The following is a 144,179-nucleotide window of genomic DNA, read 5'->3' on the forward strand; positions in this document are numbered from 1 at the left end:
ATACGCGTGGGGGGGATACCAAGAAGGGCGTTTAGCAATATACTGGTAGGATGTACTTTAGTTTCTGTGCCTGTTTCTCCAAGTGTGGTCCCAGGGACTATGCAGATTAGAATCACTCTGGGAAGTGTCATTTACATGAGCTACTTACGGGGGTACCTGCTATAATCACATATACTTAGCAGGCTGAGGCAGGAGGATGGAAACTTCAAGCCACACCCACGAAACTCAGCAATTTAGACCTTATCTTAAAAAAAAAATTATAATAAAAAAAAGGCCTAGCAGCACTTCAGTGGGAAGTCTATAGGATCAATCCCTGTACTGGAAAAACAAAAAGCCCGCAAAAGTTTCCTATCCTTGGGGTGTATATGGTCTGGTAATGCAGAAACATACAAGTGTGATTTTAAAAGTAAACAGCTTGAGTTGAGCATGTAGCTCAGTGGTGGAATGCTTGCCTAGCAAGCATGAAGCCCTGAGTTTGACTCCCAGCACTGGGGGGAAAAAGAAAGGTAAATAACCTAATATGTTAGGAGATGAGAAAGGTTTTTGATTTTGGCTGAAGAAATAAAGCACAATCAAGGAATTGAAGCCTACAGGAGTGACCTGGGTAGGCCTCTTTTGAGAAGAAGGTACCGAGAGCAGAGGGTCACATGGGTGTCCAAGAAGAGTGACTCAGCCCAAGGAGGAGTGGAGAGTCCTCTACTGTAATCACCTCTAAGGAACCAAGGAGATAAAGGGACTCCAGGACGTGGCAGGAAGATAGAAGGACAAGAGATACAGGGAGGGACAAGGCAGATTACCCCTGTAGGGTCCTTGTATAGATCAATGTAAGAACTGTGGATTTTACTTACTCTGAGTCACATAACATCCCTGATCAGCAGTGTAAGAAAGACCCGATGCATCTGATCATGTTAGAAGGGCCTTGCCTGCCATGTTGAAAATCACTTAGAGAGGGGCTAGAGATTTAGCTCAGTGGCATAAGTGCCTGCCTTGCAAGCAGGCAGTTGTGAGTTTGATCCCTGGTACCGATAAGAAGGAAAAAAGACAAAAAAAAAAAAAAAAGAAAATCAGTAGATAGAAAGCAAGGAGAAAAGGAGGGAGTGCTGTTGGGCTGTGGTGTTGCAATAGCACAGATGAAACTCATAAACTCTTTTTTTTTTTTTTTGTCTTTTTAGACAGGGTCTCTCTATGCAGTTCAGGCTGGCCTTGAGCTCACTTTGTAGCCCAGGCTGGTCTCGAGCTTGCAATAATACTCCTGCCTCAGCCTCCCAAGTGCTGGGATTATAGGCATGAGCCACCACACCTGGGTGAAACTCATAAACTCTTAATGTACGCATGGAAAAAAACCACACCAAACTCAGACACTCCCTCAGGCTGGGGTGGGTACTAGATGGGAGAGAGAGTCATGAGGGGATCTTTGCCTAGTCCTCGCTTGAGTTGCTTTATGAAACATTATTCATCAGTTATTTGACTAATTAAATATTAATTATTATTATTAATATTATACATGCTCATAATTTTTACCCTTCCTTTCAGAATGATTCAGGCAGAAACTAGTCAGCTGTACCAAGAAAAAACTAGGAATCTATAAGGCAAGGAGGGAAATTTGCCTGAGCAGAGTGTTAGAGACCAAGAGAGGGCAGCTGCAGAGAGGACTCTGTTATGGCAGGTGATGAACGGTCTGCCATGGAGACTGAGCCAACAGGTAAACAAGGTAAAGACAATGAGAGCCAGTTGCTCTTTTGCTGGAAAGAAATTGTGCATGAATGAAAGGAGAAAACTGGAATGAATCCTCTGGTGTTAGACTGGAATGGAACCTGTAACCTCATAGTTTTCAATATATTTGTTTATAAATACAGATGTAGAAAATATGTGTATCTGTGGATATGTGTATACATATGAATGCATGTGTACATGTATTCTCTAGATGGGTCCTCAGGTAGAGCTCATTGGTAATAAACCTCCTGGCACCTTCATTTTGGTTCCTAAAAGTTTTCCTTTAGGGCTGGGGATTTAGCTCAGTGGCTTAAGCATTTGTGTGGCAAGCGCAAGGTTGTGAGTTCAATCCCTGGCACTGAAAAAAAAAAGTTTTCCTTTAAAAACAGAATTTCTTGGGTTCTAGACCTGGAGTATGAAAGATGAGTCTGGGATAGCTTTATTTAAATTCACATAAAATTTTTTATGTATTTCTGGTGTACAACATGATGTTTTGAAATACATACTCTGTGGAGTGGCTAAATCAAGTTGATTAACACACACCTTGCCTTACCTACTTATCATTTATGGTAAGAGAATTTAAAATCTACTCTGTTAAGTTGGTTTATTTATTTATGTATTGTGGTACTGAAGTTTGAAGCCTGGGGCTTCACACTGAGCTCCATCTTCATCTTTTTTTTTTTTTTTTTTTTTGGTCTTTTTGAGACAGGTTCTTGCTATGCAGTTCAGCTGGCCTTGAGCTCACTTTGTAGCCTCAGTGAGTCTCGAATTTCCAGTAATCCTCCTGCCTCAGCCTCCCAGAGTTCTGGGTTTACAGGTGTGTGCCTGGCTTCCCTTAGGTTTCCAAGTATACAGTAAGTACATTGTTATTAACTACAGTTACCAGGTTGTGAAGTGGTAATAGCTCTTTATACCAGAAAATAACGAAGTGCTCCAAGTTTAGAACAATTTAGGTATCAAAATAAATAATCATAGTAATGAATCATATTTCTTTGAATATAATAGGAATCCATGAGTTCACACTAATGTGAATTTTAAAATAAATAAATGAAAGAAGAATATTTATGTTCAATGTCCATTTGTAAAAGTAAAAAGAAAATTGGGCATGGTGGCTTGTGGCTTAATCTCAGTACTGTGGAAGACTGAGGCAGGAGGTTAGTAAATTCAAGACTAGTCTGGGTAATTTAGCAAGATCTTTTCTCAAAATAAAAAAGAGCGTGAGAAGTAACTCACTGTTAAGGCCCTGGTTCAATCCCCAGCACCATAAAAAAAAAAAAAAAAAAGGTATAAGGAAAGATGGAATTAGAAAGCTGTCATTTGGCAAATATAGTAATAAAGTTGGCCCAGAAATATTAGTGAACACTAAAACTACTGAGGAAAAGGTTGATGAGAAACAGGATATTTACAGTTTCCAGTTACACAGCTCCCTGCATGTGTGTGTTTGTGTGTGTGTGTGTGTGTCTGTGTGTGAACCACATTTAATTATAGTAGTGGCTGAAGAGTTGTCCCCAAAAGGGGGCTCATGTACTGATCCTTAGAGCCTATGAATGTTGACTATTTCAAAGAAAAATCAGGCTGGGTGTGGTGGCATGTGACTGTAATCCCAGCATTTGGGAGGCTGAGGCAGGTGGATCACTGTGAATTCAAAATCAACCTGGGTTACAAAGTGAGTTCAAGGCCAATTTGAACTGCATAGTGAAACCCTATGCCAAAAAGACAATGTATAAATAGATAGATAGATCTTTGCAGATATACTTTAAAGATTTTTAGATGAGGATATCACTCTGAGTTGTTTTGTAGCCTTAAATCCAGCAACAAATGTTAAGCATGAGGTTGAGGGATATTTGAAAGGCAGAAAAGGAAGAGGCAATGTGACCACACAGGCAGACTGGAGCCATGGGACCACAAGTCAGAGAATATCAACGGCCGCCCAGAAGCCTGAAAAGGCAAAGAATGGGTCCTTTTCTAGAGCTGTCAAAGGACAGCCCAAGGACCCCTTTATGTTAGACTCCTAGTCTACAGAGCTATGAAATACCAATTTGCAGTGTTTTAAGCCAGTGTGGTAATTTGTTACAGCAGCTTACAAGAAACAAATATAATTATGGGAGGGGGATTTTATAGAAGAGAAATCTAGAAGATACTATCTTAATCATGTGGCTCAAGTGAAAGTAACTAGGAAAAGCACAAATGGAAATGATGTACTATCTAGTAGAACAGAAGAGCATATCATCCTTTACACAGCATCCCTGCCAGAGATGCATGGCCTAAATGTAATCACTAGGAAATGTCACGCAAGCCCACCGGAAGTGAGGGACAATGTCCAGTGGCAGTCTTTCCCAGGATCAAGGCAATGAATGTGAAGGGAAGACCAAACGACTCTCAGAGTGAAGGAGCCTCACGAGACAGAACAGTTGTATGGAACCAGGAGCCTGGACTGAATCCTTTTCTTCTAAAGGGCCCAATTGAGTCAACTGGTGTGATTTAAATGAGGTCTGAGGATTAGCTGGTGACAATGGCTTAATGAAAGCTTATTGGTCTTCAGGATACTATGGTGATTACATAGCAACATGTCTCCGTTGCAGGAATTACATATGGACGTTTTTTAAAAAGCTTTAGGAAGTGGTATGTGTTCAGCAGTCACTCTCAAAGAGTTTGGGAAAAAATCTTCTTTGTACTATACTTGCAGTATGTTTGCATTTGAGATTATTTCCAAGGAAAAAGGAAACCAAGCCACAAGGATTATTTTTGTCAGTCTTACTTTAAGCAAGAACTACTGTATAATTAATACTGAGTCAGATCACTGGATTAATTCTCACAGCAAATCCGTGACTGAGATGCCACTATTAGCTTCAAATTAGAAATGAGGAAACTGAGGGATTTTGTTATTAATAACCATTTACTTAAGTTCAGGGAATGGTATTGTAGAAGATGGAACCAGATATGTCTGATTTTGAACCTTCTTCTCTTAACCAGTATAACATTCATTTTAATCATATTGAATGATTGAATATTGCCTGTGTATACATGTGCCTATATGTTTTTATTTGTATGTATGTGAGTTTGCCAAAGAAACACAACTGTTAAGATATGTGTGGGGTGGGAAGAGAAAGAAAAAGACACAGAGACACAGCTGAAAAGTGGAAATGTGATAACCTGCATCGACCACTGTCTACTTAGCTCTGTCCAGGGAAGAGAAGATGCGTCTCTAGCACAGCTTGGGAACCTGTGCTCTCCTGCAGCTGTAAACCTGTGTGGGGTAGTCTTGCTCTCATTGCTCATTTGATTGGGGTCCACACAGCACCATCTCACTACCTCTGAGTGTTTGGTTAGGCTTAATCAGGCCTCTTGTTACCACCATTTTTACGATCCTTGGCCCTCCTCCTTCTGCTTTGAGAACTCCCATTCCCTGGACTCACTGTCCTACTTCATGCCCCAGTCCCAGGCTTTCACGGGGAGACCTAGTGTTCCAGGGTAAGATTACATGGGCATTTGGCTCTTCAGCCCATCGGATATCCTGGCTGTGATAGAGCAATGGTGGTCAGGAGTGTCAGCAAGTCACTCAAATTGAGAACATCTGTCTGTGAGCAGTGACACCGACAGAGAGAAGGGGCATGGGGACAATGGCAGCTGGGTTTGGGGAGTCCTGGACTGCATGGAAAATCTTCCTAATACATTCTTTTTTCTAGCACACAGGCCACTTCTGTGACTGTAGTCAGCCTTTATGAGGACATCATTAGTCACCCTCTGTTTGCTGTCTTCTCTCCACACTGTGCTCTCAGGCTCAGCAGCAATCATGGCCACTGAAGCACCAGGGATAACAGTCTAGCATCTGTTTTGCAGAGATTCTTTAGTACCTATATTTTCACTAAAAAAAAAGTAAAACTTGTAGGGAAAAATTGAATCTTGATAGTTTTTGCAACTACTCTCATACTTGTTTACAAATTTGTATTCACTTTATTCTTTATTTTGTCCATCTTCCAAGTTCAGTTTCATCCTGGTACTTGTTATGATACACCAAAGTCTTTATACTGGAATAAGACAAGAATAATCAAAGACCCTTCAAGCCTTTATATACTGTCATTTAACAAATTTTTAAAAATTTGAATTTTTAACTGATACATAAAAACTGTCCATATTTGTGGAATGCTATGTGATGTTTCAATACATGTGTACACTGTGTAATGTTGAAGTCAGCTTAAATTCATTTTCTCAAACATTTATCTTTTTTTTTTTTTTTGGTACCAGGGATCAAACTCATGACCTCCCGCTTGCCAGGCAGGTGCTTATGCCACTGAGCTAAATCCCCAGCCCCAACATTTATCATTTTTATGGTGAAAACAAATTTCTTTTTTTAGTATTTTGAAATATACAGTACATTATTACTGTCTATAATCATTCTATTATTCTGTAGTACTCCAGAGCTTGTTGCTCCTCTCTAACTATAACTATTTACTGATCAACCTTTCTCCTCCTTTTCTTACTCTACCCACTACTGGTAACTACTCTCAACATCTATAAAATCAACTTTTTAAAATATTCTACATATGAGTGAGATCATGTTAAGGATTCACTTTCTGTGTCTGGCTTGCTTTTCCCAACATATTGATCTCCGGTTTCATCCATGTTGTTACAAAAGACAGGATTTTATTTTTTATGGCTGACTAGTGTTCCACTGTGTGAATGTATCATGTGTTCTTTATCTGTTTACCCATTGAAACACTTAGATTGTTTCTATTTTTGATTATTGTGAATAGTGTTACAATAAACATGAGCATGTAGCTTTCTCTTCTCCAACATATTGATTTCATTTCCTTTCGATATGAACCCAATAGTAGTCTTGGTTGTTCAGATTATAGTTCCATTTTTAATTCTTTAAAGTGCCTCTAAACTGTTTTCAATAGTGGCTGTACTAATTACATTCCAACTAACAGTGCAAAAGGGGTTTGTTTTCTACACATCCTCTCTAGCACTTGTTATCTTTGGTCTTTTTGGTAATAGCCATTCTTAATGAAGTACAGTGATACCTCACCATGGTTTTAATTTCTATTTCCCTAATGGCTAGTGATGTTGAACATTTTTTCTTATAATTCTTGGCCATTTGTGAGCCTTGGCTGATATCCATTATGTCTTTTGCATGCTTGTGAGTTTATGCTAGTGAAGACTGAAACCAGGGACGCTACCACTAGATACATTCTCAGTCTTTTCTTTTTTGGTACTGGGGATCAAACTCATGACCTTACGCTTGCCAAGCAGGCACTGTGCCACTGACCTATATTCCTAGTCGTCTCAGCCCTTTCTTAAATTTGATTTTGAGACAAGGTCTCACTAAGTTGGCCAGGCTGGTGTTGAACTTGTGATTCTTCTGCCCTAGCCAGGATTACAACCTTGTGCCACCTTGTTTGGCTATTGTCCATTTTAAGCTAATTGTTGTTGTTATTGAATTCTTGAATTTTTTATATAGTCTGGCTATTAATTCTTTGTCAGAAATATTTTCCAAATATTTTCTCTACTCCAGTATTTCCTTTGCTAGTAGAAAAACTGTGGTATTTTAACCCAGCCTGTCCTTTGTTCTCCAACTCAAGTAGACTGGATGTTGGTTTTTCCATATTTTTCCTCAACCTCCTCTTCTTGTTGCTTCCCACAGATCCATCTCAGTAATTATTCCTGGGGTTACAAAAAGATTCTCTCACATGTTCTCTGACATAGTCCTAGCTGTCTTTCCTCCATTTCTGTTTCCATCTTTCAGCATCTACTTGCTATTTCTCCAAAGTCAGGTCTTTTCTCTTTGTGCGCACCCATGGCAATGAGCCTGCATCTTCCCAGTCTTTCTGCATGTCCGTAATTGTTTAAGGTCCATTTTCCCTATTAGGGGAAGGTTCATTTTCCCCTGAATTCTATGCGAGAAAAAGAGACTGACTACCCATGTCTTCTCCCTACACCTAGGAGTCCCTCAACAAACTTGCCACCTTTTTGATACCACTTTCTCTGCCTGAAGTTTTCTTCTCTATTGGCGGATGTGGTAGATTAACTAATGGGCAATTTGTAAAAGCCAGCTGAACTGAACCAGCATGGTGCTGGGTGTGGAGGATTGTTGCCAACAGCATAAAAGGAGGAACTAGAAGGGAAGATGGCATGCTGCTGATTGTCCTGAAAAAGCTTGTCATGCTGGTTTTCCAGATATGAACTGAGCTGTTCTTGTCGGAGGAGCTTGGGTCCTGCTATCGCTGAGGGTGCAGTGGTTCTTTACAGGAGAGCCCTGGTCCTTACCTGGAGGGTTGCTTCCTGGCTCCAGTGCAGATCCCTCAGGCTGCTGGCACAGATAGATCTTCATCCTGCTGGTGCAGACTTTCTAGCTTCCACCACTGACCTTTGGGATTTTGTAGTGCAGATTCTTGGTATAGACTTGCATGAGACATTGTCGTGGGCTTTAGGCAGCCAGCTGGACTTGTGGAGGACATTGCCATGGGCTCTAGGTCTTCAGCAGGACTTCTGCAGGACATTGCTGTGGGATCCAGGCCCTCAGCTGGATTCTTTGGGTCTCCAGTGAGTGGACAGATCTCTTTTACTCTTCTGCATTTGATTTTTTGGGTGGATATTATAAAATAATCCTAAATTGGGTTCTGTATTAAATCTATTTCCTTGCAAACCCTGACTACAACAGCAGAAATCTTTCCCAGTATTTAAATAAAACCTTTCTAAAAGAGTGGCTTCTTCCTCTGTCTGCAAAAGATTTCACCGGCCTCTGAAACCTGATTTGCATACTTGCCTCTTACTTGACAACAAGCTTTCTCCAGGATCCCCAACGGCAACTGAATGGTCCAGAGTAGAATCCCCAGTATGTTTTATCACCTACTATCAGAAATAATATGCCAGCCAGTGGTGATGGTGTATGCCTGTAATGCCAACACTTTGGGAGGCTGAGGCAGGAGGATCACAAGTTCAAGTTCAGCATGGACAACTTAACAATTTAGTGAGATTTTGTCTCAAAATAAAAAAAAAAAATTGAAAAGCTGAGGATATAGCTCACTGTCAAGGCCCCGGGTTTAGTCCCCATTATTACCACTCCCTCCCCACCAAAGCAAAATGTCATTTCTACTATACTCATTGGAAATGCTCTGATTCAGTGTGGAAGATTTTACATTGATGTGACTCCCAAGAAGTCAAGATCATCAGGGAAGATTGTGGCGGCTGGCCTCCAAGGGAATTAGCAAGGATTAATAGGAAGTTCTAGCAATATAGGCACTGGGATACCTGTTGGCTGGAGAAGAATTCCAAGGAAAAAAGAAGTAATAAATAAAAGGAATAATTCCCCAACCTCATCTCTTGCCTCTTTTCCTTTTACAATCTTGACTTCCAAACGCTGAATAAGTTGGGTGACAGAGATAGTGCACAGAGCCATGATAGTCTGAGGGACTCAGGGAAGGTCTCCTAGCAGAAGTGGTGTTTAAACCGAGACCTAAACTATGAGAGGAAGGTAGTTCTGTGGAGAGGAAGAACTTTCAAACTGAAAGAGAGCTGGGGGTGTAGCTCAGAGGTAGAGTACTTGCCTAGCATGTGTGAGATCCTGGTTTCCATTCTTAGCACTGCAAGAGAAATACTAAACAAACAACAACATAAGCAAAGAAAAACAAAAAACTACAATCCAAAAAACCCAAAACAAAATAAAAAAAAAAACAAGAAATGTAAGAACCCAATGAGTTCTGAAGATCTGTAAGAAATTCAATCTCACTAAAGTTGGCAGAATGAAAGGGATAAAGTGGGAGAAATTTACTTTTTTTCTGTCATAGAAAGTTCTAGTAAGACTTTTTGCAATAATAGAATTTTCTTTAACTGTATGGAACAGTACAGAAACCACAAGCCACACATAGCTGAGGACTTGAAACGTTGTTTAGTGTGGTACAGGGGCTGGATTTGATTGAAGAACTCAGGAGTTGAATTTTATTTTATTTTTATTTATTTTTTTGTCTTTTTCCCTTTTTATCGGTACCAGGGATCGAACTCACAACTGCCTGCTTGCAAGGCAGGCGCTTATACCGCTGAGCTAAACCCCCAGCCCCTAGGAGTTGAATTTTAAGTTTCATTAATTTTAATTAAGTTTAAACACCTACATTTGATTGTTTGCAACTGTATTGTACTTTTGCAGTAAGACACTTGTTGAATAGCAGTCAGGGAAGACAGAGAAGGCAAAGCTATCCTTTGCTACCCAGGCAGTGGGCCTTTGAATCACAAGAGAGCACAATAAACCCACCTCAGTGCATGGTAAGAGCTAATCAAGGGCTTGATATTCAAGAGCAAGGCTATTTGTAATTGAGCTGTATACTGGGCACAAAGTCTAAAGACACAGAGACCTGATTCTTAAATGACAAAATTTGAGAAAAGTACATCTACCTTCTAGGATCAGGGACAGCATCACTGTCTTTTAGGAGAATCAACAGTGCAGCAGCTGTGTCCAAATTCGCAGTTTTTTTTAGTAGGCCAAGCAATAGGATTCTTAACTCCCTTGCTCTCTTTGTTCCATGAGTTTTGTGGTTGGCTTTTGGAAGAGAAGGTGAGACAAACGAGCATTTCCTAAAAACGCACCAAAAAAGTATAAATATGTGCATTCACTGACTGGGAAACAGGTTCTGGGTTAAGTTCTGCTACTGCCTTAGCATACTTTTGTCTCAGCTTCCCCACTTGCCTGCTTCCTGGACACTCATGTAATGTAACAATAATAATCATAATTTAAAAGAAACACGGCAGCTATGTTAACTGAATGCTTTCAAATTCCAGGCACTGTGCTAGATATTTCATATACACCACTTCAACTCAGTCCTTGTTGTTCTTTACAATCTCTACTTCATAAATAAGAAAAATGAGGCTCCAGGAATTTGGGTAAACCAGCCCAAGGTCACTCAGGGAGAAAGAAGTTGAGTTGGGATTTGAATCCGCCTGATACAAACCCTGGGTTCTTAGTCACTTCGCAGCACGCACTGCTTCTCTTCACGGGTGAACGCAGGCGGGGAGGACCGGTTCAGCAACACCGAGTGGTGTTTTCAAGGCGTACTCTGAACGTTTCACACGTCTCTGGGCTCGCAGTTACTACACGGACTGGAAAACGAGGTGCAGAGTGGAAAAGTAACTGGCTCAAGGTCACACAGCCAGCAGATGGCAGGGCTTCTAAGCGGACGGACACCTCAACCGGCCTCGGAGGCGCTACATTCGGCTCCGGCGGGCGGAGGCTGCTCTACGAGACTCCGCCCGCGCGCCCCGGCGCCACGCCCCCGCCGCGCACGCGCTCTGGGCCGGGCTGGGCGGAGGGGCGGGCGCTGCGTGGAAGGCGGCGGCGGCGGGCACGAGGACGGCGGCGGGGAGCGTGCGCGCTGTGACGTGCCGGGCGCCATGTTGGAGGGCTGGTGGTAGCGGCTCGGGGAGGTGCTCGCTCTCTCAGTCTCGCTCTGTCGCTCGCTTCCCCCGGCTCCCTTCGGTGCCCCCCCCCGGTCGCCTGCGTGCCAGAGTGTGTGCAAGGGAGGGGGAGGGCGTCGGGGGGGTGGGGGGAGGCGCTCCGGTCCCCAGGAGACCCGCGGAGGGGAGGCGGAGGCTGCGAGGGACTCCGGGAAGCCATGGACGTCGAGAGGCTGCAGGATGCGCTGAAAGGTGGGGGTAGTCGCCCCCGCTCCCTTCCTCCTCACTCTCGTTGCCCCCTCTTCTCTCCTGCGGGGCGGGCGGCTGGGCAGGCTGGGTCGGGGCGGGGGACGCGCTTGCCCGGCGCCCATCCCCCTCCGCCTCCCCGGGGTCGGGAGCCCCGTGGGCAGCTCCCTCCCGCCCCGCGCCGGGCTTTGTGTCGGCCGCCGGCGTCTGGGCTGGGGGAGGGGAGCGGGAAGCTCTCGCGGGGTGCCCAAGCTCTTCTACCCCCTCGGGGACTGGGCGCGGGCCCGCAACTCCCTCCTTCGCCGGCGGACCGGGTCCTTCGCAGGCCCGCCGCTGCCTATCTTTGGGGTGAGAAGCGAAGAGAGGGCGGCACAGCCGCTTTAAAGTTGTCTCAGGAAGCCTTTTTCAGGCCTTCCGAAGTCCTCATTCCTCGTGCCCTAATTCTAAGGTAGTCGCTTTGCAAGCAACAGGCTTGAGAACCGTGATTCTCAAACTTGTAATTGAGTAAATTCAGCGTCTTGCGAATTATTCTTTGATACTCAGAATCATTTGGGTTTGGCTACTTGGGGTAGTTGATGTTTCACAAAAGGCAGATCTGTGGACTTAATCGAGATACACAATTTGTGGGAGTCTTGGCCTGGAGATTTTTAATCGTGACCTCATTCCTATATGAAGTCTACTTCCGGTGTTCCTCCCTGACCACACTTTGAGAAACACTGCGTATAAGATGATTTGGACAAGTTTAGTGCTCCTTGTAGGACAGTTCTTATTTGGGAAGAGGGTGATCCTGGGGGATTGAAGTAGGTTATTTATTTGAGAGACTGGTTTTTTAAAATTGCACTTAATGTGGGAAATGGGAGTAAAGTTTGTTTTTTAAAGGACACTTGCGAAAACTGATGTTTCTTTTCTTCTATTATTTAGATTTTGAGAAAAGAGGGAAAAAGGAAGTTTGTCCTGTCCTGGATCAGTTTCTTTGTCATGTAGCCAAGACTGGAGAAACAATGTGAGTTGAAACATATATTTTCCTGAACATACAGACCTATGGTTCACTCTTGCTTAGGAAAAGGTAATAAGTGTATTTGAAAGAACTAAATAGTGCGTCTGTGTAAAAAGGCCATTTAAAGAAGGTATTGAGTGTTACTGGGATTGGGAGTGCACATCTGTAATCCCAGCTACTCTTCAGGCTGAGGCAGGAGGATCTCAAGCTGCTGTCCAGCCTGTGGAATTTAGTGAAACCCTGTCTCACAATACAAGCACTAGAGATAAGATTTAGTAGTAGAGCATTTGCCCCTTGGTTTAGTCCCTAGTGGGCGGGAGGGAAGAGGATGATTGTGTATACTTTCTTTATGTGTGCTCTACAATGTATTCCTGAAATTTATGTTAAAACTTTTTTGTGTATCTATTCTTTGGCATACTTGGGAATTTGTAAGTCTGAAAAAACCAGAGAAAAGGAAGAATCTGTATTCAATTATGATCCTTTTTTGGCCTTAACAGGCATTTCCTCAGAATTTTGTGGCTTTGATTCTGTGTTTTTTTGTTATTTTCTCATGTAGTCCTGTCTTCAGTCTTTTGTTTTCATATTTATATATGTGGATGCTTGAAGTGTAATTTCTGTTGTCTTGAAGGACTCAGTGGTTATCTGACAAATTCCAGATGCTAAACTTTTGGCTGTCCTGTGAACTTTCAAGGATAGCTGACTTGTTACATATGCTTAGTATTTTATTATGCTTGTTTACAAATACTCAGAGTCTGAAATTTATATTAAAGTTAGGATTTTCAGAAGAAAAATTGTAGTTCATTGTTTGTGATTTTTGTGGTATGAGTTTTTACACTCTGTCCAAGTTAGTTTGTAGAAAACAGTGCATCCTTGTCTTTATTACAGTTTGGTAGGGTGTTGGGGCGTAGACGGGAAAAGATTTCTTTTGAGTTCAGTGTTACGAAGTAAAGTGGGCTTTAGTTTAAAAATACAGCTTTGAGCACATAATATATAATTTTTCAGTCTTTATTACCAAGGTTTCATTTTCTCACAAGATTCGCTTATGATTGTAGTATGATTTTCAAATATCTAGCATAGTTCTAGGATAAAACCTCAGATGCTGTAATGCATGATTTAATGGTCATATGTACAATTTGAACCTCCTTAGTGTTGGATTAAAATACATAGTCATTCAGGCAAGCTTGTAATTCTAGTTATTTGGGAAGCTGAGACAGGAGAAGTACAAGTTGGATGTTAGCCTTCGCAGCTTAGTGAGATCCTGTTTCAAAACTTTAAAAAAGGCTGGAAATGCAGTTCAGTGTTTACAGTGCTTGCCTAAAATGTGTGAGATTCTGAATTCAGTGCCCTGTGTTGTGTGTGTGTGTGTGTGTCTCTGTCTCTCTCTCTCTTTCTCTCTTAGCCACTTTTCTTGTTATTAAGATGCAATACCTGACACCCATAAACAGGATGGCAGAGGAGTCTGGCAGAAGAGAAGCTGTTCCTATTGTAGCAGTTAAGAAACAGAACTCTAAGCTGGATGTGGTGGAGCACATCTATAATCCCAGTGCTTGGTATTAGCATTTGATATATGTGTGTACAGGGGAGTCGAACTCAGGGCCTTGCATATGGTAGGGCAAGTTTGAGGCCACCCTGGGCTACATTGTGAAAGGCCAGCCTGAACTACATGGGAGTCCCTGCCTTAGAGAAGCAGAAATCTGAGGAGGAGCTGGGGAAGGAGGTACACTCTTCTAGGTCATGCCCCCAGTGACTTTTCTGACCAAATCCCGCTTCCTAACAGCAAGTGAGCTATACTGTACTCTATAATTCAGCCACCTTCCAAAAATCACTTTGCATCAAGCTCTTGAGAGACATCTAGATACAAACCGTTTTTTTTTTTGAACCTGGGATTGAACTCACAACCTTGTGTTTACCAGGCAGGTACTTAGGCCACTGAGCTAAATCCTCGGACCTAGATATAAACCTTAATAACACATGATACATATATATGTAATACAGTATATATCAATGTAATGTGATTGTTTTTATTGTTACATTTACGTTACATTTTAAAAATGGAATTCTCTAGCGGAAAAATAAACATCTTTACCTCAATTATAAACTTTGTGGAGCATTCTGGTTTTTAAAAGTTGATGCAAAGCAATCATTTTTATTGTATAGGTAAGCCTAAAAATGAGTGGGTACTATCTTTAAAAAAATGTAATAATCACCAAAGTATAAATGCTTAGCTTGTCACTGTCCTTTGAATCTGAATCTGTGGTTGATCCAAATATTTCTTTCTTTTTTTTTTTTTTTCTCAAAGCACTTAGATTAAATCCAAATGTTTCTTTATAACAATAGGAGAAGCTTCTTCAGAAAATTTGTGAGGTACAAGATTATCTCAAGCTATCTGGAGATAGTACTTAAAACTTCTTACTCGCTTTATCAAATTTTTGCTCATTTTGGCATCACATATATTAAACAAGTTTATCAGGTTTGTACAATTGCCTTCTTTTTGATAAAATACATTGCCTATGAATGTGTAAATAGTTGAAAATTTATGGAAGATAGCTTTTTAATGTCTGTATGCTGGATCACCAGGTGGCTGGAGGAATGATTGACATTTTTTGGTAGTTTGTCCTGATAGAAGATTCGTTGTCCTACTCTTCAGCCTATAGTGTAGGTGTCTGTATATTTACAAGAATGTTTTATATTGAAATTTAATGTTTATACATTTGGCATTAGCATTTGATATATGTGTGTACAGGGGATCAAACTCAGGGCCTTGCATATGGCAGGCAGTCAAGCACTCTATCCTTGAGCACCTCCTCAGCCCAAATTTTCTTTTTTTTATTTTGTGGTGCTGGGGATTGAACCTCAGTTTTGTGCATGTTAGGCTGTGCTACATTTGTAGCCTAATTTTCTTTTGCCATTGTGTTTATACCTATCTAAACTTTTGATGTTAAAGGTTGCAGTTTCTGTCTTTAGTTTATGACTGAAAGATTATAAAAGTAGAAACATTGAGAATGAACAGAAGCAGTTCACATATTTTTGATAAGTGGTTTGCATAGAAATTTATAGTTCTGACCATTTTTATTGATACATGATAGCAAGAAAGTACTAACAAGTTTGTGAAACATCTGTTGCAGGGTAGTTGCTTTTTTTAAAAAATTGGTTTCATACTCGAGTTTTAGCTTTACAGAGACTGTACAATTTATAGAGACTAAAAAAGTATAGACCTTTCTGAGGAACAGGCTGTAAGGAAATTAAAGAGCATTTGGACATTTTATCTTCTAGTCTATTACAATTACCTGTAAACATTTAATTTAGAAAGCTAGAAAGGTGCCAGGACATGGGGACCGTAAATTATTATAAGAGAACTGTTCCATGACTGTATGACTAAAACAGCTCTCAAATTAATTGTTTCTGATCATTTAAAAATTACTTTATTGAAAAGGTTATTGTTATTATTGATTGTATTTGGGGATTTTTTTCACAAATCCATTTGATTTCAAGGAAAACAGACAAAAAAACCCTAAGAATTTCAAAGCATGTCAATGAGGGTGCAACAATGGAGCAAACATTGAACATTGTCATCCCCAAATGTATTAGGGATCTAACCAAGGGCCTCAAGCATGCTGGGCAAGCATTCTACCCTGAGCTAAATCCCCAGCCCTGTATCATAGTATTTAACATAAAAGAAAATGAAACAACTTCCGGGAACATTTTCTTGAGCAATGCGCATTCATGTGTGCGCGTGTGGGCGCGTGCGTGCTGTGTGTGTTGTGTGTGTGTGTGTGTGTGTGTGTGTTGGTCTTAAGGTAGGTTCTTGCTTTGTGGTGCAAGCTGGTCTATAGCCCACTTTGTAGCCTGGGCTGACTTGAATTTCCAGTAATTCTCCTGCCTCAGCCTCCCCAGTGCTGGGATTGCAGGCATGTGCCATCACACCTAGCTTAATGCTTGCTTTTTTTTCTTTTTTCCAGTACCAGGGATCGAACTCATGACCGCCTGCTTGCCAGGCAGGTAATGCTTGCTTTTCTGAAGGTCATGTAGTTTACAGCAATACTGAATATATAGTATGTGCTAAGTAAATAAATGTGTTTGGTTTCAGTCATGATTTAAAACATTTGATGTGGGGGCTGGGATTTAGCTCAGTGGCATAAGCGCCTGCCTTGCAAGTTCGACGTTGAGAGTTTGATCCCCGGTACCAATAAAACATTTGATGGAATTAAAGATATTTGATGGGTTTAAGTTGTCTTTATTTTTGATAACCAAATTGTCCTTTTATCATAACTCTAGTAGTCTAAGGTAGTATCTTTGTTCTCTGGTATAAGAATATGGTACAACCTCACTTCCTTCAGCCATATTGTAAGAATCCTTGCTTGCTTTTAGTGGGAAGTGATTTTTTTGACTAATCTGGATACTAAACCTGCATGTCATTGTTTCTAGCTTGTCATTGGATGGATTAGATAAAATGCTTTATTGAGATTTGTAATTTGACGAGTTGTTAAAATGTATTTCATGTGAAAAATGTTTCTCAAGGAAAACAAGAAATGATAGGCTCAGGATATCCTGCAATTATTGTATCTAATGTTGTACAACAGGAGGTTATGCTAATCACTGACAAGAGGCAGCTGATACATGTTTAAATACTTTTTTATATAAATTTACCCAGTTCTTGGAAAAGTAATTGCATATGCATCTGAGCATATTATTACCATTTTTTTTTAGTTATCATTTTAGTTTTGCAGTAGTTTTGTATCAGACATTGAACACCAGTTCTTACATCAGTGGTCAGTGTCTTTGGTTATCTTAGTTAGCTGAGGCTCATTCTCTAATGAATGTTTGTGTATTGTGTGGTGGATATATAATGTATGTATGTACCTGCATGCATGTGTGCATGCCCACATATGCATATGCCAGGGATGGCACCCAGGGTCTCTGGCATGGTAGGTGGTGCTTTACTACTTAGCTACATCCCTAACCTTCTCTGATAGTTTCATGAGACAGGCTGCATGGAACAGTATTTTAGTTTTTGTATATATACCTTGTATATTGTCTGTGCCTTTTTTTTTTTTTATAATCGGTACCAGGAGTCGAACTCACAACCCACAACCCACGCGCTTGCAAGGCAGGTGCTAATGTCATTGAGCTAAATCTCCAGCCCCTATTGTCTGTGTCCTTTATACTTGAAGGTCAATTGGACCAGAAGTCTTTGGCTCATGTTTTCATCCTGAGAAATGGGGCTGATTCTTTAATTGGCTTTCCCAATTAAAGTGTTACTGTGAAAAATATGCTGGTAATCTAGTATTTTTTACCTTAGAAATTGCCTTTTTGTGCTCTGCTTCCTGAAGGATTTCTACAGTATATTTTCTTGTTGTGTTTTTAAGAACTTTTAAAAAAGATGTGTTGGTCATTTTGGGTCAGTATACCTAAGTATGTGGTGTGTTCTTTCAGTATGTTTTTAAGTTTAAAACAAAAGTTACAAAAGAAATTCCAGGAAAAGATTACTTGAGTTTCATATTTCAAGGATTCTTTGTGTTTCTGTGCTGAATCTTCACTGCATATTTTTGCTTCAATTCATTATTTTTTTGTAGGTAGTCTCACTATGTAGTTCATACTGGCCTTGAACTCACTATATACCCCGGGCTAGCCTCTCCTGAGATCCTCCTGCCTCAGCATCCTGACTGCTGAGGTTACAGGCATGCACCAACATAGCCAGCCATTCCTTTTGTTTTGTTTCTTTTTTAAAAAATTTTTTTTCCACTGCTGAGAGTAGTATGTTTTTGTTTTGTTTCAAATCAGCATTATTGAGGTGTAATTGACATAGAATATGCTGCATTTATTGAAAATACGGTTTGCTAATTTTTGACATCCACACATGAAACCAGCACCATAATCAAGATTGTAAATATGAATTTTTTACACATGCAAGTGTTAACTTTTCATGCATATGCCTTTCCTGCATGCAGCTTTTTGTCATCTTAGTTTGCATATTCCAGAATTTTATGCAAATGGAATCATACAGGGTGTATTTGTTGTCTTGACAGTGGTAGTCAACATAATTTGAAGTTGATACATATTTATATGAATATCAGCAAATCCATTCCTTTTTCTGTAGTAGTCCTCAGATGGCTGTGCCTTAGTGTTTTATACTATTCACTAGTCATTGGGCATTTGGGTTATTTCCAGTTTTTCTATTTTGCATGCAAAGCTGCTCTGAACATTTGTGTGTAAGACTTTGTATGAACATAGCATTTTATTTATTATGTAAAAATATATAGGAGTGGAAGGCTGGATGATATATGCTAGGTGTAATTTGTATGAAACGTCAAACTGTGTTCCAGGGTGGTTATATCAGTTTGTATTCCTACCACATGTTTTTTCCAGCACTTAGCTAAGGTCAGTAATTTGGGGACTGGGCTGAGGTGGTGCTGGAGATTGAACTCAAACCCTTTTATTCATGCTAGTATGATCAGTGTTTTTAACTTTAGTTATTCTGCTAGATACTTACTACATAGTGGTTTTAATTTGCATTTGCCCAATAACTGATGATGATTGAGCATCTTTTCATGTGTTATTTGCCATTATGTACCTCTTTTTTTTTTTTTTTTTTGGGCGCTGGGGATGGAACTCACTGCCTTGTGCTTACCAGGCAGGTGCCTATACCACTGAGCTGAATCCCCAGCCCTGTGTACCTCTCTGGTAAAGGGATTGTTCAGTTTTGTCCATTTTGAAATCACATTGTTTGATTGTGAGTTTTGAGAGTTCTGTGTATACTCCAGAGTTAAGTATTATCTGACATTATTTAGAAATACTGTTTTGTGGCTTGCTGTTTCATTCTCAACAGTTCCAGGAGAAAAAGTTTAATTCCAAATTTTTAAAAATTTCCTTTTTTGAAAGCCTCACTATATTGTTTGTTGTGTTTGTTTCTATGTACTTTTAAACTTAGCTTTTATTTTGGATTTTTTTTTGTGTGTGCCAGGGATCGAACTCATAACCTTGCGATCACCAGGCAGGTACTTACGCTACTGAGCTAAATCTCCAGCCCCATGTATTTATTATTACGTTTTCTTAAACTTTATCACATTTTAAGGAGTGGAAAACAGAGCCTGGAATTTCAGAACAGGAGTTTTGACACATTACAAAAACAATGAAACTACTACATAGTTACCAAAGCTACTCTCAGAATCATGCCACCTCCTCAAAGTTCAGGAAAGGTGAAAATGAATAAAAGCAAAATGTCAGGGTTATATAGCCAGTGCAGTTACTGTAAGACAAAGAGAGTAAAGTGCAAATTAACACCCCCTACAAAGAACAAAAGCTATGCCACAAGGCTTGCTCACAAACAGATCAAAACTGCATACTACTGTGTTTCAAAATGAGCCAAAGGACACTGAGAAAAATGATATAACATTGAGTAAAACTTAGAGAAATTCGGAAATGCGATTAAAAAAAAATAAGATAAGGCTGGGGATGTATCTTGATGTTCCTGGGTTCAGTCTTCAGTACACACGTACACACACACCACGCATGCCACTCACACAGAAAATAGTGGACAGTGAATAAGCAGAAAACTTGGTACGAAGATTAAGTACTATGGCAATAAGTAATGTGATTAAGTTATTGATAGTGCTGCCTTTTTTTTTTTTTTTAAAATAAACAATACTAGGGATTTTTCCAGGGCTTAACATGTACTTGGCAAGCACTATCATTGAGCTACAGATCCCTAGCCCATTTGCACATTGTGAGTCTGCTTTTTCCTGCTTGCACTCAAGTTCTGTGTGTTCATATTATTTTGACATGTCAGTAGGAAAATAAAAGATAAGTGGTCATTGACGGCTAATAACTGCAGTATTACAAACAGAATACTTTTAAGCCCATGTTGGGCTTTACTTGCCAGGCAGACGCTTATGCACTGAGCAAAAACTCTGACTCTCCTTTTTGGTTCTTTAAGGACAGAATTTTGTTTTGTTTTACACAGTAATTTATTAGATACTTAAAAATTGTTTCAAAATGTCAGTCATGGGCTAAGGAAATATAGGTCAGTGCTTTGTGCCTGGCAAGCACAAAGTGCGGAGTTTAATTCCCAGTGCCGCTCTCCTAAAAAAAAAGTCAGCCACATCCTACCTTCATAATATTTGCTCTATCCTTGTAACATCTGTGTAATTACTTAGTGTTCTTCGGCAGGTCAGGTTTTTTTCTTGAGATTTTTCTAAATGGGGAAAATACTACAGATAAAGGAAAAACTCTTATTTTATCTCTTCCCAGATGTATACCCACTGTTTTTTTTCCCCCCTTAATATTGAGAAAAAGAGGCACCAGGGGATTTAGCTCAGTAGCATAAGCACCTGCTTGGCAAGCGCAAGGTCATGAGTTGAATCCTTGGTACAAAAAAAAAAAAAAATTGAGAAAAAGAAATAAGATCTCAATTATTGATTTGTTGAATTAGCTATATTTTTCTAAGTCATTTCTCCCTTTATAAATACTAAAATATTTAATTATTAGAAATTATCTGTGTTCGTGTAGTCCTCTCGTGTACTATGATCGCAGTTGTACACCAAGAGGAAGCACAGTAGACAGTCAGTAGATGTTAGTTGAATAGCTGCTCATTTGCTTTTAAGTATTCCAGTAAGAACAGTGATTAAGGTATGAAGAAAGTTTTCTTTTTTCATTACATTATGTTGTAAACCTGGTTGATTTTGTATTGTAGGTAAAGTCTATTGAATGATGCAATGTAAGATAGCTTTTTTTCCTAACATAATTTTTCTTTGTTCTCTACTGCAAGAATGAGCTCATGTTTTCCATATTCAATCCAGACTTTCTCTAGCAGTTGACTAGTTCCCCAGTTTCATGTAGGCTAGCATATAATGGAGAAGTAATGTCATATCTTAGATGGATTGAGTTCCAGATATAGTTTGGCCACTTTCATGTATGACTTTGAGAAATTATTTGAGCTTATTGCCTTCTTATTTGAAAAATGAAAGTTTATGAAGTGCTCAGCACAGTGACTGATACTTAAAGTGTCCCCAAATGGGAACTGCTATAACTAATTAATGGTAGCTTTAGTGATTTAGAGTACTTAAATTACCTTAGGCCACAGTTTTTTCAGATGCTAAATGAGAGGCTTCTCATCATGATCAGTATGGTTTATTTCAGCCAAAAAGTTCTTGAGAATTTTTATGTTGTAGCATAAACCAAGTTATGGAGTGGTACCGTAGCAGTAGTGATTAGCTATGGGGAAATGGGCCTGGTGATGATGAGAGGTGTTGACCAGGAATATGTTGCTAGGTGAATAGCTTGGAGATAGTAAGTAAAAGTGAGAATTGTCTGTGTTTAGATGAGAACAGCCAGTCATGGTTATCAATAAACTCGTCAGTGCCACTAAGAGGTTCCCAAAATATTTCAGTGTTGTCTGTATGCACATGTAGTTTTTGTTCATATCCAGATATTGTTTCTGATACTGCAAATGTATGGGCTTATAATACTTATGGACTATTACTGGAAACCTGTCAGAGACTTTGATGTAAGCTGGGCATGGCACACCTGCAATCCCAGTACTTTAGAGGCTGAGGCAAAAGGATCCCTGAGTTTACCGCCAGCCTAGACTGTAGTGAGTGAGTTCAAGACTGCTTGAGCTACATGGTGAGATCTGTCCCAACGAAAACAACTTGATACATGTAACTTCAAAGTAATCATTGATAAAAAGTAAGTTATGATCACATATTATTTGCTTTTTCTCTGCTCTGTATGAGTCTTTTACCCTTTCTGAGGTGGGAATTTATTATAGCTAGAAAGACTGAGCCTTTCTGTGTGTGTGGGGGGGGGGAGGGATTACCTGCCTAAAACAAATGTCAGTAGCCATAATCGGGAAAAAAAAATATCTTTACTCAATAATTACATGTGCTTGTGGAAATTACATTTTGAGAAATGTATGTTAGAGCTGCTTTCTTTGTTTTTTGCTGTGCACTCAGACGTATCTGTCTTCTGGTTTCACCCACAACAATCCTGTTGTTTATCAGATGCCTGGGTCTGGCATTGTTTGCAAAGTAGATGTATGTAATATACCTTGTAACTACCCTACAATCTTACTTATCCTTACTTGAATATTAAATTTTGAGAACACAGTTGAATATAATGAATAATAGTTTTCAACATCATATAAATAATGTACAATAATAATGTCCTCAGGGATTTAAAAATGTGGCATAATATATGTGGTAGTACAACTGGAGCTTTTTGTTATAACATTACTTTAAAAATTAAAAGCTTTAAAACCCAAAATGTGTAGTTGTCATTGTAGAAAAGAAAGAAAAAGAAAGTTCTCTAAAAGATATAACTGCATATATATTTAAGTGTATAAGATAGATAACCATATTACTGAGTTTTGTTGGATCATTGAACAAAACTGTTTGCAGTCTCAGTTTGAAAGTCCCCTCTATATGCTTTAATTTTGTAACTTCAACAACTATTTCTAAGATGACAATATGTAATTAACTAGTGATTTCCTGTTTATTTTTTCTGAAATTCTGTATAACTCATGCCCTTTTTCTGTTTTTTTTTTCTTTTTTCTCCTTAAATAAAATTTAAAAAAAAATTAAAAGCTTTGGAGAGACTTTTGGTAGAGTGCAGAGCTATTTGGAGTTGGATGTGTTGGAATATCTTTTGTCTGTGTAATGTTTTGGCCCAATCTTAGAAGACAATCTCGGTTAAAATGCTACTTCCATTGTAATCTGCTTGAATAACGATGGGAAAATTACCAGAGCTCCTTAGGTGCAAATGTGTTTAACAACACTTACTTAAGAATTGTGTGAAATACAAGTATTCAAAAATCTTAAGATTCCTTGGTTTGCCTGTACACTGATATTGAAAATTACTAGTAAGCAGTGCCAATTTTTTTTTTTTTTTTTTTTTTGAGACTGTCTTCCTCTGTATTTTAGGCTGGCCTTGAGCTTACTAGGTAGCCCAGGCTTGCCTTAAACTCATGGTGATCCTCCTGCCTCAGCCTCCCAAATGCTAGGATTACAGGTATATACCACTTTTAAGCTTGGCTTAAAAGTTTTGTAGCTTACTGAAGTTTATTGAAGTAAATGATTTTGGGGGAAGGGTAGTGCTGAGGGTTGAATTTAGGCTCTCTTGCTTGTTAAGCATGTGTTCTATCACTGAGCTACATTCCCACCTTCTGAAATGAAGTTTTAGTGAAAACAGACTGACTGGTTACAGTACTTCCATTCTAGGCCCAGTGTAAGACCTAAGTCTTAGTACATTTCTTTATATTGACTGAGGGTAAAACCCCCCCCCCCCGCCCCCCAAAACCCCTTTGGTTAGCAGAGGGTTTGTGTTAGGTTGGAGAGTAGTGCTAGGGATCAAACTCTTGCTAGGCAAGGCTCTCCCACTTAGTTTACCTGTCCCCAGCCTACTTTCAGCTGCCTCATCCCACTTCTTGGACATGTAATACATTGAACTTTGCTTTTCCTATCACTGTGATTTATCTAAATTCACTGTAAGAGATGTGACATTTTAAGTATTTATGACTTCTTTTATTCTTGCATAGTGTTTCCTGACATTCTTAGGTAGTTAGAGATTTTTTGTTTTTATTTATTTATTTTTAGTATAACTATCTTAACTTTTTTGTACATAAACCTACACATACCCATGTTTTTTCGTTTTGTCACAGTAATGAAACAATATAATGTTTACACATGTGTGTCTTATTTCACTAATGAATACATTCTCAAGGTACATCCATTTATGTATAAAAGTGTCCGGTTTAATCTATCTTTATGCCTGAGTAGTACTCCATGTATCTTTTTTTATCCATCCCTCAGTCCATGGGCATTTAAGTTGTTTCCAAGATCTGGCTGTTATAAAACTGTGCTGACATAAACATGGGTGCACATATATCCCTGTGGTATGATGTTTTTAATTCTTCTGGAAAGATACCTAGAAGGGGAATAGCTGGGTTGAATGGGACCACCAATCCTAGTTTTTGGAGGAATCTCCACACTGATTTCCACAGTAGTTGCACCAGTCTGTGTTCCCACTAACAGTGGAGGAGGGTTCCTTTTCCCCACAGTCCTTTAAGCATTTGTTATTGCTTGATTTCTTTTCTCTCTTTTTTTTTTTTTTGTCTTTTTCATTTTTATCAGTACTGGGGATTGAGCTCACGACTGGCTGCTTGCAAGGCAGGCGCTTATGCTGCTGAGCTAAATCACTAGCCCCTATTGCTTGATTTCTTGATACTAGCCATTTTTTCTAGGAGAAGATGAAATCTCAGTGTTTTTTTAATTTGCATCTCTCAAATGAGCAGTGATGTTGAACATTTTTCTTTTTTTGGTCTTTTTCGTTTTTATCAGTACCAGGGATCGAACTCATGACTGCCTGCTTGCAAGGCAGGCGCTTATGCCACTGAGCTAAATCCCCAGCCATGTTGAACATTTTTCACAAATTTATTTGCTGTTTTGTATTTCTTCATCTGAGAAGTGTATGCTCATCTCAGATGCTAATTTTTAGATTGGGCCTTTAAATCTGGGGGGACTTTTATTTTTATGTGTTCTTGATAATAGTCTTTTGTCTGAGGTACACATGGCAAACATTTTCTCTCATGTTGTGGGTTGTATCTTCACTCAGTTTTCCTTGCTGTGCAAAAGCGTTTCAGTAAGGTGAGATCCCATTTGTTGATGCTTTGTGATAGTTCCTGTGCAGTATGGGTTTTGTGCATAAAGTCTTTGCCTGCCCTAATGTCTTCAAGAGTTTTACCTTCTCTATCTTGCAGCAAATTTCATGTATGTGTTTTAATATTAAGATCTTTGAATCATTCTGATTTTAGCTCAGTACATAGTGAAAGATAGGGATCAAGTTTTAATCCTTGGAATGTGTAGAGCCAATTTTTCCAGCACCACTTACTAAAGAGACAGTCTTCCAATGAATGTGTTTGGCACCTTTTGTCAAAGATAAGGTGGCTTAGTGCAGTTGTTTCTATATCTTCTCATCTGTTCCAGTGATCTTTGGTCTTGTTTTTTTTTTTTTTTGCTTGTACCACAGTGCTTTTATCACAGTAGCTTTATAGTATAATTTCATGTCAGGAATTTTGATGCCCCTTGTGTTATCTTTGTTGCCCATGATTGCCTTTGCTATACTAGGTCTTTTCTATTTCCAAATGAATTTTCAGGTTCTTTTCTCTAATTTTGTGAGATATACTATTGGAATTTTAATTGGGATTGTATTGAATCTATATAACAGTTTTGCAAGTATGGCCATTTTCACCATGTTGGTTCTTCCTACCCACGATCACAAAATATCTCCATTTTTTGATATCCTCTTCAATCTCCTTTTTCAGAGTACTATATTTTCAATGTAGGGATCATTTACATCTTTTGTTAGATTTATTCCTAGGTTTTTTCATTTTGAGTGTTGACTAGCTATATTACTGAATTTGCTTATTAAATCAAGAAGTGTTTTAATGGCATTTTTGGCGTCTTCTAAGTATAGAGTACCATGCCATCTGTAAATAATGATAGTTTAACTTCTTTCTTCTAAATTCCTTTTATTTCTTTCTCTTGTCTAATTCTCCTGCTGAAGTTTCCAGGATGTTGTTTTCTGGGTGTTGAATAAGAGTGGATACCGTGAACATCCTTGTCTTGTTCCTGATTGTAGAGTGAAAGCTTTTAGTTTTTGTCCATTTAATATGATGTTGGCTGTTGCTTTGTCATAGATGACCTTTATCAAATTGAGATAAAGACCATTTATTCCAATTTCCTTTATGGTTTTTATCATGAGTGGGTGCTGAACTTTGTTAAAAGCTTTTTCTGCATTTTTTGAGATGATGGTATGATATTTGCCCTTGGCTCTGTTAATATGGTGTATTACATTTATGGATTTATGTATGTTGAACCATCCCTGGGATGAATCTCACTTAATGATGATATAATCTTTGTGATGATCTGCTGCAATCTGTTTTCCAGTTGAGGTTTTTGTTTTTGTTTTTTTTTGCTTCGGTGTTAATTAGGGAGATTGGCCTGTTTTCTCTGCTGCTTACTGTTTTGCCATCTTCCTGGAAGAAGTTTTCATTTTTATTAGTACATGTTTACAGTATATAACGATGACACTCACTGTGGGCACTTGATGCACGTACATACCATGTCTTAATTCTTCTTTACTTTTCCCCACTCCAGTGTCGGTCCTCTTCCCATTTGCAAAAGAAATTTTGAATGAATTTTAAGATGGTAAATCTGAACCTGGTATAGTAGCTCTAGTCACAGTTCTAGCACTGGGGTGGTGAGGAAGATGGATCTGGCTCAGTCTGAGTGATGTGAGACATTGTTTCAAAATGTGAAACATAGTAAAGGGTGGGGATATAGTTTAGTAAAAAGGCCTAAGTACTACAAAAGAAAGGGTAAAGTAGTCCTAAAATTGTGTTTTGTCTTTAAATAAACTAGGGTTTTCATTTGGGAATTTACTGTCCCCCCCCCCAAAAAAAAAAAAAAAAAAAAACAAACCTTTTGCCAACATGTATTTTGTGCCAGATATTATCAAGTGTTTAATACGTATTCCCTTAACTCAGTCTTTATAATTACTTTATGAAGTAGGTATCTCTTTAAAAATGAGGCTACCAACTTACAAAGCTTAATTTGTTCAAGATTGTGTATGTGGGAAGTTGTGGAGTTTATACTCAGGCATTCTGACCTCACATTGTCTCTTAACGCATGCTTTATGCACCAGTTGTCTCTTGTTCAGTTTTCTCACATCTTTTTATTGAAGTAGCTTCAGAATTCTTTTGATACCCCTATTAGAATTTGAAGCTGTGCTTTTGCTGTTAGTATCTATTATCATTGTTATGCCTGAGGTTTTCAGGTTGCTTTCCTAATTGTGACTTCATGTACCTGTTCAGTTCTCCTTGTGACACAGTATGTATTATGACTTAAGCTCGGGTGCCATATGGTTGTGAAGGGATTTTGTGGCAAGTGTGAGGATGCTGGATGTGGTGATACCTAATGGAAGAAACCGTTGGATATTTATTGAAAGAATTATAGAATAGTTACTTGATGTAACCTATTTATAATTTTGTCTTTCACATTGCCTTCAAAGTTTGAAAACTTAATTATAATTTCTTCAGAGGCATAAATTTGAAGCATGCAAGTTATTAGGCTGATTTTAGTTAAAGTATATAAACCTAGCTGTTACAGTTTCTGTCTAGATGTCCCCTCAAAGCCTCATGCAGTCATGTGGGCCGGCTTCTGATCATAGTCCTTTGCTGGGATTATAGGTGTGAGTACTACACCTGCCCTGCGGTGGATATAAGATACAAAGGGGCTTCTCTCTGGCTCCTCCCTTTTGCCCTTATTTTTGTGCTTGCTACTTGTTTTAGTCAGGGTTTACAAGGGGAACAGTTTAACATAAGACACATAATATATAGAATTACTTTATAGTAGTTATCCAAAGAGTGAAATACAAAAAGTGTATGAAATCTGTTTACACACTCAAGACCCAAAGAATGTAGCTGAGGGCCTGGGTCCCATGGCAATGTCCTGCATGATCCAGTTGAAGACCTACAGCCCATGACAGTGTCTCATGCAGGTCTGTTTCAGGGATCTGCACTGGGAAGACCCCCCAAGCTCAGTGTGCCAGCAAAAGGAAGGATCTGTGCCAGCAGGCTGAGGGATCTGCACTGGAGCCAGAAAGCAGTGTTCAGAGTAAGGACCAGAAATCCGCCCCCTCCCCAGTGCCACAACCATCCTCAGTGACAATGATGTCCCAAGCCCCTTTGACAGTGAGACATCCGAGTTCACATCAGGAAGCCAGTGTAATTGGCTTCTCCAGGAGATTTAACAGCATGCCATCTCCTCCTCTGGAGCCAGGAAGCAATGCTCAAAATAAGGACCAGAGCTCTGTCAAAGTGAGTTGCAGCCATTCTCAGTGACAAGGTCCTGGCTGCTCTGATGATAATGGCTAAGTTCGTATCAGGCAAGCTGCTATCAAGGTCAGGCTCCTCTAAGAGAACCAGTGGCAACAGAAAAACCAACAACACTACTTCTTTCTCTCCTTTTTATGTTGTTGGCACCGATCCTCAGGTGGGCCAGCACCACGCTGATTCTGTTCAGCTGGGTGTTACAAGTTGCTCACCAGGTGTCAATCTACCATGAAGCTTTTGCTGTCTTTGGCCACGATGAGGAGGTGGCTCCTCTGCCACGACACCCTACCTTGGAGACACAGGATGAAACCTCCACAAACTGAGCTGAGCTAACCCTTTCAGGTATTTTGTCTCAGCAATGAGAGAAAAGTAACTAAGACTATACTAGCTTTTTGCTTAGTATTTTCACCTGGGATTTGTTACTGTCATTCAAAACTACTACCTCACAGTGATACAGGGAGATAGGTGGTAATAGTTTCATTTATAGCTGTCAAACTGAAGAAGGTATATATGCTGTAGAGGTACATACTTGAAACTTAAGGGATGTGAGAGTTCTTATAAATGTTCCTAATTTTTGTACTGTCATGTATCTCAGGATAAGGTGGCTTTATTCGAAATTCTGCATATTCAAGAGAATTTATATTTTTGGAGATTCCTTTACAAACAATATTCTGGTCATACATTAGAGTGTTCTTGTCTGGGGTGACTTTCTTTTTTGGTCTTTTTGAGATGGGGTCTGGCTATGTTGTTCAGCCTGGCCTTGAGCTCATTTTGTAGTCCAGGCTTGTGTTGAACTCACAGTGATCCTCCTGCCTCAGCCTCCTGAGTGCTAGAATTACTGGTATACGCCATCATGTCTGGTTTAGGATGAGGTTCTTGAACTGGAGTCTAGGGCTTTTTCATGCTAATGTCTACAAGGACCAGTCCTGCATATGATTAGAATGGATTTTTGTCTTCACAGAGCCTTTGCACACAAGTGATCTGTGAGCAAGTAGGCTTTTTGAAAAGTGAATACTTTTTTTTTTTGTGGTACTGGGGATTGAACTCATGACCTTGTGCTTGCCAGGCAGGCACCTTTGCCGCTGAGCTTAAATCCCCAGCCCCAAAAGTGAATGCTTTGATGATCGAGATTTTTTTTTTTTATTCTTTGGGCTGTTACAAGACAGGTTTTTTTTTTCCTACTCCTGTACAGATATTAATACCTCTGTAGTTTTTGCCATAGTGTTAATATTAGTGGGTGTGTGGGGGATGATGATAACTTGTTAACCTTGTTACCCAGTTGCTTGTGTTGTCCATAGCTTTTGATTTTACTAGTTGCTCTAGGATTGTCTGTGATTAGTGTTACAACCTGGATATAGGTGCTTAAATTAGATTTTGAAAAAATTTCACATGGATATATGGGTATCATGTTTTAAATTTTTGTTTAAAAACTTTTTCTTAGTTTTAAGAACTTTAAATATAGAGGTTATTGTATATGCGAAAATGTTTTCTACTTTGGTACATTTTGATTAGAGAGGAATTTGGCAGGAATAACTTCATGAGTGTAATGTATTATATGAAGTTATTGTGCCTGTAATATAAAAATGCTTGGGTACAAAGATTAGTGAAATCAATTCTATTTTAGATAATTATCATTTTAAAAGCTGTCATTGGAAGAATCCTCAAATAACTTGTTTTATTTGGAACAAGATCTCTGTTTCAGGCTGGCCTTGAACTCACAGTAATTCTGCCTCAGACTCTTGAGTGCATGGACCACCATGTCCACTTCTTTTGAAAAAATTTTTGTGTGTGTATATGTTAATTCTTTAAAAAATAACTTCCTTGGCAGTTTGTCTTTCCTGCTTGCTGTATTAGTTATCTTTCCTCATTCAGTCATAAACTTTAACCTTGCTTCTAAAGGTTGCAGATAACTCCATTATTTTGGGTATTCCTTAGTCTATTTAGCTTGTTCTCTTTTGAGGTCCTTTAGGCTATTTACAATTTTCAGCAATTAAACTGTGCTTAAGTGGGTGTACTTGCTTTGCAACAGATAAAAGAATGAGGTTTATGGGTGGAATATTATCTTTTGATAGATACTCCTTGCCATCCTTCAAAAAAAACTTTTCCCAGTATATACTCTGTCAACAGTGTATGAAAGTTATCTGTATGTACTGAGCATTTATACTTCTAAATGTGAAAATCTGGTGAGAAGGGCTTAATTTAGTTTGATTTATTTTGTGCCAGTATCTTTCCTTTTATTCATGTTTGTAATTGTTTATGTTTATTATTAAGCTATGGTTTACTTTATTTTTTTATTAATTACTTGCCTGCCTGCTTGCCCGCTTCCCTCCCTGTTTTCTTTTGGTTTGGTTAGATTAGGTTAGGACAGGGTCTCATGTAGTTACATAGGCTGGCCATGAACTCACTATGTAGCCTATGCTGGCCTTGAACTTGCTGTTCTTTTTCTGTGTCATGCTTACTGCTAGGATTACAGGCATATACCACTACACTTGGGTGAAGTCTCCATTGTTTTGCTGGTGGTTTCACTAGGGGGTAGCATTTATAATTTACTACTTCTATCATTGGATTGTTGGGATTCCTAAAAGAATTTGCAACAATTTGGTGTTTTTTTTCCTGAAAATATTTTAAGTAAATCTAACTTGTACATTCTATTTCATTGTTTTTTTGTCAGCTGTTTATTTAAATTGACAAGAAGTGTATATATCATATATAGCATGCTTTGAAATACGTATTTTTGAGTGGTTAATCATTGTGTTAGTTACTTCTAAGTTGTACTTTTATTGTGTTGTGAATGAATTAAAAATGGCCATAAACAGCAAGTTGTTTAAAAAAAAGGTTGTCCATAGTATGTAACAAAGAATAGTCTTTGTAATGATTAGTGGACTGAACTATTTCTAGCATGTATCTTTTTGAATTCCAAAGAAAAGCGATTGTATATATGAGATGAGCCTTCAAATACAAAATATGAGTGAGGTATTTTAGTTTTTATAACTGTGTTTGGAACTTTGTGCTTGTAAACTTTTTTTTCTCCTTGAAATAATAGGATCTATTTATAAATAGGCCAAGGTAAGCCAGTTAAGATGTAGGTTTTACTCTTACATTAAGAGTATTATGAGATTTTTAGAAAGATTATAAAATCCTGTATTCCATTAGAAGGAATGAGGATACTAGTCAGAAAAATTGCCATTGAAATTGATCTCCTATTTTAAGTATAGATGTGAATGGATACTTTTGTTTATTAAACATGACTTACAATGTTTCCTTAAGCTAGAAAAATTTATAAGTTGGAAGTAAAAACTAATTGAATATGTGAGATTTTTATTCATATTTTCACTTACTCTAATTTTCTTGGTCACTTTCAGCACTTTTTAGCAGTGGTTCTCAACCAAGGATGACTAGGTCTGGAGATGATAATACTTGGCTGTTACAATTGGGGAAATGATGCTGTTGCACAAGTATGCTGCTAATACACATCTTGTATCACATATGACAGCCCACAGCAACAAAGATATTATCTGGCCAAAAATGTCAACAGTGCCAAGTTGAGAGACTTGCTTTGTAACCAGAAGCATACATAATTAATCTTTAAAAAGTATCTTGGGCTGGAGTGCCTGCCTGGCAAATATGATTGCATGAGTTCGATCTCTGACGGCAAAAAAAGTATCTTATACTTCTGTTCTGTGATCTGTGAAGTAAAAATAGTATGATAAAGGCCATCAACATCTTTTAACTTGCATTTAAATTTGAAAGGTGATAAAAATAACCAATCTGTCTTTCTCTTAACCGTTTCCATATTCAATCTGTCTAATCTTTCCCTTCAAAGGACATCATATAAAGGGCTCTCCAGTGACTAGAGCTCCTTTCAGTTCACAGTAGGGTGGGAGAAAGTAGGCACTTGTGCTGTTACTAAACACTGGTGGTATATCAACCAGTTTGTGGCCTGTGGCTTGGTTCATGGTACATAAAGAGCTATCAGGCTGTCAGTTTTTTGGAATTTTGGATAAAATATATGTGGTTAATGGAAACGAAGTTACTGATCTATCAAGGAAGTGAAAAAAATTTCTGTGTGTAAGAATGGTTCAGTAAAGCTGGTTAGCAGATAATTTTAAATTAAAAGACAAGATATGGTCTTATTTACTGGAAATGGATAAAAGGAATACTTAGAATTACAGATTATATTCGTTTAACAAATAGTATTTCTCAAAATTGAACATATTTTAGTTTCTTAACTAAAATTCTTAGTTTGAAATGTAAAACTAGAAAACCTTTTAAAGGTGAGAACTCTTACACATAGATTTCACAATCACCTGACAAGGTCATGGCCAAATTTGGAATTGCAAAATAGTCTACCAGACCCAAAGCAACATATATTAATGCATGACTTGGTCAAAATGTGGCACACAGTAACAGTTGGGCTAGAAATGTAAATAGAGAAAAGCAAAATTCTGTCATCATGTACAGAGGGAATACTCTTTATCTTAACTGTTTTTTAAAATACATGCACATATAACACATGTTGTTTCTTTCCATGTCTCAAACTAATGATACGATACGGTGTTTACACATGTGTGTCTTATTTCTTTCATTAATGGTATGGTCTCAAGTTGCATCCATTTACCCATCAAAGTCTCCAACTCGAATTTTAGAAAAAAATTTGCTGTTGGAGTCTTGATTACTTAATAGCTCTGAATATTTTGAGGCAAACTTGGCTTTCTCTCTTGCCTTTCAATTTCTGTACATTAAGATTGTGAATCTGAAGATTATTTTAAAGAGGATAAAACAGAATAAAACCAATCAAAATAAACCAGTGTAAGAGATACAGGACTTTAAAACATGAAATCAACAACCAAAACATCATGAAATCAATAATAGTTACCATTAATGCCTCTTGATGTCATCAGAATACTGCAGATAACTTTGGACATAGTAAAAATCAAACAAAACAATAGAATAGAAAATAAAACAAAACAAATGAATGCAATAAAGGACTTCAAAAGAAGCCATTAGTAAACCCAAAATTGCTGCCATAATATTTCTTGCTACCTTTAAAATAGCTGCTCCTGCCATTGGATTTGACAGAAACAAACAAAACAAAAGAAAATAAAACCCAGCCCAGCAAAACAATGGAAACAATATAGGACTTCCAAAACAGGACCATAGGGAATCAGCAATGGCTGCGACACTCAGAAGGGAACCCCCCCCCCAGATGTTACACTGCCCACTGCTGTTCTCTAAACCTGTGATCAGACCACTGGCCTTAGATCTACAATATTAGTGAAACAGCAAAGCATCATAGGCATCCAATTGCATATTTCACCTCCATAGTTACCATCACAGCCTGTGTTTCTCTGGGTAAGCAGTCACGGCGGTGGGGAGGTGGCTGGGGTGGTACTTCTTGTTTGCTGCGCAGGAAGGGGCTGCGGCCTGTCTGTTCCAGTCCAGCAGTGCCTTTGCATGGCACTGGTTCCCAGACTGGGCTTGCTTCCTGCTGTAGCCTTTGCTCTACCCCCAGTCCGCAAATGGCACTGACTCACGGGAGTGGGGGGTTGGGGGGAAAGGCTGGGGTCTGTCTTAGTCTAGTGGTGGCCCACGCATGGTGCTGGTTCCCAGACTCCAGATTTTTCTGTTGTACATTTTTTCCTTCCTCTTCCCCTCCCTTCCCTTCCCCTTACTCTTCCTTTTCCTCTTCCTTCCTTCCTTCTTTCCTTTCTTTTTTGTGGGGGTCTTGCTGTATAGTTCAAGCTGGCTTTGATTCAGCTTCAGGTTGGTGTTCAACTCACAGTGATCCTCCTGCTTCAGTCTCCCAAGTGCTGGGATTACACGTGTGTACCACCATACCTGGCTTGTTTTAAGACTTCTAGTTGAGCCGTATAAAAACTATGAAATTGCTTCTCAGCCTTTTGGCTAAGATCAAGTGTAAAAACTATGAAATCATGTGAACCAGGATGAGGTTTTAAGAAGTGTGCTCTTTGTTTTCCTTTGGTGTTGTAATTGAACTTGGATTGAAGTTGAACTCCTGCTTGCTAGGTAAGTACTCTACTGCTCCTGTATCTTCAGTTAGTTCCTTTGCTCATTTTTAAAATGTTTTATTCAAACATAAAAAGAAAAAAACAACAAAATTTTTAAGTTATTTTATTTTATTTTTTTGGTACCAGGGATTGAACTCACAACCTTGTGCTTGCCAGGCAAATGCTTCCACTACTGAGCTAAATCCTTGGCCCCTTGTTCATTTATTTTAATGGCTGAATTTTAGTATTGGTAAGGCACAGAGGATTAAAAAATATGATAGGGTAAGCGATCATCCTATTTTTATTTCAGAGTATAGTAATTTGAAGATAATATATATTCAGTAGAGTACAAATTTGGCACATTTGGTAATTTGGGTTTTCTTTCGGGATGGTGAGCGGTGGTCTTTAAGCTTTATATGTTTTGGTGTTGAGGACCAAATCGAGGGCCTCTGGTTCGCTGGACAGGTGTTCTACCATTGAGCTTAATCCTGTAAATTGCTTTAAGAAAAAGTCACCATGAAAAACTACAGAATACTTGAACTGACCTTTATATTTTAAGGAATTAAATTAAGATTTTTCTGGGTCTCATATACTTGAAAGAGAAACAGTAGTAGGTTCTTTTTTTTTGGTACTGGGGATCCAACTCACGACCATAGCTTGTCAGGTAGGTGCTGAGCTAAACCTCGGCACTAGTAGATTCATGTAGTTTATATCCATTATTCTTTTTGGGTTTGGTTTGAATGTTTTTAGTTTTGAATTACAATATTTTACTCTTAAGTAGCTTACTCTTTTTCAATTTGTAATTTCTTGGGCTTTAATTTTTTGCCTTTTAAATTTTTCTTAAAGGGTAAAAAGCTTTCATTAAGAAAGCTTTATAGATATGTTTGGCTGAAATGAGCAACCTTATCCAGATAAGCTTTTAATTTATAAATACATACTTAACATTTACAAATTTAGATGTAATTTCTAATGTAAGAAAATTAATTTTTGGGCCAAATGGAGGAACCTAGGATGTTTACATTGTAGAGATAAATAGTCACCCAAAAGAAAAACTAACGGGAAAATAACTTAGTTTTCATAAAGCAAGAAAGCAGTGGCAGTGATGATTCTTAAAGACACTGTCAGTGTGTATAAACATAGCTGTCAGAGTTATAGCTCAATGGGACAGCATGTGTCTGGCAAGTACGAGAATTCCAGTACTCAAAACAAAACACCAAAAAGCAAAAACAATGTAGAATTCTGCAACATAGTATTTTTACTAGGTTAAGTTAAACTAAACCCCCTGTTCTGAATATCTTTGTGGGCCTTTAGGTATTGGGTAATCTGCTGGGCTGACTGCTTAAATGGTTTATTTGGGACTGTCCATTAAGACTTAAATTAGTTTACTAGTTTCACAGCATTTTAAATACTAAAGTATAAGAAGCGAACTTTTATGTTTTAATTTGTGACTCCAAGGAAAGGTAAATTCTCCTCCCCCCATTTCTGGTTGGCTTTTTGAAAGCAGCAAATTAATTCAGAGTTAATGCTTCTAAGCAGCCCATCTGATTATGGTTCACTTAAGCCTGAAAGCAAACAAAAGAAAGGGAAAGAAGAATTGTTGGAAACACTGAGGTAGCACTTAGGTTGACTGACTGTACATCAAGCCAAGGATATGGGGATGAGGTTCTTCATGGCTGTAGCAGTAGTAGTTAGACTTGTTCTTTGAGTTATTGCCAAAGGGCTCACTATGTCCAGTGGCTTTCAGTCTCTGGGAATCTCCCATTTTTTTTCACATTTCTGGGTGAGAAGAGTGTTTGGTTGGCCTACCCCAGGATTAGGGGATAAACATGTGGAGTGAGCAGAAAACCAGCTAAAGGAGGCCCATCCTAAGTCTCTTTGTAGAAAATTGGAAACTGTAGGCTGGGAATCCAGCCTGGAGAAAAATATGCTAATTGCTTTAAGAAAATTATAAAATTTAAGTGTTTTGGGACCAGTAGAGTAAGTTGCTTTTTGGCAAGGAGGCTTAGTAGCAGCTTTAGGTACACGGAGGCATTTATACAGAGTTTGAGCAGAGGAAACAGTGTGCATAAGATATTCATGAAAAAGTGCATGCCTTTGGAGGTAGGTGTGAGGTAGATTTTTTGCTTATGCATAGAATTTTGGATTTAGAAAGATCTTAGAAATTTTGAAGAATTTTTGAGGAAGGGAGAGAGATAAACCAGAGGTTTGCCCTTAGAAAATTTGAGTATAAATTAGGGAAATTAGGAAAATAATTCAGGAAGCTATTACGGTATTTAAACTAGAGGAAATTTTTTTTTTGGTCTTTCTCCTTTTTTTTTTTTTTTTATCGGTACCGGGGATTGAACTCATGACTGCCTGCTTGCAAGGCAGGCACTTACGCCGCTGAGCTAAATCCCCAGCCCCTAGAGGAAATTTTAAATGTGAAATAGACCAGTGTTAGTGGGACTGGATGTGAAGATTCACACACAACAAAGGATAATGGTTCTCTATTATCTATTCATCGTTCTTATCCTGTGTGGGTTTTTCTATAGATTTTCTAAATGTTCTAACTGCAGTTTTGCTTGTCCTTTCTAATCAGTCTAATCTGTGCTATAAACAGTAGTTATACTGCAGTGTAAATGTTATTCCCATGATTAAAATATATGTGTGTGTTTTGGGGGTGGGGTTGTACTTGTGATTGAACCCAGGGGCCTAAGCATGCTACCACTGACTTCTGCCCTTAGCCTTTAATTTTTTTTTTTAAGAGAAGATTTTCATAAATTGGGATGAGTGGCCTTCAATTTCTGAACTTTTTACCTCAGCCTGCCTAGTAGCTAGGTTTAAAGGCTTGTGCCACTATGCCCCAGCGCCATGATTAAAATCTTTATGCACTCCCTCTTGTGCTAAAGTTGAAGATTCCTTGCAAATTCAAGGATGTGTATGCCTAAATTTCTCTTCTCTTACTTACACCACATATTTTTCTGCTCAAGCTGCCTCATTCTAGTGACTTCATGCATTTTATTTTTTGTCCCTGGAACAAAGACTCTTTCTCTTGTGCTCACCTTTTAAGCTAAATGCTAAGAGCTTGGTGTGGTGATACACAGCTGCAATCTCAGCACTCTGTGGGGGGCTGAGATTGGAGGCTCCCAAATTGGAATAAAATTTTTTTTTTTTTTTTAAAAAGGGATAGGGTTCAATACCGAGTACTGCAACAAACAGACAACAAATAAAAAGTAAAGCCAAACCTTCCTTTTTGGAACATTTCCACTGAATTACATGTGGTTTAGCACATTACACAATTTTTAGTTACTTCTATCATATTTTTCCATCATTTTTATTTTCTGTTATTTTTGTGATACTGGAGATTGAATCTCATGTCTTTACACTAAGTTACACATCACCAGCCCCTGTTTACTCCCTTAAGTTTTTTATTTTGAGACAGGTCTTGCTGAGTTGCCAGCCTGTGCTTGAACTTGCAGTCTTCCCTCTTGAGCTCACAATGTTAGAATTATAGGCATATGCTACCATGCCTGCTGTACTATTATTTTTTGTTTAGATAATGATCCTCATGAAGGTATCTAGATTCCTTTTCTTCTGTTTTCTGATTACGGAGTAATTTACAGATGCTTATTTGCATTAACTTTTAGAAAATTTCTGACTTGTACAGTGCTTAAAACTGGGTTTCATTACGTATCAAGAGAGTAGATTTGTTGCCAAAATGCTTTGGAATTAGTGAAACCCTTGCTCTGCCACTAACTGTGCAACAGGGCAGATTTGTACTAACTGCAACAGGGCAGATTATTAGGTTATTTAATCTATTTCTGATTTGCCTTTTAATAATAAGATGCAGAGAAATGGTCCTAGCTAATTCAGAATTTTTGTGAGGACTAAGTATACTCAGAGTTTAGACATGACCTGACATTTATGGTGTTTTTGCATTACAGTTCAAGTATGAATCTAAACTTAAATGCATTACTAAAACAATTGCAAATGTAAATATATATATTTGAAAAGTGGCATTTTTCTACCAGGCTTTTTCTTCTCCTATAGGGTTTGTGAAGTTTATTCACATGAATTAAACTTTAGGATACTTGTTTACTCATTCATTAAAGATTATTAATTACTCTTTGCCAGATCTTTTTCTTGATAGTAGGCAACAGTAAATATGTTACTGAATTTTAAGGGCAACATGGGAAGGATAGAGTAAGGATAGGTGAGAGTGAAGGATAGGAAGGCAGTTTACATTTTAAGATGGCAAGCCTTATTTTATAAGTGACATTGGAGTAAGAACTAGAAATGAAAGAGTTAGCTATGTGGCATATGAAAAATGTCCTAAACAGAGCAGTCTTCCAGCAGAAAAACCCTTAGGAGTGTGTTCAGCCTTTTTCCAGACTAAGAAGAGGAGTGGACTAACCAAGAAGAGAGAATGTGGGAGAGATTGATTTGTGGGCAGTTGTAAGGACTTAGGTCTTTACTCTTGAGTGAAATCCTGAGCTATTAGAAGTTTATAAGTGGCATAATTGGACTGAAGTATTGAAAGAATTGGTCTATTTTGTGCTGAAAATATTTTAAGTAATGTCAGCTAGATACAGAGTTCTTTTCCTTCTGATTTTTTCCCCCTTCCCTCTCCTTTTCTTTCTTTTTTAATTTTGTTTAAAAAAAATTTTTTTTTTGTCTTTTTCCTTTTTATTGGTACCAGGTATCGAACTCACGACTGCCTGCTTGCAAGGCAGGCACTTATGCCGCTGAGCTAAATCCCCAGGCGCCCCCCCCCCTTCTTTCTCTTGCTTTTTTCTTTTTGCTGCTTTGGATCGATCCCAGGTCCTCATACTTGCTGAGTGGATGCTAGATCCCTGTGCTGTACCCTCAGTCCTAGATAGCGTTATTTGAATTCAAGATAAGAGAAGATTAAGGTTTAAGTTCATCTGTGGTGAACCTTTCAGAGCTTTCATTGATAACAGCCTGCTGTGGCACATGTGCCATCTGTTCAGATTTGCCACTACCAATTCAGTTAAGTGGTAAGCAGAAGTAGTAAGAATTGGTCATATTCTTTACATATTTTTCTATATGTATATGTGTGTGTGTGTATAGTGTATATATAGTGTGTGTATATATGTGTGTATGTATGTATGTAAAGTTTTTTTTAAGATACCTCTAATAGAATTTCCTAAGTAGAGTGTGATTTGGGGAAGAAGAGATCCTGTAATGACTCAGGAGTTTGACTAACCAGCTAGAAGGATGGATTTATCATACCTAAAAGGGGAAAGACTGAGAAGAGCAATTTGTGGGATCAATCAGTTTAGTTTTGGACATGCTCAATGTTCTTTGGCCAAGTGGCAACATAGAGTAGATAGATAGATTGATGGATCCAGAGATTAGAAGATAAAATTGTCATATAGAGTCCAAATTTGGCTAGAGAAAACGTAGACCAATTATTGTGAACTTCTAGAATTTCATTGATAACATACAGCTTGGTTGTGGCATGGGTACCAAATTGGTCTGCCACCATAGTCTATATGTCACCATAGACTGAGCTGTTGCTGATGAGTGTTGCAGAATTAAGCAGTTTGGGAAACCAGGAAAGGAGATAAGGAGGAAATGCTAGGGAGATGAAAGAAAACTGGGAAAGTAAGGAGCAATCAGCTGTAACATTCTTTTTTTTTTTTTTAAATCGGTACCAGGGATTGAACTCACGACCATGCGCTTTCTTTTTTTTTTTTTCCCCCAGTACCAGGGATCGAACTCACGACCGCCTGCTTGCAGGGCAGGTGCTTATGCTACTGAGCTAAATCCCCAGCCCTGACCATGCGCTTTCAAAGCAGGTGCTTATGTCACTGAGCTAAATCCCCAACACAGTTGTAACGTTCTTGATAGCCAATTAAGGTGAGGTGTGTTGACCAGTGAATATAGCAATAAGGAAGTCACTGGTGACCTTGATGAAAGCAGAGTAGGTTTAATGATGGTGCTAAAAGTTTGATTGAGTGAATTTGAGAAATACCAACTGGGAGATAATGGTCTACAGGAATTGTATATTAGAGGACAGCAAATAAATGGTGTGGGAATTAGAATAGTAAGAAAAAAATTTCAATATGGAAAAAAACCCCGAACATACTTATAAGCTGATGTGGGAATGATCTGTTAGTTTAAAAGTGATGTAGTTGATAGGAGAAAGGGAAGAGTTGCTCAAGCGATGGTTTTCAGTGGGTTGAAGAGTAGGAGGATATGGTATCTACACAGATGAATGCATAGTACATCTATGGTAACAGAAATTCAGAGTGTGTACATGTGCATGCTAGTGCTTAGGTAATTATGGTAGGACCCTGGAAATTCCCTTCTTATGGCTTCAGTTTTATAAGTGAAACAGGAAGCTCTAAGTCACTGAGTGTGAGATTGAGTGAGAACTGTGATGGTTTGAAGAGACAAAAAGTATGTAATAGTTTATAGTTGTGTAGAAGGGTCTCAGGATGAATAAACTAGAAAATACAGTATTGTCTGACAGTGTGTATGAGATCAGCCACATTTGTGCATTTTTCTTTTTGTTTTCATCTTCATGTATGTAAGTACTCATTAATGAGGATGGCACTTAACCAGTACTGTTGATTTTATTTTGTTTTGGTCTTAAACTCACTCTGTAGCCCTGTGAGGCTTTGAACTCACAGAGCTCATCTTGCCTCAGCCTTTTGAATGCTGGGATTGCAGCATGTGCCCCCATGCCTGGCCTAGTACTGTTGATATTTTAAGAACATGGAAGCATGGTGGGCTCCAGAAAATGAACTTGATTCTGGGGAATGCTTGTAATTCTTAGTTATTGTAACTCAAACTGAATAACAAAGGGAGGGAAGATTTGCAAGGGTTGAGGGAGAATTGAAAGATGGTAGAATTGATTGGAAATCTTGATGGGGTTAAAGAATTTTTTGTAGGATTGTAATAATCTAGCTTATCAAGACTAAAAAATATAACTAGTGAAAGTTTGCCAAAAGTAGTATATACCCCCCCCCCATTCTCTACACTATTTTGTCACTTGAAATACTTGTGTATTTGTTTTAGAAAAAAAAGGGTGTTCAATGGAGAAGTAGTATTGGGTAAAGAATTTTGTCCTGTAATAAAAGGGAATATATAAAATACCTCTACAAGTAGTTATAGGCTAGACACTGCCTATTAAGTTACCTGTATATGAGAGTATATGTCCAACTTACACAGTCTTTGTCATTGTTCCACTTCTCACTGATGGCCTCTCAGAGTGCTGCCTCAAGCCTGTCTACTGCTCAGATGTTCTTGTCCTGTTTTTTGAGTACTTACAAAGATAGAACCTGTTTATTAAGATATGCAGTAGTCCTTCACCACCTCAAGCTATGGTCAACTCTTTTTTTTGTTCGTTTGTTTTGTTTTGTTTTTTGTAACTGGGGATCGTTTTGTAACTGGGGATCGAACTCACAGGTGCTTATGTCACTGAGTTAATCACCCAGCTTCAACTCGTTTTTGTAGTTAAGGAATGAGCTTTAAAACCTCAATCATACACATATTTCTGTGGATGTTTTTTGTACCAAGAATCGAACTCAGGACCTTTGTGCTTGCTGGGCTGTTGCTTATGCTATTGAGCTGTATCCCTAGCCCCAACATACATGTTTGTGTATTTAAATAAAACTGAAGAACTATTTCTCGTTTGCTACATTAGTTGGTTTCTAGATGGAACAGAAAGGGAAATTGACCCCTTATTAATACACATAAGACAGTACCACAGAAAAGAATTTTGGATCAAGTTTCTTTGTACATTATCTTGTACAGCTAAAAGTGATTCATGAGATAATTTGATATTAGTATTTTTAAGTGAGTCTACATATTTCAGTATTTCTTAACACAAGGCACATATTTTGTTTCTTGAATTTTGTGAGGGTTTGAATTTTGTGATTCTGATTCTCATAATATTTTTAAAGTTAGTACAATCCTCAGCAAAAGGAATTATATACTTCATTAATTCCTAAATGTTAGCAGTTTTCTTCCATCAGTTATTTGGAAATGCCTAGAGACAATTTTGATTGTTACCACTTAGGAATGGGGGATGCTGCTTGTGTAAAGTGATAGTGATCAAGGTATCTTGAACTGCTTGAGACTGTTCACAGCACAGAACTCTGGTCCAAAATGTCAGTTTTGCTGAGTTTAAGAAAGACACTTTACACTTGATCTTAGCCAAAAAGCAGAGAAGTGATGACAAAGACATTTTATTATCTATGTTAAACTCCTCCTAATTTTACTGATACCCTGTTACCTTTGAGCTTTTTCTGCAATCATCTTTTGTAAGTACAGGTTGAAGGTCCCAACTTTCCTTCTGAAGCCCTTCCTAATGGCTCCAAACCTTCACTCATTTTTCTTTGTCACCACTATAGCAGTACAGTTCTGCTGTACTATCACTGAAATCTCTGCGATGAAAAATTTAGGATGCCTTAGTTTGTTTATGCATCTTGTTTTTTGTTTTTAGTATTAGGAATCAACTCATGACCTTGCGCTTAACCAGGAAAGTGCTTGAGCCACTGAGGTAAATCCCCTGCCCATGTGTCTTGTTTTTAGCTTAATCAAGGATCTTTAGGCACATGTATTCATGCATTCAATTTTTAGAGACAGGGTCTTGGCTATGTTGCTCAGGCTGATCTACATCTCTTGAGTTCAGATGATCCTACTGAGTAACTGGGGCTTAAGGCACATGCCACCATTTTGCCTCTTCAGGGCATTTTAACTGATGATGACCTTGATGTTACTCTATGAGTTGAGGGGAGAAAATGGAAAAAGGGGCTTTACCTACACTGGCAAATTCTGGAGTAAAGAAACGAACCAGTTTTTGTTGGAGTTATCATCATCTGGAATTTGAAGGAAATGGTACCAGCAGTGGTGACAGTGGCAAGAAATGTGACTCCCTTGTAGCAGGGAAGAAAGATATACTTCAACTAAAAGAAACGAAATACCTCTAAATTAGCTATCTTCATTCCAAGCATGTTGTAAGAGGGGCGAATGTTTGGTTCTGCTGCTTATTGGGAAGGGAAGAGTCTGTTGAAAAGTTTTTAGAGATTTTCAGTAATGACTCAAAGGCTGATTAAGAGATAAACGTAAGTCAGGTTAACTTAAAGTTCTTGTTTTAACAGTAAGGAGTGGTGGGTGAGTACCTGGATAGTAACTTGAGTCTTCCGACGTGTTAGAATCCTTATCTTGTGTATGCAACTTGCCAAGAAAGAAACCCAAGTTTACTCTGAGGTATCTGAAAGTTTGTGTTACCTTCTGAAGCTTTCTTTTCCATCTGATTGGCTCCTTTTATGTGTATAACCATTATTACATGTTTAGTGCTATAATGAGAAAAATGCACTTCAGTGACAAAATCAGAATCTGTTTCAGGATTTTGTTGTTGAAACAGGTACTTTGCCAACATCAGATACAAATTTCTAAGTAAGGATATGTATCATTTGAAAGATAATTTCAAAATACAGGAAATACAAAACAAGTAACTTATAAGAGGTGATGATAGAGGAGTATAGAAGATAATTGTTGCCTCCTGAAGAACATTCAGTAGGGTTTAGAGATATTTATGACTGCTTACAACTAGGGGTGGGTGTGTGTACTATCCTACAGTGCACAGAGTGTAAAAGATGATGTTCAACTCAGGATGCCCCCCTGTGACATTGAGACAATAAGAATTACCTGGCTGAAAATGTCAATATTGAATCACCAAAGTTGAGAAACCTAGATAATTGCAGAAGATAATATATATACATACACACACAGAGTCTAGTGGGCTGGGGATGTAGCTCAGTAGTAGTACAGCATGTGCTTAACATGCACAAGTCCCTGGAGTGGCTAATAAACAGAGCCAGAAGCACTCAGTTTCACCATGAAGGATCTGCAAATTAAAATGGACAGTTTTGGAAAGATACAAATAAAATAGGTGTTTCTATACTTGTTTTTGGAGACAGGGTCTTGCTATTTAATTCAGGTTGCCTTTGAATTCATTATGTAGCCTAAGCTGGCCTTAAACTCACAGCGATCCTGCCTTATAGCCTCCTGAGAGCTGGGATTACAGGTGTGTGCCTCCAGACACGGCTCCTATACATTATTATTGGCACTATAATGTAAGTGGTATGGTGTCTCTGGGTAGTTTTGAAGGTCTAAACTAAAACCTTCATGTATACATACACACACACTTCATACTTTTGACTAATAATTCCATTTAAGGAAATCTATCTCATGTCAGTAGATGAGTACATACAGTTCATTAAGTTGTTCACTATAGGCTTATTTTCAGGCTGGTCTTGAACTCATTGTAGCCCAGGCCAGTGTTGGACTCATGGCAATCCTCATACTTCAGCCTTTCAGTGCTAGATTACATATGTGCCACCATGCCCAGCTTTATAAAAACATTGGTTGTTGAATAAATTACAGCCCCAAGTGTAAAGCAATTAAAAATCTTTGTTTCAAGAACTGTTTGTCTTACGAAGATACCTATAATGAGTAGGGGACAGGGAATAGTAAACTATAATGTCAAATTAAATAAATAATAAACTCATTTATTTAAAATGAATGTAATACAGATCAGTGAAAATATACTGATTTCTTAGTGATAGCTGAATGGACAGGTTATGGATAATTTTTATTTTTCTATTCCATATTTTCTAATGTTTTGCAATGTCTGTACTGTTGATACAATCACAAGAGCAAAAAGGACATTCTCTTCCATATTCAAATATTAGTTTTAGTATTTCCCAAGCAAGTCTGTTCTTTACTTACCATATACCAACTTCCCATGTATAGTCAGCACTCAGTGTCTATTATGAGTTCCCCATCAGCACATTTAACCAATTGTGGATGCATAATAATTGGTGAAAATTGTGTCAACAGTTTATATAGCATTTGTATCGTATCAGGTATTGTCATCTAGAGATGAATGTAGTGTATGAGAAGATGTTTGTAAGTTGTATACAAATGTTACGCTATTTTCTATAAGGAACATGAGCTTTGGAGGATTTTGATATCTGAAGGATGAAGTGACTTGTGAATGACTGGTTCTGTTCTAGGCTGTTTTCCACTGTTTTGTTCTTATGTTCAATAAGCTGTAATGTATGTAGCATAACACAAAAGGATGCTTCTCTTTAACACATTTTAAAATTAATTATTTAAAATATTGACTAGATTTTGTTTGAGCCTTTTTCAGTATATTACTTTTTTTTGCCAATCTTTTATTCAATTCAGTATTCAAAATATACATGTATGTTTCTTTCAGTCACATAATTGAATAATTTTTCCAGTCCTGTGTTCTGATAGAAATACCTTCCTTTTGAAGAATATGCATTTTATAAACTTTCACTTTCATTCACGGTCAACCTTACTAGATGAGGTTTATTTGAAGCTGGGTGTGGTGGCATACATCTGTAATCTGAGCACTTGGGAGCCTGAGGCAGGAGGATCCTTCTAAGTTCAAGGCCAGCTTGAACTGTACAGTGAGACCTTGTCTCAAAAAGACTCCCCCCAAGTTTTTTTTAATTTTATGTTTACAGATGGTGGAGTATTTGCTGACCCTTAGAGTAGCTACTGGTGCTAGGACTTTGCTGTGCTACTCTCTTGTGTTAACTTCCCCACAAGTTCATGTAGAATGTAATTAGGCTGACTAGTGAGTTTTCTGGTTTACTTTATGTTGTAGTTTTGGAGATTTAACTTTTAGCCTTCAGTATATTGGGCGAGCTCTCCTACCATTAAGCTGCATTTCCGGTCTGACAATAATAGAATTTGAACTGTAGAAGGCAACAATTAAGGTGTTGGACATTAGCCACTAAATTCTTGTAGAACTAACTGGGAAAAGAGGTTTTTCTGTCGTTGGGAATCTGAAAAATACCTTTAATTTGTAGAGTGATGAGGGAAGTGTATTTTTGTATGAACTTGTAAGTTTTATTGGCAAATACAAGAAGTTGTAGTGATGCTTTAACTGGAGGATCTACTACGAGTTGTTAGCTTCCCTAGAGGAGAAACTGAATAGAATGGAAGGGAAAAGAGATGAAAAAGAAGCCAAGGGAGATGACTTGAAAAATTAATGTGTAATGAATTAGAAAATTCTTGAGATAGTTTAAGCAAAGTACATTAAAGTTCTGAGTATGTTTTTTATTTTAAGGGCAATATTTTTTTGTGGAGAAATTGATTCTGAAGTTGAAAATGTTTTATGAATATCTTTGTAGAATAATGTCATTGTTTTAAAAACAAAGGTTTTTGTTCTTTTCTTGATTACATTCCTAAAACATTGGTTTTGTTGCCCATTTTAGATGGTTTGGGCATGATCTGTTTTAGTTTCTGAATTATGTAATTTTCAGAAAGCATCTTCTGTTTCTGTTTTCATCACTATCCAGTAAAAAGCTGTATCTTCACATAGTCTCATTTAAATATATATGGGGTATAGTATCACATCATTTGCATCAGTTGGATCTAATTTAGCATAGCTGCTGATACGTTTGAAAGTTAAAATGCATTGTGTACTTAATTTGTCAGTTTCTTAAGACTTAATTTCTGTTTTATAAGTTAGTGACATGTTTTCTTATTTTTTTAAAAATTTTATTTAGAAGGAAAAAGAGAACGAAACAAAACAAAGTGGTGTAAGGGTACAAGTAATACAGAACTATAAAAAAAAAAAAAACCAGTAAGAAGTCACCAGTCAATAGATTACACATTATCATCTTAGAGATAGTTGTTCAAGTCACAGTATCAAAGCATACAAAGTGGACTTTCAAACAGTGAGACTGTAAACAGTTGTGTTCAATGATCCAACCAAAAACATTAATATGGTCAGCTATTTAACACCCCTAAGCACTCTTGCAGTTGTATCCTTTAGAGCATTTTTTTCCCCTCTCTTTTTTACAACAAAATTTACACATTTTGGGTTTTATTACTCCTTAGTTCTTAGTACTTTTTTTTTCCTTTGGAAGAGAATAAAGTCAAATATGGCAAAACAAAGCTGTCTGTCAAAACCAAGGATAGACAATAGTACATGATAGAGTACAAGGTTATCAACAATGGTTACCATAATTCCTCTTGCTTCCTTAAAAAGAATTGTCTATCTCATTAGGTATTATAAAGTTGAACAAAACAGTAGAGAACAAGACCAATAAAACTTAAACATTGTAAACATTACAGGACTTCCAAAGGAGATAATAGTCAAACCACAACGGGCATCTTAGTGAATCTTATTGCCTTTACAGTGGTTGCCTATACCCTCAAACTTGATACTGTCATACGGAACGGAACAGAGTCTAATCAGTCAAAACAAGATAGTGGGAGTATTAGTAAAATGTTTTCTAAGCTCACAATTTTTCTGCATGTCTCACTGTTCAGATTATTGTGCTCTTTTTTGGGTTGTCATTCCAAATGAATAAAGGGGAAAGATGGGATAGTAAAAATTCCCTGGATCCATACAATATTATGGATTAATGGAATTTTATTAATTTAAATTTACTAGTTTTCTTAATTTAAGAATTGAAGACCAGGGGTATACCTCAGTGGCACGGAATCTGCCTGGCAAGCATACGGTGAGTTTGAGTCTCAGAACCAAAAAACGAAACAAAACAAAAAAAAAATGAAAAAAATATTGACTTGTTACAGTTTAATCTTCCCTGTTGTGTTTAAATATTAGTTGCATGCTTGTAGGGAGTTTTGTAAAATTTAAAGATGAATTTTAAGAAGCATTTACCTACTATTAATTAAAAACTGTTACTAGGTTTTTCTGGATTATAATGTGCTGATTTTGCTTCTTAAACCTCAAACTCCCTTTCTTCCAAAAAAGACTAGTAAAAGAAAAGGGGGAAAAAACCAAAATAAAACAAAACAAAACAAAGACTAATTATAGAGATATTTTTTCCTTTGGATCTTGGGGATCAAATCCAAGCCTTTGCTCACAGTAGGCAAGGCTGTAACCATTGAGGTACATTCACAGCCTTGCAGATGGCTTTATTGATTGTTTTTAGCAATTTTTTCATGTAGGTGTAATTTACTGTCTTGATAGAATGAAGCTATTGGGTCATCTGTTGACTCAGTTTTTATCCTTTTGAAGAACTGCCCAACTGTTTGCCACCAGCAGTGTGTGAGATTTCCAATTTCTCCACATTCTAAGGCTTTGTGTTTAGGCTTAGAGTTTTTTTTTCTTGAGGGGGTTGAAGGTGGGGAGTGGTGATTGAATTTAGTTGGGCTGTATTGCCAGTCCATTTTATTTTGAGATAGGGTCTCACTAAGTTCCACAAGTTTGGTTTAAAATTGGGTTCCCCCTGCCTCAGCCTCCCACCATGCTGGGTTTCCTGGGGTGTGTGGCACAACTTTTGGCTACTGTTCATATTTTTTATTACAGCCATTCTAGTGGAGTTGAAATTGGTGTCTCTTTGTGGTGTTGAATTTGCATTTTATCCTAATAAATAATAGTGGAGAGCATCTTTTGTGAGTTTTTTGGTCATTTGTCCTTTTTGAAGAAATACACATTCAGATCTTTTGCATATTTTTCAGTGTGACTAAAATATATGACCCATGAACATTACCACTTTGTCATTTTTAAGCATAGAAGTCATTGGTATTAAGCACATTCATAGTTTGTATTACTGTCACCACTATCATTTCCATAATGTTTTAATCTATCCAAAGTAAAACTGTTCCTTAGGCTCTGATAGTAACTGTTGTTTTCTCTCAGGATTTCACTATTGGTATTTCATATAAATGGAATCATACAGTAATTGGTTTTTGTATATTTGGCAAATTTCATCTTCACGTAGTGCCTTCAAAGTCAATTCATATTGTAGAATGTCAAAATTTTCTTTAAAAGGCTGATTTAGGGCTGGTAACTCATTGGAGAGCACTAGCCTAGCATGTGTGAGTTAGATCCCTAGCAAGGCAGTAAGTAATAAATGAGAAAATAAAAGTTGATTAGTGTCCTATTATTACTTATCATATTTGGTTTGTTTATTCATCTGTCGTTGGACTTTGGGTTGTTTTCACCTTTTGACTATTGTGGATATTGCTTATGTAACATTAGTGGTGTGAGCCTGAGTCCTCACTTTCATTTCCTCAGATCTCAGAAATGGAAGTGCTGGTATACCGTGATTTTTCTGTGTTTTCCCTCCTTTATGGATCCATTTTGTTTTTCACAGTATTTGCACTGTTCCCACCAATAATGAGTGCATAGAGTTCTAGTTTCTCTACATCCTTGCTGGCCAATTCTTGATGGTTTTTGAGGTATGGAGGTAGGTAATAGCCAACCTAGTAAGTGTAAAGTGATTTTAGTTTGTCTCCCTTAGATATGTTGAGCATCTTTTCAGGTGCTTATTGGCCATTACTATACAATATGTTTTTTTTTTTAGTAGAAATATCTATTCAAGTAGTTTGGCCCATTTTTAAATAGCAGTTGAGTTGTAGTTCTTTATTCTCTATAATGCCTTATGAGATACAAGATTTGTAAATATTTCTTATCATTTCGTGGGTTGACTTCATTGTTTATAATGTCTCTTGATGCATAAAAGTTTTATTTTGCTGAAAATTTATTCAACTTACTGCTCATGCTTTTGGTGTCACAGTATCTACTATCAACACCAATTACTTGTGGAATATCTTGGGGCTGTGTGGGGAACAGTTCAAGCTCTTAGATCACTGGCTTGGAAGTTTAAAATTTATCATTTGTAACAGTCTTTTTAGTTTCTCTTGAATTGACAGGCATAGTTCAGTGATTTTTTTTGAGAATATATCTAACATTCTTTTGATATAAATGTGAATAAGGATTGTGTGGTAATCTTTCCAGTTAAAAATGGTGTTTTGTGCAAAATGGCTGGTAGTTCAGTTGGCAACATGTTCAGAGGTTGTCTTTGAGAGCCGCTTACAGTATATATATATTTCTCTCAGCATATATATATTTGGTTATATTTCTCTGTTTTCTTATATAGAATGCTAAAATGTATATTCAGTGAAATTTGTATACACTTCTAACTAAAAGTCTTTTTTTAAAAGAAAAAAAACTATGGGGAAAAACCACTATGGTTTTGTGATGGTAAAAAGTTAATGAGTATGTTTTGTGGAGTTTGGTACTGCTGCTTGATTTGTACTGCATTGCAATGGGGTTTTATCCACCATTGCTTTTTTACCATCAGTGAAGATGACTTAGTAAAAAAAAGGCAGTTCTTACTCTTATAACAGTGGCTTTGATTTGTTTGACATACAGTGTGTAAACTGTTGTCCTAGTGTTTATAGAGTTGGTATAGAGGTATAATTTGTGTAATTATATTTAAGTGGTCAGGCTGTAGAAGAAATCATTCTGTAGCCACTAGTGATAGTCCTGTCTGCTTGGAAATGATTGACATTCCTTTTACATCTCCTGGAATTTATGCTGTTTATATAGGTGTCATCACAAAATTATCTCACACCACATTTCATAGTGGTGAAATGTGAGGGTGAAGTATAAAAGGCATTATGTTAATTCAGTGAATGATAATGTGAAAAGGACACAAAGCAATTAGACATTTTCATTATGTCAGACTGGTTAGGATATATATATATGTATATGTATATATATATAAAATGTATATAATTTGTAAATGAGAAAAAATCCTGAAAATATTCACCGCAAAGGAGGGAGAGCATTGCACTAATTTGGATATTGAGACAAGATGTGGATTCTTTTCTGACATTCTTTCAGTGATACAGTAACTCCCTGTTGTGATTTATTATAAGGGATAGAGTCAAACTTTAATATTTTTTAAATGTTAAGAAAGGGACTGTAGGCTTTCAGATAAAAGTACTTCATTTTAAAATTTTTATTCAGGGCTGGGGATATACAGAGCCTTTCTGGCAAGCATGAGGTTGAGAGTGATTCCTAGTCCTCAAAAACAAAAACAAAACAAAAAATTTGTAAATCCAATTTTGATTTTGCTTGGGTCACAGTAATTGGAGTCATACGAAATTTTGAATTGGAGCTTGTGAGCATTTTGGTTGTGTATGGTGTGTACACTTGAACAGAAGCATTCTCACCTTTGTTCATACCTTTTAATTTTAAAGTGAAAAGCAAACAAAAACAAAAGCAATATGACAACAACAAAGAAACAGTATACAGTTTCAAATCTTGTTTTAGTTTCATTGTACACCTGGATTTGTGCTTTATGTTCACCAATTATAAAGCCACATGATATATGCATACATATATGTATTTTTTTTTCTTACAGGATTCAGTGGTCCCAATTTAAAGGCTATTTTATATTCAAACTGGAGAAAGTGATGGATGATTTCAGAACTTCAGCTCCCGAACCAAGAGGTCCTCCAAATCCTAATGTAGAATATATTCCCTTTGATGAAATGAAGGAAAGAATACTGAAAATTGTCACTGGATTTAATGGGTATGCCTTTATACTCTTTTAAAGATTTTCTTGTGTTTTTTTTTTTTTTCGGGGGGGAATTTGCTAATAATGTCAGTTCTAAACCTTCAGTAACAGTATTTTCTGATTGTTAGCTTTTAAGTATTTAAGATAACAGTCTTTAAAAAAATCACAGGCCATCTTTTTGTATGAGTGATATTTACCATAAATGGGTATGGCAGTGGAAACACTCATTGGGAAATCTTCTAATGTTCTTTCTTTATCATTGTATATTTGATATAATTGACTTTATATATGATATAGGACTTTTGTATATCATTGACTTAAATCATATTTTAAAATGAAAAAAAAACAGCATTTTATGAAAATATTCTGCTTAGTTTTAGAAATTTTGAGTCTTTTCTTTCCCCAGTAATCATTTTTTTCTTTTTTTTTTTTTTCTTTTTTATCGGTACTGGGGATTGAACTCACAACTGCCTGCTTGCAAGGCAGGTGCTTATGCTGCTGAGTTAAATACCCAGCCCCTATCATTTTGTTCTTTATAAAACATTGAAAAACAAAGATTTTCTACATTAAAAGTGATCTTTCAAAAAATGTGCTGTACTTGTCATTTTAAATTATTTATAGAAATTCATGTTTTTACAGTTTGAAGTTGAATTGTTCAAAATTTTGTTGGGCATTAACAATTTGGGAAGTGTGGAATGACATTGCTGAGTATTATGCTGTATTTATATTAACCATAAATTCATATGTAAAGGAAGGCTTTTTGTATGGATTTCAGTTGTGCATATTTTTAGGTAGCATGATTTCTTCCCCTTGGTGTTTAATCCCATTGGATTTGAAACAGAGTAATGTCTTTGTTAAATGTCATATTTGTCTTATTTTTTTATGTAAGAATTTTGCTTAAAATTATCAAATGCTTAAATTTCAGTTTTGTGTCTTTCTAAAACATGTTTTTGTGTGTGGGAGGAGTAGTTTTGTCTGCTGTGATTTTCCCTGTGACTTTTAAGATATGAAGGAAACTTTTGCTGTTGAAACTGTTTAATCATATGCATATATTTCCTTACCAGTTTGATTAAAATATTTTTAAAAAATGTACTCAGAAGCTGCCACATGTGTATTAGAAGTATGTTGCAGAAAAAAGACTGAACTGTGGATGTGTTCAAGATGAGAATACTTCTCTTGGGAGATACTAAACGCACATACACACCAAAAAATACTTTTGACAGTATAGTGACTCATCTTTTCTTGAATTGAAATGTAGCTACCATTCGAAAATAACAGTCACTGGTGAAGCAAGTCAGATTATATAATACTTTTGTGAATATTAAGTTAATTGTGATTATGAGTTAATAGTAAATATTATTAACTTTTAGAAATTACTTTAGAGACAGGCATGTAGGTTTTTGGATAAGTGTGATTATTTTAATTTCTCAATCCATAAAATAGGTGATTCATCTACTTGAGAAAATGACTTAAACAGTTACTTAACACCTGTGTATATAAACATACTTTCTTTTAATATGTTTTTATCTTTGATCCGTAAGTATTTTGAAATTGTATTTTTAATTCATTTTTTCAGAGTAATAGTTTACAAATCATTTATTCTAATCAGGCAGAATTTAAGTCTTAATCAGTGATATATTAACAGTTTTCATTTTATAATGTTTTTTGAGTATATTAATATGTTAAAACATTTGTCTTTTCAATTTTGTGTTTTAAAAACTAAGGAACATTATGTTCTCTTTCAGTTTGAAGGTATCTTTTTCTAGTACATCTCCCCTACACTTACAATAGATTATCTTTTATTATGATAGTGATGTGTTCATACTTTAGAAATATTCTCAAATTTTAGAGAAGCATGCAAAATAATGTACAGTAATGTTATGTGGTAGTTGTATTTTCCTGTTAGAGGAGTTTTGACACGTTTATACTCAGTTTTTAAAGGTATGTCTTCTGTGTGTTTATTTGAAGTGCCTGCATTTTCTTTTATATATAAACAGGTTATAATTTAAATGTCTCTGTCTTTATTGATAGTGGGCCTTTCTTGTTATTGTTGGCTCTTACCAGCATTGCTTAGAGACCATTCTTGTACATATCTTCTTTTGAATGTCATATTGCATATATGTATATTTGTTGCTTTTTATTCACATTACAGTCACTGCTAGGTGGTGAGAGTATATGAACAATCGTAAAATTTAAACTTATCCATTCCATAAAATGTGTCTGACAAAATGTGTTTATGCTTCCACACGTATTAAGTGTAGGTGTTACAATTCATTTTATTTGTGTAATTTTAGATTTGTTTCTTTGGTTTAAAAGTGAAAGAGTTTATGTTCGTAGTCCTTTTATGAATTGCTTTTTCATAATCTTTTTTTTGTTTTATTGCCTTGCTGATCTTATAGTAAAATTTGTTTTATTGGTTTCTTTTTCCATTTAACTTGTAAAAGCTGTTTATTAAATGCTTCATAATATTTTGTGCCCCAGCATCTATCCATTTTCTAAAATTATTTGATATATTATCAGAACATACTGTTTTCCTCTTTGAATTTAATATTATATGTTCACTTGTTTGCTTGATTTCTTCAACTGTAAACTTTTAGAGAACAGGGGTAACTGTTCCAAACAAGGCCCAGAAAAATACCTGAACATACCAAGAAATACAGCAGATGTGGAAAAGGTGGATGGAAGGAAGAAAGGAACATGAAAAAGAATGTTTTTGTCTGTATTTTGTTTACCAGGATATGAAAAATTGAATACTTCACTTGGATAATTTTCTTGTCTTTTAAAAATTACTTTTGAACTCTTAAAGCTTTATAGAAGATGATGGAATATAGATATTCTTTGGTATAAATCAGTTTTTTAGGTGAAAAAAGCATCAAAAATTAACGAACCTAAAATTTTTAATAAAGTGGTCAGTTAAAGGATGTTTGTCCTCTGCTTGAGATTATAATAAAAATATGAGCTTATTCAAACCAAAGCCATTCATGAAAATCCTCTTCCTAAAATAGATGATAATATAATTTAAAAACTGCTGGTAGCTAGTCATTTTTTCCTGTAGTACAGTCAGATTTCTTTGAAGAGTCTATGGAATAATGAATACAGATGTTGAAATGGTTAAAGGCTGCTCCTCACTTGACAGTGCTGTTTACTTGTAAAATTTTTCTTAAATAGTTTCACTGTTGAGTATTAGACTAAATACATAGTGTTGCTCAGTATTTGTGAGATCAGGAAAAAGTATACAACAAGCATGTCATTTGTAGGAGAGAGACAGTTAACTGACAGCTGAATACTGTTTCATCTTTTAGCATGGTAGTCCAGACCATAAGTTTTTCTCTTTGAAGTTACCATAATATATATGATTAAATAGTTTCTTGGTTCTGAAAAATTTTCACATGATTGTTAGAAGTATATATACATACACCTTTTTTTGGTTTCTTGCCTTTATAACTGAGAGGGTGCCATGTTATACTTCTGTTTTTTTTTCTGTTTTTAAAAGAACATATATAAGAGTAAAAACATGCCTTGTAAATTTTATTGTTTTAGTTAGCGCTGGGTTTTTCAGTGACTGAAGAAGTTCTTAACCTGCTGTTCTCCCATGCCTTTGACCAATTTTTTGTTACTAAATTGGTTGCTCATTTGATTGTGAAAAATAGATTTTTGTGGATTGACTTAGTATTTGTTAATTGTATTGCATATATAAATTAAATTATGCTTGCTGTTTTTGATCATATAACTATTTGATAATTGGTATTATTTTGTGTCCATCTCTTAGTTTTTTTCTCCATTTTTCTTTGTGCAATAAAAATAAAATAAGAGTAACACAAACACTGAGTAAAGATTTGGTGTGCTGCTGCTGTTTTTTTTTAAGGTAGCCTCTTGCTATGTAGTTGAGCCAGATCTTGTATAGCCCAGTTCGGCCTTGAACTCGTAGTAGTAGTCCTTTTGCCTCACCCTCCAAGTGCTGGGATTACAGGCATGCATCACCATGCCCGACTGCATAAAGTTTTTAACAAGTACTGTAAATTAATTTTGGGGTTGAGACTGATACAAACATGAATTTTATGGCATTAGTGTTCCTTGATGTTATAGAAATAAGTGAATTTCTTTATCCTCAATTTTTAAAATATTTTTATTTCTGAATAACATTTTTAATTTCAAATTTTGGACATTTGATTTGAGGTATAAAATACACATAGGTGCAAATATTTATATGTGTATAATGTAAATGGTAAAGCTGTAGTACAGATAGAGGATATTGTTTCAAATAAAGATAGAATTCCAATGCTTTTATAAGATCTAAGACCATTCACATGAGGCACTGTGAAGCAGTTGATAAAGGGCTTTAGGGTCTAGAGCCTCAACTATATTGAGTTCAAATCTCACTTACAATACTTAGTACTTCTATGCCTGTTAGCCAGGCACGATGACACACGCTTATCATCCCAGCACTTCACAGGCGGAGGCAAAAGGGTTGCATGAGTTCTCAGCAGACCTAGAATGTATGTAAAACAAAAAAGAGAAAATAAAGTAGACAACACTAAAATCTGTTTAGCTTCTGATATCAGTTGGGGAGATAGTTTCCATTTAAGTAGTTCACTTCAAGGCAGACTAGTTAGAAGATAAAGACAGTAAAAACATGTCTGTGGATAAAACTGAAAATTGCTGTTTTTCTTAATAGAATAGACTCTGATATTATAGCCATCTTACTCTAATGGTGTCTGTGTATTTTGCTCCTTTATAGCAGTTTTGTGTGTGTGTGTGTGTGTGTGTGTGTGTGTGTGCGCACGCACACACGTTTGTGGTGGGTGGGTTGCTTCTATAGTAAAGGTTATATAGATTGTTTGATTTTATCTTAGAATCTGAGTGAAATGTAATGTGTCTTTCTTTTTTTTTTTGTGGCGTGGGTAATGGGTAAATCTCCATCCAACAGCAAATGAATGGGTAAAGAAAAGGTGTCTACACCATGGAGTACTACTTTTCCATAAAAGATAGACTATAGACTTGAGTCATTTGTAGGAAAATGAGAAGCACCTTCAGACCATAATGTTAGTGAAAGAAATTGGGCACATAAGCTTAAGAATCACATTGTTTCTCTTACGTGAGACACCCAGTGTACAGATAGACGATAAAAGATAATAGGAAGTGAGGTGATAACTTTGTTTCCATCCAGCATTTAAAAAGATTCTGATCAGTTTTAGTCAAATGTATTTTCTCTTTAAAATATTAGGAGTGGTTTCTTAGAGGTTAGATACATTTACGTTTTCCTCCCATCTTGTTTTGTTTTTGTAGTTATCTGAAATTGAACTTAATAATGCCAGGCAAGTGCTAATTTCTTAAGATTCTAATTTTTAAAAAAAGTGCCGAATGGATACTTTTTGCTTATATGTCCATCTGTGATACTTAGTGACTTTCTTGGCATTTGAACTTCCTTGCTTTTAGATATAAAAGATTTAAGGGAATGGAGGCAGATTCCTTTCAAATTCAGATGCACAGCTAATACAGAAATTACTCTGTTTAATCATGGTTATTTGCTCTCTTTTGAATTAAAAGTAGTATTTTTAAAGAAGGAGTTCTACTTTCGACTTCATAGTCTCCTACAATTGGTATGCCTTCCTGATATTTTTGTTAGATGTAGATGAGATCAAAATGGTGATAGAGACCAAGATTTTATTGACCATTTCCTGGAATCTTGAGACACTGTTAGATAACTTACATGCCAACTATGTAAGAAGGGTGCCCTTAAAAGTCCCTATTTCCCAGATACAGTTATGAAGACAGGTAAATGCAGTATGAATGTTCTCTCCTGGTGAGCTAGCCGTTCTTTATAATTTGCACATTAAAAGTGAACAGGCAATACATTTCTATATTATTTAGTAATACTATTTGATGGTACCTGGTGCTTTTAGGTCTTTTATTTTTTGAGACAGAGTCTCTGCAGTTCAGGCTGATTTTGAACTCACTATGAAGCCCCGGCTGGCCTCAAATGTGAAGGGATCCTCCTGTCTCAGCCTCCCAAGTCCTGAGATTACAGACGTGTGCAACTACAGCTGGTTTAGCAGGCTTATTTTGATGTTTCCCATATTTGCTTTTTTTTCTTTTTCTTTTTTATTGGTACCGGGGATCAAACTCATGACCGCGCATTTGCCAGGCAGGTGCTTATGCCGCTGAGCTAAATCCCTGGCCCCCATACTTGCTTTTTACTCTTTACCATAAATGTCTTAGTTAAGACAGTGATTTTCTTTTAAACTAGGAAAATCCTTAACGTTTTTCATGAGTTAGAATAAACTTTATTGTGCTGTGTAAGAGCAATAAAAAGCAAATCTTTCATATGATCTTACCAAATGCATTCATTTTGGATTGGTTTATTTAATTTATTCTTATACCTTTGATTAAAGACCTTCAGGTCAGCTGTTCCTAGCATTGTGCTTACGTGTTTAGCATACAGTTTATTCTTTGTCTGTAGTATTGTGTGCAAATGTTATTAGCATTTATTGTAATTGTACTGCTTTTGTGCCTGTTCTGATATTGAAGAAGAATGGGGATTTCTGGTTTATGTAAGTGTTCATTTATGGAGCTAGCTGCACAAAAATTTATAAGGAGATTTTCAATACTATTGTTACATTTGTGCTTTTTATTTATGTGAAATGTTTGTGTTTTACTCTGAAAAGAGGGAGTTGTGTAGCATTTTAGTGCCATCTAGTGGAAACTTGATGAAATAGGTTGTTACTGTTGTCCTCTGTAATTTAAACATGCTTCCTCCACCACATTCTCACAGACATGTACAATACTAGTTAACAGTTGGCTACATGTTTGCATATAGTAAGATAAAAAGGAGAAGGTGAAATAATGAGTTATCCTAAAAGTTTTAAATTGTTTTACATACACTTCTTTTAAAGATTAACCAAAACATTTAATAAATGTTAAACAGGATATTTAAAAGTGTGCATCTGCTAAAGCTAATTCTAATTTAAGAGAACATATTTTATTGTTTGTGTGAGTTTTCATTCAGAAGAGCGTGAATAAATAGTATTTAAATATTTGTAGTTCAACACTATTTGAATACCACACATTTTAGTGCTATAATATATTCTTAATATACAAATATAATGTTATAATGGGAATAGCTTGTTAATGTATTTATGGTTGAGAGAACAGTGAAGTAGAAGAGGGAGGGGCTAGGTGCAGGTATGCACTGCTGATATTTGGAAGTCCATAATACACATTTCAGAGACACCGTTATACACATAAATTACAAATTGAGTAGCCAGTTAACCTTTTAGAAAGGATAATTGAAAACCTGATACTATAGGCAGCTTGGGAAGATGATGAATTAAATTTTTAAAGTGAAATTAGTTTTGTACATTATAGATTTTTAGTTATGTTTTAAAAATGAACAAAAAGATATGAAAGCTTGCTGTTTAAATATTATAGTAATGCTATTGGTGTGTTTGGTATTTTTCATTTTAAAGATGGAGATTCTTCATCTTGACACTATACTTCATTCTGAGTAGAATTTCAGTAAAGATTAGAGTCAGAAATTCAAAGGAATTGCCTGTAACAGTGATGATGAACATCACATTTCCAGATTTGAAGTGGTTTGCTATCAAGTAAACTATCCTTTCGACAGAAGGGTAATTTTCTCACTTTTAGGTTTGGTTGCTGAGTTAAGATCAATTCTTGGGCTTAATGTTACACGCGTAACATTTACTTTAAATGTTTTCAAAATTGTAAATCTTATACTGGCTTTTGTTAGAATGTATAAGTAGTTATTAATGCTACAAATGGGAGGACAAAGTGTAGTTTTTAGTTTTTGTCTAATTAGAAAATTAATAGTGATGGTTTTAAAGAATTGAAAGTTAAGAGAAACTGGGTTACTCATACAGCTATTTTACTTTGTTGGGGAATATTATGTTGCCTTACTTGTAAAAAAAAACAATGAACCTTGTGAATGTTAACTATTAATTTGAGGAGTTGTATGTAATTCTCTTTGTAAGGGAAATAAATAATTTGTATGGCAAAACTGAAGTCTGAAGATGTATGTTTATATTTTTATCTATACTTGTCATAAATAGTACTCATAACCTTGGTGTTTAAATTCAGAAGAATGCTGATACATACACTCAGCCTTAAAATTCTTATAAAGTGGTTTTTGTTCCAAATTAATGTCACGTTTGAATTTGCTGTGATCAAGTGAGAATTACATCCACGTGAAAGTATTTGGCAATGTTAACACACAGTCCTTAGCATATTATTGAGCATGCTTGTTTTGTATTTTAAGCTTGATTAAACATGTAGGATGTGTATAAGAATATAACAGTGGAACACATTTGTACTTAATACACCTTTATATTGAGATAATGTTTTATTCTACCCAATAACAAAATCATAATTTTGTTGGAATGTCTAAAAACATTTGTGTGCCAAAGAATGATGGAGGGAAATTTTCTGTATATAAATGAATTTCATGTGATTATTATTGTTACCTCTCTTGTTAATCTTAAACAATCATGGCTTACGAATATTATACATAAATTTTTTAAAGTTTTGAAGCATTTTGTTAATTTTTAGATGTTTTTATTGCTTTTTAAAGCAAAATTTTCTTTTGTTAAATAAAAAGACAATGCTTATTGTCTGTTTTTAAATGGCTCATTCATTTATTTCATTTTTTAGCCTGTGTAGCTTAACATGAGTGACTCATTAAAGCTGTACCAAAATAGGTACTATTTACTATACTTCATAACTGATGATCTCAAACTATAAAATTGTATTCTTTTGCAGTATCCCTTTTACTATTCAGCGACTATGTGAATTGCTAACAGATCCAAGGAGAAACTATACAGGAACAGACAAGTTTCTCAGAGGAGTAGAAAAGGTATTTATCTTATTATGGGAATTCCATTAAACTCAGTCATAGTAGATTCCGAAATGAACACTGAAGTAAGGTCTGTTTCAGAGATCTTTTCTTGAAATAGATTTTTTAGCTTACCTTGACTTTTTCCCAAATTGTTTTCTAAATTATGTTTTATATTTCAGAGAAATTTATAGAAAAGGGTAGAGGAAAACCTGAGGTGATCGTTTCCAAGTTTCAGAACATCAGCTTATTACCTCTTAAATATTCATAGTACATATCAACATATTAAAAATCCTGAGATGTTGAACAGTTGGTGTTAGCTTTAGTAGTAATGTTTTGCAAACTTAAAAGAGTTCTACAGTTTAGGGGCACACAGTTTTGGTAAAATTATCAAGTAGAAAGATAACAGGTCAGATTATTGGCAAGTGAATGTAATTAGCAGGGAAAGGACATTCTGGAGAAAAATAATTTAAGACTTCAAGATTTTTTAGGAAATGAAAACTAAATTGTTTGGAGTGTAGAAATGAGTGAAGGACTCCTGTGGAACCAAAATTGGACGAATGGGTTACTAATTCTCAGTGGATGATTGATCTGAAAACTTATAGTACAGTGTTTATTTTGAGCTTCTGAGTAAAAATCAATGTATTTTATCCTTGGAAGATAATCTAGAGGCTTTGTGTGATGATTTACAGTAGTTCTGAGGGCCTTAATGGGATAATATTTGGTTGAGCCTCTTGAGTAAGATTACCAAAGGGCAGAAAACTCCTGTGGCGCAGTGACCCTTTGATAATTACACTTTGTAGATTTTTAGATGTAGAGGTAATTTGTTACAGAGTTAAGGGCCCTGCCTTCAAATCCAGACTGCAGTGCTTCATAATTGTGAGACTTTGGGTCAGTTCTTTAAGACTCTTTTTCCTTCTCGGAAATACGGACACTAGTGCTGTGATTGAGATAAAACACAAAGCATTTGTATTTTATTATTTAAAAAAGTGAGTTTCTTTTTTTTTTGGTCTTTTTCCTTTTTATCGGTACTGGGGATTGAACTCACGACTGCCTGCTTGCAAAGCAGGCGCTTATGCCGCTGAGCTAAATCCCCAGCCCTTTATGATTTTTTTTTTTTTTTCTTAAAAAAGTGAGTTTCTTTCCTTGAGGTTTATGGTACTACACAGGAAGCTTTGGATTTGGTATTGCTTTATGAGGAAAATCTTCTTACTTGGACTGAGTACTACAGTCCCTAAATATCTTTGGAGGAAAGCATAATTCCAGCCCTTTGTGTGTGTGTAATAAATGGTGTCAGAGTTCAAGAATAACTAGAGTAAAGAAAGATCAGCAAAAAAGGTTTATGTACATTATATTGTTTGTCCTTCCTGGTTACTGTTTTGGTTTTATCAGATTTTATTTTTGACCATTTTCTTTATTAGCAAACATGAAATAAATGGAAACTTACACTAGGATGATTTTCAGAAATTAAAAACAAATGGTTAAAATTTTAAGTTGTAGTGCTTTCCTCTCAAATGTAAATTACCAATTTTTGTTATTTCAGAATGTGATGGTTGTTAGCTGTGTTTATCCTTCTTCAGAGTAAGTATGTAGATTTTTCTGGTATATTATTCTAATTGTATTATTTCTAATATATTCTTAAAACATGTGGCACTTTGTATGTAATTAAGCACGGCAACATGTATTCATTCGTTATGTACCTATCACTCAGTCTCCAAAGTAGAATATTACCAATAATTCCAAACATGAGCTTTTTCAGTATCTTAGTTCCTTTTTTCTTGTTGCTGAGATAAAATACCTGATGCCCAAAATTAGTGAAGGGAAGATTACAGTTTTGGAGGTTTCAGTCCATATTCAGCTGGCTCCAAGGCAGGGTGGCATGGCGGGGCCGCTGTTCATGGCCACTGTAAAATAGCAAGAGTGAACCAAGCAAAAGACAAAAGACATGACATCTTCCTACCCTTAACTGTATGATGGCTCTGCTCCTGGGTGGGTATAGCACTCATACCATCAATCTTGGTGCTAGACAATGAACCAATCACAAAAGCTGGATTCAGCTACATCCATGATTGTATGAGGCTTGGTGGGGGGGCATCTGAACACAAACCATAACATTCAGTAAAGACAGAATGAGTTAAAAAGATTGGTAATTTACTGTAGTTCAATATTGTTGGATTTATGTGCTGTCCTGGTACTCAGAACCCTGAAGTGCCAGCTTAGATTCCTTTCTAAGGCTTACCTCCTAGGTTTGGAATAGCTACTTGTTGGAATTTCTCTTCATAATGGAAAAGCTTTTCTAGTTTGCAGGACTTACATAGAAAAGTAAGAACTAAATTTAGAGCTCATTTTCTAAACTTTGACACTATTGAGATTTGGAGCAGCTAATCCTTTGTTGTGGATAGAAGTCCTAAAGATACAGGTTTATAAGTGTTTCCAGCTTCTATCTATGGTGGCTAGACATATCTCCTATCCCCAAAGTTTGAGACAAAGCCAGCTGTCCTCTGGGTGATGTCAAATACATGGAGAAAAGGTTAGCTTCTGATAAGAACCATTGGTTTAATGTTAAGCTGCTTCTATTTTCATAAACAATAACAGTGACTTTTTAAAAAACTCTCAAGGTACACCTTTGTTGCTAAGTAAGATAGTCTCATAATGAGATGTTTGTCAAAGAAACTAAAAATGGAAAAATCACTTTAAATATCATGTGCTTGCCCTTTTTTTTCCCCTCAGTACAGAGAATTGAATTCATGACCTCATAGTTGCCAGACAAGTGCTTATGCCACCAAGCTAAATCTCTGGCCCTGTCATGTTTTGTTCATAAGTGTGAAGGAATCTGGAAAACTTTTTTTTAAAATTAGGAATCCAACTCTGGACCTCATGCTTGTCAGCCAAATGCTGCATCACTGAGCTAAATTCCTATCCTGCAAAATGATTTCTTAAGGACTTTTTTTCTCCCCATAATTCCCTTTGAATGTGAGCTTATGTTAAATTCTCACAGGAGTCTTGTTTGAATATATGACAGAACTTACTAAACGTCTTATAGACCCAAGGTTCTTACCAAACTTAAAGGTTTAAACTGTCCATAATGGTATATCTTCTTTTCTTACAGGAAAAATAATTCCAACAGTTTAAATCGAATGAATGGTGTTATGTTTCCTGGAAATTCACCAAGTTATACTGAGAGGTGAGATTATTGATTTTTAATACTAAAAGAGTTTGTATTTCCCCGATTTTTAAATACCAGGTGTAGCATATTTTTACATTTTATGGAGCAAGCCTAGGGTAAACTGCACTGAATTTGTTAATTTGCTAAGGCATAGATCTGAAATAAATACTGCAATATTTCTGTGATATGTTTTACATAAATTACTTTGGGAAGGTAATTTCTTTTTTAAATGGAAAGTAATACTGATTTATTTTACTATAGGTCTAACATAAATGGGCCTGGAACACCCAGGCCACTTAATCGACCAAAGGTTTCTTTGTCAGCCCCCTTGACAACAAATGGTTTGCCTGAGAGCGCGGAGAGCAAAGAGTCAACCTTTCAGCAAAATGAAGAGAAAAATCACAGGTTTGTGTAGTTAAAAAGTCAGAAGTGTTTTCATTAATAGTTTTCAACTTTTAATGTACTGTTACCCTTCCTTATTTGTGATTTCCATGTTTCTGGATTCAGCTTCCCAAGTATCAGAAACATTTGGGGAAACATTGCATCTGTACTGAACACGTACAGACTTTTCCCTCATGTCATTACTTCCGCACAATACAGTGAAAACAACTGCTCACGTGATACTTACATTTATGAGGTGTGGAAAGTGATCCAGTGATGATTTAAAGTATTTGTGAAGATGTGTGTTAGTGCTATGCAAGTGCTGTCATTTTTTTTGTAAGCACTTGAGCATCCTCAGATTTTGGAACCCTTCAGATCCTGCAACTAGTACCCTGGGTGCTGTCAGGTGATTGTAATATTATGCTGAGGGCACTGAACAAGACTTTAATACGGTGGTGGCATCTGTGGCTTCTGTTTGTGTCTTTATAGCAGACTGCAGGTTGACAAGAAAGGACTTGACAACTGGTATGTCCTGGGAAATTGCTTATAGAGGGTCTTCAAGTAATCATGGCACATTTTATTTCTAACTTTTGAACATTACTTGAAAAAAAGACTGAAATTCTGTAGTTTTATTGTAAATCATAAAAGGAAACCTTTATATTTTATTTCTAGTTTTCTCCATCTTATAAAAGGATATAAGACAAAATGAATAAGAGGACTTGAATATGTTCATTTGAGGGACCTCTAATTTTATTATAGGAGGATGTTTAATTTGATGGAGAATTATATAGAAAAGTCCTAAAACTTGTCAACTAGACCTTAATGGGAAATATTTGTGAAACAGTTTACCTTCAAATTACTCCTGTGTTTTTTTTGTGTGAAAATGTTACAGTTTTAAAAATTACTAAATTTCAAAAGTGAGAATGTAGACAATGAAGAAAATGTTATTAATGGCACTTTAAAAAAAACATTTACAGTTTTTTTGTGTGAAAATGTTACAGTTTTAAAAATTACTAAATTTCAAAAGTGAGAATGTAGACAATGAAGAAAATGTTATTAATGGCACTTTAAAAAAAACATTTACAGTTTTTTTGTGTGAAAATGTTACAGTTTTAAAAATTACTAAATTTCAAAAGTGAGAATGTAGACAATGAAGAAAATGTTATTAATGGCACTTTAAAAAAAACATTTACAGTTTTTTTGTGTGAAAATGTTACAGTTTTAAAAATTACTAAATTTCAAAAGTGAGAATGTAGACAATGAAGAAAATGTTATTAATGGCACTTTAAAAAAAACATTTACAGTGATTCTCCAGCATCTGAATCAGAAGTTTCCTCCGTGAGCCCTATAAAGAATAAACATCTAGATGAAGATGCTGTGGAATCTGAGGGGCATGAGGTGAAAAGACTCAGGTTTGAAAAAGAAGGTGAAATCAGAGAGACAGCCAGTCAGACAGCCTCCAGTGAGATTTCTTCAGTTATGGTAGAAGAAAAAGAAGCATCTTCTTCAACTCAGGATAAAGACAAAGAAAGTAGTTGTACCAGGCAGCACTGTACAGAAGACGATGAAGAAGAGGATGATGATGATGAAGAAGAAGGTATTTAGAGACCATCTGTAAAAGGGTGGAATAAGGAGATCCTCAAATTCTTGTACTTCATTTTTTTTTTAATGAAAGAGTTAACATAATGGAACTCCTTATAATGCTGATTTTGGGTTTTTTTGGTCTGCCCCTGTTTAGTTGCTGCTGAGTTTCAGGGGATATGATTTGAACTGTAGAATATCAGAATTCATGAAACTTAACTATGGAGGTAATTTGAAAATAAAATTTAACTACAACAACATTTGCTTATTTTTAGAACCTTATATGACATCAAGAGACATGGTCCCAGAAAGAAAAAATGAAGAAAAAGAATCTGACGATGCCTTAACTGTGAATGAAGAGACTTCTGAGGAGAATAATCAAATGGATGAATCAGATCTGTCTCAAGCTGAGAAAGATTTACATTCTGAAGGTAGTGAAAATACAGGCCCTGTAAGTAGTAGTTCAGACTGTCGTGAAACAGAAGAATTAGCAAGCTCCAATTGCAGTAAAACTGGAGATAGTCTCTCAGAGTCATCCATGGAAAATGATGAGGAAACCTCAGAAGTCACAGATGAACCAATGGAACAAGACTAACTACTTAGAAACGTTTTAGATACAGTATTTTACGTACAGTTCTGGTTTTACACTGTATAAAAAAACTTTTATGTAATAAAGTGGACCTTTAGTTTTACAAGAGAAGCAGGTTGTAAAATAAAGTACTTTAAGGAAAAATCCTCCAAGAGTTGTATATGTAAGAACTGTGAATATCAGCTCCTCTGGGTCCTGCTTACCGCCGACTTTATTTTGAGGGGGTGGGGTAGTCTGGTCAAATCAGTGGTTCGTGTATAGATTTTTTTTTTTAATTTAGAATTAAAGTTTTTAAACTGGAAAGGAATTATAATTTTGAAAGTCTTTCAAGATTATCACACTTAGTTTATACATATGCAAGAATGGTTTGTCTTGTCTGAAGCTGTAGCAGTTTTCATATTTTGGTTATAGTTTCAACATTTTAACACGTGAATTAATAGGGTTTCATGCTGGTTTCCAGATTTTATTGTTTGACTATGTACAATGGAACATATATGCATATATATATATTATTCTAAGGGGGGGAAATGTTATATTTTTCTGTTTCTATAAGAGACAAATACAGTGAATACTTTTTCTATTGGTAATGATTGAGTTCACTTCTTTCAGAAGACATTTTCTTTCTCTTCTGAGTAATTCAAATAAAATCTGGCCCTTGTGGAACCCTGGAAATTCTTAGTCTGTTGAAATACCAGGTTAAACACATTCCATGAGATCTGCTCAAACTAAAATTCTTTTGTATACTTCTGAGGTGCCTGAGAAAAAAAAGACTTCATTATTTATGAGAAAATGTGCTTTATCTTGGAAATTGTGTTCAAACCTTAGCTATTTTGTAGAATGAATGCTTATGAAGCTGATCTGAGACCATCTCAGAAGAACCCAGCAAGTTCTATAACCTTTGGTTTGCTTTCCTGAACATTGTGAATATCACACGTTTCTTTCTAAATTATTCTAGAGAATGCAATGTCATGGTATGAAACACCACTGTCCTGGGAGAATTAATATATTTATTTAGTAATGTACCTGAGCTAAAATGACTGAGGCGTTAGGGGTACATAGCAACCATCATAGTTTGTATGACATTTTGAAGTGAATGAAATATTTTTGAACATGCTTCTTCGACAGCCAGTGTTATATTTTTCAGATCAACACAAAGCACAATTACTCGAAATTCATTATTTTCAAATTCACATATTTAAAGTCATGCAAGCTGCAACTTCCCTGTCAAAATTACTGGCTGCCAAATTTTTACCTGTTTCTTCAGCTGTACCTTTTGATATTTAGAATTTTTAAATTTCTGTAAAGTAGATTTTGTAGAATGTAATGTGTTCACTGCCTTTGTGAAGCGGTATATAATTGTATAATTTCTGTGTGTAAACTGAATGCTTGGGCTTTCAATACAGTATTCATATAAAGCAATAAATATTAATGTTATGAAATATCTGGCTACATTTTTATCAAAACACAAAAGAACCCCCATTTTAGTTTCACATACCTGACATACACAGATGAATTTAAAAACTGATGCAAACAATTTTGACACAGTCTCATGCTTTGGGTGATTTGGAGGGAAACCACAAGTTTTTGAATATTGACTACTTAAATTACTATGACTATAAATACCAAAATGATTTGGCTCCATTTATGTTTGTAGAGTAATATACTACTGACTTACTTGACTGTCAGGTTCACAGCAGCTAGTTGACATATTTATGAATACGCCTGGTAGTTGAAATCTGAATTTTGATTTACTGTACCCACGAGGGGGAAGAATCAAACATTGTAAATTTCTAAAACTTTTTTTTTTTTGCAAAAATGCTAAAATGAAGCAAATTTTAAATGTGACATTCATTTGTAGTGACCTGCTTTGTTGAGGGAAATTTTGCCAATGAGAACTGATTTTAAAATTTTTAAGTTTAAAAATTTTCTTTAGAATAGTTATGAAATTATTGTCAATAAACCTGTTCTTTAAGCTCCTGTGACCTTTTGATATTTTTTTTAATTGTGCCATGGACCATTTGTAAACAAATCAATTTACTTTTGTTATGAGTTGAAGATTTAGCATCATGACTTTGAGGTCTGTGGTTTTATTTGTAAACTTGCAATTGCTATTTTTGCAAGAGCAAATGTATTTCTTTATTAAATAAAGTACAAATAATGGTGAATGTACCAAAATGACATCACTTAACTCTATGAGAGATTTGCGTTTTAATCTATAGTTTTAATATTTATTAGATATTCATATGTTGATCATAGATCAAACTTGTTGCTGTTTATACAGGTAATTGTAGAATGCTGAAGGAATACCTTTAGGATAGGTGGAATACTTTGGTAGTTAAATTGGGGACTCTTGTTCAGCTGTTTTTATCAGTGGCCATTTGGAAGTAAATTTTTGCAAGTATGCATAGGTGCATATAATAGGCTTTGCTCAATGATGATGTCAACTTGAATAATACCTGATGCGATATGAATATTTAGAAGGCTAGTTTTAGGCACATTTTCTTAACACATCAAACTAAGTCCTATTAATGGTTGAAAGGGTGGAAAACAACCACAAATGATAGAAGATACTTGTTTCTTGACCTTTGAGCAGCTGTCATGTTAATTAGTGGTTAGATAAATTTAATCCCGTTAGTGTTCGTCACAAATAGACCTTTCAAAAGTATAGGGAAAGTAGTAAAATTGCCAGTGAGGGACCAAAACCACTGGGCTTATAAAGGTATGCCAGAAATCCTGGACTAGACGGTGTGACCTGTTAACGCATTGTAGTTCAGACTTTTATTTTACTGGTGTAGATAGGCATGTATCTATGCACTTTTGCATTTGTAAAATCAGTTTTTCCAATAATGTAATATATTAGTTTACTTATAAAGGTACTTGGGCAGAATCTAAAGTTGCTGCAGTGTTTATGAAAACTGTAACATAAGGATGAAAATGCAACTTGTAGAACCAAAGGAAATAACAATTTGGGTAGTGTTTTAAATTGTCTTCTGAACAGGAGTTTCTTAAATGTGTTGATTTGAGTAAAAATGAAGGTCAGTTCTCAAGATGTGTGCTAGTCATAAAATGGATGAATGCAAAAACACCTTGTAATTTCATGTGGAATTATTAAAATTAGGTTTACCGAGTTATTGACCTAATATGGATGCTAGTATGTATTGGTTAGATTACATTAATTTCACATTTTAAAAATGATCCGTACACTTAAGAATTTTATTTCAACTTGGAGCCTAGATTACTTTGCCAAATAAATGTATTATTTTCATAATGCAATAAAATATAAATCAGAACAATATCTTGATGTGTGTAATTACTTTATTTACCATGCTATACCCTGCCTCTTTTTTTCCTTGCTAACCTCAGAGGACTTCAAAGCATTTTTTCTGACCTATAAGGAGGAAAGCTGAATGTAATTACTTTATTACCTGTCTGTTTTTGACATGTATGGGTTTTTATCAAGCTTTTGAAACCGGATTGACCATAATTTTACACTAGTTAGCATGCATATGTTTACATTTGTGTTGGAGACGTAGAAATCCTATTCTTAGGTAACCAATAAGAATTGTAGTTAGATGAAGTGGAAAGGCTTTTCATTTTTGAATTCATGTGTACTTGTTAACATGGTTGATGTAGTGGTCAAGTGTTTTTGACTTCGAGCTTCTCATTCATATTTGTCTAACTCCACTGAATATTACTTGCTATATTACAGCTAGCAGAGGTCTGGGCTCATAGAAGACTGATTAATATATTTTCTTATATTGTAACAGTTTTAGAGCAACAAATTGTAGTTTAGAATTGAGAGTTTATGTTGGTTTTATTTGTAAACAAAGTTTTTCCAAAGACAATGCAGTTTTTTTTTTTTTAACAGTATACAAAAATGCCAGCAATCCTATTTAACTGTTTGCAAACTATTTGATTATGTCCGTGGCTAGCTCTGTAGATGCAGGCGTTGAGTCCCCTAAGGATTCCTAAGTTTCAGTAACTAATTTGCTCCCTTCAGGGGTGCAGAGTTCATCCCTGGGATCTTCAAATCTTTCATTGCTCCTAGGTTTGTGGATCAGAGTGCAGTACACACTGCTAGATGTCTTTTTAACAGTCTGTACTAGTACAATAGAAAGTAGAAAGTGAGTGTGCCAGCAATCCATGGAAATGAAACCAGCTATACCTAATCTGTAGAACATAGCTTTGTGGAGCAAGTTGCTTGTACAAGTTTGATGTGTCAGTAAATCTTCCCACTTCTGACTTACACATAGTGTATTGTACATTGATACTGTACTACTTGCACCAAATTGTTGCAGATGAGTGGGTTGGTGAGGCTTTTAGTGCAGTGTACAATTGCTGAGAATTTGAGAGCTGAACATGGTCTGTAATCTGTTTGGTATCATGCTGTGCACTGCATACAGTGCTACAGAATGGAAGGGTAAGCTGAGTTTGACGGTGACTAAGAATTCTCATGTTCATTTTGGAATTGTGCTTTCCTACTTTCAATCAGATTGCTTAAGTTGTTAACTTGTTTAGAATTCAGAACACTTGCTTCTCCTATATGATTAAAACAGCTTACAGGTCAAGATAGAGCTATTTTGTCCATATGTATGTGGTATGGCAGATAAGTAGCAATGGTAACACTTCACTGGAAAATGGGTCTGTTTCTACTGTGGGTTGGCCATGGTACCTCTCCCACAGTTCTGGCAATCATGGAAGGACAATGTAGGTAAAAGTGTGTGAGAGTCCAGCAGCTCACCAAAGATTAGAGACTTGTTGTCAGGAACCTGACACAGGTACTGGGAACATGTTAGTATTTGGTGATTAACGATGCCGTGGGATTTGCAATGCCTTGTCATGTTTTTTTTTGTTGTTGTTAATTGGTACTGGGGATCGAACTCTAGACTGCGTACTTGCACGGCAGGCCACTGAGCTAAATCCCCAGCCCTTGTCATGATGTTTTGATACTGAATATTAGCAGTGCACAAGTGGGCTGGAGATTTAGCTCAGTGGCATAAGCGCTGCCTGGTAAGCTTGAGGTCATGAGTTTGATCCGTGGTACCACATAGGTCACAACCACCAAAAAAAAAAGTGTACATGTACAGGAGGTAGAAATCCTCAATCTGTTTCTCTGTTTTTTTGGGGTTTTTTTTTTTTGGTATTGGGGACTGAACTCACGACCTAGCAGTCACCAGGCAGGTGTTTATGCCATTGAGCTAAATCCCCATCCCTGTTTCTAAGTTCTTTAAAAAATAATAGAGCACAGAAAGAATCCCAGTTTTTCTTTTGAGACAGCATATGGCTATGTAGTTCAGGCTGTCCTCAAACTAATAATGATCTTCCTGCCTTAATCTAGAATTCCAGTTACTACTTCAGTTGTGACTGTACTTACGGTTGTCAGATTTTGCTTATTCCAACAAATGGAGGTAATAAGAGGTACATGCATGCAAATGCAAATGGAAATACAAATGCAAATGGAAATACAAATGCAAATGCAAAAGCATGCAAATGCAAAAAAAGGCAACTTGGGTGATTTACTTTGTGCTGTAGATGGAGTGCTAAAAGTACCAAAAATTCCATTTCAGGAATTCGGCTACCTTTGGATAACTGTAAGCAATGCACATGTTTAAAGGTGGCCTGTGATGAGAAGATGAAGAAGAACCATATTGGAGAAGCCTGGCAGTGTATCTGTGGGAAGAAGGCGTTAACCTTGACCTCAGATGAGTAGGAGAGTCAGGCACAGAGGAAGGGGCAGAGAGGAGAGGATACAGGCTTAGTCCCAGCTTTGTCCCCAGCTGCAGAATCTGGCTAGTTTCTTCTTTTATAAAATGAGATAGTCTTATCTACCTGGTGAACTTGTTTAGTATTAAGTGAAATTACGAATACGAAGTAGGTAAATTTAGGTCTGATATTTTCTTTCAAAGGAGGAGAGACCTAAAAGGGTGGAAAGGAAAGTAAGCATTATCTCCAGAAAAGGCACAGTTCTACCAGGATTGAAAGGGTTTTTATCCTAGTGAGTTATCAAGATGATAGCACTGTTTGTGTTCTTAGATCATGTTCCACATTTCTCCTAGTACATGATATGTACTACATAATTGAACCATCTCATTAACACTTTGAGGTACTAATTATGCCCAAGTTTATAAATGCGATAGTTGAGGTTAAAAAAAATAAAAGCACCTTGCCCTGGGACCCTTTTAAAGTAGAATTTCAGAATGAAAACTGAGTTTTGACTTAACAGCTTGTGTGTGGTCTGGTTTTGGAAAGCTTACAGTAGAATTAGAGTGGTAGTGACACAGTGGAGGTGGATGGCAGAGAGGATTTCAGTATGTGAAATCTCAGAGTCACTTAGACTTCCCCTGTCCTGGACATCAAAAGGATTCTTTGTCATTCACAACAAACCCAAGCTCTTGTTCTGTTTCTTGCTCCATGTACCTTACCGTCTAGCTGAACAGATTGCCTAGCCAGGTATCTCAAATACATGATCAATTTTAAAATATACTTTAGAAGTTAGATAATTTACACAGCAAGAATTCAGATAGAATAATAGATAGCAGACTTACTGTCCTTTGCTTTCAAATTTCACACTCCCACCGCCACCCCTCGCCCAGCACAAGTGCTCTTACTAGTGGAAACGGTGCTCACAAGCGAGGTTGCTGGAGCCAAGTTCCTTGGGTTTGAGTCCCAGCTATGCTGTCTGCTGATTCTTGGTTGCTATGTAATTGTAAGGCGTGGAAGATGAGGTACTTACCTCAAAAGGCTGTCCTAAAGATTTATCTTTATAAATGTGGCTGTTAAGTCCTATGTAGATGAGTTAAAAGAACATCCGTTGTCCCGCATCCTTCCAGAGATGAGAGTTTTACAAACACATGATTATCACTGCCTCACGCCAGCGGTGCTTGGCAAGGTGAACACACCTGCACACAGTGAGATATTTTTTCTTCCTTATTTAGTGTGTTTTTGTGATATTTCCAAGTGAGTACCTTTCAGTGAATAGAGGACCCAGAATGCAGTTAATCTGTCTTCATAGTATTTTGACTTGTGGCCGTTATTTGAGCACTTCAAGCAGAGTTTCAGGCTGAGACATTTAAAATCAGTCCCTTCCCTTCCTTCCTCAGTGCTTGACAAACTGAACAAGGCAGTAAGCTCTAAGTATTACTTAAAACTTGTGGAGCAATGTGTGAAATACACCTTTTTGTCCCTGGAGACATGGCAGAGGGGAGGATAGGCTATTAGCTGGCAGGCAAAGCACAGGCTGGGTTTTAAGCCATTTGAGATGCTAAGACACCATTGTTTTGTGTAAAGAAGAAAGTGAGGAGTGCACTGATGAAAGATACAGGCTTCATGATTGATACTCCTGTGTGGTGCATGGACTAAACCCTCTGTCTCCTGACTTGATGGTTTTATCTCGTTGGAGGATATTGTCATTTCTTCTTTGCACTTCGTTGGCTTGAGATGAATGATCCAGCAGTAAAACAAATCAAAGCTTCATCTGTCTGGGTGTTTTCTTTTTCTTAGGTCTGCAGAATTCTTTGTTGTTGCTTAGTAAGAAAATACAGAATTTCGTTCACTGGCACAATGACCATGCTTGACTAATGTGGAATTTACTCCTTGCTGCTCTGTATAACTTTTGGAAGTCATGCTAACTTTTTTGTTTCAGTGGGGAATCAGTGCAATCCTTCTAGAAATTTTCCAGTGGTAATTAACCTTGGTATACCTGGTATACAGCAACACACAGACTTTGTATATGTTCTTACAATGGCATTGGCCACAAAACTGAGGGATGCATTCTGAATCTTAAAATAATAAAAGGAAATCCTGCTGTCAAGCATCTCAGAAAGTCATCCATCAATGCAGGCAGTGATCTACTCATCCATTTATAAACGTTTATTAAGGGACTACTGATGAGCCTGGTCTTGGAGATGCATCAGGTAAAGAAGATGGACAATTAAAAATATATGCAAGATGGTGATAAGTGCTGTGAGCCTAAATAAAGCAGGGGAGAAGGATAAAGAAGGGGAGGGAAGTCAGTGTTCAGTAGACTGTCTTTGGAATGAAATGCAGAGTGTGATAATTGACCCTTAGGGAGGGGCTCCTGAATGTGGGACCTATCGCTCTCCACGAATACCCTTGGATTTTTTATGGGGTCTCTGACATTTTAAATCTCTCTTTATCAGACACCTGTGCTTTTAGTTAATGAGTTGCCTCCTTAATAATGAAGTTAATTATTTTCCCTTTCACCAAAGCAGATATTGAGATGTTTTATATGTATATTAAAACGTGCATATTTATGACTAAGGAGTCACATTCTATCTCAGAAAAATCCCATCCCAGTATATGAAAAGCAGTTGGTTGCAGGGTGCCATGAGACTGAAGAAAGAGACAGGCAGACTTAGATTATAGAGTGCAGTTTGTTGTGGGCTTACTGACAGATGTGGTCATGGGCAGCAGGAAAACAAATGGATACCTTTGGTTTGGGTTAGAAGGAGGGAGCTTATATAGTAATGAGAATAAAAAGTGATCTCACCTAAGGCAGCATGTATTTGTTCCATCTCAAGCTGAAATATCAAAGAGGCACATTTCTGGTACTAATGGTGTTAGGGTTCTGTCATAAAGCTCCACGTGCCACTCTAATGGTTTGATTAATGGGTTTAGTCCTCACCAACACATACATAAACACAAATGGGAAGAACTTAGAGGTCAAGTTTTGTTCCCGTCTAGTACATAATCTAATCTGCCTGTTAAAAGATAGGTGTCAGTTCTTTCTGTAATCCTGAGGAATTCTGGTCTGTTTCCCCCACAGGAAGATGTTGATGAAACTCAACATCAGTCTCTAGGTTTATACATAAAAAGCAAAAGCTAAGAGAGTGTGAAATTATTGAAGACGGTACATAGTGATGTTACAGAAAGAACAGCTGACACCTGTCTTCTACAGGAAGAGTATGTGCAGAACAGGAACAAGAACGTTTGACCTCTAAGATGCCTCCATTTAAGTTTTGTGTTGTGTTGTGTGTGTGTGTGTGTTGATAAATATTAAGGCCATAAAGCCACTAGAGTATGTCGAGAAAGAATCTGAGGCAAGCAGATCAGGGTTTCTTCGGGGCAGTTGAGGGAGTTAAACTTGGTGGCCGCGGTCGGGTTGAACCGAGTCCCTGTGCATTCTCTACTCACCCCTGACCCTCACACACACCCAGATATTTGTACAGGCCTGGAACACTGATCAGTACAAGTCTGTTAAATGGATAAGTGCAATCAGTACTTTAAGAATTTTTAGATGGCTTAAAAATGGCGTAAAACTCTATCCAACCCTTGTTCCTGTTGCCCTTTAGTCTCTCTACATATAACCAGTTTTATTAGTTTCTTGCTTTTCTTTCAAATTAAGTATATATAGTAGCTCTGATTGCCTTTCTTGGAGAAATACAGTATATCAAACACACTTGGCAGCTTTGCTTTTTTTCCTCATACTACAGTACAGCACATCACTCCATACTACAGTCTAGTCCAGTCCAGTCCAGTCTTGTTCCTGGCTGTATTCCATACATCTTTCTCGTTTCCACTTTTGGCTTCTACAGTCCTGCTTCAGTGCAGAACCGTTTACATATCATTTGATATGTACTGTATGGCAGTACCTAGGATGGAGTCTCTGAAGTGGGGTTCTGACTAGAAGGGTAACTGCATTAGGAAGTTGAGTTGTTCCCTTCAAGTTCCGTTCCCTTTCCTAGGATTGCTGTGTGTGAGGGTGGCTCCATGTATGTCATGGCCTAACCAGTGCTGGGGACCTGCTCACATGCCCTAAGGATTGTTGATATTTTCCTATGACCTCTCAGTTCTCTGCCCATTTTCTATTTGGATTGTTGGTCTTTTACCTTAGGATTTCTAGAAAATGTTAGAATGCTCTTTAGATTTCTTTGATATGGAAGTTAACCTTATGTGAAATGTTACATTCGTATTATTTATATAGTTCAGTCTTTTTCCTTTGGTGTTTGCATGACAAAAATTATAAGCAAAGAAAACATTACTTATATTTATTTGGTTTATGATTTTGAAAAGCAGTTCTGGATTTTAAATTATTTGTTAAAATACTTTAAGTTCTGTGGTTGAATTTATTACATTCACTATTTAGTCTACTTTCTATGCTTTTTTCGTGAAATATATCATATTGGGCTTGTCTTTTTGGCCCAACACAGTTCATTAAAAATTTCATCTTTATTGAGTATGTTCACTACATGTCTGGCTTTCCTCTCTCTCCTGTGGTTCTGGCTGTGTGTTCATGTGCTGATTCCAAATTGGCTTAATTGCTGATGTTAATAATGTTTTCCCTTTGAGTTCAACAAATTCCTCTTTACTGCTATCTGAGACTTTCTTTTGCTGTTCATTTTTTCATGTGGACTTATGTGATTCAGGAAAATGATCTGTTGATACTTAAATTTGGATCACAGTTATTTATTTTTGGTGCTGGGGTCATACTAGCGCTTGTGCATGCAAGGGAAGTACTGTGCCACTAAGGGACAGCCCCCAGCTCCGGGCCGTGATACATTTTAATACTGTCTACGGAAGAATTAGCATATTTATAATGTTGAATCTTTCCAACCAAAAACATGGTGTATCTCTTTATTCAAGTTTATTTTTTGTGACTTCAAAATCTTTAAATTTCCTCAGGGAGGTTTGCATGTTTTTTTTTTTTTGTTGTTTGTTTTTGTTAAATTTGTGTCTTAAGTCCTTTCTCTATTCCATTTGAACCAAGGGATCAGCACAGGACAGCCCATGGACTCACTATTTTCAGATGGCCGGTGAGGCAAAAACCGTTTTACACTTTGATGACTGGAAAAAATGTCGAAAGAAAAGTAATACTTTGTGACACCTGAGAAATTATCTGAAATTCAAATGCTAGTCTCTATGTCAAAGGTTTTAGAATACAAACACACCCCTTTCCACTTGTGGTTCCTTTAATGTACACTGCAGCTCTCCAACTTTAGTCACTTGTGTCTAGCTTGGTCCTTTTGAGGATTGAGAACACAGCCCAAACCTGAGGGGAATGGGCAGGAAGGGCTGCTACCAAATCAAAATGCCTCGAATTTTTTCAGAGGAGAAATAACCTATAACGACTTAAAACATTTGAAATCTGTTTTCCAGATGAAATCTGCATTATTCCTTTGCATGGTTATTATTTTTTGTGTGTGTGAGGAGGTGCAGAATCTTTGGTCAATGGAAGGGAACATTCCAACTCTACAGCCATGTCAGCCACACACCGAGAAATGGTAATGCACCCTCTTGGGCCTACCTTTCTGCCAGTATCTCCTGGTCAGTTGTGACCCAGGGAGGAGGAGCTGAGGGAGTTTGTGTCATTGACCAGATGCCTTAAGTCAGGGACTGCCCTGGGGGGGGGGGTATCTGTGTCCTCCCTTCTGTCCTGATCATGCCGGTCTCCCGTGCTCTTGGTCAGGCCTTGGGGTGACTGACAGCTGGTCCTTCACGGTCCTTGAAGTTATGTTTCCTACAGTTCATTTCCTTGTCCTCTTCCAGGAGCTGGCTTCTCAGGTCCCAGCATAGTTTCTGTTGACAAGAGTATTCATCATGATCTGGAACAGAAACAGGTCTTTGTTTGGTCTAATAGTGTATGTTCCATGTATGACAGTTCATAAGAGTTGATTATAAGACTTAATTCTGCTAAAATTTATTCTGTGGTCACTTGAATGAGAAAAAAAATTATTTTTCTGTGTTATGTTTTCAAAAGCCATAGGCTTTTTAGCATGGTGGCCTTTGCATGTGGCTGTAGGTACAGCAGGTGTCCAGGGTGGGGTCAGGCCAGCCTTTGCTGAGTGTTTCACTAAAAGTCACAGAAATGAAGAACAATGTGTGGAGTTTTCATAGTACTAAGTGGATACGGATCAGCGTTGAGATTGCTGATCCTTTCTTTGGTGTTCAAATGCTCTTTCTTTTATATACTGATGGGGGTACAGTGATGCGGATGCTGTTTCAGTGTCTTTGGTAAAATAACACCTTGAAAAATCCTAGCAGGGCCCTTGGCAAAGGATTGGTTGATACCCAAAGTGCTTCTTTTCATTTTCTCCCTGCCTGCCTTTACGTGGGAGGCTGCAGCCCCTTAGGAGCAGCCCAGGGATACAGCTCTGGCTGATGTGAGGAGGAAGGGTTTCCCCAGGGCTCTGTCTCCTTGCTAGGAGCAGGTTCTGTGTTCACTGCCTCTCATTCTTTCTGTACCATGCCCAGCTCCTCCTCTTCTGTGTAACTTACAGTGAGCGGCTTCTCCTCCTACAAGGAGACCAGCACAAGGAGGAAAGTATCCTCTGAAGCTTCGAGAGCAAACCCCAAAAAGTTACTACTTAATAAAGTCCAAATAGATGGTAACCAGTGCTCAGAGCATCGCATGGTGGTTTTGCCACAATGACTTGCAGGAGCCTGTGTGTGGTTGCTGTCTTTTAAACTCCCTTCTTCATGGAGAGAGAGAGAGACTCCTTTAAAGCAGCGGAGGTTTTAGAGTCCCTCTCATTTTGCCCTGACTCCCACAGTAAGCACGCTTTGACAGTTCTTGGAAACATGCTGTGCACATGCTTTGTAAGGTATTTTGAAGATTATTTTAACCATTAATGTCATGCTAATGTCCACGAAGTCTGAAAGTCCTCCTTGATCCCCTCCAGTAACAATATCTGAACAAATGGTAACAATCAGGTACTATAATCACTTTCATGAATGTAATTGGGGAAAAGAACTATTGAAAGTTTCTTAGGCACCTGTTAAATTTCAAAAAGGACCCGATTCACAATGCTGAGGCAACATTCAGATATTTCTTTTAAAACTGATGCCAAACTGTGGCATGTCTCGGTCATGCCACCCACGATAAAGATCACTGGGGAGCCACGTCAGCATTGTCAGGTACCAGACGATAGAGATGGAATTGCTTATTCCCCCCCATTCTAGTAGATAGTTGTTAGCCCTGCTGTGGACATAAAAAAGATGCTGGCTAAAGACGGTAAGTTAGGGCTGGGGGTTTAGCTCCATGGCTCAAGCATGAGGTGAGTTCAATTCCTGGTACACAAAATGGTAAATTCTCTAATGACACAAAACTGGGTTCCACAGACTTCTCTGATATCAAGGTCCATTTTCTTCTTTTGCTGCACTCCTGCCCATTTAAAGCCTTTTCCTGTTCTCTCCTCCCCACTTCTTCCAACTTCATCAGACTGTCCCAGGGGCAGGCAGCACGGGAGAAGGCCAGAGGTTCGCCTGGAAGCTTTGCTAAGAAGTGGACGGATATGAATGAGCTTCTTTATCATAAAGGGTTAAGTGCGCTTCACTCCTTTCAAGCACACTGTAGCCTTATTTGGAATTTCCTTACAGAACATTTTGTGAAGGAGGTAATTTATGGCTACTTCATATTATTTTAGTTGATGTTTGTAGCTGTTACTCTATACAGTTTCACTCAACCTTGATTACAAAAGCTTTGATGAAGGTGTACCGAGTTGGTATGCTATCTTGTAAAGTTTCTACTAACTTAAAGACATTCTGCAGCTTATTATCAATTACTCGTGCACAGCATTTCGTTCTGCTAGCCTGGCCCCTGAAAGATGTTATCAGTGAGATGCAGGTCACAGATGCAAGGAGATTATGACTGAAGAGACTGCCTTCTACAGAATTTTGCACTGTTCTTTCCTGGGCTCACCATTTCCATCCCTTCCACACACACGGAGCAGAAGCACGGCCTTGTGGTGCCCTCTTGTGGGCATGTGTTTAGTTGCAAGAGGGTACTGGCATTTTTCTTAGGAAAAGGTCCTGCATATGTTTTTAGTCAGCAGCGCGCATTGAGATGTGACAGTCCCGTCAAAACAATATAATTCAGCAAACTTCAGAGTAACCGAAACAGAAAATATGTAGACACATTTTGAGTGCTTTCGACAGAACCTTAGAGTAAAAGATGCCAAAAACATTTTGAAGGGCAAACAGTGACTTGTGAAAAGGAGTCAGGTAAGCCACATTCTGGGGTGTGAGGCTACTCAGGGTGGTAGCACTCACACCTTATGCGAGTGCCCTTGAGCCTAACACTGCACCATGAATGAGGCCCCGTGTCACAGGCACTAGATCCAGCCTCCTGTGGAAAAGCCCTACCTCTGACTGCCCCGAGTGGCCTGGATGCGATTTAAGGGACAGAGCTGTGATTACCCCTTGCTGCTTTTGCTGCCTGTCTGTCATGCCACCCTGCTTTGGAGCCAGCCAATTATGGACCGAAACCTCTACCGACTGTGAGCTAAACAAACCTTTACCCCTTTAACTTTAGGCGATGGGAATTTTGGGATAAGACAGGGATATATTTACGCTAAGGTTTTTCCTTATTTGAAATTTGCATTTTACTCAGCATTTGTGTGTGTTGCGTATTACATGTGCACGTGTATGAGTGCAAGTAAGAGGGGGGAGAGACAGACAGACAGAGACAGAGAGACAGAGAGACAGAGAGAATCTCTGGCACAGAGGGAAAGATGGAGGATGGGTCTGAGCCCTCTGCCCAGGCTTCCCTGGGCTCTGTGGATGGGGACTCCTTGGACGGTGGCTTTTCCTCTGGCTTCCCGTCTCTGAAGTCTCCTGCTGGAGCAGGTGCAGTGGCAGCAGGGGCTGTCTTCCCAGAGGTCTGAGCGTCAGCCTGCACTTACGGGCCACCTGCATCCAATCCCAGCTGTTCAGTGGGTGGGACTCCAGCGTTGACCTGCAGCAGTGGGGCAGGGTATGGAAACCCCGAAGGGGACCCACCTGTGCGTGAAATTGCACCGTTTGCTTTGGAAGCCAAACAAGACGATGCAGCCTGGAATCTGCAAACCTGGAGAGAAGGTCCGTATCCAGTGTGGCCCTCACTGGCCACGTGAGGAGGGTAGTGCATCCGGGGGATGCGTTATGAGGACGTAAAAAGTAGCTGTTTGAAGACACATGCTTGGGGCCAATGGGTGGTACAGGGTTATTTTGGTTTTATCTGGCATTGACTGTGAAGATCCTAGAGGGAGCCAGCTGTCCCCGAGAGGGCAGGGGAGGTCAGCTATTTGCATTACATGAGCCAGGAAATGGCCTCTTAAATAGTGTGTGGGCTTAGTGTTGTATACTTGTCATCCCAGCACCCTGGGAGGCTGAGGCAGAGGGATTTCAAACTTGTTTTTTTTAATTCATTTTATTTCAGAGAGAGAGAGAGAGAGGAGAGAGAGGAGAGAGAAAAGAACCATAAAATTTCAAAGCACATCAATCAGGACAACAGTGGTATATACACTGTGTATTATCGTCCCCAAATCATTAATCCAGAGCACAAGACATCTGTGTTCAACAGTCCAAACAATATCTGCATAAATCTTTCTCAGTAAACTCAGTAGTATAACTATCTTAACTATATATATATATATATATATATATATATATATATATACATATATGTATATATATATATACACACACACACATACACGTATGTTGTTTCAACTTCTAAGACTAGTGAGACAATATGAGGTTTACATGTGTGTCTTATTTCACTTATGAATATGGTGTCAAGTTGTATCCATTTACCTAAAAAGTCTTCAGTTTATCCTTCTTTGTGGCTGAGTAGTACTCCATTGCATAAAAATGCCACATCTTTTTTATCCATTCCTCAGCAGATGGGCATTTAGGTTGTTTTCAAGATCTGGCTATTACAAATTGCGCTGCTATAAACTTGAGTGCACATATATCACTGTGGTATGATGTTTTTAATTATTTTGGAAAAATACTCAGAAGGGGAAGAGCTGGGTTCAATGGGACCTCTAGTGCTAGCTTCTTGAGGAATCTCCACACTGATTTGCACAGTGGTTGCACCGATCTACACTTCCATCCACAGTGGAGAAGGTTTCCATTTTCCCCACATCCTTTCCAGCATTTGTTATTGGTTGATTTCTTGATTATATAGTCATTCTTTCTGGATGAGGTGAAGTCTCAGTGTTGTTTTAATTTGTATCTCTTAAATGACCAGTGATGTTGTGCATTTTTTCACTTATTTGCTGTTCATATTTCTTCATCTGAGAAATGTGTATTCATCTCAGATGCCTGTTTTTGGACTGGGTCTTTAAATCTGGGAAGACTGATTTTTTTTGAGTGCTTCATATGTTCTTGATAGTAAGGATTGCAAATTTGAACTCATCTTGTGCAACTTAAATGATTTAGTGAGAACACATCTCATGGAGAGAGAGGAGACAGAGAAGTAGGGAGAGGAGCAGGATTGTGAGGAGGAGGAGCAAGAGGAGGGGAGAAAGGAAAAGCAGATGGAGGAGAAGAAGAAAGGCTGCAGATGCAGCTCAGTACAAAGGTCCTGAGTTCGATCCCCAGTACTGCAAAAAGTAAACCAACCTCCCCAAAAACAATGACAGAAGGCAGCATACTGACACCCAGAGCCCAGCCGTTCTTTTGGCTCTGCTGCTTCTGTCACCATTCAAACCTTTCTGAGCTTGTTTCTTTGGGGAGTGATGAGCTGACCCTTAGGTGCTACACTAATGCACAGCAGAACTTGGTGGAGAGGCTGTTACTGAGGTCCTGAGGCTCATACTCACTTTGGACACCTGTCTGAGGGCCCTGCAAGTGCAGGGCAGGACGGGAGAAGCGAGGCAGGGAGGGGATGATTCCACACCTTCCCACATGTGCAGATGTGAGGAGGAGGAGAACTGGCAATTATTTTATCAGAGGTGGCCTATGCAGAGTTTCGGCAGGGATGATGGGTAACTGCTCTAATGGCCGGTATTTGTCTTTTTTATTTTTAAATTGAGGTAATAGAGTAGAGCTCAGGGGTTTCACACTGAGCTACATTCCCAGCCTTTTTTATTTTTAATTTTGAGACAGTGTCTCTCTAAGTATCTGAGTTGCCCAGGCTGGTCTTCAGCTTGCCATCCTCCCGCTCATCCTCCCAGCGTGCTGGAATGACAGTCATGTGCCACTGGGCTTAGCCAGTAACTGCCTTTTGAAGTCTTTTCCTGTTTATCTGTGGGGCTATTCTGAGTTTTCTTAAACAACTGAACAAGCTCTTTGTTCAGAGTCTGCTCGACTTCTCTATTTCATGGAGACCTGTCTTGTTTTTCTTTTTTTTTTTTTATATGTTACTGTTACTTTTGATCCTGTAAAGTTTTAAATGATGTATAAATGTGTCTGATAGTTCTCAAACCTAACAATGCTTTGGATTCTCCTGGGGGCTCTGTCTGAGGAATGCTGAATCTCAGCTCCGTCCTTTCTCCATTAACCCCCTTGGTAGTCTGCATGTCAGCAATCTGGGCGGGTGAAATTCTAATGGGTACCCAAGTCTGGGAACTGTTTGTCCCATCTCCCAGTTCTGTTTGTAATTTCTTTCTTAGCTTACAATGGAGTACTAATTACCCTAAGAGAAGGGAGCGCTGGTACTCGTGTGTGGTCCCAGGAGCTTGGCCAGCCCTCACCTGGGACCGTGGGAAGTGCCTACTCTCAGCTCTCTCAGTGGGCGCCACAGAACTGCCAGGTCAGAGGCTCTGTGTTGGCCCGTGTCTCAACAAGTCCACCTGGGATTCCGATGCCCCTTCAGGCTGGAGCACTGCTGGGACAGACTCAAGTTTTGGTTCTGTATATCTTATTCTTTAATTCAATTAGAGTTTTGGGCTGTGGCGTGACTGTAGACAATTTTTTCAGTTGTTGTGAATTTGTTCCCAAATTATCTTTTAAGGGATTCTTCCCATTTCTGAATTTCTGGAAGCATTTATTGAGCACTCACTGCATGCCAGGGTGGCATTGGCGTAGGTGATATGAAGCCGTTTCTTCTCTGACTTACACACCTTCAAATCCAGGGCACACATGAGACCCATGTAAGGGTGCTAACGTGGGGCACGATGGGAAAGAGAGAGCATGGCTCACACAAAGACTGGGTGTTCATTTGTTTGTTTGTTTGGTGCTGGGGATGGAACCCACAGCTTCACACATGCTAGGCAAGGGCTGTACCACTGAACTGTACTCAGACCTGGGTCAAAACCATGGTGCTCAGATAGGAAAGACAATGCCGGTTGCCCCCTCAAAACAGCTGCCGTTCTCCGAGGAGGGTGCAGACTTCTGTTGTGTGCACACTAGTATCACAAATCAACTATGAGATGTGCAGCGCAGAAGTCTGCAGGTCTGTTTTTCTCAGCCCACAGTAGGTGTGGCCACTGTCTTGGTTCCCTGGTGGCAGCTTCTGCTCCTTCCCAGTGGCACACACTGTCCTCGGGGTAGAGCACCACGATCTCTTCTTTCGTAGATGGATGTCAGCCTCGTGCCTAGGTTGGGCCATTACCAATAAACTGGGAGGGATCTGGGTGGGTAGGAACCATGGGAGTCTAGCTCTAGTTCAGAAGGAAAGCTGGGTTTTATTTAATCTTGGCAATACTGCCAGTTGACCTCGGATTCTGCTTCGAGATGGAAATCATGAATTGAGTGCAGTTTTGCCACAGCCCAGATGACACTGGATAGTGCTAGATACCAACAGTGACAAAGCCAGCTGCTGGTCACTGCCTCTGCTGGCTGCCACAGTCTGTACATGCCAGCTTCTGATGGACACTGCAGGTTGATTTTGTCAGGTGCTAGTTGGTGCTACTGGTTTTTGCTGGCTGCCGGTCTCTGGAGCTTAGTGCTAACAGTCCCTAATATTTACTCTTTGTTCAGAACCAACAGCTCTGTCCACACTACTCGGGATAAGAATCCTGAGATTTACAGGAATTTGAAGCCCACACTCACCCCACCCAAGAAGCAGGCTTATAGGACCACCGAAGTGAGTATTTTAAAGGTCTGTGCTGTAGCCTGTGCCAACACATTGGAGGGAGCCCTCCTAGACTAACTGGAGGAGTGAGCGGGCCGCCTATGTAGCAGCTGCAGGCCTGTGATTGGTGCAGGGCTCCAAATGGCCTCAGCTTTCTCGGTAGCCATGCAGTGAGGGGACAGGGCTAAAGTCAGAGAATCTTCTGGCTCATTCCCTCCCTGATCTTGGACAGGTGAGGGTGCCTCTCCCTTTCTTCAAAAAGGCAACAGTAGCATTTGAAGTGGTGGAAACAATAGACACGCAGCAGTTGTCCGGTCCACCCGGAGAGCAACGGGCACGGGGAGGGGGAGGGGCGGCAGGCCCGGGCTTTTCATCTGCCAGGAAATAGGAAGACGCTAGCTTCTGCTAGGAAATGCCTATGATTTAGAAGAAAAAAAAAAAAAAAGTTGAGAAGAGTGAGCTTAGGGGCCTCCCCAGGAGCTGATGGGGTGCAGTGCTGGTCTTCCATGCCCTCTTCAGGCTGTCCGGGGTTGGCCTTCTGTCCCCTGTAGACCTCCCATTGCACCGTCTGTCTTAGGCTCGCAACCCCAGGTTTCCACCCCAAGCCTCGCCTTCCCTTCATTCTCAGCCTTGGTGGGCTTTCAGGGAAATGACCTCCCTGAGTTTCGATTAATTTGCACCAGGGTCATTAAAGGAGATTGTGAAAGAAATGTTGGCAGCCCAAGGAGGCACTCAGTGCTTCAGATCCGGTCTGCTCGGCAACAGGAAGGCCTTTCTTGTTCTCCATAAACAATCGGGGTAGTTCCTCCACCTTCCCTTCCCCTCAAGTACAAGTACAAGTTGGCTTTAAAATCCATGCGAAGGACTCAAGTGTAACCTTATTTTTGGCAAAAGCCTTAATTCCTGTTATTTTGAGTTTATATGCATTACCCTCCCTCTCCAGATATAACTTAATAAAATCCATGCGTTAGAGGAGATTATTTTTCATTCAGCTGGAGTAGAAGTTCATCTGTGTGTCCTCATGGTCAGTTTCCATTGTTCAGGGGAGCAGGACGGGGCAGGGGGTGCTGTAGATACTGGTGTTGCAGTTCCGATCAGAGCCACCAGAGGGCGCACGATGCCTTGAAACTGCCTGGTCGCTCAACACTGGCTACTTTGAGGTCTGTTTTTCGCCAAGCCCGATATCGTGTAGGCGTTGTCTCCACAGGTGGAACAGCTAATGAGATACAAAGAGGTTTCTTGCTGGGAATCTGAGAATTCAAGTAGAGACACGTCCACTAATGCAAACATTAAGTTCTGTAAATAACTAATACTGCAGATTAGCTCATGGGTGTGGATGACTCGCTGTAATCGTGGGCACTTAAAGCTGTAAGTGGACAGTGGGTAAAGGCCGGTTTCCTGCTTTCATGAGTAAGTCAGAACCTGCCCCAGAGGCACCGTTAAGTGTTAAAAACTGACTATGGAGCAAAGTTGCGAAGAAGTGACGATTAATAGCATTGTGTGCCCCCGAACCCGTGCAATAATCACCTTCACTGTCTGCAGCAGCCATACAGAGGCCTGGGCTGGGCCTGTTTTGGGGAGAATTATGGGTCTAGAGACCCAGAGAGGAAGTGGATATGGCTGCAGTGCTTGCCATAGCTGGTGTTCTCTGGAAAGACTGTCATCAGCTACTGTGCACAGAACACTGCCTAGGCATGGCCCTGGGCTCTGGGGCCCACTGGTGGCATTTTGCTGAATCTCATCACAGTCTAACTTGGTGGCCCTTTTAAAAAATAAGGCACTAGTTTAGCATAGTTGGTCATTTACCTAGGTTCTACAGTGCCAGAACTGAACTGGAACCCAGGTCTCTATGACTCTGCCCTTGGTTCTTCAGGCAGCACAGGCACTGGGTGCCTCTGTTCCAGGCAGTGTGCTGGGTGAGGGGATGCAGGAGGAGGGCAGGGAAGACAGGACCAGCCTCCCTGGAGCTTACGCTTTAGGAAGGGAGACAGACCCTCACCAGATGAAGAAAATAAAAATGTATTTTGTTGGGCACTCAAAGAAAACGAGGGAGATCTGATTACCTGGGTGGGTGGGGTTTTGTTTTTATTATAATTAGTGACGCATATTCTTCGTAAAGAGCTTGCCTGTGGTATTTCTGATCCTGTGTGTGCTGTGTATTGATCACATCATCCAGCTTTCTGCTATCCTGCTCCCTCCCTGGACCTTCATAGTTCCTCATCCTCTTTTTGATCTTTTCCCTGCGTACACATCTGAGAGAAAACAAGCAATTCTGTATGCAGCTTATTTTGTTCAGTGCAATGCCCTGTAATTCCACCCGTTTTTCCTGCAAATGACAGGATTTTGTTCTTCTTAAAGACTGAATAAGACTCCATTGTGCATGTACATGGTATGTTTTTTTTTTAAATTTTATTTTGAATGTAGTAAAAATACAACAGAACAAAGCCAATCGAGACAATGTAGTGACACTGGTACAGAACTTCAAAGCAGGACACTGGGATAGTAGTAATAGGTACTATAGTATATATCATTATCTTCACAATACTTGTCCAGTCAATTAGGTATAGTGAAATCAAACCATTAACAGAACATTGTCAAACCAACTGAAGAAGAATATTGAATAGAGCAAAACAATCATTAAAAGATATAACTGAAAATAATCTTTGTCTTCAAACAGAATATAGAAGGAAATCCCCCAAATTTGCTGTATTGCATATGATCATCCTCCCAAGAGATGCTCAGAACTCTGTCCCCAGTTGCTGCCGGAGGTGGGGGTGGGATGTGTGATTCCAGCCCGCGCGCTGGTGGGCTCCCAGGAACAGCTGACTGGTTCTCCTCCTGGCGGTGCCAGGGGCGCTTACCGCATGGAATGTTTTTATCCATCCATTCAGTGATGAGCACGTAGGTGAGCTTCTTACGGTGGTCAGTGTAAATAGTGCTATAGTAAATGTGGCTATAAAGCTATGTTTTTAGTACGCTGATTTCATTTCCACTGGAGATATACCCAGGGTGGGAGAGATGGATCGTATGTTAGCTGTATTTTTAGTTTTTGAGGAATCTTCTCCCTGTTTTCTACAGCGGCTACACTAAGTTATATTCTTAGCAAGAGTCCACAGGGATTTCTTTTCTCCATATCCTCACCAGCATTTATTATTTTTTGTCATGGCCATTCTAACCGGAGTGAGATGAAACCTTATTGTAGTTTTGATTTGCATTTTCTTGGTAGCTAAAGATTTTGAGAGGTTTTCAAATATTTGTCAATTGTATTTCTTATTTATTTACTTACTTATTTTGAGACAAGGTCTTGCTCTGTAGTTCTGGCTGGCTTTAACTCACTGTGTAACCCAGGCTGGCCGCTGGCCTTGAACTTGAAGCAATCCTCCTGCCTCAGCTTCCCAAGTGTTGGGATTATGGGAGTGCACCATCATGCCCGGCTTTGTATTTCTTCTTTTGAGAAGTGTCTTTTCAGTTCATTTCCCTTCTTCTTTTAAAATTGCATTACTTGTCCTTTTGTTGTTAAGTTTTTTGAATTCTTCACATATTCTGTATTCTCTGTATATTCTAGATATTAATCTTCCATTAGACAAATAGCTGGCAAAGATATCTCCCATTCCGAAGGTTCTTTCCTCTGTTGATAGTTTCTTCTGTGAAAGAGTTTTTAAGTTTGATACAATCTCATTTGTCAGTTACTCTTTTTTTTTTTTTTTTCTGAACTGTGAGAGTCTTATCCAGGAAATTATTGCCTGTGCCAATATCTTGAAGTTTCTTCTATGTTTTCCTCTAGTATTCTAAATCTTACAATTAGGTCTTCGGTTCATTTTGAGTTGATTTTTTGTGCAGAGTAAGAAATAGGGGTTAACTTTCAATCTTTTACAATGGATATCAAGTTTTCCCAGCACTATTTGTTGAAAGACAACAAAATGTGTATTTTGGCACCTTTGTTGAGAATTAGTTGTTTGAAGGTGTGTAGATTTATTTTGTGGCCCTCTATTGTGTTCCGCTGATCTACATTTCTGTTTTTATGTTTATGCATGCTGGTTTTTTTTTTTTTTTACTATGGCTCTGTAGTGTATCTTGAAATCAGGTATTATGATATCGCCAGCTTTGCTCTTTTCGATCAAGACTGCTTTGGCTATTTGGTGTCTTGTGCTTGCTTATGAATATTAAGTTTGTTTCTTCTAGTTCTGTGAAGAATATCATTGCTTTTTTGACGGGGACTGCATTAAATGTTGTCTTAGTCATTTTGTTGTTGTTGTTGTTGCTGGGATGAAATGCCTGACACCCAAGGCTGAAGGGGGAAAGGGTTATTTAGCTCACACGGAGTAGATGTTTCAGTCCATGATTGGCTAACACCGACACGGGATGGCATGGCAGAGCAGAGTTCGTGCTGCCCAAGAGGCAGCAGAAGCGAGAGGGAAGGAGCCAAACTTCCTTCTGTGCTTACACTGTATGCAGACCACCCGGCCTCGGGCAGGCGCAGCACTCATGCTGTTCTAGCCAGAATCCTGCCAGACCAGTCCATGGACTGATTTACTAGCTACCCATCCTCAATCCCAGCATTACATACTCAGATTCAGCCACCTCTGAAAAAGCCCCACCTGTAACTGCATAAGACTTTGGGGACCCAAACCATAACAAATACGTAGCTTTTAACAATATTAATTCTCCCAATTTGTAAACATAGGAGATTTTTGTTTTTTTAACAATATCTTTGGTCTCTTTTATTCCAGGCACATTGTAGACAGAGAAGCACAGGCCGGACAGGGCAAGCTCACAGCGGTACAGTGGGTGGGAGAACAGGTGGTCTTTTTAGACTGTTTTGCCTTGCAGAGATGTAGAGGTCTTCTCATATCTTTTTCAGTTTCTTTCTTCAGTATTTTATAATTTTCATTGTAGAAGTCTTTCACATTCTAGTTAGGTTTATTCCTAGGTATCTTGTTTTCTGTGGTTCTTGTGAATGAAATTAGTTTTCAGATTTCTTTCCCAGTGAATTCATCATTGGTGTATGGGAGAGCTCTTGATTTTTATGCTGATTTTGTATCTTGCAACATTATCAAATGTATTGGTTCTAACCGCCTTTTGGTGGACTCTTTAGCTTTTTCCTACATAGAATCATATCATTTGCAAACAGGGATAACTTTACTTTCTCCTTTCTAATTTGTAGGGTAGTTATTTCTTTTTCTCTCTCCCAATTGTTCTGGCTAAAATTTATAGAATTATATTGAATAAGAATGTTAACAATGGACATCATTTTTTGATCCTGATCTTAGAGGAAATACTTTCAGATATTTTCCATTCAGTATGATTTTGGCTATGAGTTTGTTGTATGTGGTCTTTATTATGTAGACATATGATACTTCTGTAACTAATTTATTTGGGGATTTTGTTATGAGAGGATATTGAATTTTAACAAATACTTTTTATGCCTCTATTGAGATGATCACATGATTTTCTCCTTGATTTTACTTATCAGCTATATTATATTTATTGACTTGTATCCCTGGAATAAAACAAACTTGATCAGGATATACTCTCTTTCCAATGTGCTATTAAATTCAATTTACAAGTATTTTGTTGAGGATTTTTATAACTATGTTCATCAGGGAAATTGGCTTATAGTTTTCTATACATGTCAGGTTTTGGTTGCAGGGTAATACTGGTGTTGTAGCTTGAGTTTGGAAGGATTACTTGCTTTTCTTGTATAGTTTGAGGAACATTGGTGTTAGTTCCTTAAAAGTTTGCTAACATTCAGCAGTGGAGCCAGCTTGCCCTGGGCTTTTATTTTTGGTGGGTAAGACTTTTTATTACTGATTCAATTTCAGCACTTGTTATTGGTCTATTTAATTTTTTTTTATTTTTGTACTGGAAATCTAACTCATGACCTCATGCTTGCCAGGCAGGCACTTGTGCTCTTGAGCTAAACCTCTAGGCCTGGTTTATTTAAATTTTAATGGTTATCTTACTTCAATTTTGATAGGTCAAATGTGTCTAGAAAACTGTCCATTTCTCTTAGATTTTCCAATTTATTGATAGTTTAACAAAATATTTCCTATTGCCAGGCATGGTGACACACATCTATATTCCCAGCAATTGGGAGGCTGAAGCAGGAGAAACACTTTAAGTTTGATGGCAGCTTGGGCTGCATAGTGTGTTTAAGGCTAATCTAAACTGCATAACAGGACTCTGTCTTAAAAAAAGGTTCTCTGATGATTCTGTGAATTGTTGTAATGTCTGAGAAGGGCTACTGTAAACCAGATGTTTGGTGAGTGAGGAGACAGTTGAGTTGAACTGAGGATGAGAAGTTTCAGTCTGGGGGAAGATGTGGGCCAGGGCTTCCTGGGTTAGGGTCTAGCCTGTTCAAAGGCCCAGGGTGGGTTTCAGGTGGGTGCCATAGGCAAGAGAAAGCAGACTGGGGAGTCTGGGCATGGTAGATAGATGGGCTGGGCCTTATAGCCCCTGTGTTGGTCACCTGTACAACACAGGTTCCCCTGAATCGTCTCCACAAGAGTCCATCTTTTCCAGACATATGTGCTACTGTCAGGCGCAAGACAAGCCTATGGCTGGCTTCCAGCTCATTTCTCCTCTCTCTCTCTCTCTTTTAAAAACATTAAATTCATCTTTTCTGGCCTCCCTAGTTTCCAAAGGAGGACCCAGCTGCCAATCCCCTCTTTATTCTAATCTCTCTGTGGGTTCCCCATCTGCTTTGGACCTGGGTAGAAACTGCTGCCGTCAGCTCCAGCAATCAAACCCTACATCTTGTTTAGCCCAGCTGGCACTGACATCAGACCTTGAGATCCAGGGCAGGCCAGACCTTTGGGACAGCCAGCCTGGGAGGAAAGGAGATTCGGCTGCATGGGGCCTGAAGGAGAATTCTGGCAGAAGCTATTGTGTTGCTGCCGGTGGACGGAGCGAGATTCCAGACAGCTTAAGTATCCATCAGGAGAAGCTGGCATACAACAAACAGCCACCTACAGCCATGACCTACAGCCATGTCTGCCTAAGGAGTTACATACAAAATCTTCACTGAAGTTCTTAATTTCTTCTTGATTGCTTCTATTTGCACATTTGAGCACCATGCAAAGGGAATCTGTCCGGAAGAATCTTCTTTAGGGAACAGGAAGAATGGGTACATAGATACGGAGCTCCAGCCAGCCTTAGGAGTACACATTCACTGGCCGTGTCCAGCCAGGCTCTGTGAAGACAGCTGGTGCTGAAAGCTTCCCTGTCCATCAGGGAAATACCATTTTGTATTGGAAGCCAAAGTCAAGGTCTTATCAAATTTCCTAATCTGTGCCCAGAAGAAGGAATCTGCAAACTGCTGCATTAAACCACTAGAGGGATTTTAAAAGGAAGTACCATACAGCTAACATGTATTGAATGTGCACTAAGAGGTATATTTGCTTTATTGAACCCAAGTGGTCCCTGTCTGGTCTGTAGGAACTTGGTCAGTTTCATCTTAGTCTATCAGTAAAGACACTGAAGCACAGAGAGGATAACTAACTGACCTGAGCTCACACGGCTCCTGGCTGAATCAGCATCTGGTGCCAGTTAGCTGTCAAAATCTGCTACCTCCTGTGGTTTTTTAGAGCCTGAGTTGTGGACACTTAAAAAGGAAGGACAGGGATATAGCTCACTGGTGCAGCATCTGCCTGACAAATGTGAGGTCCTGAGTCTGACTCCTGGCACCCCACTATCCCAAAAAGAAGGGTTTTGTGCTGCAGGGCTTGTCAGAGGCCTTACTATATAAATGTGCATTTTGACTCTCCACAAGGTGGGTAGAGGAGGCACCATCTCCAAGTTCATTTCCTTCTTTGTTGGTGTATGTGTGTGATGCATAATAATTATGTTTGTGTGAGGATGCAGATAATATCTTGATCATTTCTGAACCTTTCCCTCCCTACTCCTGCCCTCCAGATCCGTTCCCCCTTGTGGTTTTCTTTTCTTTTCTTTTCTTTTTTTTTTGAGACACGGTCTCCCCATGTAGTCCAGGCTGGCCTGGAACCTGTGGTGACCCTCCTGCTTCAGCTTCCTGAGTGCTGGGATGACAGGTGTGTGTCACAATGCCCAGCTCCTTGTGTTTTCTTTTTACAGTATCCTCAGTCCTTAGTTACTTTTTATTGGTTGCTGAGATAAAACACCCAAAGTTGGGAAAGGAAAGGTTTATTTCTTACAATTTTTTTTTGGTTTCAGTCCATACTCAGTTGGCTCCAAGGCAGTAGCATGGCGGGGCTGCAGTTCATGGTGGCTGCAAACAGCAAGGCAGAAACCAGCAAGAGAAAGACACACCTTCTTCCTGCCATTACATTGTATGCTGGCTCCACCCCTATGTGGGTGGAGCACTGACACCCCCAATCCAAGCGCTAGACAAGGAACCAATCACAAATGCATAATACAAACACGTGAGGCCTGGAGGCCACCAACATAAACCATGACAGTCCTTTTTACTCCAAGCACACTGCAGGCGGAGGAGCAGAGAACCTGGGCAAGCTCACAGCAGTACAATGGGCGAGAGGGCAGCTTCTCCAGGCACCCTCTCTTTCTTGAAAGTCTGCCTCCCTGTTTCCTAGCTCTGGTTTCTTTTACTCTTCAAGTTACTTATGTTTTGGGTTTCTCATGTGACTGAACACCACATCCCCCTTTCGGATGATTTCTGTTACATCTCCAAGAACTCGTGTTCCATGGAGCATTAGAAAGGGGACTCAGGATTATTTTATCTGTTTCACTGAAGTTTGTTTTCAAAATGAACTAGTTCTTTTAAGAGTTTTATCTTTGGAATTGAACTAAAATTTGAAATCCCAGTATACAAGCAAGCATGATTTGGCTCTCTACTTAACTGCTTTTGTTGGTTGAGCTGCCAGGTTTGCTTTCCTGTTGCAGGGAAGGGCTAGATTTGGAACTCAGTGGAGCCTGGGGTTTTTAGGAGATTTAGTCCTGGCAGGGCCCTCGGATTTCCTCCTGCGGTGTCTTGGGAAGTGTTTGCTGGTTTGGCCTCAGCTGGTCTGATGAGCAGATGCTGCCCCCAAACCTCCTGCCGCTGCACAGAGATGGATCAGCAGCTTGTCAGGCTGCTGCCCGCCAGGGTGGCCATGCCAGGCAGTGCGCTCTGGGCCTTGGGGAGCGCTGTGCCCACGCCTCCAAAGACAGGGTACTCTACCCGTGGCCTGGCGGTGACTGACCTCCACATGCACACAGCTGCACCAGGGAGCCCCACGGGGCCGTGTTTCAGTGATTCCAGAAGAGGCAGCCGCACCCTCAGCAACACTGTTAACTGTTTCAGAGGGAGCAGTCCGGTGGCAGTTTGGATACTCACGGTGTATTACAGCTGCTGCCTCTGTCTACTCCCTGGATGTCCTCATTGCTCCAAAATAAATCTTGCCCAGTGAGCAAGTTCTCTATAGCCTCTCTGCCTCCCCAGCCCCTGGCTCTGTCTCTGACTCTGTCTCTGTCTCTGTGGAGTCATCTCTGACTCTGTCTCTGTCTCTGTAGAGTCATCTGTTCCACATCCTTCATGGGAATGGAACCCTACAATACTCGACCTTTTTTCAGTTTGCATGACTTTTTTCTTTTAGCAGATTCACATTTATTTTTCTCATGCATCATATTTATGAAGTTCCTTCATAAATCTCTCTTTTCATGACAGTCTAATATTCCACCATGTACATACACTGCCATTTGTTTATCCACCCGGCTGGCCATATCAGTTTTAGGGAAGGTGAGTGGTGGAGTGGGGAAGGTAAAGAGCCAGTTCAGGGAGGTATTAAGCCAGCGACTGTGTGGACACTTGTTGCTCATCCTGCTGGCAGCTAAGGATGCTGTGTAGGCTTATACCTTGGCTCATCCTGTCAAGGATGGGAGGCAGGACTGCTCATCCCCTGGCTCCTGAATGTCTAGGGAGGCAGGAGTCCTAATTCCCCAGCACTGCAGGCCAGAGCCAAGGGCTACAGTCAGAGCCAGCCGTCAGGGTGGAGAGGCAGGACAGCTTGCGAGGAGGGCCAGGCCGGCATGGGTGGGCATATTCTCTCGGTTGGCAGTTCTCAGCAGGCAGAGGTGCAGTCGGGGTACTGAGTCCACTTCATCTGCTCTTCTTGCCCACACTAGGGTGGGGCGGTGATCAGAACTCTTTCAGTTCTCCCCAGGGTCATGCATTTCTCTGTTCCCTGGTCCCTTACAGTCCCTGGAGAAGCCCTAGGAAGCCCTGGCTCGTGTGATACACAGCACAGCCCTGTGCATCTCCAGACAGGGCAGATGCTCACTGAGAAGATACTGAGTGTGTTTCCAAACCTGCTTATGTCAGATGTGAGATCAGTTAGAATAAATCAGGTCAAATGGATAAGACAACTATGAGTTAAACCGAAGGCCTTCTAATTATGCATGAGAACAAAAATGGTCATTTCTAAAAACACTAAGGTGAATACTTTGGAAGGACAATTTGCTAAAATGTGTGTTGTTGAATTAGGTATGAGTACAACAACTGTAAAATGTTGAAAGAAGCTGGACATGGTGGCACATGTGTGTAATCTCAGGACTCAGGAGGCTGAAGCAGGAGGATTGCCTTGAGTTTGAGACTATAATGAATTCAAGGGCAGCCTCAACTACATAATGAGGCCCTGTCTCAAAAAACCAGAATAGATGAAAATAAAATGTTTAATGATTTTGGTAAAGTTTAGAAGAAGTCTGCATTCAGAAGGATTTGAATTGTTTTAGGTCTCATTTGGAAGGTATCACTGGCTGGGTAGCTCAGTGCCTGTCTCCATCCTCTTTCTTTTTGGTCTGTCTCTGTTACAGAGGCTGGAAAGTTAAGCATATGAATTCTTAGCTTTCTTTGGTGCTGGATGTGCCTGTGAACCAGTTCTCACTAAGGAATAGGTGAACATCTGCTAGGGTAGGGGCGGTTTTGAGAAAAATTGCTTTGGTGATCTAAGGAGCAGATACCTCATCTCTTTCCTGCCTTGAATATAGATGTAATATCTGGAGATGTGGCAACTATTTTGTAGACATGAGCCTGCAAGCTAACATTTAGGAGACTAGAAGTGAGGGGATGGTTGGGCCTTTATTGGTTGTGAAGCCTCAGCAACAGTGCTGGAATATCTGTCTTTAAACCATTTTATATACAGAATAATGAAATGTTTGCACTTTTTTTCATGGTTACTTTCAGCCCAGAACAGTTCCAAGTGATGCAGACTCTTCAAAGAGATTTGGTTTCAAACTGCACAGATGGTACATTATTGGTGTGGTTTAGGATAGAGAAGTGGTGTGCAACTCTAGCTAGGGGACCCATGCTCAGAGCACTGGTCATCACTGGGCAGTGATGATACATCTATGTGCAGGAAATTAAAATGAAGTATCCGTGTTGGTGGTCCCAGTTTCACATGGTGCCGTTCTCCTAAAGACTACCAAAGTCCTGAGCAAGAAGGAAAGCCACAGTGTAGAGAGCTTGGGGGCTATGATGGCTACATGCAGCGTGGTACCTTGGATTGGATCCTGGGATAGGAAAAGGATATTACTGGAAAAATTGGCAAAACCCAAATAAAGCCCGCAGTTGAGTTAATAGCAGCATGGCAGTGTCTGTGGAGAGGCATCCAGGAATTCTCTGTCTTAGTGTGTGAGGAGCCAGGTCACAGCGACAGTCGCTCCCTTTGCAGTGTACATTTCACAGCCACTCTCTCCCCGGATGGGTCACAGATTTTAAGAAATTATTTTATTTAAGTTTTTATTTAAAATTTAAATTTATGTTATTTACTTATTCTAAATTGACATAATTAAATATTCACTATTTAATTTGTAAGGTAATTATTTTGCTGATTTAAATTTACATTTAATTTCAGCTTTAGATCCTATTTATTTTCTTGTGTGGTGCCAGGTGGGAAGATGAACACATGTGGGGGTCAGAGTTGGGGCGAATGTCCTTGTCTGTCATGGCCAGCACCTCCGGGACTACCCCTGGCTCTTCTGAAGTCAGTGCAGGCTCTGGAGGTTGTGGTCCACGGCTTTGTGCTTGGTCTCTGGGGTGGGCCAGGGAGACAGGCTGGCACACAGTGCTTGCCACAGAGATGAGAGTGGGCACAGGCCTTGGCTGGGCTTCCTGGGAATGATGCCCTGTCTTTTGGCAGAAGACGCTGAGCTGCTCCGTGTGCCCCTGGAGCTCGAGGCATCTGTGCCACCATCAGAGCAGACACTGGCCTGCAGTGCAGCTGGAGGAGCGCAGAACCGGGGTGCAGAGAGGCGGCCCGCTGACTCAGTACAGCGGCTGGGACCCTGCCAAGGTCGGATCCCTGGACTTTTCCCTGCAGCGAGCCGATAAATTTTCCCTTCCTCTTTTCAAAATGACATCAAGCTGGATTTCTATTTCTGTCACTTCAACCACAGGAGTTTTGCTGAAACAGTCACCACTTCTAATCTTCTGATGGACAGTATTGCCCTCCTGGGGTCGTTGTCATGAAACCACACATACAACCGGTCCTGGGGGGCGTCCTCAGCCACACTGGGTTAGCATTCTGTCTGTCTCTGTCTCTGTCTCTGTCTCTCTCTTTTCCTCCATTCCTCCCTTTCTTCTGGTCCTAGGGATTGAAGCCAGGGGTGCTCTACCACTGAGCTACATCCACAGCTCCACCACCCCTTTCTCACTAGAGACAGCATTTCACTGTCACCCTGGGTGACCTCCTGGCTCACCTCCCGAGTACCCGGATTGCAGGTGTGCGCCACCATGCCCAACCCGCTCTGCTTCTCACAGGCCTGAAGCAAGGTGTTACCAGGCAACTCATTAACTTCCTAGAGTCTCAGTTTCCTTGTGTATAAGATGGGAATCAGAACCTCACCTCAGAGGGCTCCTGAGAGAATGAGATCAGGCAGGGCGCACATGACATTACACAGTTCCCTATAAGACACATTTTAATTATTTTTGTCACTGTTACTATTAATAAATGGCAAGGTTGTTGCTGGCAGCAATCCTGTCTTTCTCTTCTATGTATTTATATTCCTCAATGCCTGCCATATAGCTGGAAAAATTTTAAAAATATTTTAAAAACTTAAAAATGTTCCTAAGAATTTCTTCAGGAATAAAAGGACGAGGAAGATAGAACTCATGGTCTCTAGTTCCTCGGGGATTGAGGGAACCATTGTCTGATCAGACAATCTCAAAATTAAAAATAAAAAAACTGCTGGGGATGTAGCTCAGGGGGAAGGCCTTGGATTCAGTCCCGATCGCCACCTCCTTCTTCCCCAAGAGGGCCAAGCAAGAAGAAAGATACAGTATACCCAAAATAGTACATACAGCACAGGCTCGGTGCACTCACACAGCCTTCTACCGAGTACCTACTGCACGCTGGGCGCTGTGCCAGGGGCCACTGTGGGTGCAGACAGACAGACTCCTGTTCTCAGATGACGTCATGACAGCCAGCTTGCCTGCAGAACAATACAAGGGGTTTTGTACTCATGAAGTCAACCTTGGTGTTAAAGCCCATATATCCAAAGAGGACCTAAATTTTATTGGAATATTGGATAGCTATTTCGGAAGAAAAACTTTCCCAGATAATGAGGTCCATCAAATGGCTCCTCTCTCATGGGTCACTGCTGTATTAAAATCAAACAAAAGCCAGTGATATCAAAATTGTCATTATTTAAAAATAATTTCTTTTAGGATGCATGAATTTTGAAAAAAAAAACAGTGCAGGGAAGATTAGTCTTTCTTGTTACTACTTCTAGAACTTGCCTAAAAACATAGATTTCCCTTTGCTTTTATTCTTTAGAAAACAAAATCACTTAGGAAGCCAAATTTGAGCCATTTCAGAATTGCAGACATGCAAAATCTTTATGAGAAACATTTGACCTGATTTGTTTTGCTAATTAACAAATAACCCTCCTCTGAATGGTATGTTTCACCCGACAGCACATTTTTAATCAAGGCATAAATTGTAGCAAACCAAGGTTTCTAAGAAAACCCTGAAAGGCCACCTCCACAGGAAAGATGTGTGTGTCACAGCAATAACGCAGCGGGGACCTGGATGAGAGGAGCCGAGAGCTAATTTGCAGAGGGGAATAGAGAGTCCACGATGAAATAACAGCTTCCTGTCCTGTCGGAAAATGCGATAAACGGCCACAAGCAGATTGCAACCGGAGATTGCAGCCAGTGCGAGGTGAGGCCCAATTGCCACTCAAGGACTGATGGGACCCAGTGGCATCAGGAGCAATTAAAGGAGAAATAATCTGGGAAAAAGAAAAGAAAAAGACATTCAGTAGTGTGTGTCCAAGTGTGCTGTACAGTTTGAGCCTTATACCCTGGGTGCCTCATTCAAGACGGCAGTTAGAAGTGCTAGAGCCAACTAGAGGTGCAGTGGCACACTTTTGTAAGCCCAGCACTCTGGGAGGCTGAGGCAGGAGGATCACAAGTCTGAACCCAGCCTGGGCAGTTTAGAAGTTGCCCAAGACCTTGTCTCAAAATAAAAAGAAATAAATGGCCGGAGATGTAATTCAGTGCCAAGGTCAGAGAGAGAAAATTCATCATCGTCCCAGGGAGTGGAAGTGCTAACGAGAGCTGGCTAGGTGTTGGGTTGGGCATGAAGGACACAGGAAAGGACACACACAGTCAATGCCCCTACACGTTGTTGGTGATGATGCCAAAATACAGATCCTTATGGGCCACATGCCCTGGGCATGGTGGGGTGAGATGCCGCATCAGCATCTGGGCTGTTGTTACTTTAGGGCACTGATATGTTTCCTTTCTAACTTGAAAAGTTAGGCTTTAGTAGTTCCAGTAGCTGAAAATATCCTTCCAAGTGGTAAAGACTGCTCAAAGAGGGGAGCCGGGTTCTCTTTCTCTCTGCCCTTCCCTCTTTCCCTCCCTCCCCATCCCCTCCACTCACCCTCTCCCCTCTTCCCTTTTTATCCCCTCTTTTCATTCTGATTGAAGTCACAGTGGGATCTTAAATATGTATGTGACGTAAACTTTCAAAGTAAATTTTAAGCCAGGCATGGTGGCACTGCTTGTAATCCCAGCACTCAGGAGGCTGAAGCGGAAGGATTGTTGAGAGTTCAGGACCATCCTGGGCTACAAAGTGAGTTTAAGTGAACTCCTGAACTGTACAGTGAGACTCTGTTTCAAAAAGACACTCTTCCTCCAAAAAAAGGAGATTAAAAAAAAATGAAACGCATTCCTGTTAAAAATGTAATCATGGGGCTGGAGATTTAGCTCAGTGGCATAAGCACCTGCCTTGCAAGCAGGCAGTTGTGAGTTTGATCCCCGGTACTGATAAACACACACGCACACACACACACACACACACACACACACACACACACACAATGTAATCATAAAAATATATAACCTCAAAGTTAAATGTCCCTCATCATTCCATTTCCCGTGGGAAATGACTGTATAGTATGGAGTATATTCTTCTAAATGTAATTTTTTTAACTAAAGAGAATTGTGCACACTGGGTAGTTTGCTTTTTGGTGATCAGTCAAAGAGACCAAATCCCATATCCTCATTTGATTCCTCTGACTCTTCCTCCGTTTCAACGTTGGCTGGGGCGGCTGCATCAGCAGGAGCAGCAGTGATGGCTGCAGTGACAGGGGCAGCGGCCACAGATGCAGATGGATCAGCCAGGAAGGCCTTACCTTTCAAAATATGGAACGCTTCCTGAATTTCTGTGTCATCCCTGCACAGGGCATGCTAATCTCTGTATCATTCCAATTTTGGTATATGTGCTGCTGAAGCGAGCACCTGAATGTATTTTTAAACATACATGCTAGCCACATTATTATTTTAACAAAAGTGGAATCATTCACACACGTTTGCTGTGCTTTCTGCCAGGGGATATTTGTGTTTGCATCCACCCAGTACCTTTGAACACCCTCATTTGAACAGTTTTTCACACACTGACATGCTTTGCTTGCTTAATAAATGTGACACAGTGATATTTCCCTTCTGGGGCATACAGAGCCAGTGCCTGCCTTGTTTAACGACCGTGGCTGTGTAGTGTCCCACTCCATAGACACGTCAATGTTTTTTCACCCACTCCTCGCTGATGCCCTGGAGTTGGATGTATAAACTTAGAAGCTCTCTTTCTTTCCCTTTCCACACATAACCTAGAATGGTTAAAGTTTATGGCACTACACTGGAGGGTTAAGGAAGAGAAAAGTCAGGTGCTGTATGTGTGTGTGTGTGTGTGTGTGTGTGTGTGTGTGTAGTGTGTGCACATATCTACACTTTCACCCAGGATCTTTATAGCTATGTGTGTATGCAGTGGTAATATACTCTCTTTTTATGTGAATTACTTATATGTGATTATCTATATTGCATGGGTTGTGGGTGACTATGGTAATGGAGAGGCAAAAACCCTTTTCTTCTGAAAGCCAGGATAAATAAGGAAGAGGCTGGGGGCTTCAGATTCATACTCTGAGCTGTTCAGGAGCAAGGGTCCACAGAATAATGTAAGACCTTCACTTGCGTAAGAGAAACAGAGTGGCCACGAGACTCTGATACCAAAGACAAGAGTCTAGTAAAGGTATGTAAATAAATGTTATTCCCACCAAGGCAACGTTCCAGAGACCAGAAGGATGCTAGGAAACAAAGCATTGTTATTCTACAGCATGTTGAAAGGAAAGTTGGGTAGAGACAGAAAATTAAAAGTAGACTGTAAGGAAGTCGAAAAAATCAAGAGTTGATATTCTCTTGCCTGGTAATTGGAGAATAAAATTACCAGGCACAGAGCACTCACAGTAAATTCCTTGTGTTGTGACTGTAACTGACATAGCTAATGATCACAGTATCTTTTTCCCATTTGAACAGAGGGCATAAGTCTCCTGTCTTCGTTGTTCAAGGCCAGTTCAGGTTAGTCAAACTAAATGGTAAGATGGCTATTTCCATCATAGATTTAGAGGCTCATGAGGAGGGTGCCATAGTTTTGACCTGGAATGTCCCACAAAGACCCATGTATTAAAGGCTTAGTTCTCCAGTATGGCACTATTGGAAGATTTTAAAAGGTGGAGCCTAATGGAGGTCATGGGTCATTGAGGGCGTGCCCTGGAAGGGCATAAAAAAGTGGGAAGCCAGGTGTCTTGTCTCCTCTTTTTAAAATTCCGGCTGCCAAGGTGTACAGCTTCTGTCACATTCTCCTACCCAGACGCGCTTTCACAGGCTCAAAATAACAGGGCCAAGCAATCAGTCAGGGACTGAAACTTCCAAAAGTTTGAGTCAAAATAAACCTTTTTTAAAAAAGTTGATTTAAATCAGGTATTTGGTGCAGTAATGGGAAGCTGAGTAACACAGAAGGTTTGGGGTCTGAGTGCTAGCTCTTTCCAAATCTTTGTCTTCCTAAGGATGTGTGTGGAGGGCAGAAATGCTGGAAACCCCCAAGCACAGCAACATGGAAGTGTGGGATAAAGAGGGAATTTGCCATTCTTCAGAGGGGAAACGAAGCCACTTGTTAATCCAGGAAACTTGGACAGTTAACTTGGTACTTCTTCTCAAACTCAGTTTCCTCATTTGTAAAGTAAGGAAAAGAATACGCTGTAAGACCATGAGAAACTTTAAAAAGTGAATGGCGTACTAGAAACAAAGCAAGTATCAGATAAACATTTTTTAATATTTCCTTTACCATCTTGTTCTTTTATTTTAAAAACAAAAGATAGAAGTGATACTGAATTTAAAAATAAGGAAATTAACAATTTAATATAATGCACATCGTTATCTTAAGTTTGATTGCTTGATCATTTTTTTCATGTGTTTTGTAACCTGAACTACTGTCCGTTAGAATATTCTGGTGCAATAGAGAAGCAAAAGTACAAAATTAACAGATTTATTGAGTTGAGGTTGTGGAAAGGAGCACACAACCCAGGGCAGCTGGGCTGTCTCCTTCAACCAGACACAGAGGCAGAGGGTCACATGACTCTGATTGACCTGGCGCATGGGGAGGTATTGATGATGTGTGAGGAACCGAATGGAATTCTCTGTTCCTGCAAACAGGAAGTGCAGTTGCAATTAGGCCTGAAGAAGAAGCAGGAAGTGGTAAGCGTTCGCACTTTGGCCTTCCGCCACGTTAGACCACTGCCTAGTAATTTATACTAGGGCAAGAACCTTTCACCGTCTTGTTTTTATTCATTCCTGACACGTTTCTTAGGTATTAGGTTAATTTACATCATGGTAGGGTCTACAAACCTTTAGTGGCAGCACATGGTGGTCTCTTCTTTCCTCCTCTTCACCATTTAATCTGAGGGACAGAGCCATGTCTGTCTGACCAGTTACTGTTTGAATGGTAGGTATCTGACCCATGTAGGTCATGATATCCCATTCATGATATCCCATTCCCTGCTGTGATTTGCTGTGATTTGTCCATGAATGAACATGTTACCCAGCATGGTTCAATCAGTCTTTCTTTGGGCTTTCTCAAGACCTGGGGAGAAAAAAATAGGGTTGTCTCTGTCTAGGAATAAAAGGATGCAACTCTGGCGACTGTCATATACCGCGTCTCTGTGACCACTCACATGCAGAAAGACTAACAAGATATGCAGAGAGATGCAAACACAAGGTGTGGCTGAAGCCTGAAAGAGTTCATTTGTGTCTTTGGCACTTGTGGGTCCGTGTGTACCTCTGTGACCCATAGTTTGAATATAGGATTCTGAAGATGCCCTGTTTCGCCTGGATTGCTTTGGGTCAAGATTTTTGTAATTTGTGATTCAGAATAGTGGCAGAGCAGCCAGTATATGTGTGTTAAAAATAAGGCTCCTTAGTTTGATGTGATTTTTAAGGCAGGGCCAGGACAAGGGGTAGAAACTGTCCCTGACAGCAGTTTCTGTTTGGTCTGGAGAGTCACACTTTGTCCAGCCCAGAGCAGGATGAGACCAAAAGGAGCAGGGCACTGCTCCGCTCAGAAGAGACCACTGTTAAAAGGAACAGCCTCGTGGAGTCTCCTCCTCTCATCTTATATCTTCTTGAAATTCTGCTAGGAGGAAAAAATATCCCCAATGTATCTTATGGAGAATGTTCCGGTTATAAGCAACAAATTCAATTTACTATAAAGAAATGATTTATTTTAAGGATATGGAGAAGAGATATGGGCTTTTAAAGCTCTACTGTAGCTACTAATAATGAAAATAATCATACTGTTCAGGCCCATCCTGTGCTTTCTTAGTTGCAGATTCAACCAACTGCAGATTAAAAAAATTAAAAAATAAAATTACGTCTGTGTCGAAAATATGTAGACTTTTTGTTCGTCATTTCCCTTTAAACAATATAGATTCACAACTGTTTACATAGCATTCATATTGCATTAGGTGTTACAAGTAATTGAGAGATGGTTTCAGGTATATGGAAGGATGAGTGCAGGTCATATGCAAATTCTGTGCCACCTTGCATCAGGGAGTTGGGCACCTAAGCACTTTAGTATCCTTGTGGGGTGGGGTGGGGTGGGGATGTCCTGGAACCAGTCCTCCGCAGAGCCTGAGGGATGAATCCGTGATTTATCTTGAAGTCAGCTAAAGTAGCAGCTACTGCCTGATTCCTGTAGAATGAGAACTGGTTAGGCATGGCCAGTTCTTCAAAGTTTAGAGTTTTAAAACTTGGTGCTATGGAAGCAAGCCAGTTTGTGGGCCAACTAAAAGATATGAGGGTTGGAAAATTAGAAACCTTTAGTAAAAGCAAATGGGAATGGCAAGCTTTGTAAGATTGGTGAGTGGTTTAAAATTTCTTATCTTTTCTGTGGCTTTATCACTTAAAAGGAATCCTGTCCAAAAGCACAAGCACATCAAGAAGCTACTTTAATCTTCCTATAACCAGGTGGAGCCCAGGAAGAGAGAAGCCAGATTGCCTTTCCCAAGAGCCCACAGCCCACTGGCATGGGCTGAGAATCAAGACTAGCATCCCCCACCCCACATAAGCAATGGGCTGGTTTGGAGGACAGACTGAGTTGATAGCAACCGAGGTACAAAAACAAGTAGGTGCTTGTATTGTTTGACTGACTTTGTAGGACTAAGGTTGGTAGTCTGAGCATCTACTAGGAGGATGACAGCATGCAATACATCAAATATGGGGGAGTTCCTTCTGTCTTGTTTTTGAAATCCAGTATTATTCTCACTGTTTTGTTCCTATTTATTGTTTTCTTTTAGTCAATGCTCTGTTTTAATTCTGCTTTGTTTTATTTGATTTTACTCTGTCTGAGGAAATGGACAACTATTGTGAAGATAACAAGATATATTTTGATAGTCACTGTTGATGACCTGTCGACCTGTTTTGAAGTTATGTACCAGTTTCACTGCTTTGTTTTGATTGGCTTTATTCTGTTTTCATGGTTGAGTTTTATTCTCTGTAAAATTAAAAATCAAACAAAACAAAAGAAACTAAAGAAAAATTAGTTGAATTGAACTTTGTCAAAATTTTAAAAATTGCATTTTAAAGAATATTATCAAGAATGTGAAAAGATAATTCACAGAATGGGAGAAAGTATTCACAAATCATGTATCTGATAAGGGTCTAGTATCCAGGATATATAAAAAACTCATTATAACGACTGACTGTAAAACAAAAACTCAGTTTAAAAAAACAGAAATGATTTGAGTAGTTATTTTTTAAAAAAATAAGCACATAAGAAGATACTTAAGAAATCAAAATCACAATAAGCTACTATGACAGTTAAGCTTAATTATTAGCTTAGTTGGCTTGGGTTCAGCATGGAGGATTTAGTAAAGCACTTTTCTGGATGTGTCATGGTGGGTCATGGCGGCATGGCCTTTGGATCAGTAGCCTGGCCCCTTCCTCGCTGGTATTCGTTTCTTGCTGGTCCTTACAGCATGAGGTCTCTCCCTTCGAACTAGTGCACTATGGACTGAATCCTCTGAAGCCCTGTTAGCCAAATAAATATCTCATCTCTCCTCTTTTAAGTTATGGCTGTCAGGTACTGTGGCCAGCAGTGGAAAACTGGCCAATACAGGCACCTTTTATATCCGATAGGAGAGCTGTAATGAAAATGACAAACAATGGCAAGTGCTGGGCGGGTGCTGAGAAATTGGAGCTTCACATGCTGCTTTTGAGAGTGAAAAGTGGTGCAGGCTCATCAGAAAACACAAAGCCAAGCACCGGAACCTATTCTGCTCCCTGCCATATACCCAGGAGAACTGGAAACATGTATTAAAAACTTTATACACATGTTTTCACAGCAATACTATTCACAATTGCCAAAATGTAGGAAAAAAAACCAAGTATACATCAACCAATGAATGGATAAACCAAACGTGGTTGTCTTTACCTTGGAATATGATTTAGCCATAAAAAGAAATACAGTGGTGCTGTATGCCACAACTTGGATGTACAATATCTTAAAAATATCATGCTACATGAGAGGAACTCCATGAAAAGAGAAGCATTCTGTGGACTAGCTAAGAGCTCAACACCTTCCAGGCTGTGGGTGGAGAGTTTGTGACCTTTAGTTAAAGCAGATTGGCAGTTCTCGCAGGATTTGTGAGTGCTCAGATGCAAGAGACCATATATTTTTTAAGGGCAATGTATTATGTGATTCGATTCGTGTGACATGTCCAAAATAGGCAAATCCCTGGGGATTGAATGTAGATGCTGCCTGGCTTTGAGGTGGAGGACCTAGTGTTATATCCCTGCCTTTAAGCACCTTTGAGCCTCTGCGCACTTAAACAACAGAGGACTATTCCTGATGGGACTGAGTGTCCACTATAGCTCCGTAGATTCCCCACATCATCAGTCGTTGGCTGTGATGCCTCCACCTTCATTGATCAATAGCTTTCAGGAGGATTTTACTCCTGCTGGATTTTGATGAATTATGGGATAAACTGAGGCCATAAAACCTGTTTTGGCCCCAGCAATGAAAAATGGCTTCTTTAACCCACTACATTAGGAACCTTCCTTTAATCTAATTCCTGTGGTCCGATGTGAGGAGGCCACGTGGCTGTCTTGGCCATGGACTATTAATCAAAGCTCCTAGAAACGGAGGGGAGCACAGCACTATGGTGCTGAAAGACTCAGTTGGCCCAGCTGTGGCGTGTCAATAAGCCATGTGATCAATGAAGGAACAGCCATAAAGCACCATTTTGAAACCTTGAAAGGAATGAGACATTTACAACAGCAAAGTGGGATGGTGGGTGTCAAAGGATCAGTCACCGCAGCAGTTAAATCAAGATTTAGGGATTTATGATGGCTCTTTAGTTATTTCCCCACAATGGCTGAGAAATGAAGTTTGACATACGGCCTTTCCTGTTGTTAAAATGCACAGGTCAAATGTTGTAAATTTTGCCTTCTTCCATCAGGAGGGATGATAAAGCCAGAAGCTTCTTTATTGATACAAAGAATTTTAGAGTTAATAATGGATCACATTTCCTGGGAAATTGTCATGCTGCAGACGTTATGCTCAGTGCTTTACATGCAGTTACTATTACAAATGAGGCACAGGAGGTTACATAAGCTACTCAGGGTCACACAGGTAGTGGGGTGGTCGAGTCAGGACACGAGCAGGGTCTGCCTCAAGCCACTTTGCTGTTCTAACAACCCCAAAGGATGCGCTGGGTTAATCTGATGTAAACGAGCTTTGGTACTTAAGTTTTGTGAAGCTTTTAATATGGCAATATGCATTAAATGTTTTAAATATCTGAATATAGATTGTGGGATTTTCCAAATTATTTACTTGCCCCATGTAAGAAATATTGCAACTTTGCAAAAAAGCTGAATTCAAATCCACACAGTGTGATTTCAGGACCCTAATAATTATTATTAACCATTTCCTCATGTCAGCTCTCAAGGTGCTCTACTTAAATCATTGTCCCCTAGCATGATCAAGGTGGGAATTGTAGATTCTAAAATCTATTTTAGAAGCTGATTATCACCCTAGTGTAAGTAAACACTAGTAGTTTGTCCTAGCAGAGGACAGCTGCCACTGTCCTTGACTGATGGCTCATGTCCTTTCTATTTCTTGTACTCTGGTTTTCCTTTAGGGTCCTATACTTTTATTGTGTAGTCAAGGTCTTCTGATGGCTTTTGCTAAGGAATCAGCACAGGATACAGGGATAATTAAAGGAAAAGTATCCTAGGACTTTTAAGCCTGTACTTGAGCCAAAAATCTCAAATACAGAACATCATAAAACTGCTGTATCTTTCTAGGGGAGTCTGATGACACTGATCTGCCTGCATGTGTGAAATTACCTTTGTTGTGCTCGTTTTTGAGACTTGAACATTCTGTCAGCTCTCTATTGCCAAGATAATAGTGTGTACCAAACAACTGCAGAGATTTGATAAGCCTCTATGCTTGTGCATCTGGGATCATGTGGCATTTGACTCTGCTGATGTGGCCTGGGCGGGCTCACAGGACTCTGGGCATTGGTCAGCTGTTGACCTTCACTAGGATGACCTTGACTGCAGCCCTGGAAACATGTGTAGTGACGGGCTGTGCTCCACCTCTTACCCAGGGTATATTCATGACAATAGCTGAGGCAAAACAAAATCCCAACTCACAAGCCCATTTAAATGAAAAATGAAATTCCAGCTTTTCCTCTTTAAAGGAAACTGATTTTGTAATGCTTATAGAGTCAAGATAAATTTTAAGTAGCATAGGAAGATCCTCTGTACTTTTTACCCAGTTTCCCTCCTAAATGACGTTTTGCAAAACTATAAAACAGTATCACAACCAGGACATTGCGACTGATGCAGTTTACTGATCTTATTCAGATAGTCCCGCTTTATTCGTACTCAGTTGTATATGTGTGTCTGTTTAGTCTCTAATTTTGTCATTTCAAGAACATCATATAAATGGAATCACACCATATATGATCTTTTGGTGACATTATTTTGTCCTTCCATTTTAGGGATTGAACCTAGGGCCTCCCTGAGTACATCCCCTTTTAAATTTTTTTTTTTTTTTTTTTTTGAGACAGAGTCTTGAAAGTCACTAAGTTACCCAGGCAGGGCTCAAAATTGCAATCCTCTGGCCCCAGCAGCCTCCCAGAGTTCTGGGATTACAGATGTGCGTGCCACCATGCTTGCCTCGTCTTACCTTTTTTCACATCATAACTCTATGGATGTTTGCAAATTACCAAGCCTATCAATAGTTTGTTCTTTCTTATTGCTGAGTAGTATTCTGTAATGTGGGTGTAACACAATTTATTTAATCATTCATTGTTTTAAAAATATCTAGGTTATTTTTAGTTTTTGGCTGTTACAAATAAATCTGCTACAAAAAGCTGATTTTGGTTATGTACAGGTCTTTGCATAAATTGTGGCTTTGCTGGGATAAATGCCTAAGGATACAATTGTTTGGGCTTTATGGTAGTTGTTCACATTTTTTCTGGAAATGCTTGAGTGATCTATTTTTTGTACATCCTTCTCAGTCTTTGCTTGTTGCTGTTTATTTTTATTTTCTAAGATTTTTATTTTTATTCTTAAATGCTTGTGGAACATAGTGATTACATTCCTCTTACAGAGTTCATACAAGTACATTAACAAATATTAATTCTTTTTACATCCCCTTCCCTCTCTACCCCTTTCTCCATCTCCTGGTCCAGTTTCCTATTGAAAAGATCTATTTCTTATGTTCTATTATTTTTTTATTAAAAAATTAAAAATTTGATTGATTATTGGTACAGTTTAGAAATACGTAATAATCATATTCATCATAAGGAATTTGTATCCGTACATAATGTATTTTGATTCCTCTTTTTTCTCAATCTTATCCCCTCCCTTCAACCCCTCTTCCCCTCCCTATTTACCAAGCGTTGTTTCCATTTTATCCTTTTTTATTTTTATTTGTTTATTTTGGTAACCTTGCACTTGCTGGGCAGGTATTTATGCCACTGAGCTAAATCCTTGGCCCCTTTTAATTTTTTTTGCTTTTTTTTCCTGTTGTAGTCAGGGGTTATGAGGAGAACAATTAGAATCAGGACATGGAATTTATAATATTAGTTTATGATGGTCACCCAGAGTTCACACAAGAAACTGTAGGAAATCTATCCACAACACCAGAGAAATAGAATATTCAGCCAAGGGCCATAGCAATGTCCTGCATGAGTCCAAATGAAGACCGAGAGCTCATGACAATGCCTCCCACGAGTCCAGCTGGAGGTCCACAAGAAGGACTCATGCCAGTCTCTTTTATGGATCTGTGCTGGAAAGACCCAAAGGTCAGTGGTGGAATCTAGAAAGTCTATGCCAGCAGGGTGAAGGAGCTTGTTGATAGGTTGAGGGTTCTATGCTGGAGCTGAGAAGTCACACTCACAACAAAGACCAGGGCTGTCCTGAAAGCACCACAGCCATCCTCAGCGACATGGAGGTCCCGAGCTCCTCTGAGGATAAGCACAGGAGTACATGCCAGGAAGCCGGCGTGATGAGTTCATCCTGAAGACCAAGCAATCCTGGAGCCAGAAAGCAGTGCTTGACGCAAGGACCAGAGCTTCCCCAGGAGAACCAAGGTCTAAAACAGCAACATGTAGGAGAACCCACCATCCTCTACACCTCAACGCCTCCTTTCTCCTTTTGCACATCTCTGTTTATGCCGGCAACTTTCCTCAGGTGGAACATCGATGCGCAGCACCATGGTGACTTAATTCTGCTGGTGTTGACACCAGTTTTTAATCTATAATACTTCCTTTCACCCTTTCACCTCCATAATTCCTCTTCCCTTTTGAACAATTTCTTCCTATTTCACAATGTCTATTGTACATTTTGGTCCTATTTACTGTTTTAGGTTTTCACACCAGAGGAGATAATACAATATTTACACATGTGAGTCTGATTTATTTCACTTAAGAGTATTGTCTCAGTGTGCATCCATTTACCCAGAAATGACTTAAGTTTACCCTTCTTTGTTGCTAAGCAGTACCCCATTGTATAAAAAAAAAAACCTGCATCTTTTTTATCCATCCCTCAACCACTGGGTATTTGGGATGTTTCCAAGATTTAGTTATTATAAACAGTGCCACCATAAACATGGACACTGTTAATAGCGCCCACTGTTTACATATGTAAATATGTAATTCCTGTGGTATGATGTTTTTATATTCTTGTAGGAAGATACCTAGAAGCAGAATAGCTGCATCAAATGGGACCTATAATTCTAGTTTTTTGAGGAATCTGCACGCTGATTTCCACAGTGATTGTACCAGTCTACTGTCTTACCAGTAGTGGAGAATGGTTTCTTTTTCCCCACAGCCTCTCAAGCCCACAATCACAGTGTTGTACAAGGGCAAAAAAATGATTATAACAGTTATGACATCCTGGCTATGGTAGTACATTAGCAATAATAATAGCATCAAGCACAGCCTAGCTACTGACAAATTGTGGTACCTGACATCTTTAACCATAGGAGCAAGCTCTACAGTTATTTAATGCAGTCCAACATATACCAGGAACTTGTGTGAAGTGTTTTTCCCCTTATGAGAGTGACTTTACCCTATATGGGGTGAGGATTTAAGGGGGATGGGGACAAGATAGAGAGAGGAACAAAGACAAATAGAGTGGAAGTAAGGCCGGAGGGCAAAGGCTGATCACGCAAGATTTGGGAAACTGGAGAACACAGCAGGGAATGAATAAAAGAGAAAACAAAAGAATATTGAAGTAACCAGAATGAGAAGGGTCAGTGTTTACTCACATGAAAACATAAGATCAAGAGAGATTAGTTGAGGAAAGTGAAAGAAGATTAATACCAAAAAAAGGAAAGGCAAGAAACAGAGAGAGAGAGAGAGAGAGAGAGAGAGAGAGAGAGAGAGAGAGAGAGAGAGAGAAAGAGAGAGACCTATTCAGATAGGAAAACAAAAGCTAATCAAATAAACACAGCTAAAGAAAAAAAATAATAAAATTCCTCTGATATCCACACTTCTGTGGCAGTGTCCAAGTCAGATCCAGAAATGTTCTGTGTAATTCCTCCAAGGCTGCAGTAGGATTTATGCTAAGTGTGGGATGATCTTGGCCTCTGGGTGTGGGGGCTGGGACTGGTTGTGTGTAGACAACACTAGATGCCCATTTCTCCTTACTGTGATCGTATGTGCGGTGCTGTCCTAGTTACCGTGGTGCCGTCAGGTAGGGAAGTCCTGGGCTTTCTCCAGACCTTGTACAGTTGGCTCATTCCGGACCTTGCACGGCTTTCTCTGTCCACACCACTGGCTCCTCTTACATGCTGGTCGCTGGGTGGGAGGAGTGCCTTTGTCCTACTGCAGGCCTACACTGCTTCCCTGCTTACGCTGCTGGGCCAAAGCTGGTCTGCTGGTCTCAGGAGAGGCATGCTTCCATTCCTTCATATTTAGGGGTAAGACTAGCTTTCGGTGGCCACCAGAGTGGAGTCTCGCTGGTCCCAGCTCCTACCTCTCAGCAGAATTCCCCCTACCCTGCTCCCCCCTGCCAGCAGTCTACTGCGCTGGATGGCTCCTCCCTCATTCCTCTCTGGGACAGTCACAGTGAAGCGACCTGGACTGTCCTGCTACTGGAATTCACCCCAATCCCTTTGAAATAACATGGCAGCTCTGCCCACTCACTTCTGTTCCCTATGACTGTGAGCCAGAGCACAGCATCAGTCAGCTCACTCACTACCTGCTGGCTGATATTCCCACAGCTGCTTCAGACTTTTCCACATCTCTGATCCTGCCTGTGGTGTGTGCCATGCTGGGCTGCTGCCTGATTCTTCCTGTGGCATTGCCATCCTGTGCTGTGCTGCTGACTTACCTTTCTTTTATTTGTCCTATATTTATATTTTGAGCTTATCATATAAAAGAAGCCATGTGATAGTTATGCTAATGTGTCTAATTTATTTCACTTAACTTTCTGGTCCCATGCATTTATATGCCTACAAATGACTTGAGTGTATCCTCTTTATGACAAAGTACTATTCCATTATATATAAATACTGCATTTTTAGGTCTGTTGATAGACATATTGGCCATGTCAAGCTATTATGTGTTGCTGCTATAAATGTAGGTATGCATGTATTATTGTAGTATGATGTCATTAACTCTTTGGGGACAATATCTAGAAGGGGAACAGCTGAGTAGAAAGGAATTTCTTTTAATTTTTTGAGGAATCTCCATATTGAGTTTCATAGTGATTGTACTAGTTTCTCACCAATAATGTAAAACAGTTCCTTTTTCCACCTCAGACTTGGTGGCATTATTACATTTGGTTTCTTAATGGTAGCCATTCTTTTGGGAGTAAGATTGAAATCTCAATATTGTTTTAATTTGCATTTTTCTAATAGGCAGAGATGCTGGACACTTTTTCATTATATTTATTGGTCATTTGTAATTCTTTTATTTCAGTTGCTCATTTTTTGACTTGGTCTTTTATTTTTGGGGGTCTGATTTCTTTGAGACTTTTATATGTTCTAAATATTAGTCCTCTGAGGAATAGCTGGAAAAAATATTTTCCTGTTCTGTAGGTTGTCTCTTTATTCTGTGGACTGTTTCTTTTGTTGCGCAGACACACTTTTTAATTTGACATGATCCCATGTTTTGAATCTTTGTGCTATTTCTTGTGAAAAAATTCTGTCTAAAAAGTCATTATCTATGTGTGATGGATTGAAAAGTACTGCTCACCTTAAACACCATCTGAATTGAATCACTATGTTGCTGAATGTAGATGGCCCACTAGAGGATTGTTGCAAGCATAAAAAGATTTGGAGAGGAAGATAGTATTGTTGTTGTTTGGAGATGTTGGTTCTTTTGGAGCTGTTGAAGGAAGAGGAGGAGGAGGAGGAGGAGAAGAAGAGAAGCTTGTCATGCTGGCTTCCCTGATATGAGCTCAGATGTTATCATCAGAGGAGCTCAGGACCTTGTTACTGAGAATTGCTATAGGTCATTTTGGGGGAGCTTTGATCCTAATATTGAGCATTGCCTCCTGCCTCTGGAGGGAAGATGTGTGCTATTCAATCTACAGGAGAAGCTTGTCACGCAGGCTTCCTGATACGAACTCAGATGTTCTCATTATCAGAGAAGCTTGGGACCTTGTTGTCACAAAGGATGGCTGTGGTACTTTTCAGGGAGAGCCCTGGTCCTTATTTTGAGCATTGTTTCTTGGCTACAGTGCAGAACCTTCAACATACTGGCACAGACATAGACTTCACCCCACTGACATAGACTTTCTAGCTCTCCCACTGATCTTTGGGCCTTCCCAGTGCAGAGCCATGAAATAAATAAATGTGCATGAGTCATTGTCACGGGCTCTAGGTCTTCAGCTGAATTCATGCAGGATGTTACCATGGGATCCAGGCCTTCAGCTGGATTCTCTAGGTGTTTAGTGTATGGACAGATTTCCTGCACTTTGTTTATATTTGACTCCTTGGGTGACCATAATAATACTATGTATGTCTTGTATTGTTTTCTTCTTCTCGAAGTCTTTGATTACAACACTAAGCTTATGTCTTCAAGAGTTTAATCTACTTTATCTTCTATGGGTTATTTTTTAAACATTTCAGTTTTTAACATATTTTAATTTTAGTGTAGTACATGGTCAGAGATATGGGTCTAGATTTAATCTTCTGCGTGTCTTCCAGCAGCTTAAGTGTTTCTGGTTTAACATTTAATTCTTTAATCCATTTTGATTTTAGTTTAGTACATGGTGAGATGTGGGTATATAGTCAATCTTCTGCTTATGAATATCTAGTTTTCCCAACACCATTTATTAAAAAGGCTATCTTTCCTCCAGCATATGTTTTTGGCCTTTTTGTCAAAGATCAGATAGCTGAATGTGCCTGGGGTTCTTTTTTGTATTCCTGTCCTGTTCCATTGACCTACATGTCTCTTTTTGTATCAATACCATGTTGTTTTTAATCACTGTAGCTTGAAGTCTGAGATTGTGGTGTCTCTTGCTTGGATTTTGTTGCCTAGAATTGATTTTGTGATTCTGGGTCTCTTTGGGTTCCATATGAATTTTAGTATTGTTTTCTCTAGTTCTGTGAGGAATGCTATTGGTATTTACATTGGAACTGCATTAAATCTGTATATCAGTTTTGGAAGCAAGGCCATTCTGACAATCGTGCGTATCCTGGAACAGGGAATGTCTTTCTATTTCCTGATGTTCTCTTCAGTTTTCTTTTTCAGTGGACTTCAGTAGCTTTGTTTTAGAGGCATTTCACTTTCTTGGCCAGGGTAAGTCTTAAGTACTTAATTTTTCTTGATACTTTTGTGAATGATCTTGTTTTCCTAATCTTTTTCAGTGAATTTATTGTTGGTGTGCCAGAGTGCTATTTTTATGATTATTTTATATCCTGCTACAATACTGAATTTGGTTATTAATTTTAGGAGTTTTTGGGTGGACTTTTTTGGGATCTTCTGTGTGGAAGATTATGTCATTTGCAAATAATGATACTCTAACTTCTTTTCCTACTCATATTTCACCAGACTGTTTGGTATTGTTGGTGTCATTGTCTCTTTCTAGATGATCCTTAAGGAGTTTTTGGAGTGCTGATTTGATGGTCATGGATTTTTTAGGTTGTGTTAAGGGAGGACCTTCTTTCTCCATCAAGTTTGAAAGACAGTTTTGTAGGATATAACAATCTGGGCTAGATGTTATTTTCTTTTAGAGCTTGAAACATTTCACACCAAGTCTCCTGACCTTGATGGTTTGTGTTCAGAAATTGTCTGATAATTCTTTTTTAAAAAATATTTTATTTTAAAGAGAAAAAAATTTACAGAAAAGAAAAACAAAACGCAATAGACACAAACGATAACAAAAAACTCCCAAAATAATAAATATAGGCTTTCAAAACAAGATGGTAGGAATTTGTTATAGTTTTTTTTTGTTTGTTTGTTTTTATCAGTACCAGGGATTGAACTCACGACTGCCTGCTTGCAAGGCAGGCACTTATGCCGCTGAGCTAAAACCCCAGCCCAAGATGGTAGGAATTTAAAGTGGTTGTTATATTGCATATTGTTAACTTCAAATAAATTGCTTAGATTACCAGATATAAACATGTTAAATTGATCTAATCACATGAGTATTAACTGTTCTAATAGAATTAGTAGTATAATCATCTTAGCTAAAATATACTACTAATTCTATTAGAAGAGTTAATATTCATATGTATATAAGTAAAATAGCTAAGATGATTATACTACATATATGGACACACACACACACACACACACACACACACACCTATATCTTTTTCTTTTTCCCTTCCTTCTTTTCTCCTTTTACCTATCCAAGTTATTTTCCCCCTTTGAGCAGTTTCTTTCTCTTTCACATTATTTATTATAGATTTTGGCCCTTATTTAGTCTTTTAGTTTCTTATACCAGGGAAACAATACAGTATTTGCATGTGAGTTTGATTTATTTCGCTTATGATATAATGTGAAGTTGCATCTATTTACCTATAAAAGCATTGATTTGATCCTTCTGTATAGCTGAGTAGTACTGCACTGTATGAAAATACCACATTTTTTATCCATTCCTCAGTTGATGGGCATTTGCGTTGTTACTGTAATTCTAATGAGTTTACCTTTATAAGTGATTTGTTGTTTTTGTCTAACTGTTTTAAAGATCTTTTCTTGTGTTGGACTTCTGGGATTTTAACTATGATGTATCATGGGAAAATTCTTTTCTGATTGTGGCTATTTGGGGTTCTATATGTGTCACTTATCTGTAGGTTAAATTATTGCCCCATTTAAGAACTTTTTTGCTATTACTGCTTTAAGCAGTTTTTATGCCAACTATGCTGTCTTTTGATTTTTTTTTTACTAATTTAAGTTAATCTTATGTTTTTGCATAATCGAGCAGTTTTTGGATCAATTTTTCATGCTACCTTACTATTTCTAAGGTATGTCTGAGTACCTGGCCGTTTGCATTGGCTCCATCTTCTAGTTCTGACACTCTGTCCTTACACTGGTCACTTCTGGTACTCATATTTTCAACAGAATATTTTACCTCCTAGATTTATGTTTAGTACCTTTTCATGGACACTAATTCTTTGCTCAACTGATCATTCATATTTTGTATTGTTTTATTTAACTCAGGTAGCTTTTTTTTATTAGTGTCTTTTATAAGCTCACCTATTATTTTGTTTATCAAGTTCATTATCAGTTTAGTTATATAATCTTTGATCTTGCTGAGCAACCTATGCTTTTTTGTTTTCTCTTTTACCATTTTATATATTCAACTGTTCATCTTTTAATTTCCTCTCAGTCATTGTCCGTAGATCAGTTTTAGGAGAATTGGGAATTTTTGAAGGCATTTTTTTTCTTTGCCTTGTCTGTTCAGGTTTCTATAGCATTTGTGTGTGTGCATGCACTGAGGTTTATGGTCAATTACAGTAGAAATCCATGTTGTTAGTACTGAGATCTTCTTAGTAAGTGTCTGCTTTTTCAGTTATGCACTCTGGGTGTGGCTGATCATAAGCTTTGCTTCTGTCCCAAGAACCATCCAACTCTGTTTACCATACTTGGAAGGGGAGGTTACAGGATAATTGCCTACTTCCTAGATCTCTGGACACCAACCACAGGGTTACTAATGACATGACAGACCGGATATAGACATACAGAGAAAACCAGCTCAGAGTGACAGCCATGCCACCATCATATTATCAACAAAATCAGCAATAACTGAGTAAGAGACCAACTGAATATTGACATAAGACTCATTAAAAGTTACCACTGTACCACCCTTAACCACAGGAAAAATTCTATATCATTATAATGCAGACACAAAGACAAAGCAAATACTTTTTTATTTTAAAATGAAAAAGTAAAGCAAGATTTCAAAACAAGATAATAGAAAATAAAAATGGTTAATATATTGTGTACTATTACCTTTAAATTAGTTACACAGAGTACAAGATATCGGCATTTAATTGTCTGAACAATATTAGCACAAACCTTTCTTTTCTTCTTCTTCTTTTTCTTTTGGTACTGGGGATTGAACTCACGACCTTGCGTTTGCCAAGCAGGCACTCATGCCACTGAGCTAAACCCCCAGCCCAAGCCTTTCTTTTCAATGAACTAAAAGAAATTAGTAGTATAACGGTCTTAACTATTTTATATATATATATTTTTTTCCTTTCTTCTTTTCTCTTTTCCATCCCAGTTTCTTGTCTCTTGACAAGGCAAATATTGACATACAGTAAAAACATACTAAACACAAAACTATACCACCACTAACAAAAGAAAGGAATGGAACAACAATAATGTAGAGTTAATTAAATATCTAAAGTTGATAAACTTTAATATTAAAACTAGAAATGTGGAGGGACTGGAGTATGGGAGAATGAAGAAATTAAAAGTTGATAAATAAAGGAAAATGGGAAAGGAGAGAAAAGTGAGATAAAACATTCTATTAAAATAAAATGAATAGAATTGGATAAAAGTAAAATTAAATCAATAGAACTGAATAAAACAATAAAGAAAAAAGAAAAAGAAAAGTTAGAGATCAAAATAAAGAAAAAAAAGAAAAACAAAAGAAAAGATAAGAAAAAAAACACTTCCCCCTAGAAAAGCCAATGAAGAAAAAAAAAAAAAAAAAGCAATGAGTTAAAAAAATTCCTCCATGGTTTTGAATGAATGACTGGTTTCTTTCCAGGGTCTGTGGAATTGCAATTTACCAGGTATGTGGAAGGGTAATGGCTGACTGTTAAGACCCATTTTGTTTCCACACTATTTTGTATGTGAATATTGACTCTCGCCTGGTCTCTCCAGCTTGGTATAGTCAGTCAAAAGTTTCTGCTCTAGGGCTGTATTCACTTTGGCAACTTCTAGTTTCTATGTTTTTCTGAGTGCTTTCTCCACCTAGATTCATAGCCTGTGGGTTTGTGAGGAATACCTGTCCCCGCTCCAGAGGCCCGTCTCCCTGCACATCCCAGCTGTGACTACCGTCCAGGCCACAGTACACGTCCCTGCTCACAATACACGGGGAAGGCAAACAGATCACTGAGCTCTGTGCTACATGTGGGCAGCACGGTGGGAATTCCAGCAGACTGCTGGACTTAATACCAGCACTTTCAGATCCAGCCCTTTCTGAGAGCCATACCTGATTGGCCTGGCTTCTTACCACAGACAGCAGTGACCCATATCCTTTATAGTCTAAGCTTAAACTTTTCAGTGTGTTCTGAATTTAACCTGCACTCTCTCCATGGCTTCTGTGTGGCAATCTTTTATCTAGTCCCTGTAGTGAGGTGACACCAGAGACCCTGAAGTGTAGCTGTTCTTTGGCTCAGTCTTAACTAATTAACCCCTTCTCAGCATGGCTCCTAACAAAGCCTGCTTACACGGGATGGGTGCTGTTTTGCATGTTTTCTCCAACTCTAGCCTGCCACATGGAAGCAGTCAATTTCAGAGTAAACCCGTGCTATATCTTAGTTTACAATAGTCATGGGCTTTTCGTGGGGCTATATCATCTTAATTTACAATAGTCATTGGATTTCCTTAGGCTAGCACTGCTCTCCTGGTCTGTTGTGTGTCCCTGGAGCTGCCGATGCTCTCCAGGTTTACCCTGTTTCCATAGACAAGAGCTGGAGTCAGCTTTCTAGACTGCTTCATTCTTTTCTATGTACTGTGCTCCATTCATCAGGTTCTCTATAGTTTCTAGTTTTCCTGTCAGCTCCCTGTTAATTTCTGGAGATTTTTACTTCATTTGTTCTTTTCAAGATTTCCAGATGTCTTGATTCCAGGTCTCAGAGAGGCTGTGTTTTGCTACCAGTTTCTGTGTCACCATTTTACCCCAGCTCATTCTTTTTTTTTCTGGAACTGGAAATCAAACTCAGGACCTTGTACTTGCCAGGAAGGTACTGTGCCACTGAGCCGCATTCCCTGCCCCTCTCCTTGTCTCATTCTTGTAAAAAAATTTTTAACTTTGCTTTAGCTAATCTAAATTTTTTGATTTTCTATATAAATTCGTTTTTCTATATCTAAATTTTATTGAATAATTTTGCATGTTTGCAAAACATTTACTGAAAATTTTTTAGAAATGTGGTTAAGTTTATAGGTCAGTTTTGAGAAAAGTGCTCTCTTTAACATGCTGAATCTGACAATTGATGAATATGGTATGTATATCTATATATTTTGATTTTATTTGCTTTCTTTAATCAGAATTTTGTGATTTTCATCATATAGATCCTATAATATTTTGTTACACTTGTATTTAATAATTTCATTTTCTTTGGTATGATTTTAAGTGACATTGTTTTTAAATTCAGTTATCCCATGTTCACTATTAATATATAGTCATATGGCACATAATATTTTGGTCAATATTTGATAACATATTCCATATTTGCTTTTTGAAGCAGGGTCTTACTACGTAGTTCAGGCTGGTCTTGAACTCACTATGTAGCCCAGGCCGGCCTTAAACTCAGGGCATTCCTACTGCCGCAGCCTCCTAAATGCTGGGATTGTAGGTGTGCTCCACTGTGTTTGGCTTTGGCATTTACAGTCTTGCTAGAAAAGTGGTCCCATAAGATTATAATAAAGTTGTAAAATTCCTATTATCCTGTATGTTTGCTGTATATTTTCTATGTTTAGATACTCTTAGTATCTAACACAAATATATTTGTGATACAATTTCCTATGGCGTTCATTCTAGTAACATGTTGGACAGGTTTATAGTCTAGGTACAATGGTCTATACTGTATAGCTAGGGGTAGAGTAGACCATATAATCTAGGTTTGTTTAAGTATACTTATAACTCACACAATATAATAGCTTACTGACACATTTTTAGAATATGTCCTGTTACTAAGTGGTACTTGACTATATAGAAATGTGGCTGATATTTGTGTATTGATTTTGTTGCCTGAAACCTTGCTGAGCACATTTCTAAGTTCTAGGAATTTAAAAAAATTTGTTTTTGTAGATATTTTGAGAATTTCTATGGGGGCAGTTATACAGCTTTATTTCTTCCTTTATAATATATGTAATAAGTCTTTTATTCTCCCTTGGTTTACTGTAGTGGCTAGTATTTCTAGTAAAATATTAAATAAGAGTTGTAACAGAGGACAGATTTCATTATTTCTAGCATTAGGGAAGATATATTTAAACCGACACCATTAAATGTCATATTGCTGTAGACTTTTATGTATGTTCTTTATCAAGTTGAGATAAAGCTCTTTTTTATTCCTAGTTTACAGAAGTTTTTAGTGTTGGTGTTTGTGAAATGCATTTACTAAATCAGTTGCTATTATGTGGATATTTCTCTGTTGATATGATGGATTACATTGATTGATTTTCAGACACTGAACAAGCCTTATATACCTTGAATAAATCCTATTGGTTATGGTTCATACATTGTTTATACATTGTTGGATTCCACTTGTATTGTTTCATTGAAGATTTTTGCATGGGGTAGTATGAGAGTTATTGCTCTATAGATTTTTTTCTTTAGTACTGTTTTTCTGTGGTTTGGATATCAAGGTGATATTGGCTTTATAAAATGAACTGAGAAGAATTTTTTTCCTCTTCTGTTTTCTGGAAAAAGAGATTGTATAAAATTGCTAATAATTTTGTTTAAGTATTGAGTTAAATTCTCTACGGACACCATTTTGTATGGATACCATTTGGGGAATACTTTTATTTATTTTATTAGTAGATTTCAAATTATATATTTAACTTTGTTTTTATTTTACAGAGAATAAAAGTAAAACAAAATAAAGCCAATCAAAAATATGAAAGTGATACAGGACTTCAAAACAAGGTAATAGGAAATCAACAATGGCTACCATATTACCTCTTATTAGCTTTAAAAGAGCTGTCCAGATCATCAGACATAATAAAATCAAACAAAACAGAACAGAACAAAACCAATCAAAACAAAACAATGAAAGCAATACAAGACTTTCAAAACAAGGTAATTGGAAATCAACAATGGCTACCATAATATATATCTTGTTATCTTTGAAATAGTTGCCCATATCATCAGATATAATAAAACAAAACAGAGTAGAATAAAGCCAAATCAAACAAAACAATGAAAATGATACAGAACTTTAACATAAGATAATAGGGAATTAACAATGACTACCACCTTCAGAAGGCGATCCCCATAGATGCTCTATTGTATATTGTTATTCTCTAAATAGTGCTCAGACTACCAGCTTTAGGACTGCAAAGTCAATCAAACAATACAAGGATCAGGTTGTTTTTTTTTTACTTTAGTGCCTATCATCTCAGCCATGTTTCTTTGAATCAACTGGTTGCATATGGAGGAGCATGTGTTGAGGGGTGAAGGGATTCCATATTTCTTGTTTTCCAGCACCTGTGCCAGCTGGCGCACAGGAAGGGGTTAGCTTCTTGATTCTCTTCCCAGTTTGGCTGCTGCTGGCTCATAAGAAAGGGTTACCTACCCTATGACCACTGCTGGCTCACAGAAGAGGTTGGCCCAGCCCAAGGCCACTGGTGGCTCATAGGAAGAGGTTAGTTTCTTTGTTCTCTTCCTGGGATGCATGGTCACTGCTGGCTCACTTTAACTTCTCTAGTGATTATAAGAGTACTTATAATGTATGTTAGCTTGGTAAGTTTTGATAGTTTTCAAGAAATAGGTCTGTTTCTTCTAATTATCATACTTATTAGTACAAAATTAGTGTTTTATTATTCTGTCTTAATTTATTTTGTGCTGCCACAACAGAGTATCACAGGGAATTTATCTTTCACTCTTCTGCAGCCTGCAAAGTTCAAGAGCATAGTGCTGGCACCTGGCGAAGTCTTCTGGCTGTGTCACATCATGTTAGGAAGCATCACCTGGCAAGATAGCATACAGTGTATAAAAGAGATCAGAAGCAAGGAACTGAGAAGTGGGGGAGAGTAAACAGAAATGCACATATGGGAAAGACAGTACTTTTTTTTTTTTTCCGGTCTTTTTCATTTTCATTGGTACCGGGGATCGAACTCATGACCGCCTGCTTGCAAGGCAGGTGCTTATGCTGCTGAACTAAATCCCCAGCCCCTAAAGACAGTACTTTTATAACAAAGTTATCCCATTACATCTAACCCACTCTTGTGATAACAGCATTTATTTACTCATGAGGGAATAATTTAATCACCTAATCGTCTCATCTCCCAATATTGTCACAGTGGCAATTAAATTATAATGAATTTTGAAGGGGGTATTCAAATCATGAGATCCTGTATTTCGTGACTTCAGGTTCTGTAGTGATATCTGTTTCATTCTTGATATAGTAAGTGCCACCTCATGAGCATTCAAAATCTGAACTTTCATGGATACAAATGGACCTTACATTATGAATATTTGTAGATGTAAACAAATTGAGAAGTAGCTCATGTTTCTAGCGTACCATTTTAAGGTGACCTTAAAAGTAAAAACAGTTTATTTATAGTTATATTATACTGTACTGTCATTTTAAGGTAACTATAAGAGTAAAAATAGCTATTTACAGTATTTTTGTGTATTTGGTTTTTTTTTTTTTTTTTTTTGTTTTACATTGTGCTTTTGTGTCAAAGATATGTAAGACTTACTTTGTATGACTTACAAAAAAATCTGACTTACGAATGTTCTCCTGGAATGGAACTCATTAGTAGTTGGATACTTACTATTTGATGATTTTTGTCTCTTCCTTTTTTACATTTCTCAGTTTTTCTAGTTTATTATTTTTATTGATTTATATTCCTAACAACCAGTTTTGATTTCATGGAGTTTTTCCATTTTTAAATTTTACCAATTTTGGCAAAAATTTGTTATTATTTTCTTTGTTATATTAGACCCACACTTATTCTTCAGAATGTTTATATTGATGGATTATTAATTTTAATTTTATGAATTTTATTATGTTAAATGAGTACTCAACAGGAAAAAAATCACAAAAATAAAGCACTGTGTTTTTAATGTTCATTGAGTGTTTATAAACAAGCATCAAAATTTTCAGCAGTCTACTGGTTTTTCGTACACAAAGTCTAAAAGGGAACATCAGAAATCAATTCCCGTATGAGCTACAATGAAAATACCAATAGCATTCTACCAAAAAAACTTTACTGCAACTGTCACAGCTGATGCAGTCTGCACATATGACAACCACACCATCTATACATATGCATTGCTTACACTGATAGCACACGTCTTTTGCTTTCCGGCCCTTTTTGTGGGACCTACTTGATATTTCAGTGGTCTTGCTATTTTGTCAGGAGGTTCTTATTATATTTATAGTGTGCAGTTAACAGAAACATAAAATATCAGTAAAATAAATTATTAAATAATATGTATCATGTATTTAGAATAGACATCAACATTTTCACATCAGCTGTGTGGTTGCTTACAAAACCTAAAAGATAACATCAGAAATATATTTCTATATTAGCAACAATGAAAACTACACTAGAACTCTACCACAAAAATATGCTTTGCTTCAACTATCACACCCAAGGCTTCAAACGTGACAACTGCATGCCCACACCTGGCTTACACTGACAGCGCATGTGCTTAGCTCGGCTTTCTATGTGACAGGCTTTTCACTTCTCTTTAGGTTTTGTTAGGAGCTTCCTCCTATATTGTGCAATAGGCACTTATCACGGAAATAAGATGTCAATAAAATACAATATCTAATACATAATGAGGCTAAGAACAGACATCAGTATTTCCATATCAGCTGTTTATTTGCTTACAAAACCTAAAAGATAACATAAAAAATGAAAACCTATGTACACTACAGTGAAGACACAAACAAAAGTCTACTACAGAAATAAGCCTTCTTTAACCATAACACCACGGGCAGTCTTCACATATGGCAACTACCTAATTCCATGCACATGTTTCATTTACAATGAGAATATGTATTTTTTGTTTTCCTGTACTTTCTTACAGGGCACAGTTGAAACCTTTTTTTGTTTTCCTATTGTAGTAGGTCTTTGTAACGCTGCATCTGCCTGTTCACTTGTCAGCTCACCAGTATGTGAAACAATTTTTTTTGCATAGTTTACCGGTCAGAAACATTTTACTTTTCTTCTGCTGTAAATGATCTCTCTTATGAGTTCCAATCCCAATCCTCTAAGAAAATTTCTCTGTTATATTTGCACTTTTTTTTTTCTTCATAAGCTGTCAAGCTATGCCACACATATTTAGGTTTGAGTAAAACACAACTATTGGCCAATGCTTTGTGTTTCAAGTGATGTCATAGTTGCTGAATAACTCATCAATAACATGTATTCCACATTCAGTTTTGCTGTTGAAAGTTTCCATCTCAGGTTTCTGTTTTGTTAAGGTTTCTCTATCAATATCTCTGTCATGGTGAAATGCTGATAGCAGCAGTGCCAGTTTGCTTTTCTTTGCCATATACAAGGCCAATGTTATATCTTTCTGAAATTCAAAGATTGTACTATACAATTCTCTGTTTTGAAATTGCAACATTTCATTTGGAATTTCTGCTTTATTCCTGTGTACAGTTTCTGCATGGTCAACTTGTGCTCTGTTAGCAAATATAGTATCAGTTGGGAACCAGTGAACTAATTGTTCAGTGTCAGATTATGATTAGTTTGGGTGATGAGAGCAAGTCTGTTCACATCAGTTACTGAGTTAGTAGATGGCTGAGTTTCAGGGTAAACTTTTAAAGTCTTTGTATCTACAAGGATATAAATTTTTATGCCACATTTTGACACATTTCTTTTCCATAACTCTTTTACATTCCTGCAATCACCATAAGAAATCTGTGCTAAATACACCAGACATATGAATGCCTTCAGTTCAGTTAGTGAAGTGCCATAATAAATACATTTTGAATATGGCTGTTGGTGCATATAGAACATTTTACTTGCATTTCAACCTTTATGTATTTCACAGCATCTTGTAGTATTTTGTTTGTTACACTTTCCAACACTAAATGGCAGTGATGTTATTAATGTCCAATACATTTCACCCCTACCAGGACCTTCACTATATTTTTGGACCTAGTTCTAGCATTGGATTGTTCCATTTGGTTGCATGGCCATTCTGCAATGACATGGTCAAATGTGTACTCACATTACTGTTTCCTTTGTCCTCTTAATCAAGAAGGTCTGCATTTTCCTGTATCTGTATCTGTTGATTGTTGCTCCATTTCATTTCCACAGTGCAGAAAAACTTTCAAAATGTTTCAAAATCCACATATGTCAGTAGTTTACAGTGTTCCTTCTACTTCTGTAAATAGGCTATCAGAGGTACAAGCTGTACCTGGCCTGTTACTGTTTCAAGTTTGTTCTCATGTTTGTAAAGTTCCAGTTGCTCACAAAAGACTCCCTGCCCTGCCTGATAAATAGTATAAAACTAACTTTCTACACCAGTTTGGGGCTTAGACTTTGGAGTACACAGCTCCTCTGAGCCTGCCAGCATAATAAAAACTTGGTTTCTTCCACTTCTCTGAGGTCTGCTTAATTTCTTTTCCTCCAGTAAACCTAAAATTGCTGTAATATTTGGTTCCCTGACCAGGAAACCAACTGTACTAGCATACATTTGATCCATCATCTCAGATTCAGGGAAGTACCTGCTAGGTGACCTGCTTGGAAAATAGAGCAACATGCTCCTTTCTGCAGGACAGGGCCAGCAATGCTGGCTGGAATTGGTGAAGTGGACAGGTTAGAGCTTCTAGACAAGGTAAAGACCTGGGGGTCCCATCCCAAATCAGGTCTTTCCCACATATAGAAAGGAAGAGTGATTACCTCCCAAGGTCTCACACTAGACATCTAAGTGAGGGATTTCCATAAGAGGGGAGGAATCTTTTAACCTCTGAATGACTGTGTGGGGAAGTGTGGACATTTTTGTGGCTCTATAGCACAAATTACAGAGTCTAACTGGGCCCTAACCTGCATTTCTGTGGCAGTGTTTTACAACATAATGGTGGGTGATTCATTTCCCCATAATAGGGGACTGACCAGGCCTTGGTTAATGTGGGTACAGCTTGGCTGAGACATACCTAAGTTTCCATAAGGGATATAGTTAGGTAGGCATCTGAGTGGTTTCCTCTGGGGGACTCCCACTCTTGTGTGTTGCAACACTGGACATCATGTAGGAAGCTCAAAGTATAGGAGCCACAAAGAGCAGAGCAATTGTCTTAAACTGTAATAAAAAATTTCAAAAAGAGTTTTGATGGAGATTATGGTATAAAAATGAAACTGTCAAAATTCTGGAGTCTCCATGAGATAAACTGGCTCCACCTTGATGTTGGCTGGCCATTGGAGGGAAGTCTAGACCCTTTCCTGATTTGAGCAGTTTGGTTAGTGGTGACTAGTGTACCCAGTCATCCTGACAAGTTCCCACATATAGACTCTTGGCTAGAGATTGCCCAGATTCTTCCATCATGAGTGTGATTCTGTGAAGGAAGGAAGGGACAGAGTCAGGTCTTTGTTGTCTGAGGTCCTGGGAGTCCAACAAAATCGCTAAAAACCCAATATATCAGAGAACCCCTTATGAAGAGGTCCTCCCTTCACCCTACTTTTCCTCACCACCATCTATACCACTGCTGTTGGCCTTTTCAGAGAGTGCACCCTCTTAGCACCTCACCCCCAAGCAACCTCCCTGGATTCAGAAGTGAGTGAGGCTGCACCTCCTGACCTCTCAGATGAGCCCCTCCTTGGTGGCTGCACATTATACAACTGCCAACTTTCCAGGTGCCCTGTTCCCCTCCTGGGAAAGGACTTGCTAACTGATCTCAGAGCCCAGACAACCTTCACCCCTGACCCTCACTATTCAGGAAACACTAAACCTGTCAGTTACAGTCTCCAGAGAAGAAGAATGAAAATTACATACACTGAATAGAAAGGACCTGAACCCTCCACTGCTGTTAGAGGTATATCCAGAGGTGTGGGCCAAAATGTTCCGACCTGGACTGGCTAAAACTTGGACCCCAGTACTGAAGCTCAAACAAGGAGCAACCCCTATCAGCCTGAGACAATATGCCATACCTAGGGAAGCACAGATTGCAATTCTGCAACACATCAACTGACTGAAAGAGACAAGAATCTTGATAGAGTGCCAAGCTCCTTGGAATACCCTTCTGCTGTTCTTTAAGAAACTCGGTGGAAAGGGTTATTAGCAAGTACATTATTGACTCTGAGCAGTCAATAATGTCACTGTCACCCTACACCCAATTGTTCCAAGCCCCTACACATTGCTGAGTCTACTTCTGCCTGGGTCAACCTGGTTCACCTTGGATCTCAAAGATACCTTCTTCTGCCTGTGTCTGGCCCCTCAAAGTAAGTCTCTATTTGCTCTTTTGAATGGGAGGACCCCAACACAAGATGAAAAACTCAGTTGACTTGGACCAGCTCCCTCAGGGCTTTAAGAATTTTCCCACCCTGTTTGGGAAAGCTTTAGCTGCCGACTTGGCCACCTTCCTGGGAGATCATGTGAACTGTGCTTTGTTTCAGTATATTGAACTTTTGCTGGCAAGTGAGGGAGAAAAACACTGTGGGGAAGGGACGTGAGCCCTTCTTTGACTACTCTAGGACACAGAATACAAAGTGTTCTGGAAAAAGGCACAAATATGCTGACCCTGTCTGTTATTTGGGGTTCATCATAATGAAAGGCCACTGGGACTAGAAAGAAAATGGGTATTTACTCCATCTCAAGACCAAACACCACCACCAACAAAAAGCTCTGAGAGTTCCTGAGAGCAGCTGAATTCTGTTGCATCTGGATACCAGAATTGTCTGGAAAGGTTAAGCCACTCTACTTGGCCTTGATAGGGCCAGAAGAAAAGACTCTTGAGTAAGGGAGCAACAGGAAGAGGCCTTCAAATGGGTCAAAAGGCTATTTGCTTGTGCTGCTACACTAGGGCTGCCAGATGTGAGTCAAGAATTCAATCTCCATCTGCGAGAAAGATCATGTGGCACTTGGAATCCTAACTCAAATGGTTGGGGCCAGCTGAGACCAGTGATATACCTATCCAAACAATTAGACACTGTGGCAGCAGGGTGGCTCCCATGTCTCTGTGCCTTGGTGGTCACAATTTTCCTCATCAAAGAGGCTGACAAACTGACACTAGGGTAAGCTATATGAGCTACATTCAGCATGACCTTAATGAACAACCAGGAACACAAGTGGCTCTCAAATGCCAGAGATGACCCAGTACCAGGATCTGCTCTGTGAAAATCCTTGAGTCATCTTGGGGACTTTAAGCCCAGCCACCTTTCTGTCAACCAAAGAGGTACCTCCAGATCACGACTACAAAGAAATTGTAGATAAACTGTTCTCAAGATGACCAGCTCTCAGAGATACTCCAGAACCTAAACCAGATATTACTTAGTCACAGGTGGCAGCAATTCTGTCAAGCTATGTTTAGCAGTGCTGTTTAGCTATGCTGCCACCACAGTGGGCCAGGTCATAGGGGTTAGCCCATTCCCAAAGAAATGGTTGGCATAGAGGGCTGAGTTATGGGCCCTCATTCAAGCTCCCTAGTGGGCCTATGGAAGAACCATAAACATTGATACTTACTCCAGGAATGCCTTTGCAATTGTCCATGTACATGGGGTTATATACAAAGGGAGAGGATTACTGATGACAGGGGCCAGGAAAGAGATAGAGAGAAAAGAAAGGAAAAGAAAGGAAAGGAAAAGAAAAGAAAAGAAAAGAAAAGAAAAGAAAAGAAAAGAAAAGAAAAGAAAAGAAGAAATACTTCAACTTCTAGAGGCAATCTGGGAACCAAAGAGAATGACCATCATACACTGTTGGAGACACCAAAAAGGACAGGATGATGTAATGAGGGGGAAATCAATTGGCAGATTGGGTGGCTAAAGAGGCTGCACACTTGGATAAGTCATCTCAACTCTTAGAAGACCCCAAATTGCTGTTGACATGTGATAGGCCTAAGAAACCACCACAGTACACCTCAGAAGAAAATCAATGGGATCAAAACGAAGATGCTCACAAAGGTTCAGGAATATGGTGATGTCTGTTGGAACAGAGGACTTTAATTCCTCAAGGAATGGCCTACTCTTTTGTTCAACACTATTATGGCCTCATTCACTTGGGAAAAACCTGCACTATTCTTCTAGGTCGATATTAGTATATTCCCTGCTCCCCATCTGTCTGCATCATAGTGGCTAATCAGTGTCCAACCTGTGCCCCAAACAATCCCCTCCAAAGCCCTCAGCCTACTCCAGGGAAACAGCAAAATGGAATCTCACCCTTTGAGAATTTAAAGGTAGAACACAGAAATCAGACCATACTATGGATATAAGTACTTCCCGGTCTTTGTCTGCACCTGCTTGGGCTGGGTAGGAGCCATACCTATATAAATGGAAAAAGCTTGAGAAATGGCTAAGGTTCTGCTGCAGGAGATGATTCTTTGATAGAGCTGCCCCTCAGCATCGGGAGTAACAGTGGACTGGGCTTTGTGGCAGAGATTACTCAGACTGTCATGGACCTTCTCAAGATAAAATGAAATCTTCATACAGCTTACAGACCATAAAGATCAGGGAAAGTGGAGCACATGAATCATACCCTAAAGATTTCTCTAGCTAAGCTTTGTCAGGAGAGTCACCTGTCCTTGACTGATATGCCTTCTCTAGCCCTGTTGCATATCTGCTGCACACTAGGACCCTCAGCTAATCCCCTTACTAGATATTGTGTGGGAGGCCCTCTCCCACAATCAAAGCCTTCAGGGAGGATGTCAGACAGCTAGGGGACATCATCCTGGCTGCTGAGCTACAGGCACTAGGAAAGGTATTCTCTCACATTCACAAGACTGTCCTAAAGAGAGTTCAATTTCCCCAGATAGTCTGACGCCCATTCCTACCAAAAGATTCAGTCTGGGTCAAAGATAAGAAAAAAACCCTTCAGCCCTTGTGGACAGAGCCTTACACTGTTGTGCTTGTCACCCCAACTGCTGTTAAATTTTCAGGTATCACTCCTTGGATACACCAGGTAAGGCTGAAAAAGCCTTAACCTGAGGACTCTTCAGCCATCTGGTCTGCTCATACTGACCTGAAGACCCTGCCCCCCTCAAAGACCTGACTCTGATGAGACCTGTCAGGACACATCATGCCCTCAAAGACACCACCAAGAGATAACAACCCTGCTATAGTTACACCAGAGACCTACTAGTCTATACTTCTGCGTAAGGACACCATCCACAGGAGAATTCCCCCATTCCTTATAAGAGCCTGATTGCTATGCACTGTCACCTTTGGTACCTCTCTGCTTTGGACTGGTGACTCTTCTCTTTGCCTCTGGTAAACCTAAAATTACTGTAATAACAGGAATTTTGGCTCACCTGGCCACTGTCAAAGTCATTATCAAACCATATACTCACACCACTCTTCTATTGTGAAAGCATGTATTTTACCGTAATGGATCATCTTTATCATTCATGTATGAGTAAGCTGATGATTCCCTTTTAACCTCCTCCAAAACTTGCAAATGTGGTTTTTCATGTGCCGTTGTACTGAATTGGGCTATTTTTACCAGAAAAATCAAAAGAAAAATTTTTTTTAAAACAAATCCTGAAGTTGTGTGGGTCTATTGGACCTGTGTAATACTTGGGTAAATATACAAAACCAGTTAGATGGAGCATAAAGGTGAATCCAAATACCATTTTGACACTTTTGTACACATGGATGTCTTGCTATTTGTTCTTCATACCAAGTTGGTAAAGACATATAATGCTTCCTATATCCCTCAGGGAAAGGTACTGAGATGCATAGCTGGTTTCTTAATGCTAAAGTACAAATTTACAGTAGAAAAGTAAGGGATAGATCTGCTGGACTCAGACTTATGCTCTGAAGGGAAAGGGGAGAGAGGAGGAGGGGAAGAGAAAGGGAGAGGGAGACGGGAAGGAGAGCCACTAAATGCCTCATGGTCGGTCGCTCCAAAACACTGTGTTCCAGATGTGGCTTCTTAAGACACCTTACTGCTCTAGGAAACTTTTCTGGATGACTTTGCCAGTCTGCAAAGTGTGTTTCTTTTACCCATTGCAGCCAGGGCAAGTGGGTCAGTACATTTGCATCAGCAGGCATAACTTAGCAAAAGCCTGTGGTTACCAGGCAGGAGACCGTGGGCAGGTGTGGTTCCATTTTGTTGTCCATGTAAGTAGCTCTTTTTTCATCTTCTTCAAGTCATTCTGGACCAGGCTTCATCCCATGTGCTGCTCTATTTGTGCTGCAGCATAAAACCTAATAAAAAACCTCTTTTTGGATGATTTCATTTTGCCTATCTGTGATTTCTGTCCAAGTAGAGTAGGCTGAGTTGCATGCCCTAGGATCTGGTAACACTAGAATCTTTTGGCTTAGAGGGTAGCCAGCAGCTGCTATTGGTAATACAGTGAACAACAGAGAATAGTGGGGAGCCAGAAACTGCTGGTGTTGGCTGCTAGAAGAGGAACAAGTAGAGCTCCCAACACCAGGAACTTAGAGCTGCTGCCACTCAAGGGTAAGGACCACTACTTAGAGCCACTGACCCTCAAAGCTCAGACCTGCTAGTACTAAGGGAGTTGGACTTTGTCTATTCATAGTTTTTGTCTAAATTGAGCGAAAAACCTCTCAGTCAATTGGTAACACTTTAATCTCTATATTTGTGAGTATCCTGGTAGAGAAGGTGATATCATGAGTAGTGATATAGCAACTAACATTCATTTATTCATCAAATACATAAATTTACTAGGTTCTAACAACTGACTTGAGAAATAGATGCTATGCCTATTTCCACCTTGTACATTTGAGACACAGATCATTTATGTAACTTGAATATGATCTCATAACTAATTAGGAGTAGAACCTGGAGAAATGCTCTGGTTCTCTGATATTCCACTTCTGACTTTTCTGTTGTAACTGAATGTCAATCTAGAGCTGCAGATTAATTTCCTAAAACATTTTCACTTTTACTGCATGCTCTCTGGGAATAGTTTTCACTGTCAGCCACCCATCCTTTAATCAGACCCAGGCTCAGACACAGAGTGGAAGTGAAAGGAGCCATAAGCAGCTACACTGTCACTTTTGGGAGTGCTGGAGAAATAATTGAGAATCAAATATTTGCCTAATCTGGAGCAATTTACCACAATTAAAGGAATAGTTACTTGCCCGTTGGGTTAAGTCAGATACTTCAAGAGTTTGATTGCTGGAATGTGCTAATAAATCAAGATAGAGAGCAGTCTTTCTGGATTTTGGTTTGCACAGCAGAACTTTAACACTGGGGTGTCAACAGCTTTTCTGAGGAATTGGTTGTAAATACAGTGCTCAGGAGCTTGTTGAGGGCCACCCCATTTGTGAGGGTCTTATAGGAAGGTACTATTATTACAAACCAAGTATTCATGTCTAATGAGTCCAACGGCAGTTAACTTCTCCTGACCTGAAACTCAGTGTTCTCCAGTGAGCACCAAATGTGGGTGGAGTGGGTCCGATCTTCTAGAGACTAGGGGAACAGGTGAGTCATACATTCCATCTCATGTTCTTTCCAAGATGTATGTGGATCAATGCATGGAAGGAAAAATCACTTACCACTTGAATCCTGTTTTTTTTAAAAACCATCTTTGCCCCCTTTTGATTTTCTTTGGATAATGCATATAATTGAATGTGCACAAGTCAAATCCATGGTGATACAGTCTCTAGTGAGATGCCAAGAAGTCGTGACTTTTCAGTTACAAAGCATTTTGGTGGAAGTTCTGGAAAACTGTTCTATGAACCATCATGATAGCTAGAATTGATTAATCTTCACTAATGATTCAAATCAAGCCCCAGGCTGAATTCTGTGATCAAAGCAGATCTAGAAGTTAAAATGTAACACTGTTTTGGTAGCATAGATATTTATCTTTGGCAAGACTCTTAGGAAGAAACTCTTAAGAACCTAAGTTTTAAGGTAGTGTTTTATACTCAAGCTTTTCCAACAGAAGGGGTATTTTCTGATCTTGCCTGGGGGCATACAGGGCCTCAGAATGAGTGGAGTGGTTTAGAGGTGAAGGTTTGCAGCCCCAGGCATTTGGAAAGTGAGGATGGCTTATCTGATTTCAAAGACAGTGTGTTATGTACATTGCAGTATGCATGTCTCATTGCAGGCTGGCGTGGACTGTATCAAGTCTTCTGATTAACAGGACACATACAATTGTCAGCTATCTCAAGACTGGTGAGCTTTTTGTTCTGCTGCAACCATGATTCTGCCCTTCTCCCGGCAAACAGCTGGAGACCATTTGGCATTCAGATAAGAGGAACGGTCCTGCGGGGAAGTGCCCTGGATAGTCCTACCCAGAGAGGATCATGCTCTGTCCGGTCCCTCCTTACATGTCTTGCTTTCTGCCTTAATGACCTGCTACCTTTTCAGGCCAGCTCTTTCCTAATGTAGCCTGTAATCGAGACTTAAATAGTAAAATATACATAATCGGTCATTTTACCAAGTCATCATTTATGAATATAGCTCGATTAATTTGTTTAGTCAGATGTAGAGGGGCAATAAAAAGTGATTGACTAAAAACAATTAAAACAGTAAAAGTAAATTGTTTGTGTCCATTAAAACCTGCTGAGGCCGTCAGTTGAAAATTGTGGACCTCAATGTGAAAATTAAATCTATTGATTTTCCCCTGTATGTATGTGAATATCAGAGTTCTAATTTGTTTTGTTTTTACTGGCTGAAAGCCCCTGAGGTCAGAAGGAAGGTAGGCCTTCAATAAGCTCTTTTGGGAGAGTTAATAAAGATCAGGAAAGACAAATACGGTAAGAAATGGCTTCGATGTTTTAGGGGAGAATTATGTGTCTGATGAGTTCCCAAGCTGCCCCACTGCATGCTAATATTTTGTGATTTATTGCATTTTGGGGGGCAAAAATGGAAAATCAACTACAGAATATATGATATTCATAGGTTTGAGTTTTTAGGGCTCTGCCTTAATTTATGTGAGTGAGATAGATATTTTTTATTATTATCATTTTATTTTTTTATGTGCTACACTAAATCTTATATTCCATGAACTATTATTTTTTAGTGTTCAATTAAAATATCAACATAAAAGAAATTTTACATGGACAGATCTTGACTCATAATAAGAAAACTTGAGGATAAAACCCTTTGGGTCAGATGAGGAGGTTTTCAACCAAGAGACAGGATGGAATTCAACGCTATAAGGCCAGCCTGAACTACACAGTGAGACCCTACCTCAAAAAATCCAAACCAAAACTAAAGCTCAAAAAACAAAACAAAGACTGTAGGAGCCCACCAGCAGTGTAGAAGACTCCCCCACCCCGCCTCCTCACCAGCATTAATTAATTTTAGCATTATTGACGATAGCTATTTATTTCCCTAATGGCTAAAGATTTGGATTTTTTTATATGCTCATTGGCCATTTGTACCACTTCTTTTGAATCACACACTGATTTTTAAGGAAAAAGTGAGTCTGAGGGAAATTCATACAACCCTTGTGTTCTCTTCCCACACTTTCATGTCTTTAGTTGTGCAGTGTTGACTGGCTTCATGCTCTGAATTAGTTCAAAAGGTTCAATCTTTTGACTTTATGGAAGAGCCATCAGTCACATGTTGTCAGGTCCGTGAATAAGGTGGATAAGGACACATCATACTGTTTTTGCAAGCTTGCCTTTCTGTTGGAGAGCGCTTCATAGCAGCATTCACCATATTGTTGATCAGACCTTGTGAAAACACTTATAAAAAAGAACTTACAGAACTGCTTCAGAAAGTAGCACTGTTGCATTTGAAGTGAGGTGTAGTATTTTGTTTGTATTTATTTATTTATTTATTCCGGAGATTGAACTCACAACCTTGCGCTTGCCAGGCAGGTGCTGTGCCGCTGAGCCATATGCCTGGTTGAGGGGGAGTGTTTTGGAGGAGATTAATGATGATGTCTTTTACTGTAATAATGTTTTTTAAAATTTAAACATTCACCACATATCTCCCTCATACTTCACTCATTAACTTTGTAAGTTTTAAAATACATGTTGGTACTCCTTTCTAAAGCAGAAGTGAGGAGGGAATGTGATAATGCCTGTGTCCATTTTATTGCTCTTTGCCTCCTACAAAACACGTGGATAATCCCAAACAGATGTGCAGTGGGTCCAAATAGCAGCTATATTCAGCAGGGCTGACTTCCTGGTTTGGAGTCACTCTGGATAAAGCACTGGATTGTGCAACAGGCTGCATTTTAAGTAACCTTCAAGTACTCTGCCAGAGGGATTTTAAAGTGTAAAAATAGGGAGAGGGCTCAGCTCATGATGGGCACAGAGATACCCTCATATTGGCGCTGTGGCTTTCCTGCTCCCCAAGGATGGTGCCTCAGCAGGAGTGGTTTTCTGGGTGGATTACAGCACCTGCGGTGATGGCAGGACAGGGGAATTGAACAAGATATAAGGACTGTAAGAATTTACAGAACTGCTTCAGAAAGTAGCACTGTTGCATTTGAAGTGAGGTGTAGTATTTGGTTTGTATTTATTTATTCTGGAGATTGAACTCACACCTGTAAGTTTTTCTCAACTGCAAGATGACATTTTTGTGATTCTCAAACCGGATGATCACTAGAACTGTGTGTGTGGGGGTCTCAATAATGTGAATTCTAGGTCTCCACTCTCAGAACTCCGACTGCCATTGTGCACAGGCTCAGGGAAAGCGTGACAGTAATATGTCACCCGGGTGACTCAGGTGCAGAGAGCCTGGCCTGCCCCAGAGACTATCTGCAGCCTGCCCGTTCTATATCAGAGTCATTTTACCCAATCTATAAGGACCCTCTCTCCTGGACCACAGAGTTAGTGTAGACTTGGAGATTCTACAACAGAGAATGTTACTGTCTTAGACTAAACTCAGCTCGCAGCCTACGGACCGCAAAGCCCTAAACTTTCCCACCAGTTGAGTGCACCAGCTGTGGTCAGGCACGTTCTAGTTCTCATTAGGAAGAGGCATGTTCTAAACGAGTCCCTTATGAACACCTCCGCCTCCAAGAAGGACCACAGCCACATACTGGCATGGAGTCCTTTTAGGAGCTGACAAGTTTTCCTTCTTGCTCAACTTCATCCTGATAGTCCCGACATCCTCTCCTGCTGATTCGGAGCAGCTTCTAACATAAACATCACGTTCCTTTGACTTCCTGATGTAATCACCAACATGTGTGCTGTTTATCTCAGAGTGTGTTGGAACCATCTGCATTGGCGTCATGTGTGGAGATGTTTAGAACATGCAGGTCTTGTTTATCTTGGAGTGTGTTGGGACCATCTGCATTGGCGTCATGTGTGGAGATGTTTAGAACATGCAGTCTGTAGAGCTTACTGCAGCCTGTGGAGGCAGACTGACTGCTGCTGGAGTCAGCACCTGAATTTTCACATGTCCCCTGAGGTGATCATCACAGCACTAACTCCCCCACCCATCGCCAACAGCCTGCATGAATATTTGCTCAGTTTTACTGTGAAGGGTGGTTTGAGTTTAGCTTTCCAATCATTTTGAGTTGTAGCTTTCCAATCATTTTGAACGCTTTGAAAGCGTTCCTTTCAAAGCAAGTCAAAGGCTGTTTCCTAACCATGGAATTCGTTCTTGCTCATGCTTTTCCTGTTTGACTATTCCTCACCTCAAACCTCACTGTGTTGCAGAGCCTCTGGGGAATCTGGTTTAAGGGCAGATTCCAGCAGGGAGTGATGTACACTTATAATCTCAGCACTCTGGGAGGCTGAAGTTTGAACTTTTGAGCTCAGTCTGGACAACTCAGTGAGATGCTATCTTGAAAACAAAAAGGATTATAGATGTAGCTCAATGCAAAAGCCTTTGGCTCAATCCCTAGGACTGCAGAACCAAAGCAAAGAGGGCACATTCTGGTGCAGTGGGTACTATGGTTTCAGTGTGTCCCTTACTAGTTTTTTCATGGGAAACTTAATCACCAAATTCATCTGTAATGGTATTGGGAGGTTGGCCTTTAGGAATAATAAGAGTTAGGTAAATTCGCCATGGTGGGTCCCCATAATGGCCTTAGTAGCTTTGTATAAAGAGAAAGGAAGACTCGAGCTAGCCCCATGCTCCATCTTGCTATGTGATCCCCTCCACTGTGTTATCAAGGGCAGATGTCAAGCAGATGCTGGTACCATGCTTGTGGAGTTCCCAGGCTCCAGGACTGAATAAACCTCTATTCTTTACAGAGCACTCCGTCCCAGACAAAGACAGTAGTAGCTCTGAGCCTGAAACTGCATTTGTGACAGTCTGTAGGTGACACTTCGAGTGGTTCTGCTTAGCAGCAGCTTTTTGTCTGATTTGGGCACCCTTCTTTAGCCCTCTCACATGTGGATGCCTGCCCTGCTTGGCTGAATATGCTGGCTCTGACTCCAAATCTCCCTGATTTTACTCTTTTTGTGGGTGAAGGAAGCCTGAGACCCAGGAAGGGGTCCCAACTCTGTCTGTATCCCCTGGCCCTGCCATGTGGACAAAAGCCAAGTATACCAAAAACCAATGGATCTGTTAATCTGATGTGGTGGGGATGGTATTGAATTGGAAGCAGCTGGCTCCCTGACATCCAGGGGGAGATACAGGAGGGCTGAGATATCTTTGTTTCCCTGTAGTATTTTTTTTTTGGTTATTGTTTTGTTTCTTGCAATTAAAGGGAAAGAGTCCATGGTGAAATGTTGCTTGAGGACTTGGGTTTTTAAATTTATGTATACAGTCGGTCTATGAATAAAGCCACCCACTGTGAGGTTGGAATTCTCCTATCCTTTCTCTTTCCACAGATCCTTCCACTTTTCCCAGAATTCATGCACCATGCCTTGCCAGAATGTGAGGGATGTGCCTTGTTGGCTGTGTGCATGCACCTGATGCAGGTAGTCGTGCTTAGTTTCAGCCTGCGGAATAGAGGTGTCATTAGTTTTTTCAGAGGCCTGTTGGAGGGGAATGTGGTTGGAAGTTATTTTATTTAATATTTTTTGTTTGAAAATTCTTTTAAGCATGAGGTTTGTCTGGCAGAAAGGATATGAAGTATGCTCAAACTATACAAAGAATGTTTAAATTAAAAATTTTATTACAGTAAAAGACACACTGATATTACTCAAAACACTCCTGCCTATGAACTGTCCATATGGAAAAAGCCAAAATATAAATAAAGAGCAAATAAAACAAAGATGCAGCCAGGCATGGTGGCACATACTTGTAATCCCAGCACTTGGGAGCTTGAAGCAGGAGGATCATTGCAAGTTTGAGACCTGCCTGGGCTACACAGTGAGCCCAAGACCAGCCTGAACTGCATAGTGAGACCCTGTCTCAAAAGACAAACAATAACAACAAAAACAACAACAACAACGACAAGCCCAAAAAAAACCAGAGATGGTAGGAAAGGGGGTAAACTTTGTGGTGATGGGAAGGAGACCTGGGGAAAGGAAAAGAGTCAGGGAAAAGCAGAAATAAAGATGATCAAGATGTCATATGTGTGTACCCCAATTCACCAAGGTGATTATAGATCAGAAACATATACTTAAGTAATTTATCCTTACTTCACACACACGTATCCCATTATTCTCTGCCATTTTCTGAAGCTGTTCTGGAAGTCTTCTTTACAATGTGTACTCAAAGATATGATGAATAGTATTGCCAAGTGCCCTTTAACAGAAAGGTAGGCCTTGAAAACCTTATGGTGCGTCTTCCCTTTATTGACCATCCCATGAGACATCTGGCACTTCCTCAAAGTGAAAAATGACTGGAAGAGGTAAACATTTTGAATGGATTCAGTTCATTGAAGAAGTCAAGACAGCCCCAACTAAAGACATCCAAAAAAGAGTGCTTTCGGAAATGTTTCAGAAAATGGCAGGAGTGAGGGAATAGCTTGCCATTCGAAGCAAGGGAAGATATTTTGAGGGGAATTAATGGCATCATGTCTTTTACTGTAAAACATTTTAGGCAAATGAAACATTCGCCATATTTTTTGATCATATCATCCATAAGTTTTTATCTCATGGGAACAGAGCAGGAGATGTCTGAGAGGCTCTTTGTTGGTGTTCACTGGTCCCAGTGAAGTCTCTTCACCAACTGGGGCCCGGCATGAGTGCCCTGCCCAGGACCCTAGTGTCACTGCTCCCGAGCAGCAGGGTGGGTCCCTGTTCTGTCCTGTTGATCTCTGCACCTTGGCTGTGTGGTGTGGCTTTGCTGCAGATCGGAATGGGCAGGCTGTGTGTGTGGTGGTTTCCTGTGGTGCCCAGCCCCAGGAACCTGCCTAATGACCATGAGCATCAGCACGTGTCTGGGTGACCGCACTTGCATGGGTGGCCTCATGTGCATGCCACAGGGATGTTGTGTATTGGACACTGCTCCAAAAGAAAAAGAAGATGAAACAAAGACACAATCCAAGACTTTGCTTCCTTTCAGAAGGAAAATTTTTTGCTGTAGTCCGGAGAATAAGCTATCAAGAACAAAATGATGAATATGTCTGTTTCAATTCTGTTGATGGATGATGTCAAATTTTGTACCCACAGTGTCCTCACATCCACTGAAAAGTTAATAAAAAAACCTGTGCTAGCTATTATTTCTTAGTGATAGAATCTCCAGGTTTTAGCTGGGTACATGGCCATCCAGAATTAAGGATTATTTTTCAGCCTCTCTGACACCTCCACATGGTCATATGAGGGATATCAATGCACCATTTCTGGAACTATTGTCTTGTTGCCTTCCTATTAGCTGCTGATGGACTGCAGGTATCATGACTGGAGTTTAACAGACATCCGATGCTGTAAGAATGGTGAAACAGAAGGTTGGGATGATTTTCTAAGCTTCTCTATCAGCTCTACACTCTCCATTTCTAGACTTAAATTTTGTGGTTTAAACCACTGTTATTTTATGTTTGATGTCACATTCAGCTGAATGGAAGCTTACCGAAAACAATGACAGAAGATTAGGGACTCTGTAATACCCTTCTTGGTATAAAAGCTACGGTTCAATGTAGAGGTGATGAGGTACTTCTGACTAAGTTTCGGGTAGCAATCTGGTATGAGTGGTATGAGCCAGTTGGTTCTTAGCTGCCCTGAGTCTCGGAAAAGGCTCTGCAGACTCCATAGCTCAGCCGCTGGCCTGTAGAATGGGGATGACAGTGCAGTACCTGGGATCTGTGGCTCTTCCTCTTGGCATGTTGATGCCACACAGCTAATTCTCTAAGATGCCTCCTCTGAGTTAGCTTCCTGCACAAACTAATTTCAGTTCCACCAAATATCTTCTGTGCAATTTTTTGTTTCCTTTTTAGAAATCAAAATGACCCTAGAAATATGCCTAGCTTAATATATAGATATAAGTATGTATAAATATTATTGTTGGTTAATTTGTATGCCTTTTAAGTTCAATTACAGAGAATTTTCTTTTATCATCTTAATGACAATTTATTTGACCTTAATTTAGCATCCCTAAACACTAGGGATTTTGCTAAATTGTGGGAACAAAGAAATGGCCAAGGCGTAATTGGGTCATTACAGAATTTATAGCAGTTGTACACAGGCCTTTCTGTTTACAAAGCAATTTTATGTTATACAAGCAATATGTTCTGTGGGAATAGAACTTCGGTGATTCAGACTCAGTGCTTATCGTGTTCAGACTCATTTTGTAGTGTAGGTGAACTAGTCCCAGGATACTATGAGCCAGACGTCAACTGCTCTGTGAAGATCTGAGCTTGGCCTGGACTTCTCGCTTCTCAGCCTCCTCTGAGTGCCTCCGCCTGCAGGTTACAGGCTTCATGAATCTTCTTTTCTCATCGCTGCTCTTTGTCTTCCTGTTCTCTGTGTGCTGCCGGGGTTTATATGCGAGTTTATTTTGTATTTTCACTGGGGTGTAAGGGGTGTGAAGGCAGAGGTTATAGATATTTCTGAGATTTACTCACAGTTCTAAGAACAACAATGGTTAAAGTATTTTTATAACACATGGAAATTGCATATTTCTGGGAAACCATGCAGTGTTATGACTCATCCATGCATTATCAAATTGGGTTAACTAGCATCTTTTCACCTTAAACTCTGATCATTTCTTCATGATGAGTGCATTCAAAATCTCTTCTACTGTTTTGGAAACACACAGTATATTATCTATAGCTACCCTGATATGCAAAACACTGTTAATTACTCCTGTCCCTAGTTTTGTACTTCTTGACCAACTCTTCCTTGTCCTTCTCTTCCCTATACCCTCCCTGGCCTCTGGTAACCAGTTTTCTACTTTCAAGCTCTAGGAGAGCAACCGTTTTATATTCACATGTATACTCATGTGGGACTTGTCTTTCTGTGCCTGGCCTACTTCACTTCACGTATTATCTTGGACATCCATAATGCCAAAAATGACAAAGCCTCACCCTTTTATGGCTGAATAGTATTCCACCTCTTTATATGTTGGGTTTTCTTTATCTATGTATCAGGTGATGGAAATAGTTTTCATTTCTTGGTTGTTGTGAATAGTGCTTCATTAAACATTGAAGTGCAGATGCCTCTTCAACATACTAGCTTCCTTTCTTTGGACACACATCCAATAGAAGAACTGCCAGATCACACTATCGTATTATTTTTGATTTTTTGAGAAATCTCCATACTAGTTTCCATAGTGACTGTATCAGTTTACATTCCTCCTGACAGTGTTTCTTTGCATCTTCTTCAGCATTTAGTACTTTTTGTCTTTGCGTTAATGGCCGTCCCTGGGCAAGGTGGTGTTCACTGCAGTTTTGATCCATACTTCCCTGATGGCTAGTGATGCTGAGCACTTTTTCTTATGCCCATTGGCCACTTTTTTTGTTTTCTTTTGAGAAATAGCTACACAGGTCTTTAGCCCACTTTAAAATTAGATAATTATTTATTTGTTTACTTACTTAGCTTTGCTATTGTTTGTGATCCTTATTGACTCTGGATGTTAGCCCCTTCTCATATGCATGTTTGCAAATACTTCCTGCCACTCTTCCCAGGCCTGCACTTCATGTGGGCAGGCCCTCTAATGCAGGGTGGCAGCTAGATTCTCAGTTGGAAGATTCCCATCTCCGTGCTGGGGTAGAAAGCTGGAAATGGGCTGCTTTAGGTCAGTAATCACAGAAGTCCCTGCGTGTTCTCAGGGTGGCATTTCTGTGGTACAGAACTTGTCCTGGCTTGTAAGGTCAGTACTTTATTTTCTTCTTCTTTCTTTTTCTTCTCTGTTTTATTGTGCCTAATAAAATGGAGTGGTTATTTTACAATTTAATAATTTCTAAGATCAAAGGAAGTCAAATAGTCATTTCTGATCTTATTAATTAGTCTTTTCTTTCTCAAATTAGTTTTCTGTGATGTTCTCAACAGATAGATGTAATGTCATTTCCTTCTCTCCACAAAGGCCATATTAAAGTCTTAGTGGATTTAGCTTTTGATTTATCCTTGAATTTTAAATTAAAAAAATGAAATGAAGGTTAAAACAGATACATTTTAAAAAGATGTATAAGCTGCTTTCTCCCTTTTTGGTCTCAACACTTAAAATCGTGTATTATTGTCCTTCAATATATCATCTATGATTTGATTTTGAGGAGTGGGATAGGACAGGGGTATTTTCTGGACAGTATCTAATCACTGGATCTAATGATTCCCTAAAGTTTGGGGCAGATCTTCTATTGTGCCTACTCCTACACCCCAGGACTCAGGATTTTGTGGTACTCAGGGCCTTTCCACTGAACTACATTCTCTGTCATTTCATTTTTCTGTTTATTTTTAAAAAATTATTTTCATTTATTTTGAAAAGAATAAAACCAAAGGTAATAAAGCAGAATAGAGTCAATCAGAACAAAACAATGGACATGGTACATGACTTCAAAACAAGTTAAAAGGGAATCAGTAATGGCTACCATAATGCCTCTTGTTATCTTCAAAATAACTGCTCATACCATCAGGCCTAGTAAAATCAAAACAAAATAATACAAATAAAACCAATAAAAGCAAAACAATGGAAGCAATATAAAATTTCAAAGTAAGATGATAGTAAAATAACAGGGCTACCATAATGCTTCTTATTATTTTCAAGGTAGTTGCCTATACCATCAGACATAACACAGTCAAACAAAGCAAAATAGAATAAAATCAATCAAAACAAAACAATGCAAACAATACAGGGCTTCAAAACAAGATAATGGGAAATCAATAATGGCTACCATAGTATATTTTGTTATCTTTGAATAGCTGTCCATGCCATCAGATATAACAAAATTAGATAAATTGAAACAGAATAAAACCAAACTAAACAGAACAATGAAAACAATGTGGGATTCAAATCAGGATAACAGATTAACAATGGTCACTGTCTTCCTTTTTTAGACACTTACTCTCCTTTCATTTTCACTATAGGTGTTGTGCATTTTGGAGCCCAGTTTTTTATAGTAGGGAGACCACATGATATTCATCCATGTGAGTCTGAACCATTTTCTCCATGAGCATGATCTCAAGTTGTATCCATTTCCATATAAGAGCCTCAAGATTATCTTTCATTATAGCTGAGTAGCTTTCTATTGTATAAAAATGTCATGTCTTTCTTGTCCAGTCTGCGGCTGATGGGCAAGCT

The 144,179-nt window shown here is 38.8% G+C and overlaps 1 protein-coding gene and 1 non-coding gene across 3 annotated transcripts; one reads left to right on the forward strand and one right to left on the reverse strand.

Moving 5' to 3' along the window:
* The first annotated feature begins 11,135 nt into the window (after positions 1–11,135).
* Ppp4r2 (protein phosphatase 4 regulatory subunit 2) lies at positions 11,136–69,436 on the forward strand. Of its 2 annotated transcripts, XM_005005263.4 has the most exons (9): positions 11,136–11,349; positions 12,265–12,346; positions 51,421–51,591; positions 60,352–60,445; positions 61,968–62,005; positions 63,534–63,608; positions 63,852–63,995; positions 65,276–65,568; positions 65,828–69,436. In XM_005005263.4, exons 1-9 carry the CDS (start codon positions 11,316–11,318, stop codon positions 66,145–66,147), a joined length of 1,251 nt encoding a protein of 416 aa, XP_005005320.1. In that variant the 5' UTR covers positions 11,136–11,315; the 3' UTR covers positions 66,148–69,436. The 2 variants fall into 2 exon arrangements, with proteins under 2 accessions (XP_005005320.1, XP_063116323.1); XM_063260253.1 differs by lacking the exons at positions 11,136–11,349; positions 12,265–12,346 and adding an exon at positions 16,321–16,339.
* A 31,060-nt stretch (positions 69,437–100,496) lies between these two features.
* On the reverse strand, positions 100,497–100,598 carry LOC111757913 (U6 spliceosomal RNA). Its single transcript, XR_002792163.1, has one exon. It is a non-coding gene; the product is annotated as a U6 spliceosomal RNA (small nuclear RNA).
* Between the last annotated feature and the right edge of the window lie 43,581 nt (positions 100,599–144,179).

This window comes from Cavia porcellus, unplaced genomic scaffold (assembly GCF_034190915.1).
Source record: "Cavia porcellus strain 051 isolate PalLab524CR breed Dunkin Hartley unplaced genomic scaffold, mCavPor4.1 scaffold_13, whole genome shotgun sequence".
Classification (NCBI taxonomy): domain Eukaryota; kingdom Metazoa; phylum Chordata; class Mammalia; order Rodentia; family Caviidae; genus Cavia; species Cavia porcellus.

What these genes read in the sequence shown, in the direction of transcription:
- Ppp4r2 (XM_005005263.4), top strand. Translation starts at nt 11,316, where the DNA reads ATGGACGTCGAGAGGCTGCAGGATGCGCTGAAAG. An exon ending in TTCTCAGAGGAGTAGAAAAG is followed by an intron (nt 60,446 to 61,967) that starts GTATTTATCTTA and finishes TTGTTATTTCAG; the next exon opens with AATGTGATGGTTGTTAGCTG. An exon ending in TGATGATGATGAAGAAGAAG is followed by an intron (nt 65,569 to 65,827) that starts GTATTTAGAGAC and finishes GCTTATTTTTAG; the next exon opens with AACCTTATATGACATCAAGA.